The 144,179-nt window shown below is 41.7% G+C and overlaps 1 protein-coding gene and 1 long non-coding RNA gene across 5 annotated transcripts in view; both read left to right on the forward strand.

Annotated features, from left to right (window-relative positions):
• The first annotated feature begins 24,992 nt into the window (after positions 1-24,992).
• On the forward strand, positions 24,993-108,063 carry mpped2a (metallophosphoesterase domain containing 2a). 4 transcript variants are annotated; one of them, XM_015953745.3, is made up of 7 exons: positions 24,993-25,132; positions 26,865-27,145; positions 49,294-49,475; positions 58,231-58,456; positions 102,252-102,367; positions 103,434-103,547; positions 106,471-108,063. In XM_015953745.3, exons 2-7 carry the CDS (start codon positions 27,033-27,035, stop codon positions 106,587-106,589), a joined length of 870 nt encoding a protein of 289 aa, XP_015809231.1. In that variant the 5' UTR covers positions 24,993-25,132; positions 26,865-27,032; the 3' UTR covers positions 106,590-108,063. The 4 variants fall into 4 exon arrangements, with proteins under 4 accessions (XP_015809231.1, XP_015809232.1, XP_015809233.1 ...); XM_015953746.3 differs by lacking the exon at positions 24,993-25,132 and adding an exon at positions 25,303-26,259; XM_015953747.3 differs by lacking the exon at positions 24,993-25,132 and adding an exon at positions 26,321-26,512.
• A 34,477-nt stretch (positions 108,064-142,540) lies between these two features.
• LOC139071621 (uncharacterized) overlaps positions 142,541-144,179 on the forward strand; it is a 14,601-nt gene continuing 12,962 nt past the window's right edge. The window contains exons 1-2 of the long non-coding RNA XR_011521471.1: positions 142,541-142,646; positions 142,714-143,265. This is a non-coding gene — a long non-coding RNA (uncharacterized lncRNA). The remainder of the gene's footprint in view (positions 142,647-142,713; positions 143,266-144,179) is intronic.

Consider the following 144,179-nt stretch of genomic DNA (forward strand, 5'->3'; position numbering starts at 1 on the left):
AAGACATCTCATGAATGATCATCAGGGCTGATGTGAAATCTAATCCAGGTCAGAATTATCATCTCATCTGTCTCATGATCAGCAGCAGCTGGATGTTTATGGCCACAAAATTTCAAGGGAAGCACACTTCTTTTATGTCTTGTGTTTGCTCACGATCCATATTTCCGTATAGAAACCGTCTCTCCTCCATGGATGCACCTGCCTGTCAGAGCGTTTAACCACTGGTTGGTCAGCTGATGCTGCTGTCAGTCACTGCGGGAATGTGTACGGTGTGGGGAAACAGTTTTACTTTCTCTCCTCTGCCTGAGCTGAAGGTGACGCGCGGCGCGCCTCGTGACAGTGATGCACCTTTTGCGCAAAATGCGGCCCTTGATGGACCTCGTGCCAGACTGTGGATGACTGATGTTTGAGGACACACAGACATCTTTTCAAAAATCTCTGAGATTTCGACTGATGAATACCTGGAAAATTTACCGGTATGCGCTGTACCCTAGAAAATGTACTGACATGCTAAAAGGTTATATTTAGAAGTGGCGGCGATGCTGGTACCAGTCCAATGCACTGCTCTCTGTCCCTAAAGGATGAGTCTGATGATCTGATCATTAGAACCTGATCAACATGATCCATTACTGACAGCCACTGTTTCTCCTTCCCCAACCCACCCCACGTGCCCAGCATTGCGCACTGCGCGATATTTAAACTGGTTCAGAAACTCCACCTTAAAATCGATTCTCAGGACAGCAGATGCCCTGATGAGCTGCATGACGGATTGCTCGTTTAGATTTTATGCACGTCATGACCGGCAATCACTGAGCGGGCCAGTTTGACGGCCAGGCCACCGGGAAATCACCCATTTCTCCCGATTACCAGTCCGCCACTGAAGAGATGTGTGTTAACTTAGAAAATGTGGGCGCAATTTTATTTACTTGCCCCCACCCCCACCCCACCCCTTTCCCTTGCGTGTTCCAGCATCTGTTTTGCCTTTAGTGAACTTTGGTTTGACTTCAGTATTTGCGTTCCGGGAACGTTTGATTTACAAATTAAGCACTGGTTTGATGTAATGATGAACCACTCCTGTAGAAACTAATGAAGGCTGGTGAGACATTCCAGTTAGATTAAGGTGTTAAAAACTTGAACACACAGAGAGGAGGAGAGTTTCAGTTCGGCTATACGACAGTGAATCAAAAACGGACTCTATAGGTTGCTAAAAGCAACAGACTCGGAACTCAGAATATCTTAAATTTGTCCTGGCAGCAAGCAGGTTTAATTCACAGTCTGTTACCATGGTGATGGTAAAATTAGCACGAGTGGCTTTGTGATGGCCATTAATAAATCTAGCTACCTTGAACTTTTTTCTGTGCTTGGATGTTTACCTTTGAAGTTGTTTCACTGAAAAGAAAAAAATTCCAATGGAAATCAAAATAAAAGTAAGTTTGCAGGTAAACATCTGGCAACAAGAAGGTGGTTTACTGTTACACCCTTTATTGTTGCAGTTATTTATTTTATTTTAAGAATTATTTTCAAATGATTTTTTTTATCCTTGGTGATTCATTTAATCAATAGAATTCTGGTAAAAATGTTCGATTTTCCATGTATAGGGGAAAGCTTAATGAAGCTGTGGGTTGAGTCATCAAAGAAGAGAACAGAATGATTTAATTTAATTTTTACACTCCAGTGAACATTCTGTAAACAAATTACAAAACCAGCGTAGAAGAGATAAAAGACGATGCCAGCTGTGCAGCTATTTAATCTGAATCTCGAGTTCTGATTTTTCTCTTTGTGACCAGTGAGTTATGCCTCAGAGACGTTAAAGGTTTGATTTCATCTAAACCAAATCTGTAAATGGGCATATTTTAAGTTCTATGTGGATTTTCTTTAAACAGGAGCAGCTTTGTGTCCCGACAGTTTTTTTTTTTTTTTTGCTGCTGACCTTGGACATCCCTTGTGACCTGAAGCCGTGACGAAGCAGCACAGTTTGGGAAACGAAGACGACCATGTGTGAGTGTGTTTCTGGGTGGGTGAGGCGGGGTGAGGGCACACTGAGTTACAATGTCAGGGTCACCTCTGCAGCCCCTGTGAACACCCTTCACAATACACCACCTTGAGGTAACAATGACGCCATTGTTGGCGCAGACAATGCTGTCTGAAGGCCAGGGTTAAAGGGGTGGAGGGAAGAGGAGGGCTGACAGGCTTGAGCGACAGGGGTGGGGCGGGGGGCTCAGCACCTGGCCACACTATGCATTTGAGGTAGAAGTGAAGTGGGGAGGTAGGGTGGTCACAGTCCATCGGTCACCAATTGAAGTTTTCAGGACTCGAGGTGGCCACTGACCTGGAGCGGGCTTCCCAGGCTTTGGTCCAGCAGGGCAGCGGAGGCTGACCCCTCTCCTGGTAGAGGGGAACTGAACGGGACAGGATTAATAAAAATCTGGGGGACAACACAGTCTGGGTCTGGATATTCCCTCCAGTATGTGATAAAAATCCCTGATCCATCCAACCTGCCATGACATTGCCCTCCTTATTGACCTCCTTCCTGCACCCTAAAAGGATTAAAAGTCACCTGCTGCTTGTGGGACTTCTCATCTCAGTGGGTGTGGTGGATGTTGGCCAAAACAGTTGTGTGCATCAGTGCAGTTCTGTTACACTTTTTAAGTACATTTTAAAACATTTGAATTAAACATTTGTTACATGGATGCATGCAATGAAGTCTGCTGCTGCAGCAGTGTGTGGTAATCATCTTTGCAGGTATTTAATTATAGAATATACTTTATGCATGTTTGCAGTCAGGGAACATGCAATTGTAAATGTTTTCTGGCAGAATAGGGTAAACTGTTACTTATGTCAAATATACACTGCCTGGCCATAAATAAAAGTCTAGCCTGACCAGCCATGCCACTGCTTCCTTATGAGAAGCAGAGGGCCTGATAATGCTCCCACACAAATAACCCCACCCCATGAGAATTCTAACCGAGCCAATCAGCGCTCAGCAGCGTACGTCACACCGCAATACTCCGTTTTTCATAAACAACAAAGATGGCATCTGAAGCAGAGTTCGCTGCGACTCATTCCTCTGTTGTAAATGACTTTGACATGTCTTTAAAACCACAACCACTAAAAGCCTTTATTCTAGAAAGATGTTTGCGCCATTGCATGATGCCATCAACTATAAAACAACAGCGTTGCGCGATACAGTCATCATTTTTACCTTTTTTCTGACTGGTTATATTTGAGCTGGCTAGTCCCGCCCCTCATGGTGCTTTCTGCCTCAGAGTGTCCGGACTCGTCGGGGGATGGGGGGGGGGTGGGGGGGGGTGGGGGGGGGGGGGTTTGAATGGACAGAGGGCGAGCCTGGCAGGCCAGGCTAACAAAAGTCACCACCTGGATTTAACTAAGCAATTAAGTATCCTGTTGGATAATTAATGCATGGGCAACAAGTTATTTAACCCAAACTGTGCAATGAGTTGCTTCTCATTTCTTAAACAAACACATGGAAAGACACATCTGGTGGTCGTGAAAGAGATGTTACTCTCTTTGAAAAGGGTCAGATCACTGGCATGCATCAGGCAGAGAAACCATCTGAGATTGTAGAAACGACTAAAACTGGGTTAACAACTGTCCAACGCATTATTAAAAACTGGTCTGATGAGTCCAGATGGACCCTGTTCCAGAGCGATGGTGCATCAGGGTAAGAAGGGAGGCAGATGAAGTGATGCACCCATCCTGCCTAGTGCCTACTGTACAAGCCTGTGGGGGCAGTGTTATGATCTGGGGTTGCTGCAGTTGGTCAGGTCTAGGTTCAGCAACAGGATGTGCTCCAAGAATGAGGTCAGCAGACTACCTGAATATCCCGAATGATCAGGTTATTGCATCTTCCCTGACGGCACGGGCATATTCCAAGATGACAATGCCAGGATTCATCAGTCTCAGATAGTGACAGAGTGGTTCAGGGAGCATGAGACATCATTTTCACACATGGATCGGCCACCACAGAGTCTAGACTTTAACCCCATTGAGAGTCTTTGGGATGCGCTGGAGAAGGCTTTGTGCAGTGGTGAGGCTCTACCATCATCAGTGCAAGATCTTGGTGAAGCATTAATGCAACACTGGATGGAAATAAATCTGGTGACATTTGCAGAAGCTTACCGCGAATGTATGTTGTAAACAAAGCTAAAGGCGGTCAAACGTAATATTAGGGTCTGTGGCTTTTTTATTGGTGGGGATTTGTTTTGGACAGGCACTGTATCTTTAAGGTCATGACAATAAAAGCAACATTAAAGGGTTGCATTCCAATTCAAAATTCATTTTCTGATATATTTTTACGTTTGTCAATAGAACCAGTGATGACCATTCGGAACCACCCAACAATAATTTTATTGTTTTTCACGTTATTCAATGTTTACATGATTTTAAAACTGAATTTTATAGTCGTCATAGCAGCAAACATTTTTTAATTCCCTTTTTGATGTTTTTTTGCTTTCATGGATGAAAACCGGACTGGAGAGAAGAAACTACTCAGTATTTTATTGGTTACCGTGGTTACAAATGCATATTTCACATAGTAACAGAGTATATTCAGATTATTTAAAAAACAAAATGCTGGTTAAATATTTTTTTCTAAGTCATACCAAATGCTGTCCAAAAAATATTATTTGAAATGTTTTTTGTGGATATTTCATTTTTAAAATACATAACAGCAGTTTTCTAGTAAAAAATGGCCTTTCTCTTGTTTCTAAATCTGAACCTCTGAGACAACCAAAGGGAGTTAGAAGCTAGGTGTTGCCTCAGCTCATTGTGGAGAGTGGGTACTTTTGGGGTAGAGAGGTCATGTTATCCATTCAGTGTGTGTTTACTAGTATTGGGTTGTGTTATTTTGATAAACTATTGTCTGTGAAGGCTGTACCAACTCCAGCCTGTCTGGACATCGAGTCCACGGGTTTCCAGATAAGAGAAAAAATGCCTCTATCTCTGTGCCTGAGGGAGTTTTGTGCAGCTGAAAAGTTCTTCTGTAACCCACATCGGCCGGTACCGGGACAGGGAGGTCCACACTGGGCTCCGGAGGCCCGTGGTCTTCAGCTGACTGTATGACACACAGTGAAGATCGAAACACACCTTCTGCTTCATGTTGCTCTCATGCACTCCCACGCATTCAAACTCATTATGACTACACCACAAAACAAATATGCCCCATTATTGCCTGGGAATAATGATCCCACTCCTCCCAGACACAGTAGTCTTTATGAATAGTGCATAAACGTGGCCACTCTCTGGGTCCTCGGGCTAAAGGGGCGACGGAGCCATGGGAGGTGGAAAGAGCTCAAACACATTTATGCCTTTTATCCCTCTGTGATAAAACACTGGCACTTATGCAGACATAAACACATAAACAGACATGACACACACACACACACACACACACACACACACACATACACACACACACACACTTATTTCTCCTGTTTTTTTCACTGAACACAAGCCTTCAGAGTGCTTAAAAGCTCCCTCTAAACATAGACCCAAGGCTGTGGTCCTGAATGGAGCTCCGCTCTGCTGCCTGCGTGCAAGTCAAAGTCAGTGTTGTGTGTGCAGAACAAAACGCAGGCACACACTCCCCTTTAAATAAAAATCAAGAGTAATTATATATTTATTTAAATTCTAAAAATCAGCTGCTTGCCTCTAGTTGCACCACTGCGGGGTATGTTGCATGTGAAGATCGCTGCAGATCTGAGTTTCTCGTGCTTTTTTTTCTCATCTTGTCTGCTTGTAAAAAAAAAGGCCTTTGTTGCACTCTGCACTATAAATCATTTACAAGCTTTGCATAAATTTGTGTAATCTCCTTCACGGGGGTTGGGCTGCATATCTGATTCACTGGGAACCACGGAGGAAGAGCTCATGTTGGCTCCGTCAAACCAGCAGAGATCTTGTCTGGGAGCAGAAATCTGACTACACTCAGTTACAGTGTTGGATGTTTTACATGCAGCATGTGTGGAGAGACACTGTCACAGACCATTTTAATGCATCTAAGCGTAAAATCCAAAATGGCACATGTGCAATGTTTCGTACTACGTTTATATCCTGCATCCCTGCAGGATCGGTTGTAAAATATTACTAAATCTAACACTGTTTCCCAAGCTTGTTCTATTTGGGTGTATTTTGTTTCTAATATGGATGGATAAAACATACAGGCAGTAAAATATATAATTTGTAGGTTGCTACGTTAGAGTTAGTGCCTGTTCATGTAATGAAAACTTCTTTGTTGATGTTTAGATCACTGGTCTGGCCATTTCTGAGTTAAAGTCTGAATTTATCTTCCACAACAGTGAGTTAGGCAACTGATGAGTAAAAAAAGCAGAAAGCACAGATTTTAAAGTCTAAATGTCAAGAAACATGTTTCTACAAAAAAGATAAATGCCCACAGCAGAAATCAAATAACTAAACTGTGAAACATTCACGCCTATGACAATCTCTTAATGCTTTCTGGTAAAACTTTTCAATAGCTGAGATGTCTTGAGGTATGTTTGAATAAAGCTGTTTAAGGGGTCCTTGTTCCTGGTCAGGGTCAATAAACTAAACAAAAATGCACACTAACAAAAAAAAATTAAGTTATAAATTACAAAACATATTTTAAACAAACGTCTGGGGTTGTTTAAAGACACAATGTGCAGTTTTTAACCATTAATCTCTGGAAAAGTCCATCAAAATGCTGTTTAAAAAGATTTATACGATGCTCAGTTTTTTAAAAATATTGGTGACTTTGAAACATGTAACCATAAAAATCTGGCCTAAAATACATGAGTAACTCTCTGGGTGACTCCTTATTAGACAGCATGTTTCCTTCTACAGGAGCCCGTGAGGACGAAATTGATTTACTGATTTGAAACAAAAGGTTACAAAACTTTTACTATTCGTAAACGTTGTTTTACACATTTACCTCTTCGCTCATTGCTACTGATGAAAGGGAGTCTCTTGCTGGAGTTTAAGCGCACAGGGATTTTTTTTAGCCATAATGGTCATCTGTTGGGTCTTACTCAAACACAGACATCCTAGCCTAATCAGCCAGCCCCATGCTTCCTTATGGGAAGCACCGGGTCTGGGAACTCTCCTATTCAAATAACCCCACCACCTGAGAAATCTAGCCGAGGCAATCGGCGTTGAGCAGCGTGCGTCACGCACTGCAACGCTCACTTTCTCATAAACACCAAAGATGGCAACTGAAGCAGAGTTTACTGCGGCTCTTTCCTCTGTTCTGAATGACTTGGACATGTTTTTAAAACTACAACAAAAAGAAGCACTAAAAGTCTTTCTTCTAAATAAAGATGCTTGCGACGTTGCCAGACACCGTTTTTGACTCCGCTAAAAAACTACAGCGGTACAGTCGGCTTTTCCGCCTACTTTCTGATTGGTTATTTTTGAGCTGGCTAGTCCATCCCCTCATGTATCTCTCTGCCTGTGAGTAACCAGACTGGTTCTCTGTGTAGAATTAAACAGAGGACGAGTCTGGATGGCCAGGCTGCAAAAATAATGCTTGCTTGCAATGATTTAGGGATGCACTACCTCCTATCGCCAGGAAATATACACCTCATCACGTTAACTTAAAAGTTAAAAATCACGAGTATTACTGCTACAAACTTATTTAAAAAATGCAAAGAAATAATAATCATAATTATTTTTGGTGTTGACATTACAATGACGGAACGAAAAACAAGCGCATTTAATGCCTTAGTTGGGTTATTACTACTTTAGTGTTATTCATTCAATTTTGTTTGATCCATTTATGTTTTTTCTGCTGTTTGGTAGCTTTTGGGGGCATCAGTAGTACAGGAGGTAGAGAAGGTTGTCCAGTAATAGGAAGGTTGCTGGTTCCGACCAGAGAAAGCTGCTGTTGTGTCCTTGGGCAAGACACTTAAACCACCTTGCCTGCTGGTGGTGGTCAGAGTGACCGGGGGCAGCAGTGTTCGGAATGACTCGCCTCTGTCAGTGTCAGCTGTGGCTACATCATAGCTCAACCCACCAGTGTGTGAGTGGGTGAATGACTGATTGTGTTGTGAAGTGCCTTGGGGGGTTGTAGAACCCTAAGAAAGCGCTATATCAAACACAATCCATTCACCATTTTTAATTTGTCTTGTCTTGTTGTGTACAGGTGAAATTGGAAAGGTTATATGTGGGACATGGTGGAGAAATGCATTTATTTTAGTAATTAACCCTCTCGAGGCAGGCGTTGCAGATTTGCAACAGTTAAAAACTACCTACCTGGTTACGCCACAAACATATTTCATGATCTTTTTCTTACTCAGAAGTACCTCCCAGGGATTTAGTTGCTCGTCCTGTTATCAAAACTTAATTTGAGCCTGAGAGGGATAAACTTAGACTGAGAAACCATCTAAAGGCTTTGGAACCCTTTGCAGGTGTTCTGGATATATTAGCTGATTAGAGTGGGACACTTTGAGTCTAGAATATTGAACCGTTTCACAATGTTCTAATTGTGTGAGATTTTGAATGTGGGGTTTCACAAGCTGTAAGCCATAATCATCACATTTATAGCAAATAAAGACTGAAATATCTTGCGTTGCGTGGAATGAGTCTGTCTCATGTTTTATTTTAACCTTTAAAATTAAATATCTGACATAAATGAACTTTGGCACCATATTCTAATTGAGTTTCGCCTGTGTTTGGAACCGGAATCCAGAAATGTTCTATTGGTCTCAAATCAAAGACAGTCAATGTTGTCCCATTAGTTTGGACATGGAGGTACACCTAAGCAGCTTTTGGCTTCCCCCTCTGGCTGAAAACATGAACTTTGTTTCTCTCTGAACCAAATCCTGCCCAAAGGGTCTCATTTCTTTTCTGGTCCAGTAAGTTTTATTTGACTGTTAGTCCCAATAAAATTGTGACTGCTGTCACAGCGACCTTGTAGTTGTTCAGCATCTTTGTGTCTGGGTGACATCATTTCTACCATTTGTCCCTCTGTCCTTCAGCCTAATGAAAGATTGGTCAAACCCATTAATTGTACAGTAACAGAGCTGAGCTAATATAGAAATGGAAAAAGAAGTTTTGTTACAAAAAATTATACATATTTCTGTTTTTTATTAGCATGAAATTGGATTAATGTCTGTCAGTGTGTGGTTCTACATCACTTTGCCAAATGGCATTTCTGGATAGTCTGCACAGAAAATTTTCCATTAAATTTGAATATTTAGGACACAGTATTTTTTTCTCTGAGCACCTTTATCCTCTCTCATCTCACACATCAGCTTCAGTTGGAGCAGCCACACACACTCCCTCGCTGCAGCGACTCAGCTTCTGTGTGACAGTAAATCAGTGGAAGGCGGAGCTCAGCGCTGAGAGCTCGGTGACAGAAGATAAAACATGCATCCATAGACTCTCCACACAATAGAAACTGAACACCTTCTGCAGCACAGTTCACTGCTTTAAGGAAACTGTGAGGACACAATGTGAAATCATCTCTCGGTGCCCCCATCCACTCCACGGAGACATACAGAAGGAGTTATGTCTGATCTCCTTGAGTAAACATCACAAAAAAGATGGAATGTGGACATCAAAACACAGGTTTGTACTCAAACTGACGTATGGGACTGATTGATTTCCTTAGTTTTTCGACAGGATGATTTTGTTTTTCTGAACTGATTTTTAAAGGAGGCGCTGGATCTCCTACCCTCAACAGAACCTGGAACCAGAACATCTACCCGGGCAGCAGATGAGGGATGATTATCTGATGTGCCTGTGAACCAGGAACCTGTCACCACCAATCACTGTTTCATGATTTACACACACACACACACACACACACACACACACACACACACACACACACACGCACACACGCGCGCACACACACACACACACACACACACACACACACACACACACAGAAATTATCTGGTCATAAAAATGAAAGGAAACAAATGTGTATATTGTTTTTTATAATTTGTTGTTGAACATTTTTGACAGCCTGGATGTTGGTTTTATTGTAAGGATGCTGTTTTTGTTCTGGCACATTTCTTGTTTGGTTTGTATTAAATGTAAATTAACCATATGACCCAGACTTGATTACATCCAGACCTGTAAAATTAAAAAGTCACTTCACTAGAACCGGTTTGACAACAAGAAATAGGCTAAACAATCTAAAAAAGCCACACATCATGTTCTGTTCCAGAGCTTAAGAACGCAATGTACACATCTCTCTCGTCGTAAAGAGAATTGTGACAAAAACGTAAATGTGAGGGTGATTTACAGGTGGCTGGCCCAGCGACAGCTTATTGAGCACTCTCTCGACCAAAGACAGTCTTCAAGCAGAGTCAGAATACCTACCACTCCCGTCTGCAATTGACCAATGAAAATACAGTCAGAGTCACATGACAAACCAGTGATGAGAGTTCAGTGCGACAGTAGCATTAGCAACACTAGCAACAGTGGAGGCTACACACCATGTGAACCACTCCTATTTGGAGTTTGATTCAGAGACTAATAAATAGGGATGAGCGAGTACACCACTAACTGTGTCTGTATCTGTATCTGTTCAACCATCTAAATTATCTGTATCTGTACTCGGAGTGGGCGTGGCCTAACCCGGAACTGGGTGTGGTTTAACCGGAACTGGGTGTGGTTTACATCAATACGTTATTTTAAGTCTGATCAGAAGTTGCAATGTCTATTGTTTATTTGAAAACTATTTACAGAGCAGCCTCAGAGTTTAGGTTAAATGTTTTTGATCACAATAATAAAGGAACTATTACAGAACAAGTTTATCAATAAAATCAGAACATTAATATTTAAGTGCATGCATTAAGATAGACAGAGAAGAAAAGATCTTTTCTATAGCGCCTCTCAAGATAAAAATCAGGGGCGCTTCACAAAAGCAAAACATGTAAAATAGAAAAAAGAATTTAGAAAATGATTAAAATATATTTAAAATGAGCAAAAAATAGACAATTGTGATTAAAAAAATGTAAAGAAAGAGAGAGAGTGAATAGGAAAGAGGGAGTGGATCCTGAGGAAGAGGAGAAAGAGAGAGGAAAAAAAAACCCGACCGGAGCGGAGGCAGTGAGTGACTGACGCAGCAGAAGCCGTTTTCAGCTCTGTCTTGTCAAATGCACCACGTACGTTACAAGAAAAGTAACTTTAAATAACTTAAAAGTAACTTTAAGAGGAAGCAAACAGAAGAAAACATAGGGAGTACTGAAGAAATGTGAACAGTGAAGCAAGCACAGAGAGATCGTTACTGTCTGTGTGTGTGCGTGAATGGACCGGACGCGGACTAAGCTGTGAGCTGCCTCCCGGCTGCAGAGTTTCGTGTGTAGGGAGGGGTGGGCGCTCTATTTGACTGGCCAATCACAGAGCGTGAAGACAGTTACCCAATGAGGATTTTCCTTCAGCACGATTACAGATATTTACGAGTTTTACTCGTTTCATGCTCGTATTTGTTAAAAATGCTTTATCCGTGCCGGATACTCTTCTGAAACGAGTATCCGGGCTATCCCTACTAATAAATGAACATTAAATGCTAGCGCTTTTTTATCTCATCATAGTTGTTGTCTTGCGTATCTGTCAGCTTTTAGTGATGTGCCCTTTTTGGCGAGTATGCTTGTGACGTAAGCGTGTCCTGCAAGAGGAAGATGTTGTGCAGTTAGGTCAGACAATAAGAATAGAGAGATGAAGAGTCAAAAAAAAGGTCTCCATGCTGACAAAAAAAAAACACTGAGACTTCCTCACATTTTGATGGTCTCCAAGACTTTATGGAGAATACGGACAGATAAGACTAAAGGGAAACCTTCTAGAGGTGTGTGTCCTAACACTGCATTTTAGAAAATCAGACAAGCATGGTGGTGGTAGTGTTATGGTCTGGGGCTTTACTGCTTCTGGACTGTGACCACTTACTGTAACTTATAGAAAGTTGAATTCTGCTTCCTAGCAGAAAATCCTTAAGGAGAATGGCTGACCTTTGGTCTTAAACAGGCCGTCTATGCTGGAAAAACCTCCAACGTGGCTGATTTAAAACAATTCTGTAAAGAAGTGTGGGACAGTAACCTCCACAGCGATGTGAGAAACTCATTACTGTTTTTCAACAAAGTTGGATCACATTTGTTTTACTACTGGTCATTAGGATAAATCAGTGTAGGGCTAACCTTTACCAGAGCATAGTAGATGCCTCATGGATTATCTTGGTCCTTGCCATATCCTCATCCTTTAAACACCATGTCTTCAGAAGTTGGTGCTTCTCTTGTTCTGCTTTTGTCTTACTTTGGTTGAGATAATGCATCACGTCATTTGCATTCAATATTTTCTTGTCATTGCCCTGCATTGGGTTTTTTCACATTAAGGATCATGACAAAAGGAAATTAGAGTGCAATGTGAACGGATGAAAACAAAATCAAACTTAAATGTTGGTGATGCAGTGCCATGCCTCGGATGAACTCACATGCTTGTCACTAATTGGAGGCTGGTCCTGCTGCTGCCAGCTCGCTATGTGGGTCATTTTGTTTTGCTGGTAATTATCCCTATTGGTCTGTCTCAGTCCCGTTCTGTCCTCAGATCTCTTACTACCCGTGCTTTGTTTTTCTCGTATCATTAATGGATGTCCACCCGTTTGGGCAACTTTTTCCGTGTTTCAGGTTCGATCCAGAATTCCTAAATACGGCCCTGTTCCCAGAATCAAATGAGATCACTACGGTTAAAGGAGAGAGCTTAGAGAGCTGAGCCGCCACCGTCGTTTAGGTCTGGATGGTTTCTGCCTCTTCATGTAATATCAGACCGACTCTAAGATGGTGAGATCAGGGCTCAGTGGGGGCCATACCATCTGTTGCAGGACTTCTCACTCTTTCTGCTGCTGAGAAGACTTCTTCATGTCTGGGCTCATTGTCAGAATAGTTTTAGGATCCTTCAAACTCCACTGAAAATCTCACATCTACACCAAGAAAATCTCCAGTTGGGATTCTTCGTCTTGTTTTTTTTATCTTAAAAACTATAACTGAGATTAATATTTTTTCCAACAACAGGAGAGAAGACGAATGTTTGACCAGCAGAGTGTAGAAAAATTGACAGTCACTGAAATGAGTCACACAGCAGCAATCAAATGGGTTTTGAAGCGGTTGTGAGGTAAAATAAGAGCCTCAGCATGAGTCTTCATTGCCTGGGCTTTCAATTCAAATTTCAGTCGCTTCCCGTCTCTGCTGCTTGAGCACAACACACACATGCAATACACACAGAATGTGGCGGGGTTACACAGCAAAGTCTAACTCACTCTTTCTCACACACAAATAGCTTGCCAGGATCATTTCACACGTTCTCGGTGGGAAACCCCATCAACTTTCACAGCAGGGAACACGACAATGAAACACATCCCACACACACACACACACACACACACACACGTGCACGCGCACACACACACTCACGCGCGCACGCGCGCGCACACACACACACACACACACACACACACACACACACACACACACACACACACTGAACAGAGGAGTTGCAGTTTCACTCATGTGCATGGATGTTACATGGAGAGTGAGGCAAAGCACCGAGCTGTTATGCGATCTGACACAAGACAACACACGTTAAAACGTATCCGCAATGTGCTGCTATACATGAAATATGAAACTCATGTGAGGCTCACTTACCTAAAACTGATTTCTAAGAAAGTAAATAAAATTCAATTTTTTACACATTTTTGTCTTATTTTTAGTCTAAAAATAAAATGACAAAGTGACAGTGTGTTTCCCTGGTGATAGGGGGCAGTACATGCCTAAATGATTGTAAGCAAGCACCACTTTTGTGTTGGAGTAAGAACTTACCAACGGATGGCCATTAGGGTCAAAAATCCCTGAGAGCACAACCTCCAGCAAAATAAGAACATCAGATTCCTTTTCATCACTGGCAACGAGTGAAGAGGTAAATGTGTAAAACAACAACAGTTATTAATTGTGAACATTTTGTAACCATTTGTTACAAATCAGTAAATGTGTTTTGTCCTCACAGGCTTCCGTAGAAGGAAACATGGCATCCAATATAGTGTCGCCCAGAGACAGACCCATTTCCATGTGTTTTAGAACAGATTTTTATGGTTATATGTTATGCAACTGCCAATATTTTCAACAACTGGGCATCTTTTAATTCATTTACAACATTTTGACGGATATTTCCAGAGATTAATGATACAAACTACACATTGTCACTTTAAATATGATCCAAATTTCTGTGTTTTGAGCAAAAAAGTAGCTAATGAGGTGAGCAAAATTTGCTTGGCTAGAAATATTAAAACTAGCAAATAAACTTAAAATTTGATTATTTTGCTAGTTTTTAGATTTCTTGCCAAGCAAATTTTGTTCACCTCATTGGCAGATTTATTTGCTCAAAACAAGGAAATTTGGGTTATATATAAGACTGTTTACCTTATTTTAAGTTGTTTTATTTTTCCAGAATTAAATTTATTTTCTTTTAGAATAAAAATAGAATAAAAAGGCTATTTTTTGTACTTTATTAGAAATCATTTTTTGCAGTCATCAATCTAAATGCTGCAAATTAAAGTTAAATATTTTTGTTTAGCCTGTTTTTCGATTTTCTCACACAGATAAATTGCAGCAAAATTTTTTAAAATGTACAGATTTAAATGAAACAAGATGTAATGGCATACTGAAGCAATGCTTTTCTAAAAGGTGCATCTACTCTAAGTAGAATATTTGAAGGAACAATGACTAAAGTGGCTCAAAGTTAAATCAACATGACTCATTGAATTTTTTAATGAGGTGAAGTCATTTTTAAACTTAAGTCATTGGAAAAAAAACTGTTTGCCTTTGGAAGAATGAACAAAGTAAGAAAGCATTCTATATGATAAAGAGAAAACTTTTTTTACTGCATGCTTCAACACAAATGTGATACAAGTGGACCTTTTTAGAGATTTAACTTCACCTGTTAAAATGATCAAATCTTCCTTCCTAGTTCACGATTTGTTTTAAATACAAGAACATGATGCAGATGTGACACTAATTATTTTATCTGGAAACACGTTTACAGGCTCGTGTTTTTGGACTATAGGAGACTGACTTTCCTTTACTTTGACAAAAAAGTGCAACTTTTTGGAATTTAAACTTTTGTTTAGATTTCTGTTTACTGTCTGAATCAAGTTTGTTTCTCTGCTGTTATTCAGTTTCAGCTGCAGAAAAATCACATCAACACGGCACCAAATGGTCTGCATGTAATTCATCAACATGGGCAGATTTATCCCAAAAAGAACAAAGTGAACTTTGAGACGCTCGATGCATGCATGCATGCCCACCATCAAAATATTTTGGTGTGTATTGTTCCTTTAATCTCATCTGTTCCATCTGTTTTCCACATTTATTTCCTCGCTGTTTTGTGCGCTGAGTGCCTCCTCCTCCTCGCTCTGGCTCGCCTCCATCCCTTCCCCTTGTTGAGCTGGTTGCCTTTGATCCGATGCCTCTGCCCTCTATCTGTCGCTCGGTTTTCTGGGTGAGTCTCAGTGTTAGCCAGATCGGCCCTCGCTGTCTGACCAGCTGACCCCATGACATCCTTTCAGCCAATTGTTATTCTTTCCTTATCCTCTCTCTTGCTGGCTGAGCCTCGGAAACAAGTGTAGTGGTAAATCGAGGGCGCAGAAACAGTCAGAGGAGCGACACTTTGACCTCATTTAAATATTTTAAACAGAGAGTGTTAGAAATACACCATTAGCATAGCAGGTCAGGACCTGCTGATAGCCTGATAGAGTTATCGATTCAGCTGGACATGTTTGCTTTTCTGTGGTGGTGATTGGTGCTTTATTAATGAACTGAAAAAATAATAATTTAGTTTAAGCTGAACCGAATTTAAATTCAAGTTAAAGTTAAATTACTGTGGAATTTAACCATTTAGAACTGCTGATAGAAAATAATTTGTTCAATATTTTAAAAAGTTCAAGTCACTTTTCCATAGTTATGTCAAAGTTTGTCATGTTATTGTAATGAGGTAATGTTTTTTATTTTTTTATAGTACTTGTTTTCAAGGACGTTTGGTTTAACTGAATGTAAAATGTCTAAAATCTGTCTGGGACAAATTGCATTTTCAAAAATTAACAGTTTTTCTTCCACCTTCAGGGGTTTTTATGATTGATGTAAAATCTGATCTTTGATCCTCTGTTAAGCGACTCTGAGATGTTTAACAATACACCTAAACCCTCACACGAATGCTTATTGTTCACTGATTTTGTCCAATAAACTAATAAACTAAACAAAATTATGAAGTTTTCTTCTCATTTTTTTGTATTTAAATATTTTTTTTTTATTTAAAGTGTGAATCCCCTCTCTGTGTGTACCCTAACACCCACCCCAGCCCTAATGTGCTCCAGTCTGCTGTGGTTCAGAAGGAGCTGAACTTAAAGGTGAGTTGTCAGTTTGCTGGTCTGTCTACAGCCCAACACTCACATCGTGACATTTGGACCAGGACCAAACAAGTGGCTGAAGTGAACGTCCTCCCTAGGATGGCCAGGCTCAGCCTTGGGGATCCGGAGCTCCATTGTCTGGTTGGAAGTCAAAGGAGGGCCGCTGCTCCTCCTCATCATAGTCAGCAGAGGTGGTTCAGGCATCATATAAAACATCCTGGTTGACTTCTTCTTGAGATAAGACTCAGGATCAGACCCAGAATTCACTGGAGGAGGGTTTAAATATCCAATTTGGCCAGGGAACACCTCAGGACCCCTCAGCAGGAGCGAGGCATCACAGGCGAGAGGAATGTCTGGGTTTGCATCCTGCTTCTTTTACCTCTCTGATAGGGAGGGCAGTGGATACAGTCGTATAAAATCAGACCAAGATTATTAGTGAAATAAAATGTTTGCATGCATTAAGATAACTTTTTAATAGTTGGCCCTGCACTTTAATAGGATGTGCTGCATGTCTCACCTGTAGCAAATGATGCCTGTTAGTTTACCAAAAGAACTGTGGACTGAGCTGCAGAATGAACCCAACACGGTGCACATGGAGGTGTCGAGAAGCAGGAAATGAGAACATCACAGCAGTGATAAACATGAAGGTGGATTAAAAGAGAGTGTAGGTGCTCAGGTCATCACCTAAGAAGATGGGGACCACTTTAACAGGACAGCTAAGGACTGAGTTGAGTCTACAGTTGTCCTCTAGTGAACCCAATCTAATCAATTAATGTGATTTAATACACACGGTTGCTCCACACGAAGGGCGGTGCAACTGTGCGCTCCTATAATTTATACTGTATCGACTGCTGAACACACACGCCGAGGGAGAGGAGGCTGGAGCGCACAGATTGTGCTGAAGGGCTGCGAGTAAAGCAGCCTCTCAGGGGAAGGCAGAGGGGATTGTTTTATTTTTACAGTTTAACATTGAAAGCGAGTCAGACGGTGCTCTCCTGTGAGCCGTTGTCTAGCCTTTGGCATAGAAAGTGAGCCTGCATGTTACTGAGTCCATCACAACGCAGCAGGAGAACGGAAGGAGAATTAATACACTTGGCTTTCATGCCAGTGCCCTCCATCTCTGCCTTTCTCCTCAGACTCCACCAGACTCCACCAGACAAAAGCAACAAAAATTAACTGCTATATATATATATATATAAGCTGATGATAAAACACAAAACAAGCCTTTGTGAATCAACTTTCTGTGCTGCAGCAGCTTCAGCAGAGGCTCAGGGGCAAACACTTTCGTTTGTGTGTATTTCAATGGCATAAACAATATCTAGCTCACCCTACCCCTCCACAACTGTCTCTCTGCCTCCCATAAATCCGAATGACATTAACATTTAAAAACTGAACCTCGGCCTATGTTTAGGTGGGTCTCTCAGATCTACAGACCGAGCTCAGTTTCATTTACCCACACAGCAGCCAGCGGAGACAGGCCCCACCATCAGGGGCATAAATCTGTGCAGGTTAGAGTCGGTGAAGCGCTGCAGCCTCCAGGTTAAGTGAATATCACCTTCTACCTCCACAAAATATCTTCCACTCCCCACTCCTATTAAATATCTGCTACTTTTTTACTTTATTTGGATGGAAAGTAATTTTACCCTTCTTTAAGGTCATAAAATAGTGTTTTTGAGCGCTCTGCATAATTTACATTTTCTATTGTATAAATGAGATCCGTGCGACATGGGGCTGAATGAAACATTCATGGCAAAAGCCATTTCTTCTGTGACATTTGGTCCCGTATCTTTCATCAGTTTTCTATATGCAGCCAGGAGAACAAACGCTGGTCAAATGTTTAAATGTGGCCCCGCCACATAAAATTTAAACCCTTCTTTCACATTAACACCCGCCGGCTAGTAGATGGAAATGCTTTCCTGTCTTTTTTTTTCTGTTCAGATAAGAGAAAAGTCAAATGGAAATGACTTGCTGGGTTGTTGTGGCAGTGGGGTGGTGGTGGGAGGGGGGTGCAGATGGGTCTGGGAAATTGAAGCATGTCAGTAAAATTAGAAAAAGGGAGCTCTGCTTCAACTGGCAGACATGTAAATGTGGTGGAAGCCCTGAGACGAGTGCGTTATGGATCGTCCCACGCAGCCAGTTCTCATCAAAAATCCCATCAGTATATTAAAAGGTATGGCTTTGGCACTGACAAATTATTTTTTTTCCATCTGAATTATTAGAATTGCTGTTGAACTCGGTGATGGGAAACACTTCAGTAATATCATTTACCTTCAGCTGAAAATGTTTCTTCACTCTGTAGATTTTGATTTTATGGCACTTTTAACTGCAAAACTCACCGTGGGCACTGTGGGAAACAAACTACTGCAGCAAAAACCAGACAGACGGCAGTAATATTTAAATGCAGCGCCCAGCAGCAGGAATGGTGGTCTGAGATGATTCAAACCATTTACTGGCCTCAATGAGCACTTTGAAAATGCAACGCATGCTTTTATATTGATATTGTTGGAAAGTTCAGGTGAACCACGAGTGGATTCAGACCCTCAGAGAAGATTGCTACAGGGAGGACAAGGCTGTCTGCACAAGTCAGACACCGAGAAGACTGAAAATGGGTCTTTTTAACCTCGGAGTGTGCAAAGTCAAGTCACTACTGGGCCTCAATGGTTTGTAACGCATTTGTTGTGTTTGTCTGCACAGAAACAAAATTTGGCTATTGGCATTGCGTCTCTGATCTACACACAGCGTCATGCATCAGCCACGTGTTCCTGGCATGCTCACAGTGGTCTAAAACACAGCTGTTCAATGCTTCTAAACATGATCCTCCTCTGGTTTCCTGTTGGTTTTAAGAAGATTTTTAACATTTAACTTTTTTGGAAACAATGACTCATTTTGGTGGGAATAACGGTGCGTCTCTTATTCTTTACCATGCTCATAATACATCAATGTTAAAGACTATTAAAGAACAAAAAACAAAACTTGAACTCAATAAACTAAAGACAGAAACTGAAGAGCTGAACAAAACCTGTCACGGACAGAACAATGTAGATGCAAACTTCCTGTAATGGTAACAAAAAGATCAGCACATTAAATGCTATTTTTATACTAAGTCAGAAAGTTGCAGGCTGTACACATTTTGGGAACTGTGTTTGTCCATTTCAGGTTGTCTGGTGGAATCCCACAGGCACTGATTAATACTGTTTTGTTGTGAACCCAAAGGAGATAAACTGTCTTTTAATCTGGGATTTTATACTTTCCACATTCTTACAACAGATTCCCACACATCTGTTATTATAGAAAACAGATTTTAGGACTGCGTTTGCAAAGACAAAGGGCTCATGCACTGAGAACTCGTGCAATACATGTTTGAAACACAACTGGTCATTCTGAGTTGCACGTGCATACTGAACATGAAAGTTTTCTTCCACCTCTATCGCCTGCATTAGCCGCTGAAAGGAAATAGACAGCAAAAGTAGTGGGTCAGAAAAAGCCCGTCTTATCTAGAGCCTCTTTTAGAAAACAACGCTGCCAATTTGCCGCAATGCTGAGCGGGCATCAGGAAGCCTTAGGTTGTTTTTAAGTGGTCAGACTGTGGCGGTAATGTGGTGGAATCGTGTCTTTTTACAAAAGATTATACGATGGCGTTATAAAGGGTGTAAAGGGGTGGTCTCTATTCTGCCTTGTACCTCTGTTTACTTTGGACATAACTTGCTTTTCATTGCGATCGAAACCACGCTCGTTAAGTTTTTTTTTTTTACAAGCTGCTTCTAAAGCAGTCCACGTGAACGGTCAGGTGATCTGAGCTCCAGCTCTGATGGAGAGAAGCTCCCGGAACTCTGCATCGCTACAATTTCTCATCTCAGCTGATTCTGTTTTAAAAGACGAACTTATTGCCGTGTTTACTTTCATTTTCAATATAGTTGCCTCCCAGAGCTCGGCAGTAACTCCCCACGTGATCAAGACACCACTCTCTCAAGTCTTAATAAGCATTCACAAGTTTGACGTTTCAGTATTTTTACTACCGAGCCTGCTAGCACGAATGCCACAAAATTCATGCATTGCCATGCCGCCACGGCGGTTTCATGAGAAACACCATAGCTGCAGTATTATGGGCTCGACACAAGGGAAGTGACATCGCCTCTCCTCCATTCATTTTCAATGAGACATGCGCGACAAAGCGATAATCGCGGGTCTTCCTCCTACTAAGCGAAACGCGAAAAACGTGCGTGTGAAATTTTACGCTCGTGCACGTGTCGTGCACAGGCGACCCAGCGACGCAATCCTAGAAAGTTGAAATATTTTCTACTTTTCATCGCTGTCGCTCGGACGAGGACCAAACAACGGAGGTTTCATTCACTGACCAATGAGCAGATAAGATGCTCCGTACACCTCCGAGCAAACATGGAGGAGAAGTTGCTTATTATTATCTTTTGTATAGTAATATCAGAGGTAAGATTTCACATAACTCTAGCAGCACCTTGTGAAACATCATATCTACCACTTTATTAACTCTGAACCACTTAAATAACCTTAATTCCCTCCAACCTGACACAGCCAAACAAAACAACGGAAGTTTCGATTTCACCATGGAACAGAACGCGTAGACGGCTTTGCCGCTGGCCGCTGCCGCGGATCGCCTCCCGTGTGTCAGGTAATAAAAGCGACAGCGTCAAATTTCGCTTATCGTGGTCGTTTGTCGCCTCCCGTGTGTCGAGCCCATTACGCTGATTTGCCGGCATGGATTGTCTTATGCAGGAAAACATTAGTATTCATGGCTCGCCCACCTTGACTTGCAACCACAGGAATCTGTACTGATTTTGAAACCAGGAGAGAGCAGGGCGTATCTTAGCTAATAGAAGCTAATCATTAGCAATTCCACAACATGTGGGGATGCATTTGGGCTTGTATTAACTTGAGGCAATAACGCATGAACATTGGATTTTTTTATACAAGAAAGAAGCGGGAAGAGAGGCAGTGGAAGAGTTGTGTTGCTGTTAGCCAATCAGAGACGAGATGTTCAAATTATCATTATTTAAAGTGTTCTTTATAAAAATAAAAAATACTTCATTTGACTTGGCTTAGTTTTGCAGTGCAACCTCACTGGGTAGATTATAGTACTTTTTGCAATGTCACTATTCTTTCAATTTTATTGATTTTTATTTACTATTCAAACTATTATTTCTGTAACTAATTATGAAACTATACAGTACGTAGAGAACTAAAACAGCGTGGCCCTCAACCGTTTATACATCAATGCCCACTTTTACACACGACACCTGACATATCATAGGGAGACGGTGGGAGGGGGTAACCACTCATCACAAAACACAATCAAAGGTGTACAGGACTTTCATATTTCCCAGGAATGAAGGCGATGGCAGGTGTTGTCATCACTATTTCAGTAGAACTTTGACAAGTGGTGAGAAGGTGGCCAGGAGCTGGATGTTGTATTCAGTTAGCAAACGTTGTTATATATAATACACTCCACACAGTTTGAAACAAAGTTGTAGGTGTAATTTTTTTTGTGTGTGTGTGTGTGGGGGGGGGGGGGGGGGGGGGTCACAGGGGGATCTCGCACAGGGCGCCATTTAGGCCAGCTCCGCCTCTGGCTGCGCGGACTGCCGGCTGGTTCTCCCCGCAGCTCGGCACATCTCTGTCTGATCGCGGCTTCTGTCTGCTGCATGGGCTGCCGGCTGGTTCTTCCCGCAGCTCGGTGCATCTCTGTCTGATCGCGGCTTCTGTCTGCTGCGCGGGCTGCCGGCTGGTTCTCCCCGCAGCTCGGCGCATCTCTGTCTGATCGCGGCTTCTGTCTGCTGCGCGGGCTGCCGGCTGGTTCTCCCCGCAGCTCGGCGCATCTCTGTCTGATCGCGGCTTCTGTCTGCTGCGCGGGCTGCCGGCTGGTTCTCCCCGCAGCTCTGCGCATCTCTGTCTGATCGCGGCTTCTGTCTGCTGCGCGGGCTGCCGGCTGGTGCTCCCCGCAGCTCGGTGCATCTCTGTCTGATCGCGGCTTCTGTCTGCTGCGCTGGCTGCCGGCTGGTGCTCCCCGCAGCTCGGTGCATCTCTGTCTGATCGCGGCTTCTGTCTGCTGCGCGGGCTGCCGGCTGGTGCTCCCCGCAGCTCGGTGCATCTCTGTCTGATTGCGGCTTCTGTCTGCTGCGCGGGCTGCCGGCCAGCTTGTGGTTCTCCCCTCCCCGCAGCTTGGCACATCTCTGTCTGATCGCGGCTTCTGTCTGCTGCGCGGGCTGCCGGCTTTCAGCAGCTTTCGGGAGACATCTGTGTTCCACCCCATTTTACCCAGCGGTCAGCCCAGCGTATCTCTGACTCAGAAGCTCTGGTGTTGTGCACAGTTAACTCCGGTTGTAGCTAGGTTGCTACCTCCGTTAGCTTAGCTCCCACCTCCGCGTTAGCTTTGGGTTAGCTTCAGGTTAGCTTGTAGCTTGTTCGACCGGGTGTCGTCAGTTGATCCCAGCCTTACAGCCCCACCCTCAGCTCCACCTCTCTTCCCTTTTGTGGAATTGTCTGGGCTTGACGGAACCTGTGACATGGTCAAAATGGCGGTGGTGGCCACCTCCCATTTAGCCTCAAAAACGTGTTATTAGAACTTATGGAAATGAATTGTCCAGTATATATGTCGATGCAAAACACCCGTCATTACTTTTCATTTCAATTGCAGTACAACATATGTGTGATCCAGAACGTAAGGCAAAGCAGATTCGAAAATAGCTCTTTTAGCCCCGTTGACTTGCATTCATTTTTTCCGTTTTTCCGGGGACCCATGAGCCGACTGGAAGCGGAGGAGACAGGCTCCCAATAGACCCTCTACCTACGTCATCAAAAGTTGCGCGCGCAGCCTGGCAACAAGAGTGAAGGCTTCCTCATTCACACTCGATACTAAAACAGCGTTTTAAACCGTTTGTTTTGAAGTTCTGAGCACATAAAAATGTCGGGTTGTTGCGTGTATGGATGACAGAATCGCTTCTCTTCAAGCAGTGGAGTGAAACTTTACAGAATTCCGAAAGGAGCACATCCATTTCAACAAAATCGGAGGCGTCTGTGGCTGCAGGCCATCAAAAGGGCTGATGAAAACTGGATGGAAAACACGATCCGAAATGCTGGATTTTGTAGCGCCCATTTTATATCAGGTAAGGTAATTATGTACTAAGGTTACATATAAATTTATACGCTTTATTTCATGCTTCAAATTAACATTTCATTCTAATTCATCTGTATTTTCCCACTGCATATTAGTATAAACTGTATTTCTCTAAAATTAACACGATTGTACTCTGAGCACGCTAAAAAAAGAAACCTATGCTATACTCACCCTGCCATGCAGGTACAGTTGACTGTGAAGACGTAGTTCTCTGGTTTGTTTACTATGACCCAAGCCTCGTACATAGCAGTCTTGTGTCCTTGTCTTTGGCTTGGAAGGACTTCTGCCTTCAAGACGCAAAACTCAGAGTCTATGTCGTGATGTTTAACTTTCTGTACGTGGCCACAGACAACATAGTTGTATGCATCTAACGATTTGTATGCCCGTAGCTTCTCACGTGTGTACTTACTGGGCATCTCCACTAAAAACGTATATATATCGGGCCACTGGGTGATATCTGGCCACGCACCTACATCTTCCACCCATTCCGTAATGCCACAGGGATCCAGGAGTCTGTTGCCATTCATTAAAGTGAGTTTAATTAATATAACATTCAAAATTTGCCGGTGATAACCCCGCAGCGTAGCTTGATAAAGCCTGACACAACACCATTCTCTGTTGCCAAGCTGCGCGCGCATTCTCGCTGACGTCATATTGTTTACAAACAGTAAAAAGGCCCTAGTGCGCTCCAGGGCAGCTAGTTTATCCCCACTAACTGAACGTGTGTGTGTGTGTGTGTGTGTGTGTGTGTGTGTGTGTGTGTGTTGTAACGTGTCTTGGCAGTTTGTAGGACCTTGGAAGGCACTATATACGTTTGACATTTACCATTTTACCAAAAATGTTTCTATTACACATATAGTACAAATGCAGTTATGTCACACATTGTTATGGATGTTATTCACTTTTTAAAACAAAGCCAGTTAGCACGTTTTTAAAGATTTTTTTAATATTTGCATGCTCCAGGTGGAAGAAGAAGAAAATACATTTTTATATAGTCCTTGGCCATGTAATTAAAATAGGATGCATTTTGCCAATCATCATGCTTTGCTACTGTGTAAATCCAATCAGGAAGGACAGCTTTCGAAGTACAGCTTTCGTAACTTCTCAATGCGGCGAGAAGCAAGACGCGCGAGCGCCCTCATCCTCCCCCCTCCTTCTCCTCCCTCCCGCCCGCGCGTGTGCTCGCCCTTGCTCCTCTCTGCTCTCTGACCCCAGTGGCAGCTCCGATTCACTGCACTCCGGCTCCCCCTCCGACAGACCGAGGCTGCTCCCTCTCTCCCCCTTTTCTCTGTCAGTGTCTCTCGCCTTCCTCTCTGGCTCGCTACCACTCGCTCTCCTCCTCCTTCCCTGGTTTCTTTCCACAGGAGCCAGCCGAGGTCCCGCCGGGTCGAAGGTTCTGCCCTGCTCGTCCAGACTGCCGCAACACCCGGGCGGTCTCTTTTAGGAATCACCCCGCTCTGCTGCTTCTGCCGCTGCCGCATGGACCCCAGTCCCTCCGCCACTGCTGCCTCCGCCGCGTAAAGAGGGCGACCCCGACCCGACTCTAGTTCTCCGGCCAGATACAGCACGCAGGAGGAAAACCCTACATAACGAAGGTAGAGCAACCTTTCCGCTTTGCTTTGAAAGCCGAAACGGGAGGGAGGGGAGACGAGGAGGGGAAGAGAGGAATTCCTGACACAAAGCCGTCGGTTAAAAGGTGGCTTGCCATTTACGAGGAAGAGCAAGAGGTTACCGAGGCGGTCCTTTGACACTGACCACCTCCGGGGGCTTTATGTTAAATAGACGGAGCAGAGTTCAGGGTTGAGCGGACCTTTTCTTTTTGTGTACAGCTGCAAGCGGCTCGTAGCACGCTTCGTGTAGAAATGCACGAGAACGGGTCGGTTTATCCGCCTTCACCCCCCCTTTGCTCACCGGATTGATTTCGCCTGGTGAAGTTAGCTACCGGGATCCGTGTCTGTCCCTCTGCCGGTGCGGGTGCGCCTTAGCGCGGCTGTACGAGTGAGCTCACTGGGGAGCTACAGCGTGCACGATGAAAACCTATCGGCAGCGCAGGTTTAGCAGGCTAAGCTAGAGAGCTAGTAGCTACTGTAGCCATAAGGCGCGCACACACACACACACACACACACACACACACACACACACACACACACACACCGATTCTACCCATATTTAACAACAGAAGGCTGATCTGTGCAGGCTTAGTGAGTGTTTGGGTAAAGTGACAGGGCAGCTTTTACTTTACAGGACCAGGAAGACCATGATTCTTGATCACCGCGCACCCAGCAAAAGCAGTTTCACTCCAACTTTTTTCCCGTCCTTATTCTCTGCATCTGTTTTAATCAAAACCTGAATGAAACAAGTTTACACACGTTTTCTGCAAGCATAAATACATCTCGCTGACTGAAATTAACTGCATGCATCAGGAAAATAGCATCCAGCTGACCCAGAAAACACTTCAACGCTTTTGGAGAGAATGTGGCAGTTTTGTGTTGAAGTCAGGCTCGTTTGCGTTAACATATTTACACGCATCTCACCATAAACGGCGCTGCTGGTTCTTTTATCCCACATAAAAAAGATGACAGATTTGTAAAATCGAGGGCATTTTTGCCCCTCCGGTGTGAATCAGAACCTCTGTTATAAAACGTCTGTCAAGCCCACAGAAGCTACTTTACTTAGGGAGGTCAAAAGGGAGGAGGAGCAAGCAGACGCACAGGAGAGATTGGTGAGGCGCGCTAAACCATTCTTGTCCTGCAGATTTTTTTTATAAACTGCCTGATCTCTTTAGATGGAAGCTCAAATGTGCCTGGTGATTTCGGAATTACAGCACCAGTCCTGTAATAAAGTCATCGTCTAATTTATTTATTTTCTCGCTGGGATGCAGACCTGTTTCATGTTCGCTGTCTGATGAATTATCTCCTGCAACCTCTTGGATAACTTGGATAATTTAAATTTGTCAGGCAAAGAGCATACCTGTGGTGATTTTTGTTTTTGCTTTTATCCATCTTGAATATTTTCATTTGCACCAAAATCAACTGGTTTGCATGCAGAAGGCAGTGCTCCTTACGTCTGGTGGTGGTTTAGTCTTTAAAAGTTCAGTGCAAAGTTTTAAATGATGCATTCTCATTCTCACTGTTTATTTGTTCTGCTCAGGATTTAATTGTTGTTAAATAATTTATTTCAGCATTTATAACTTATATGATTGCACATAACTTTCATAATTGTGTTCAATAAGTCTGTATAGGAGGTATTTTTGATTGTTTCTGCCCTCAGAAGTAGTTGCATGGCTGGTCTGCAGCAGCTGATGTCTTTGTGTTCATGTCGGTGCAGACTGCAGCGTGTTGTGGTTGAATCGGTCAGCCGAGAAGCTGCTGCCTTGCTGCTGCTGCTGCTGGGAGAATCCTTGGGCTTCTTGAGCGGCTCTGAAGGATGACCGCCGCACGGCTCGCTGCTGAATCCCGGTGAATGAACAGCATCTAATGTCCAAACGGCGGAAGGATGGCTCATGGCAAAGTGACCATCACGGTGGACGAGTACAGCTCCAACCCCACGCAGGCCTTCACTCATTACAACATCAACCAGAGCCGCTTCCAACCTCCACACGTCCACATGTAAGTGCTCACTCTGAGAATGACCATTACCTGTTGAATGGGCTTTCAATTTGTCTCATTTGGACTTTGGACTTTAAAGTTGCCTGAGATGTTTTTGCCCACGGATATCCAGTAAATTTTATAAAATATTTATTTTTAACACAACTTATTTCAGTCTTTCAGATTTTCTTCATTTCTTTTTGTCATGTACAAGTATCAGACATAAGCAGTTCAAGCAGAAGTCTTCATTTGTTGATTTAAGTGATTTGGAGATTGTACGGTGGCCCAAAAGGGACAAACTTTGTAAAGAACGAGACCCTAACACTATGTCTAAGAGACTTTGTGAAATAGGGCTGAACAATTTAAAGAAATGATCGAATTATGACTATCAGTTCAAATCACGATTTTTGTCAAATTAAGGTTCAACACATTATTCGCTTTAAAAGCTATTAATTATTTCTCCTGTTAATCTTTTTTTTTAAACGTACTTGTGAAAAATCTTCTTATTGTTCTATTCTAATAAAGCAAGGAGGCAAACTGAAGTTAAAAATAGCTTTCAGATATATTTAATGGAGAAAAAAATGCAGTTTTTTCTGCATTATTGACCGAGGCTGGCTGTCTGATAGATTTTTTCTCACTAAAACACCGCTCTAACCGAACTGTGACACTTTTACATGCAACTTTGAATTACAGTGTGCCATCAGAAAAATTCAAACAATTTTTATAAGACGAGAAGTCAGGCTTTTGAGTCCACTTATTGTCTATTATGGTGAACCCCGTTCAGCTGCTGGAGAAGCCTCTCTGTCCCTCACTCACCCACGGTGCTGAGAGACAACCATAGCCATTATTATCGGCTTTTGTAGAGTCATGTAAGGACCAGCAAAACGTGAAAATAACCTAACTGTGCAGCTCTGTCGGCTGAACAGTTGAGCTGTGCTCCGGTACCGGTCCCTCCTTCCGCCCGTGCTCGCTGCTGCCTTCGTAACACAGGAGAAAACTGCGGCTGGTTAAAATAGTTAGCACAACAGATCCTGGATCAGTCAGGAGCGCCACAGTAAACCGCTTTGACGATCCTGTGATCGTGCTGTTTGGAATTGCAACTTTTGTCCAGAAATGATAGACCGTTCAGCCTTGATGTGAAACTCATTAGAATAGCAGAAGTAGCGGCTTTTAGGGTTTAGCACACACAGCCACTCAAACCCAGCAGATATAAAACTGATTTCTGCCGTGTGTGGCGCTCGGATCTCATTCATGCCAGGCTGTTGCTGTGATGCAGGAGCACTTAGCCTGCATTACGCTGCTGTATTTCATTTAGCAGAGCCGTTAGAGTGTTGCTGTTGTCGGATGTGGTTACGCTTGGCCTCTCGTTAGCGGGTCAGGGTGCCGTGACCCGTCAGCCCTCCATCAGCTCACTGCTGCGCGTCTTTATCTGTAGACTGATATTAGCACTGAGCTTCTGCTCACTTTGTGTTACAACATTCTGGAGCTTTGTGATGGGTTTGCCTGGCTGGAGAGCGTAATTCAGACGTTTATAATTCACTGTACCGAGTTGACCTGGGGCAGCTTTTACTGGAGTCCTTTTGTATGACTGGGGTGGATTTAAGCAGCAAATAAGATGCAGAATTCATTTGTTCTGCCTCGATCCGACTTGGCCAATATTCAGCATTAATTTGTAACTTAGAAGTGTGATTATTTATTGTGAAGTCACTGTCTCTAAATGCAAAACCAGCCTTAACAGATCGCCCAAGTAAAGTTTTTGGCAGAATAATTGATTAGAAAAAACAATCAGGCTAATTATAACTAAGAAACATCGCTTTCAGCTGGAGGATAGAATCAGACAAAAATGACCCAAAATCACATTAAAATGTTAAAAATGGACTTTATTATTGATCATTAATAACAGTCATGCAGCGTAAAGTGCAGACATGCAGCGCTCGGATTGTTTAAGGGGAGCATAATAACGCCTGAGTCATGAGGCCCCAAAACCAGAATCGGTGCATCTTTATAAACAACACAAGTAGATTTTTTACATGAAAAGACAGAAAATAATTTAAAACGTCTGAATAAAAGTACTGTAGATCTCCTGTTTTCAAGTCACCGCCGAAATCTGTAAACATAAATTTCAGCGTCTCTGATCGTAAATAAATCAATTTGAAGCAGAATCACTGAACTGTATTGAGAAGGCGTGGTGTTTTAGTTTGTGTTTGTGTTCAGGCAGCAGAATAAGAGGAATCTGCTCTGATAATAAAGATATGTAATTAATATTCATGGACAACCTTGGAACAGAGACGGTGGGAGCTGTTTTAGAGCCTTTAGACTGAAAACTCAGCAAGATGGTAGAAGCAACTTTACTTTTTGAGCTTCAAATATAGAAGTTAACAAAATCATGTCCGTTTGAGTAAACAAGGTTATTTTGGAGAGATGGTAATTAAGTAAACTGCTGAGCTGGACTTGTGTCTTCCTCCTGGTGTTGGGAGCATTCACAGGTGTGTGAGTGTGTGTGTGGCTTTTTGGGATAGCTTAGCGGCTAACACTGGTGCCTTGAATTTGTAAAAGGAAGCAACATTTTTTCAGTTTCTTGCGATGTTTTATAGTTTGTTGTTATTGGGGGAGGAACACTCAGGATTCACCCCAGCACCCCCTGATTTTTATTTTTATTGTGATAAAACAAATAAATCTTTCATTCTGTGATACGATGGCACACAGTGTCAGAGCGGCTCACCCCAACTCTCTGTGGTAATGCACCAGTTTGTCAGGCAGAGGAAAAGCGCTGAAACAAGCAGAGCAGAAGGGGAGCGGACCAGTAAGGTGTCTGAGAAGAATATCCTAAAAACATCCGATTCTGAAAGTGCAGCATCATCTGGAGACGGTTATTTTTATTGCCCACAGCGACAAATAAACCCAGACCTGCCTTAAGGTTGAAGCTGTAAACTGAGTGGTTATGAGGTGTTTTAATAAAGAGGATGTATTTAAACATCGGATCAGCAGGAGTCAGCGTAATGAAAGAGTGATAAATGTGCAGAAATACCCCTAACTGATTTTTTTCTTGTTTTTGTTGAGACGAGGGTCCAGTGGAATGGGAATGCTTTGAATCTGAGGGGCCTCTCTGCAGAAATGTGTTTGGATAAATATATTAGGCTGTTTCCTGGGTTCCACTGAGCCTGCAGTGTTTTACTCTGTCATTCTCACACACACACACACACACACACACACACACACACACACACACACACACACACACACACACACACACACACACACACACACACACACACACACACACACACACACACACACACACACACACACACACACACACACCCTGTGAGCCCATCCCCCTCTCCGTTAAGTGCTCATAGAATAAGAGCTCTGTTGTAGAAGTAAAGGCTTGTTTAGGTTTCCTGGATAACGATCCTGCTTGCTTTCATTCATATTCGTCACGTTTTGGGATAGAAATAAAAAAATGTAGCGTCTCTGACATCAAATAAAAAACCAGAGGGAAGCTCGGCTGCTTTTGGAAATCTAATCCCTGCTCTGATGCCCCCCCCACCCCCCAACCCAGCGGAATATTGAGATTTCTCCGAAGGGGCACAGCAGCGCTTTTTGTGTGGTGCAGAAGGTATGGCTGTGTGAACCGAAAATGAAAACATGCATGTAGAGCACACACACACACACACACACACACACACACACACACACACACACACACACACACACACACACACACACACACACACACACACACACACAGTTAGAAGCTAATTCTCTGGAACGTGACCCTCAGATCTGAGCGGGCTTTCTTCAGAGCATGGGACGTCTCGGTCCGTGTCTCTAAGTGAGAGACAGATTCAGTCCAGCTCTGGTTTATTTTTCTGCTGTCTATATTTTTGCCCCCTCCCTCTCTCAGGCTTTTCCGCCCCCTTGTCGTCGTCTTGTGAAATGAAACGCTCAGCAACTCGACACATATGCTTCCAGTTGGGACCCTAATGGCTTTGAATCCAGTCTGTCTGGATGTGGCTCAGCTCAGACGGACGACTCGAACTGGAAGGACTCTTTAAAGTCTTGTTTGTGAACCATATAAAATCATATTTACAATGTTTTGTTATACGTAGTTAAATTAAACATGTTGTTTTCTCCTCTCTTTGTTCCCAAAATGCTGGAAAATATTTTATAATTGAAATGTAAATCTTAGTACTGATTGTTTTCATGGTCAAACGCTATATACATCGGTCTTTATGTTCTCCATCCTCAGTTTTTTCTGTTATTATTATTCCTTTTTTTTGCTCAGGAAGCATCATAAAAAACAAGAGAAAACATCAGTTTGGCATTATTTTAACCTGGTAAATGATGAGTTATGTGAAACGTCCGCGGGTTACAGACTGTTTTCTTAGAACAGGAGTGTGTAGAAGCATTTCTGCTGCTCTTCTGTATTTGGGTTCCCAGTGTGGTGATCGGAACATTAAATAACATGGAATTAATCAAGTGAAACGGATTAGATTATGCGCGGATGTTGTGTGGTGGATCTCACTCAGTGATTTAACCAAATTACATTTTTAGCACCTTTCCAGGGTAAATTTCTGTGATTCCTCAGATATGGGTTAGACCCAGCAGAACCATTGGAGAGGAGGAAGAAGACTGATGACGCTGTCATAAAATATCTCATTCTTCTTGACTTTATTTATTTATTTATTTTTTTATTTTTTGGGATTTTGTTAGCCAAACCGTGGTTTTAAATGGTTAACGTAGGCTAGGCTAACACACTACTCTGACCTTTGCTCTTGTTATGTTGTTCTGCTCATTAGAGTACAAAAATGGGTTGTCACATCAATATTCTGACATAACTTCATCAGTAGTTATGTCGCTGTTATGGTTGGTTGCGCATCACAGCTCTAGGCTCTAACCCCCTGACCCTTGTCGCATCAGTAGTGGTGTTAACGGGGGTAGCCCGATACATTGGTCAGCCGATAATTCTGGTTTTTTATATATACAATACAGGCCAAAAGTTCGAACACACCTTCTAATTCAATGTGTTTTCTTTATTTACATGACCATGACCATAGGGAGCCTAGGTCACTTCCACATCATGGGTCCCCAGAAGAACGAAAAAATGATTACAAGTCAACGGGGCTAAAAACGCAGTTTTCTAATCGCTTTGCCTTACGCCCTGGATCGCACATGTTGTACTGCAATTTAAATGAAAAATAATGATGAGTGTTTTGACCATGCCAGTCATGTACTTTGAGATTTATTAGCTTGTAAAAGTTTGTAATTAGCATGACTACACACCAGAAATCAGCACGTCACCACATAATCTCCTCTCCCCTAGCGTAGCTGCTACCTACCGAATGACCAGATTTATGGTGGTTCTTTCCTCCTGTGGGATGTTCGCAGAACTTACAGCCATTTTCCCTCAGTTTTCTCTGTGTTTGATTCGGTGACGTCACTTTCATGAAGCGCATTTATAGTCCTGGACTTATTTTCACGCAAAACCTAAAATAACGTTTCCCCTGTTCGAAATTAAGCGTGTTCTTGGTATCAAAAAAGCTTCTTTCAAATTCACGGACATCATATGTGAAATCCATGGCACATAACAAGTGGATTAGAAAATAGCGTTTTTAGCCCCATTGATTATTTTTGTTCTTCCGGGGACCCATGATGCGGAAGTGACTTAAGCTCCCTATTTACAAAGGGGCTAACAAGTGCTAAACACCTCTGGGAACTCCAAGACTGTTGAAAAACCATTTTAGGTGACTACCTCATGAAGCTCATTGAGGGAATGCCAAGAGTGTGCAAAGAGTGTGCAGTAATCAGAAAATAGAACATAAACATGTTTTCTGTTTTTTCACCTTTTTTGGTTAAGCACATAACTCCACATGTGTTCGTTCATCGTTTTGAGGCCTTCAGTGAGAATCTCCCAATGTAAATGGTAGGGCTGGGTGATATGGCCTAAAATTTATGTCACGATATATTGAGGATTTCACCTCGATAACGATAAATGGACGATAACTACAGGTATGCGCTGAAACGAAAGTTGTCAACTAGATGGGGCTCAGAGGTGGAAAGAGTACTAAAATGTTGGACTTAAGTACAAGTATAATTACTTTCATGAAATTTTACTCAATTACAAGTAAAATTACCTGCCTCAAAATGTACTCAAGTAAAAGTAAAAAGTAGCTTATTTCAAATGTAGTCAGAGTAAAAGTTACTTAGTTACCTTTTTGACTGTGCAAGGACGGCCTCTTCTGAATAGTTAAAAAAAAGACAATGGGGTATAAATGTCAAAGTGGCCGTTTTGTTATTAAATGAACAAATATGCATATTGAAGTGCAAAGGCAGTTACACTGCAAACTAGTAACATAAATTAGGTTATAGTCACAAGCCCATGACTTTTCCCAGAACGACCCCCCCCCCCCCCCCCCCCGGCAGATCCTGATAGGCCTACCCAGTCTCTCAGCCTCTCCAATAGCAGGTGATGGTCAACAGTGTCAAAGGCTGAAGTCAGGTCCAGCAGGACCAGAACAGAACAGTCCCCTGCATCACTGTGAGTCAGAAAGTCATTAGAGACCCTAAGAAGAGCTGTTTCAGTAGAATGAGCTCAACGAAAACCTGACTGGAAGCTATCATCAAGAGCAGCAGTGAGTTGTTTAGCCACAGCCTTTTCCAAGATCTTGGAGATGAACGGAAGTTTAGAGATGGGTCTGAAGCTGCTATGGAGAGAGGGGTCGAGACTCAGTTTTTTAAGAAGCGGGTGGATTACAGCGTTCTTAAAGTAAGCAGGGACCTGACCAGAAACCAGAGAAGCATTAATTATAGAGAGCACGCTGGGACCGATGGACTGAAAAGCACTTTTAAACAAAGATGAGGGTAAGATGTGATGACTGTTGCTTGACTTGCTCCGCCCCAGCCTCTGCCATCTGGTCAAGATGTCTTCTCGTATTGATCAAACCTGTCGAATGACAAATACATAACACATATTTAATATATCTGGCAATTAAGTTTTGATAGAAGATGCAACAAGAATTGTTTTTAGTAATACATACCTTACAAATACTATAATTTGTGTCGACAGACTATAATTGAACTTTAAGTATGTTGACAGGATTGAAATGAATAAGAAACAGATTAAGGTATGATATTAAATTATTAAAAATTACCTGCTTCAATGATATCGTGCCTCTCAGTCCGGGTGGTCTTGAACTTTGGAAGAAGGATTGCAGCAGCAGTCAGCTCAGGGTCTTCCATCATCTCACCAAAGTGCTTTTGGACGCCATCCTGAATGGCTCTGAAGAGTGGCAGACACATCTTGGAGAGTCTCCAGTCTGCTGAGTTTTTCTTTTAGCTGGAAGATCACTTGAGGGGCGGGACTAGGAAGCTCAAAAATGACCAATCAGAAAAAAAGGAAATTCCGACTGTACCACACGATGCGGTAGATTTCTAGTTGTAGTAAAAAAAAAAAAAAGCATCTGGCAATGGCGCAAACCTCTTTTATTTTTTAGAAGAAATGCTTTTAGTGCTTCTACTTGTGGTTTTAAAGACATCTGTGTCATTTAGAGCAGAAGAAAGAGCCGCAGCGAACTCCGCCGCTGTCTTCGTTGTTTATGAGAAATTGAGCATCGCCGTGTATGACGTGAATTAAACAGGAGGAGTCTGGCAGGCCAGGCTATCTTTCTCGTACCATTAGCGCCTATTTTCTTCTCCTACCCACCATTCATTGCACTGTAGGTCACTGAACACATGCTTCACACTAAGAAGTTCAACTCACCTGTTGACCGCTCAGACATCCCTTCATTCCTTCTCACAAGCTTTGATCTTCTTAAGTGATCCTCCAGTCATCCGAGTAGTCAGTTAGTGTTTCTTATACTTTCCTTCGTACCCCGTAACACTCTCGTAACTTAAGCACTCAGTTCTTCTGGTGCGCGCCTTCAGCGTCGGCAGCACTTCAGTGTTTGGGTCTGACAGTATAGACATATATACATAGACACTTCATTAAGCGCTGGATCACTCTCGAGCGCGTTAAGACGCTTCTACATATGTATATGTTTATACTCTCGTCTCTCTTCTCTGTGGTGTCTGAATCCAGTGCAAACCGTGCCGACACAGTATTTTGCAATGTTGTTTTTTTTACTCGGTAACGGATAAGATAAAAAAATGTAGCGAAGTACAATACTTACAAAAAACAATACTTAAGTAAAAGTAAAATTACAGATTTTAAAAACTACTTAAAAAGTATAAATGCGCAAAAAATCTACTCAATTACAGTAACTCAAGTAAATGTAATTCATTACTTCCCACCTCTGATGGGGCTGTCACATGTATTACGTTGAGTCACATTTTTACGTGACTCAAGGTGGTACAGCTTTTTAAAGGGACATGAACGTTGCCAACCTACACACATCTTCATTTTTTTAATATCAAATTTACTGACATGGGAAAAATTCTCGTTAAGAGTCAGAAATTTCGATAACTATAAATATTTGATGTATTGTCCAGCCCTAGTAAATGGTTATGAAAATAAAGACAACACATTAAATGAGAAAGTGTGTCCAGACTTTTAGCCTGCACTGTACGTATTTGTCCTTAATGAAGCCGATTTAAGTTAGACACATCCTCGGCCACTCGGTGCAGTTGCAGAATTTAATTTAAATGTATTTTTACATTCACCAATAACATCTGCATAATAAATACACAAAATAAACTTTATTTAGGTCTCTTAACTTAACACTAAGCAGTGCACAAAGTTAAGATTCAACAGTTAGTTAAATTCAGATTTCAAAACTGATTCAGCTGCAGAAACTTTGTGCATCATTCAATTTTATTTGTAGGGATGTGTAGTGGTGACATTCTGGCGATATATTATGTATCACGATACATGAAGGAAGATACAATGTATGACGATATATTGCGATACATTCAGCCAGATGATATTAGCGATGATTTTTAGACTGAATTTATTGTTGGAATATTCAATAAATAGTCCAAACTGATACGTAACATGTTTAACATGAGGTGTCAGAACCATAATAGAGGCATTTACATTTGAATGGTAGAAACAAAACCCATTGCACACTGCTGCCAACTAGTGGCCGGCATTTTAATTGCACCAACAGAAACTACACAAATGTTTGCATGTAAATTCTTCCAAAAACTCGATACACAGCTTTTGAATATTGATATAATATCACAGAAAAAAATACCAAGAATTATTGCCATATCAATACTTTCTTACATCCCTAGTTATTACTGACATTTTAGCATGGACATAAGGTGGAAAATGTCTAGATATTGGCCGTGGAAATCAGCCCATAAAAATTGGCAGTATATTTTGGCAAACTGCTGACCATGTCGCCTACATGTCAGTTTTGGCAACAGAAAAACCAATATAGGTCAATTTCTATTGTGAACCTGCTATTTTGGCTCATGTGCTGCACAACCAGAAATACACATGACCAAAACTATTTTTAACAATTACTGCCATAATTTTTTTAAATAGATAAATAAATGAATATGTGTTATATATATATATATATATCAGTGTTTAATATGAAAAAATGTAAGAATAACATAGAATGCAATAAATTATGCAGATTAACAGTGTCTACAACAGCTTAACCTGATTTAATAAGAATAAAGGAGGTCTTCATTTAATATAGGATTAAACTCCAAATCTTATAAACGCATGAGCATCAGAACTCTATCCTGTTGTGTTAATCTCATCTTATTTTCGCAGTCTGAGTAAATTCACAATTTAAACAAGGTTTTCATAATAAGAACCTTTCTGACATAAATAACATCTGTTTATTTTCATACATAGATTGTGTCCAGGTCTGTGTCAACAAACTGTCCACTTGTGAATTTGGTGTGCACTTTTTATCTGACCATTATGGTAATGAATTAATTAAATGTCTCCTGTTTCCCTGAAGCAATATGGGCCAGTGTTAGAGGCAGTCTCCTATAGAAAGTAGCAGATGTTTGGCCTTTTTATTTATTTATTTATTTTTCTTGGAGGAAGAAACGGCTGAAAAGAGCCTGGGCAATCTGAATTAGAAACCAAAAGCACATCTGGAAAATGGGACTTCCTGGAGCATTTGCTGATGATTTAGACCTGTATGGAGGAGACAAGCTCAGTGGTTGCTGCTGTAGATGAAGACAGTCTAATGAAATGTAATATTTATCTTTACAAAAATGAAGGAATTAAGTTGTTGCTCGTTTGAGTTTGTTAAATATAAGAAAATAAGGATTCCCAAAGCTTAGCGAGACAGTTTAAAATGATGTATGTTTTCTTTAGAGGCTACAAAGGTGATGCTGTTAGAAATAAACACCTGAGCTCATTACAGTAATTTTAGTAGGTATACTCACAACGTCACCTCCCTGTATGCAAAACAAATCCATATTTAACAAATTTCCTCTCCTTCTGATGCCTTGTTGTTAATTATCACTGCCATCTGCGTAAATGTGAAGCTTGTAAATATGAATCACTTTAGGATGACACCGCCTGCATCCAATCGCTCTCAACCCCGTCCCGGTTTTATTAATGAACTCCTGAAGGATATTTTTTATGTGTCATGGCTTTTTTTTTCTTAGAGCATTAGCACCAGGGTTTAAGATATACTTTTAGAGCTTTTCTGTCACAGTGAGAGGAACTCAACTCTTTTTGTATAAGGAAGGATGCTCAGCACGTTGAGAAACGCAGCAGGAAACCTTTAGAGGACGATAACGGAGAAGGTTTTGGTTCAGATACGGTAATTTGCATATCCTTCCATGTTTTCATTTTTTTGATCCTGTGTGCTCTCCTCTAGTAGGCTGTCAGCTAAGAAACATCAATAATTTAATACTTTTGTAGCTTTTTCCACACATGACTCAGTGTTTACACAAGATGCAGCAATCCCCCCTCCAGGAAATCAAGCTGCTGCACTTGTAGCACATCCTCGGTCAGCAGTGGCTGTTTCAAACATCAAAACAAGCAAATAATTAACAGTTTTACTCCTAAAGATGTGTGACCTTTCAGAACTAATCACCCTGTGTCCATTTTACTCCTATCCAGCCTGTCCGTCAGACGGTCATCGCTGCAACCGACTCCAGCACTGATGCCAGCTAAAGTTTAATGCTAACACAATAAGAGGATTACATTCTAACATTTATCGTTGCTTCCTCGTTACTATAATCCATCATCTGTCTTTAACACCAGTCATGCTTTCGTTCACTGACCTTTTGGGTGCTTCTGATCTCGCTGCTGGAGGTCTGAAGCTACAGACCTCCAGGTTGTCGTTATCAGTTTTCCCGTTGTTGGGGAACTTTAAACAAATGTGTGCTCACATGAGAGGTGATGACCCAGGTGTGGGAGGAAAAAAATCATGTTTCAGATTATTTTCTCTAACCTTTGAGGGATTTGTTTTCTACAATACGGTTTCCAGCTGTGTCTTCACCTTTATGTTTTTAGGAACGCGTGGTTATGATTGGTCTCTAGTCTGAACTTTGACAACTTGGAGTAGAACCTCACTGAGACTCAGAAATGTGTAATAAAGAAAGTTTAGTCTGACTTATAATTAAATACATACCTAATGGACTACTTTCTTCATTCTTACAGCTACGTCTCCTTTTTTACTTACAACTTCTGTGATTTTTTAAAGGTCTCTTTCGCTCGTTTATTCTTTCTTTTTTTCAAAATCTGCTATGAATGAATTATGAATGAATGCCTAGTGAATCGTTTTCTGTGGTGAAAAGCTCTGGCGCTTCTGTTTCAGGGGTGGAAGTTTTTGAAGGTTGAAGTCTGGAAAACAACTAGATTACGAGCGGTACACTTTTAAATTCATGCTGTACAAACATCTAGCCTCTGATTGACTAACAGCAGCACGACTCTTCTGCTGCCTTCATTCGCTGTTGTAAAAACAATGTTGACCTTTTATCTCCAGAAAAACACAAGCCCAAACATGTTCCGCCATGTTGTGGGGTTGCTAATGCTAGTGGTTAGCTTTTGATAGCCCGAGGTGGGCTCTGTTCTCTCCTTCCTTTTGTCACAAGCCGGGTTGGGTGAGGTCATGAATGCTATTTTTCACTGTGGTGTAGAAGAGACGGGCTTTTTCGCAGCCTGGGTTAGGGACGGTTTTCATGTTTGGCATGCACATGCAACTGGGTGACCGATCAGTACGAAGTTTTAAACGGTTTCTCAGTCACTGAGACCTTTAAACCAAACTCCAGCAGCACTCACAGCTCAACATTAGATCTTCTTTTTGGACATTTTTCAGTATGTTCACAAATGCTTCACTGATCACTTATAGGAGCGGTTACAAACATTCTTGTAAGCTAAAGATTTGTGATTTAAAAGGTCAGTCAGCTTAAAATCTTCTCTTTTTTTTAACGTGTTATACTTTTTTCCTTCAGACCCTGTTTAGTCTCCTGTCAGCCTGCTGCTGCTTGTCAGTGTGAGCAGAGGTGGTTTATGTTACAGGAGAGCAGTTCCTCCCCTGACCCGCTGCTGGTGCCGGGCAGGATCTCGGTTTTGCTTGTGGAGGTGGGGGGGTAGCTGATGTTTGAAATTGCACGGGTCCAATTCGTTTAGAGATTTAAATCTTTTGATGTCTTTGTGGTTTTAACTCTCGGAGCATCTCGATCCTGGCATGGCAGCGTACAAATCCAGCGTACAAATGATGGTGTCACTTCCTGTTGAATTACAGAGCTGAGAGCCTGCAGCGTGTCATCGTGACGAGTCTTACGCAGCGTAGTGTTTGGCTTGGCGTTCCTCGTGACTTTTTTCTGATTTTGTTTTTCAAGCTTTAACTAAAGATTTTCTCTCTTTTCTACAGTTTGGTGAAAGCTCTTTTCTGTGAGGTCATGTTTCACCTTTGTGAGTGAATTGAATGATTCCATGAGTGTGATTAGAGGGAAGCTGTGTTAGTGATCCTTCTGTAGGTCAGGTCATTTGTTCATGATATCATGTAGACACTCGTATATTTTCTTACAGTTTCGGTTAATGTTTCATGTTTTTATTCTTTCTCTTTAACAACAAAAATGCATGTGTGTGTTTTAGCTGATGAGTCGATGTAACAGAAGGCTAGTTTTGATTGGGTTTGAGGGTCGTGGGCTTCATTCTTAACATCTACGATGTTGCACGAGAACATCTGTAAGAAAGTCAGCCGACAGTTATTGACTCCATCTTATCAGCCACATGTAGCTCAGATTGAGGGCGGTAACACTGATTGATGCGTTGCCGTGGTGAAGACTCCTGGGTCACACACTCCAGCCCACTCCTGTGAGCCGCTTGCCAGTGAACACCACTCCACGAGTTTGTTCCGCCTGCAGTCTGCAGGTTGGTGTTTGGCCTCATCCTTTTACCCATCAGCCCTGCAGCCAGGCAGACTGTCAGCAGCACAATTAAGGGCTGCGCCATAATGAAAGGAGCATTAACAGAAGCAATTTATTTCCCAGCGCAGTGCCCGGCGGTTTCTCCAGTGCTGATATTCCGACGCTGCTTTTGTGTGTGAGTGTGTGTGTGTGTGTGTGTGTGTGTGTGCTGCACTCTGCCATTATAGGGAGGAGGACACACACTCACTAAAGGAGTGATGTAAAAGGGGGAGGGGGTGTCTCAGCACAAGGCCATCCTTCACTACTCCTGAAAATCAATTCTAGGGTGAATATATTTCAAATTGACTCAGATTTTTGTTTTCATTTCCAAACTCCTCATGGATTCATGTTGAGTTTTCAGTTTCTCTTTTGAAGTCGCCCACCTTTGACTCTCTCTTTCTCTCCTCTGTTGTGTACCGTCTACCCGCCCCATCACTATCACCCCCCCCCCCCCCCAGTTATTGCTGTGTTCATTTTGTTCCTCTGAAGTTTATTGAATTAGCGCAGACAGCTGAAATGCTGAAGATAAGAGAGGCGCTCTGTGCTTCTCTCAGAGAAATGGTATTGCACCGTGAAAGAGTGTGTGTGTGTGTGCTACTGGATGAGAGGGGGGAGGGCGGTTATAGAGGTTATAGGCTGAGGAAATGGGCAGCATTGTGTTTTGATGTTTCTTCCGAACAAGCGATAAAATCAGAACGAGCTTTGTGAAAAACATGAACTGTTTTGACTTCAGTTCGTTTAGGATTGAAAATTTCCATTTGTGTCGCACACGGGCCGCGTAAATGTCAAACTGCATTAGGCGGACCCAGAGACGACAAAGCACAGATGTGCATTTACACCCGCTTTCATCTGATTTCGGTTCTGATCGTGAAATCTGTTTAGTGTTGTTGTCGGAGTGTTCTCCTCTGCTCCGTAAAACCAAAGTGAGTCTGTCTCCATTCTGTCTGCATTTTTATTAGAGCTAAAAAAACGGTGACACCTGCAGCCAATTGTTAAGCTTCAAACCTGAAATAGCACCAGATCTATTATATCTATCTATGTAACACAAATATTTGAGGCATCAATTTTCTTGTAACAACATTTTAAACCGTTGAGGTAAAACACAAAATAAATGAGTTTCCAAAACTTGAGCCAGAGAAAATGGAGGCTCTTCACACAATGAAAAGAAAACTATTTAGAATCGTACATTGACTGTTCTAAAGAGAGACTAGGCGGTTTTGGCTTGCTGTTAGCACACCCTACTGTCTGTTTAGTACAACCAAAAGCAAAACCTCCTCGCTGTGCGTTTGTCTTTTTAACGCCTTCATCTAACAGCTGAAATGTCTCCTCAGCCTTCATAAGCTTCTACAGGAGAGATTCATCACTAAATTAAGCAGGTCAGCTGTGTTCATGATCTAAAACATGCAGGAAACATGCTGGAAGCAGACTGCAGTGCCAGGTATGTCAGCTCCCATTTTTTCTAAGTCCAAGAGACCGGACCAGCACTCTGAAGTGCCGCTTTTCTAACTCCAGTAAAAGCTTTTTCTGTCCTCTCCTCTCCAGATCTGTTAGCCCAGAAGCCTTCAGTCTTGAGCTGTTACGTTTTCAGTCACTGCTAAAACTTGACATAGTTCACTGGGCAAAACAAACCCAGAGATGCTGCACTGAATGATTATTATTGGCTCCAGTATAAAGAGGAATAAGCCACCAGATCCAGTTTCTCAGACCAAAAGTCGACCTCTTCTGATCCAGTTTCAGACAGGAAACTGAAGAAAAATGCCCTAAAAATCTGATTAAACATTAAAAGATCACATTCAGACATTTGCAGTTTGGTGTGTTTTTAGAATCTGGTATAAATGTCGTCATAATAATAAAAACCTTTTATTTTGAATAAACAGTGGAGCATGTTGTTTGGAAATGCCTGATTTGCATGTTAGCATCTTTGCAGCATTGAAATTATTTTTTTGTTCAGCCTCCTGATTTAGTACAGTTTGGAATTACTCAGGAATGCTGTTTTGCATGGAAAAACATGAAATCTGACTGAAAAGGAAAGGGAACAAATGAACAGGACATACAGACATTGTTGGTTAGATAAAATATTTGAATATAAATAAACGGCACCCCCCTGCATTTCCGGGAGCATCTGCAGCATCAGTGCTAGCGTCTACAGTAAAGGTCTCGTTCAATGAGTAATGCTCGTTCTCCTGGAACACAATTCTTCTCTCCAACTCCTCAGACCAGCTCCAGAGTTGAGGCGTGCATTCATACTAGAGACCAGAGCAGATTTATTGAAGAAATGAGTGAACGAGAGCAAAGATGGTTGAGTGATACAGGTGTTGTGAGAAAAAGTGTTAATTCTCCCCCCCCCCCTGTGTGAGTCTCTCTGCAGCTTTAGTTGGGTGAACCAGTCAGATTAACACGCATCACATGAAGCTTCATCTTAAACAGATTTATTCTGAACAGGATAGAAACAACCCAAACAAGCTGCTATCTGTAGAAACTACATTTAATTAGATCTGGAACCAAACTGTACCTTTAATGTGTTTACTCTAGAGGCTGACCGATATGGGGTTTTGCTGATACCGATTTCTAAAGAGTTTTTGTTGCAGATGGCTGATATCTAAAGCTGATTACTAAGGCAGATATATAGATAAAGGTTTTAGCAGCACATTGATTGTGAAATACAACTGAACACTCACTGTGTGCAATATAAATTAAATAAGTCAATAAATCTCTAAATATTTATTGAACTTCAAATATAAAACAAACTCAAAAAGTTTAAAAACATTGTGTTGGGGTTCTTCTGGGCTTTTCTTCAGTCTAGTAGTGGTGACAGATGGCCACATGGGTGCCTGATTTGTATTTATTTATTTCTTTTGTCTTTTAAAAATAATTGTAGCTGATGGCCGATATAGAAAAAATTGAATATATCGGCCTCTAGTTCAATTGATATAAAACATGGAACAATCATTAAATTAGTGGAAACAAGTGATTTAGGTTTTTGCTTCAAGATAAAAAGTGAATTTCTGCTTTTAAATGACTTCACTTCTCTGGTTCAGAAGTATTTACATCAGTTTTTTTCCCCATGGTATTTTCACACACAGGCCCTGTCCACACGTAGCCGGGGATCTGCCAAAACGTAGATATTTTTCTACGTTTTGGCCTGTCATCCACACGAAAACGGATCTTTTTAAAAACTCCGGCCAAAGTGAAGATCTGCGTTTTCTCCGTTTTGGGTGTCTGCGTGTGGACGGACAAAACCGGAGTTTTAAGGTCCGCAACGTCACTTTCCGCGACAAAAAAATGCAGACATCACGTGTGCGACCTGTGTTTACACTAGCCGGCATCATGGAAGCCCTCCGAGCTGCGCTCTGTCACTACCCGATCCATCAATTGTCCAAGCGCTTTCTGCTTGTTTGTTTTTGCAAGCGGAATTACTGCTCCTTGCGGAAGACCACAGACGAAGGACGAGGTTAAGAACGGGGGAAGTACTGCCGCCTACTGGTCTGGCATGTCCTTAACAACGTATTTATCCAGGTACGTGTGGACAGAGTTTGTTTTTAAACCGAGGTGGTGTGGATGCAAGTTTTTGGAGGAACGGATATTCGTTTTCAAAAAAACCCGGCTACGTGTGGACTAGACCTCAGATGTCATTATTGTTAAAGGTGACTTCTTTTAATTTGTGAATAAAAGCCGTCTCGATTAGATACAGTACCGCCACCACAAACGTGATGTGTAATTTAAAGCACTTGTCTACTTTAACGTGTTTGTCCATTAAAGTAAACGAGTCATTCCAGCAGCACAAAGACATAATTTAATGTTCAGGGTTTTTAGACACTTCAGATTTTTTTTTCTTGTTCTTTTTGTGAAAAACCTGCTTAATATTATTCTACTTAGAATAAAGATGCCCTCCATTGTTCCTGAAATCACTTGAACTTAACCCTAAATATAAAAGGATTCTTCTTTTTAAAAGGCTAAAATAATACAGATGTTACAGCGCAGATGTGAGCACATATCGGCTTTGGAAACGCTGCTGTGAGTTTTTGTGACTGATGGGAAAAACAGCTGGATTGTGTTTCTCTCACCTTATTTCCTTTTCATTACAGATAAAAATTACTGTTTTCGATACTTTACACACACACACTGAAAGTTGTCTTTCAAATTGATAGATTATTGGATTTAAATAAAGCAAATTATAAAAAAATATAAAGCTCAAAATGTAGCTGTAAAAATGATGAGGAAGGAAAGTCAGAGGGTGACAAATGAAACTGTCTTATCTGCTGTGAGTTAAACGTTGCCTCTGAAGAGCACACACACTCAGGCTGAACTTTGACCCGGCCTTTTGTGTGTTTTTCCAAAAGGCCATGAAGTCAAGTGTGTTCAGTCAAATGAAATGTCCCGTAGCCACCAGAGCGCCCTTCTTCTCCGCTACCCTACGGCTACTTCGCTATTCAGAATGATTGGGAAATAGTATTTCTTCATCATCTCTAGTGAAAACATTCTTTATTCATAATATTTTAGTAAAAACTCATCATTTGATTAAATTGTGATTTCTGAGTCCACGGTGAATATTTCTTGTCTTTATATTAAAGTGCACCCAGTCGTCACATTGTTTTTGACAGGTGGAGCGAGCAATTTGTCAAAACGAATCAGTTCAATTAGTGTATTGTTATTAAAAAGATTGTTTTTAGTTTAAAGTGTGCCCCATCTTCTGTCACTTTTGAATTTTGTAATTAAGTACACAACAGGAGCACAGTGGTATTAATTAAAACTGGGCTGTCTGGTGGGTACTGGATCAGGAAATCTAATTTATGTTTAAAAAAATGATTAATCCTCCAATTTTGAAGCCAGAGAAATAAAGTGATTACCGTTTATGTTAACATTTAGCTGTGATGTTGCAGGGGAAAGGTGAGAGGGGGGTTTGTTTTGGTGCAGCCACACTCCAGTGCTGTCTCTCCCTTCCATGTCACACAGAGTCTCAGCCATGTTAACGCAGACCTTCATGCTAACACAGTTCAGTCTGTCACAGGAGGATATTCCTTTACCTGCTGCTGGAGCAGAGGAAGATTTGTTCATTTTCACCGTCTCCATTTACAAAAGATCAGAGGCCTCTGCTGAACTCCTGAACTGCTGTATACATTACCACCGAAGCTCTGGCTTGTTATACAGTCGTATGTTAACAGGAAAGGCCTGGAGCTCTCTGTCTCTTAGTGTTGTGTGTGAGAGAGACCAATGCATTACTATCATGAAGGTTTCTTGGCCTGAGCCCGCTTTAATTGATAGGGGCTGCTGGTATTTACTTACATTCTCCCGCTGGATTGAATCTCAAAGGAAAGAGGAGGAGATGGAGGTTTTCTTTCTTCTCGCTTTGTTTTAATATGCATGCGTGTGCGTGTGTGTGCACGTGTGTGTATAAGATATGTGTGCATGTTAGTGTGTCTGTGCTGTTTAGTCGTCCCTAGTGGCTCCGCATTCATCCTTTCTCCATGACGAGAACTGTTGAATCTTTTAAAGCTGCGTGGCGTCCAGGCACCACAGAGCACCAAATCTAATCAGCAGCTTCTCTGCGATGTTTGTTCCACTCTGCTTGCATAAAGTAACGTGCACATTTGTGTGGGTGCGTGCACATAGGAGCACAGTCCCATTTGCTGCTCACAGTCGGTAGTAAATGTCATTATCTCTTTGGCTAGTTTTTCATTTTTGCATTTATGTGTTGCACGGCCGCTCTGCACCAGTGTGAGAGAACAAAGCCACGATCTCCCAGTGACTACAGCAGGGGTGGGCAACTCTGGTCCTTCAAGGACCGCTATCCAGCATATTTTAGTTTCAACCCTGCTCCAACTCACCGGATTTAAATCAGCCGGATGATTAACTGGCTTCTGCAGAGCCTGATGAGCTGCTGAATTGGTGAATCAACCACTGAATCAGAAGTGTTGGAGCAAAGACATGCAGGACACCGGCCCTCGAGGACCAGGGTTCCCCACACCTGGACTACAGAATAAAGACCAACTGCAGGCTGCACCCTGGAGCATGCACCACACGGACTTAGACTCTCTTCTTTTGTAGTTTGACTTATTTTAATTACATCCGTAGTGCAACAAGCTGCTGTTTACACTCTAGTATTCCACACAGAGATTACAAACCCTGCACACGCACCAAGCGCCGACTCAGATTGGAAGCTGATGAATGATGGCTGGTATTTATTAAAAAAAGAAGGAAACCGCGATTGGTGCTTTCATACAATCATTTCTCTCTCTACTGCTGCAGGAGGAGGTTATGAACCTGCTTTAGACCTTTGTTTGGAGAAACAGAGATTAACTATGATTAGGACTAGGGGTAGACTGATATACCAAGCCGATATTTACCGTTTTTATACATCAGTGTCGGCCGATATTTGTTCTTAGTAAAGCTGATTTAAAATTAGGTGCATCCTTGGGCAACCCGGTGCTGTTGCAGAATTTAATTTAAATGTACTTTTACGTTCACTAATAACTTCTGCATAATAAATACTCACCTAACTTTATTTAGGTGTCTGACTTTAACGCTGAGCAGTGAAAGTTAAGATTTAACAGTTAGTTACATTCAGAGTTCAAAATTAATTCAGCTTCAGAAATTTTGCACATAAACTGATGCTATTAGTTAGCCTTTGTTTAATTCTGCACAGAGAACTAGTCTGGTAACTCGCAGGCAGAGAGACGCATGAGGGGCGGGACTAGTCAGCTCAAAAATAACCAATCAGAAAAAAGGTGGACATGCCGACTGTACACGCAAACTGTAGTTTTTTTTTTTTTAGCTGTTGTCAAAAATGGTGTCTGGCGACGGGACAAACATCTTTCTTTAGAAGAAAGCCTTTCAGCGCTTCTTGTTGTGGTTTTAAAGACGTGTTCAAGTCATTTAGAACAGAGGAAAGAGCCGCAGCGAACTCTGCTTCAGACGCTGTTTTCTTGTTTATGAGAAACTGAGCGTTGCGTTGTTTTGTTGTACGCTGGTCAGCGCTGTTGGGCTCAGGTAGAATTCTCAGGGGTTGGGAATAGGAGCGTTCCCAGACTAGCTGGTCAGGCTAGTTATTAGTGACATTTTAGCCTGAACAAAAGGTGGAAAACGTCGGCCATGAAAATTGGCCGTACTTATTGGCTTACCATTTCTCCTACATATCTGTATCAGTCGACCTCTAATTAGGACTGGACAATATAAAAATGAGGATAAAAAATATAGATACATTTTCTAATATGAGCCCGGCCGATGTATTCAATTTTTCTATTTTTAAAAGCTGATTTAAAAAATGAAATCAGGCACCTGTTTGGCCAGCTGCCGCCTCTACTAGACTGAAGAAAAGACCGGAAGAACCCCAACACATCGTGTTTTTACATGTTTTGAGTTTGCTTCATGTTTGAAGTTCAATAAATATTAAGAGATTTACTGACTTATTTAATTTATATTGCACAGAGTGAGTGTTCAGTTGTCTTTCACAATCAATGTGCTGCTAAAATATGTGTGTGTATATATATATATATATATATATATATATATATATATATATAATTGGAGACTTCTGCTACTATCTGCATTTACTTTTGAAACAGAAAATTTGGTTTTGATTTCATAAATTATCCACTACCCCAAACGTTTCCTAAATGTTGCTCTGACAGCTCGTGGTGACCACGATGAGGGCATTTGCCTTATACAGAGCTCGTGTGACTCCCAACTCTGTCCAGGAAGTGGGCTCAGATTACTGGACTCCAGACGGATAACAGACAGCGATACGTTTCAGATGTTTGCTGTAAACAGCAAGCCGAGTTCAGCCGTCGTCCTGTTAACACCATCAAAACATTCCATCCTGCCGCAATTTTATAAAACAGCTTTCTGTTGTGAATTTGTCTTCACCCTTTCATGTACAATGCTCCACTCAACGTGATGCAAAGATTTGAAAATTGTCTCCACAATAAGAACCTCCCAACGCAGTTTTGCTGCTGCAAATGAGGCGCCTTTGTACCGGAGAGTGTTGATATTTTCTCTTTTTAACGACGATCTGCTGCAGTTTGAAATCTTCAGATTTCGTTGGCTCTTTGCTTGTTTTCGTGTCATATTTAAGTGTGTGTGTGTGTGTGTGTGTGTGTGTGTGTGTGTGTGTGTGTGTGTGTGTGTCATGTTGAAGATTGCAGGGTTGATTATGTGTCGGATTTTTGTCAGCAGAGTGACATCCCTTCTAATGAAATAATGGTCTAGCGGCGGAGTGCTGGAGGATTGCACATTGTAGACTTCAATTACAGACGAGCTGATTTTTTTCCACTTTCAGTCAGAAAAAGAACACGAGTTCCTTCTTTTTTTCTGTTCTACAAACAAAAGATCCTCCATAAAGAGCCTTTTCTGATGGACTAGTGTAAGTTTTTTCCTTTTGGTAATGGATTGAAAAGTCGCAGCATGCTTTTATTCCAGTGGCTGTTCTTATGCCATACAGTATTAAAAGTATTTCCCTCCTCGTGAGCACTAATCAGCCAGATTACTGGTTGTAATGGCTTTTATTTATATTTTTTATTTTGCCCAGCACCGCTGTTACAGTTAGTTTGCACAAGCTGCACACTTCTCCTGCCCTTTCCTCACTGTGGTGTCAAACACAGACGTGTCTTTAAAAATTACACCTTTATGACGAGAACTGGTTGCAACAACACGAAGAGGCTTTAAAAAGACTAGCTCTGTAATATCCAAACACGCAAATGACGACATAAAACCAGAGCAGAAAGAAATGCATGAAAAGTTAAACTTGAAAGTAAAAAAGATGTGTGTTGTTTATTTTTGTTATCAGACGATCTTTCTCGTCATCCTCTCAACGTTCCTCCTTTCTGTCTTTTCAGGGTGGACCCCATTCCTTATGACACTCCCAAGCCAGCAGGGCACACCAGGTTTGTGTGCGTTTCTGACACACACTCCCGTACAGATGGCATCCAGATGCCCTACGGAGACGTGCTGCTCCACATGGGCGACTTCACCGAGCTCGGCCTACCGTCTGAGGTGAAAAAGTTCAACGACTGGCTTGGTAAGAGGCTGTGTAGCACACACGCACTCATGCACGTGCACACACACACACACACCATCAGCAGAAGGAAGAGCCACAGGCTTGACATGTATCCTTAGTTTAACTGGTAACCAGACCACACAAATAACCCCATCCCCTATTGACCCCCCAGCTGCTCTGCTCAAGTGTCCAGTTTAACCCTGCTGACCCCACACCCTACTTTGGTTAACCTTTGACCTCTCCCCCTGGCTGCATGCTGTGGGTGGGATCTGTGTGAGGCTTCTATGGTGTTCCATCTCTGGATCTTTTCCAGGAATTTATATAGTATTTAAAGATCTTCACATCTTAACCTTTGACCCTTGACCAGAAACATGGATGTTTATGTCAAATTTGCAGAGCTGTCCAGGGCTCCCCGAGTGAACCTACAACACGCCTGGGTTTGCTGCAGAGCTGCAGACCTTTAAAGGGATACATCTTTAAAAATTGATGTTTCCAGTATCAAGCACTCGCCCCCCTGTTGAGTTTAAAGGTCGCTGTCAAATTTGCCTCTTGAAAGACTACAGAGTTTACTGTCAGTCATGATACGCAGAGGTCCCCACGGCGACGCTGACCCAGTTTTCACGGCAAAAATAGAAATCAAATCTAGTTAAAATACAGAAACTTCTCACATCGCTCCTGCTGCGAAATCCTCGTTTTGAACTACGGATCCTATTATTCCGTCCACGTTTATTAACTTAAAACCCCTTTCCTGCTTGTGAGTCAGTAAAACCGGGACTGAGATGATGCTAAACCTGATTTTCAGTGAGTACCCTGCAGCCTTTTCACGTTTCCTCATTTTTTTCAAAACCTCAACAACAAGCCACATAAAAATATTAAAGGTGTGACGTGAATGAAAAAGGCTTTGATTGTCTGCAGGTTTGGAATCCAGCTGTAATCACTTTCACCAATCTAAGACACAGATTAGGTCAAACCTTCCTCATTAGATTAAACACATTTAAAATTACAACCTTTATTTCAGACAAGAATTCAGCAAATAAAATGTTTTTACGCAGTTTAACATGTATACTTTTACACAGAACTAATGTCCTGTTGACCTGATTCTGTGATTGGTCAAATTTAGTCGAGTTCAACAAACAGTCTGGAACAAGACTTTGCTTTACTTTGGTCTCCCTCCCTGGACCATCAATCACCGGGAGCTTGTCTGTAACAGTCGGCCACAGTTTGTGTCTGTAGTGGTTTTATTCAGCTAGTGGAAAGCACAGATATCAGCCATAATGGGAAATCGATGCAGAGCAAAGTGGAAAATAGCTGTGTGTAGTCGGCTCGGTAATGTCCTCGTGAAGACTGGATGTCCAGAGTCGCTACACCTGCTGTTGAACTCTAAGGACCGGTAACTTTGTTAAAGGCTGATATTTAAAACCACCGGTACTTACAGGAAATTATACCCGTCTTTTAAAAGAAAAGATTTTCAGAAATTATGAAATTTACAAAATCTGTGCTTGTGATCTAGTAGGTAGTAATTTAAAAGTAGAAACAGTAGAAGCTAATGTTCATTTTTATAGCTTTAATAAAATATTCAAGCAGGTACCTACTGATCTCTGTAAACACCATAGGATAGATGCTGCTTTCAGGGTCTCTGCAAGCTGCAGAGAGCGACAGGCAGCTGGTGTGATCAGCTCTGCAAGGCGTTGATCAAAATTAGCAGATCGACCGCAGATTTGACTTCCAGTCGGCATACTGGGAATTGAAACTAAGGGTCAAATAAAAAACTTTGACCAATTCCAAGAAAAACTGAAAGTCCTGGCAACAACATTGCAATATGATCCTATCCACAGAAGCAACCATTTAAATTAAAACCCAGACTCTCCTCTTTACAGCAGTATAAGTACCATCACTCTACCTGCCAAACCCATGGAACTCAGCAGCAAAACTAAGCTAATTTCATGAAGTCAGAAGCATAAATTCAGTCGTACCTTTGCTGGTATTTGGTCATAAAAATCCATGTTATAAAGACAATCCACCCGGTTTGTGTAATTTAATGTCCCAATGTCACGCTGAGGTGATTCCTGGCTGTTTGGGGCTGTTTTTACCTGCTGAAGAGTGTTTACAAGTCTATGAAGCCACATTCCATCATTTTTCGACTATCCAAATAAACTCCACGAGTTGTACTCAGCTGCTCTAAAACAAACAAATTGTGAGCTTATTTTTTTAATAAATAAAAAAACTGAATGGTGAACTGTGGAGAGTGTCCAGTTCCAGGCGAACTTCCTGAGCTGAGCTGAGACTCCGCCCACTTTTGGTTGCAAACCTCTGCCACCAAAGGCTCTCTCCTGTTCTTTGTATTGGAGGGGGATCCAGCACATATGCGCTAGTTATAGAGTAGGTCTATGGTAAACGTTGCTGTGCCCGGAAAAGAGCAGGAAATGCGTCACAAGACCACTCGGTCATGGTAAAAGTGTGAAATAACATTTTTAAACTACACATAAATGCAGATTATACACAGCACGTATAGTCTGTATGATGTAGAGATCGTTTAGATTAACTTCCATGTTTTTTTAAATATTTTATTTAGTTCCCTATCTTCTTCTTACTGTGAGCCTGGTGTGGCAGCGCCCTAACGCCCTCTATGGACGAGCCGCCGCTGATATACATACATCAGCTTTTTGGCATTTTCATACATGTACTAGTATTTTTAATTAAGCAAAATCAGTTATTTTGACATGTTTGTAAAATTAAGAAAGTAAGACACTTTTATTTGCTCTGGATACTTGGGCTTTGATCTGCTAGATGGACAAAAGTGATCCTGTTGATGTTTTTGCCTTTTACCTTATTTCTTTAAGCTTTACAAACACAATGAATTCCTATTAAAGTCTGTGTGAAAGGGTTTGATATTCCCTCAAAGACTGCTTTTCATGTTGTTGATGAAGGCAGAGCGTCTGAGTGAAGTCAGCGGAGACTCCACTTTGTTTTGAATTATATACCAGATATTTTGTTGGTTTTTCTCCATGAATAATAGGTGCTGCTGTATGCCGACTGATTGCTGAGATGCACTTAAAAGCTAATGCAGTTGCAGAGTCTGAAAAGATTTAGTGAACATGCGTGTGTTTGGAAAGCTACACATTTTCTGTCATCACCGGCCATCGTTTTTACTCTGGCAGTCTGAGAGATGCTTTAGGAAATAATATTCCATTGGACTTTCTGGATTCTCACACAGAAGTACAAGATTTTACAGTCAGGTGGAGATTATGAGTCAGGAGTGAAACTACTGGAAAAACACTAGTTTGGCTGAATGCTGAAACATTTAAGGTGGACTTAAGCAGTCAGGACTTCAGCCACTTCAGGTCACATCTACTTCTGATTTTGTGTGAAACAGAATTTTTGGAGGAATGTGGAACTGACACATGGAAATTTTAGCTGATTTCAGGAACTAAAGCCACAGAGGAGCATAAAAGCCTTTCTGGTTCTGTTTAGGGATGTCCTGATACGACATTTTCACTTCCTCTATGATACCGATATTGCAGCCTTTAGTACTAACCAATATCGATATTGATTCGATACAATATCAGCACAAATCACACATAATTTGACCTATTTCGTGGTGTGGAATGTATCAAAGGCTTGATCAAGTGATATTACTCAGAGCAAAAGCCAGCAACAGTAAGAATGACAAAACATGTTTCTGTTACACCACGGGAAACCTGAAAAGACGAGTGTTGCATTGAGCCAGACTGAAAAATACTGCCACACGGCCAACATTGCTCGTGTTCCTACTTCGCTAGCATGCGCTGTTCTGATCATGTGGGCTTTGCATTCTGCGTCTGGGGTGCTGCTGGATAGAATTCCTGGAATGGAGTTTAAAGCAGAACGGACTGTGTATATTGAAGACTTTTGATGTAGTCCAATATAATCCGATACAGTTTTTTTTGGAGCCGATAACGGACCTATTTCCGATATCAATGTCTAAACGGGATATCCCTAGTTGAGTTATTCTTGAGAGTTTAGATTTCCTCTAGGGGTGTGTATCGGTAGGACTCTAGCAACATTAAAAACTACAATACATATTAGATGATACAGTATACTGTGATACTAAAAGCCAGATGATATTGGCAACTTTCATGACTGAATGTAATTGGAAAACTCTTCCAGACACTTCTAAGATATGTCAAGTGTAATCTCTAGATCTTGTATGAATGACAGAAAGCAGTAAAAACTGCTGCCACGTAGCAGTCGGAGTTAAAGATACCCTGCGTAGCAGTCGGAGTTAAAGATACCCTGCATAGCAGTCGGAGTTAAAGATACCCTGCGTAGCAGTCGGAGTTAAAGATACCCTGCTTTTAAACATGGATTCATAACAAAGTCCTCACGTTTCAGTGTATCCATGTTTACTTACATCCTTATTTTCCACAGCTGTGATGTCCAATCTAAGATAGCCCAAGGTCTAAGGTATTATAACAATCCAAATCGATCACTCTTTAATGTTTAGATAAAACATGCATCACACCTATGATTAAAAGCTTTGTTTCGACGTAAGTGAAAGTTAAAAAAATAATTTAACCTGTAATCTTTGGTGAGGTCTGTATGGTGCGTATCAGTGCTGTTGATATTTTTGTTTCCCACTTTAGAGATTTAATTTGGCAATTAGTTCATTTTTAATCCCTAAACTGAGAAACAAAGCTCAGTGGCCCTAGAACCTTGCCTTCAGTCGGGGTTAGTAAACAGCAGCTGTTTTCCTCGGCCTCCTCCTCTGTTCTTTGTGTCTCCAACTCCAGAGGAGACAGCAGTTTGTCCTGAACATTGACTCCTGCTTGGCCTCCTGGAGGAGATAATTGGAGATCGATGCAGAGGAGTATGCTTCCCGTGACCCAGCTTATCTGATCATAGAGGAGCGACTCTGATCTCCCTCTTTAAGATCCTCCCAGAGGCCCATGTAGCACCTGTGTGTGTGTGTGTGTGTGTGTGTGTGTGTGTGTGTGTGTGTGTGTGTGTGTGTGTGTGTGTGTACATTTATGACATTTACCATTTTACCAAAAATGTTTCTATTCTATTCTATTATCTATTCTATGTGTGCTAAATTAATCATTAGGTGGAAGCATTAGGTGCTGTTAGAGTCCAGTCAGTGAACCATAAAACAGCAAAAGAAGAAAATGCTAATTTAATCACTTGGGAACATCATAGTTTTGTTAATATTTAAATATTTCTGTTTGTCAGATATTTGGACCAAATTGAAGATTTTGTGTAAATAACCATAGGAACATGTTTCTATTATCTTTGCATTTGAGAAACCACTTTTTTCATTTAATAATGTAGAGAGAGTAAAAAAAAACCTGCATATGCTAAATTGCTCTTTTTCCCTCTTCTGCTGTGAATAGATTTTTTATCATTTGATTTTGTTTTATTTCTTTAAGCAACAATTTGAAGGTGTGTGAGCGATGACAAATGAATTATCTCAGATTGTAACCTCTCACACCTGCATCCGTTCAGGTAGTTTTTAAACCCTACACCAGGGGGTCCTCATCTAAATTTTTTCAAGGGCTAAAGTTTTTACCAGCAGACGCTGTGAAGACCAGATGCTCTTCTAAAATAGAGTATCATTGTATCTTCATTCATTCTGCACTCCTCTAAATGCCCCATGGAGCTATCATTTTAAAAAATGTAGCTTTTTATTAAAATGTTCTTTAATTCATTCTTATTTAAAATTGCTTTGTTTTCCATCTAAACTGTTTTGATTGTGTTTGGAGAACATAAACATTATATTTGGGACATGAATTGTTCTGCTAACTTCGAAGTCCATCAACTGGGGGGCTTTAGGACCCAAAAGGTTGGGGGGCCGGGTGGGAAGGTCTAGTGGGCCAGATGAGGTTGCCATTGAGGTTCACTGCCCTACACTTTTAAAAAGGCATTTTTAATTAAAACATTTTAATGTTCAGATGTCTTTCGTGCCTGTTTTAGAGAAATGACAAAACATTTTAAGCCTTTAGTTTAGTTTTTGTACTATTTTTTACTGAAGAATGGGGGAAAATGTATTGCTTCATCAAAACTGGATAAAATGAGTCACAGTGGCAGTAAAGAGCCGTAGAAATCCTCAGAGGAATAATGAAGATGGAGCTGTTTGACGGTAATTTTGTTTTCTCCAGATTCATTCTGCCTGCTGATGGTGGAGTAGCGTGTGTGTGTGTATGTGTGTGTGTGTGTGCATGCACACGTGAGTGAGTGTGTGTGTGTAAAACGGCTGCGTGATCGAGTTAGAGTGCTGTGGGACCAAGAGGCGGCACTTTCATTTAGGTTAGGACTGAAATTTATGATCCCGAGATGCGACAGGAGCTAATTTCAAAGAGCAGAAATGAAACCTACAGACCAAGGAGCTGTGATTCTTTTATTTCCATTGCTCAGAAACACTTTTTCAGACTCCCAGTGAAATTGGATGTGGTTGAATTCATCTTATTTTTCAGCTGGATTTTTATTGAATTTGTATTCTTGTGTCCTCAGCTTCTATTCGTTTTTCTCCAAATTGTCCAGCTGCAAAATGAAATAGTGCTCTCACTTCTTTTTTCTCACACCTCATTGTAAAGCCAAACCATCTTTATCAAACACTCAGGTTTTATTGAAGTATTTATTGAGCGTTTTATTCAATTCACCCTCCTGCCGTGCATCATAACCTGTTATTACTGGTCACAGAAACAGGACATTTGGAGGCGAAGCAAAGTTTAGAGTGGTGAAACAAATATGTTCCTGTCTGTCAATCACCAGCTCGCGGGTGTTTGTACATTTGGGCAATAATCATGTAATAAATGTAAATTATTGTTTGAAAGAGTTTGTTTCTGCCAGTAAATAAGTATTTTCAAATCAGACAGGCATGAAATGCAAACCTAAACCTGTCTGAGTAACTCTGGGTGCTTCTCACCTACACCTCCATCTTTCCTTCTCTGTGTGTTAAAGTGGCGCCAGGTTCCTACAGAGAAGCTCCTGCTCACCCTGATCGCTGCAAACAGAATACATTTTGGTTTTGAAACTCATGTTAGTTCATGAATGGAATAAAAACACTCTTAAGACATTTCTCCAAAAGAGCAGCACACTCTGATCTACTATGTCTCCTACTTCTTTATACGAAAACCATCTGTTAAATTACCAGATTTAGATATTCAGACTGCTTTCCATTTACAGCCCCAGCCTGGGTACAGTCCTCTCTGGTTCCTGCTCCAATAACCCAAACATCAAAAATTAATTAGAAAAATCCGCATGTGATTGATGTTTAACACTAAATGCTTTGGATTTTGGAAAACTGATTAAAACTGTTGCTTTTATTGCAACAGAAAAGTTAACAAGCAACTGGCAAATCCGTGACAAATAACAATAACTTTTGTTTTATGATTCATATTAGCAGGCATCAGGCTTCTGCCTTCAGGACCAGCAGGTATAATCATTCTCACAACTATTCTCTACATAAACTACACTTCTATCTCCAGCCTATGTCAAACAAACGTGGCAAGCAAAGGAAAAAAGACCGATTTAAAACACCACAGAAAGCTTAAAGAGTGGCGTCCAGGGGGAAGAAGAGAGACCCAGAGTGATTGGGAGGTGATGAAGGCCAAAGCCTTTTGTTGAGTGCTCAGTCAGCTGGAATAAAGTAGTAAGTCAGTTTCTTGATAGCAGAAGGGCACCGGGACAAATCACCTTGACAGAAAAGAGAGAAAAGGGCACGGTAGAAGGTGAAAGATGAGCGGATGAGAATTGTAATAGATGTTCTTCTCTATTTAGTTCAGGTTCATGCTTCTTTCAGCTGCCTGACATCTACAGAGATGGACGGTGGTCTGTTGGGGTCAAACCCAGCTGTCAGCTGTGGTTGTAACCTCTGTGACTGTGTGAATTGAAGGTATTTTTCTTTTCCAATTATCCTACTTTCTCCTCCGTGGTGATCTGTGCTCAGGGTTAGGTACACGAGGAGCTGCTGATGGGGAGCGCGTCACGGACCTGATGAAAAGGAACCCAAACTTCTGGGTGGTTTTTCTGTACATAATCATTTCTCATTGGATGCATTTGAACTGCTACTTTATTGCCCCAACGCTCCCAACCCCTTTTATTTTATATGTATTATTATTAATGACTGTTTACGGCAAAGTGTGAAAAAGAGATTTCTTGTAGCTGCATGATGCTATTGTGCTTCTAAATCACAATAAAGACCGAATGCACAGATTAGTTGGCAGTGAAAGCAGCAACACAAAGGAATTTACTCTTAGTTATGTTAAACATTAGTGTGTGTGTGTGTGTGTGTGTGTGTGTGTGTGTGTGTGTGTGTGTGTGTGTGTGTGTGTGTGTGATTAATAAATCCATCAATTTGATCTTTTATGTTTACATTATTATCATGTTTCTGTCTTTGATAAAATGTTAGCTAACCAAAAAAAAGAGTTTTAAAAAATAAGTCGATTCCTCCAACTTACCGAAAAACCTCGTTTTAGCGAGATGTTGAGACGATCAGTTGTGATGTTTTGCTTTTTGATCTTTACTTTGCTCCTTGGTGTTGATTGAAGAAGCTGCTTTAGAACCACAGCTGTAGACTAGTCCGTTGTCAGCATCTGTATCGATGGTGTAGATGTGCTTCGGCTGGCTTCTGGATCAGACTTTCAAACCAGAGGCATTTTCCAGCTTTAGTTGTCAGAATGTTTGGATCTGGTCTGGTTCAGCATCGATTAGGGTTGTTTTAAGCGTGTTGGAACGGATGCTAAACGGAACCAAACTGAACTGAGATTAATTTGACCGACCGCTCTTTTCTCTCTTCCAGGTGGCCTCCCTTACGAGTTTAAGGTGGCAATCGCTGGAAACCATGAGCTCACCTTTGATAAGGACTTTATGGCGGAGCTGGTCAAGCAGGATTACTACAGATTCCCTTCAGTCTCCAAACTCAAACCTGAGGATTTTGACAATGTCCAGTCCCTCCTCACAAACTGTGTGTACCTGCAGGACTCAGACGTCACCATAAAGGGATTCCGGATATACGGAACGCCATGGTAAGGAACTTTTCACTTGTTTCTGTCTTGTCTCCATCTGCTTCCATCTCGTCACGTCTTTCTGAATCGCTGAGTCATGTTTAATCTCGCTGTGCTGTGGATCCCTGAGATAAAGGTGTGTCTTCTCGGCTGTCAGATCCTGGCTGTTTTCCAGCTGCTGTGTGCTCTCAGCGAGAAGCCTCTCATACGTGCAGGGTGTAATTCCCAACCTGCACATTCCTTTATGAGCTCAGGACCTTCACCTGCTCCCAGGGCTCGCATTACACCTGTGTTTTGACATGGGGTTAAGTGATACGCGTGGTACCAGGACTCCTTTTCAGCAGCCTCTCAGGTGTGGAAGGACTGCTGGGAGGAGAAGCGCTGTTGTTGATGGCTGCTGGGAGATGGGATGAGAGAACTGTCCAGAGATGCTATGATGATGATGTTCTGCTGTCTTCATAGATGTACAGGTTATCATAAGTTACCACGGGTAAAATGATAGTCACCATCTTTACTAAATAGATTTTAGTCCTACTACAAAAAACTCTTGTTGTTTCCAGATTGACTAACCATATCTTCCAGTTTTTGCTCATCTTCAGTCGGTTTTATTCCTTTAGAGCAGAACTCAAGACTTACGCAGCTGGAAATGTTCATTAAAGTTACCCAACATTGTATATTGTAGATGTCCTTTCCTTCTACCAGTGAAGCCTAAATCAGGATTTTTAATTAACTGCTTTTGTACCATGAGCATGTTTTTTCATGATTATTTATAATTATTGTCTCTGGAGTTGGTCTGTCATGGATCATACAGATGAGCGTATCTGTGTTGGTCAAATCCATACAGCTTGACGGTCCCTCTGGTTCTGAAGTGAAGTCTGTCGGTTTATCTGAACGGTTCCTGCAGCGCGACCTCGGCTCACCTTCCCTGCTTCTTTGTATTTAGTTGTGTGACAGTTGAAGCTGAAGCTTCCTCTGTCCTGCTGTGACTTCTCTCTTCTCCTCGAGCCTAAAATAACTTTCTAAGTCACACCTTCATCCTTTAGCGGCTATAATTAGCAGGTTCACAGCCTGGCTTCACAGGTGGCAGCGGGGAGGTGACCGGGCAGGTCCCAGCATTCCTCAGACGTCCGAGCAGCAGGAAGAAGAACTCACGGTCCTTTTCCTTTTTGCTATCTTTCTGATTTAAAGAGGAAGGATGCTGCCTCCCTTTTGTCCCTTGTGGGTGTTTAGTGTGAGGGCTGGTAAGTGTCTGTTGTGACAGCTGGGGGTCTCATGAGAAGCAGAGTGGACAGCTTGGCTGCTTCCCCACCCTCCTCAGCTTCCTCGCCTTCTCACCCATATGCCACCGTGGCCTGAGCTCTGGCCTGCTTGTCCAGTGTGAGGTCTCACTTAGCCCCTCAGTGACCCCTCACCTCATCAGCAGCGTGCCGCCTGTGTGGCCAAGCGTCTCCGAGTCGTCCTCGGTCTGCTGACGCAGGCAAGGATGCTGCAGCGCCACTCAGGAAACGTAGCAGAGTGAAACAATCACACGATTAATGTTGCAGTCGTCTGCTGACTTATCGGTTTTAGGCCCACTGCTCATGTTTCGGTGGAGCAAAATAAACGTTTGCTTCTTGACCATAACGTTTGTCCAGTTTTAAGCATGTATAGGACAGTTTTGACTTCATTTTGTTTGTGTTTTGATGATTTAAAAGAAAATATTTGAGCAAAAGCATTTGAGCGTAAATACTGACGATGGTGTCGTTTTGTACGTTCTTCTGTAGCAAGTCCCGCGCCTCTGCCACCTCTGGTTTCATCCCCCCATCCTTCCCCTTTCACATTTAATTATCAAAGGTTAGTTTTAGATGACTTAAAGAGGAAAAACGTTCAGCCTGAGATTAAAGTGAATAGTTTTAGTAGACACTGTTGAACATCAAAGATCATTCCTCTGATGTAGAAGGTCATGTTTTTTAGGCTCGGCTCTGTTGAAATAATTTCTGTTATGAAGCCAACTCTTTCATTTGGACAAGGCCAGTCTCCTTTTCTAAAAGTTTATTGGTACAAAAATCTGCAGATATTAAAATAGTTCCCAAAATGTGTTTCGGTTAATTAATCTCATCAGTGTTGAGGAGAAAAATATCCTCCATCTTTGAAGTGTCCACACACCCGTCTTCAGTTGGGGGTTTATTATGTAGAAAAATAAATTCACGAATTATTTATTATAAAACTATTTGAAGATTGTGGTATGAATGTTTTTTTAATCCTGTTGCTTTTTAAACTAAGTTGTTTGTCAGACTTGCAAATTCCACTCAAGTACCTTTTATACAGAAAAACCTCTAAAAATAAAAAATATATTAAAAAACAAGTAATATGTAAAGAAGCATGCAGGGTATTTTCATGGTGTTGGTGCTGCGTAATGTTGTGTAAAAACAGTTCAAGTTTAAACTAGTAAATTCTATGATTATACAAGCATTTTGTATCAGCGGATAATTTTAAATTCACTTGCTTTCAGCCTTAAATCCAGATTAAAGTGTCCAGACCTTCTAAGACCATTAATATTTGAAGACCTTATTGGCTCAGTTTTTGTCTAAAATGGAGCACTGACCTGGTTCCCTCCTGTTTGCCAGAGAGGGAGCTGATGGAGTGAAAGCAGCACACCGTGAAAGACACACAACTTACCCTGTTTAATGACAGATGCTCACCAGGCCGAATGCCTGACCCTCCTCCCCTCCTGCTCACACACTCCCACACACTCGTGCCGTGGAAGGATGAACAGGCATCTGCACCTTGTCTGTCAAATCTCTTTTGAAGGAACATAAGGCTTCTTGGAACCAAATAGTTTGTTTTTATTTTCTTCTCTTGTTGAGGAAATCTCCTGAGGCTGTCTTTTAACCCATTTGATGCACATATCAATATATTTTTTACTTGACATCTTTAATGTAATGATGACACCGATGTCCTTCTCTCCAGCCGCTTGGGCCTGCTCCTCCGGGAGAATGCTAAAGCCAGGCAGCCACTGTGTGACTTTTTCACTCGTAGCGTTCAGCTTCACCTCAAACTGTACCACTTCCTCCTCGCAGAGCAAACCTCACGAGTCATGTGCTCACACGTCTTCTGGTAGCAACACGTCGAACCTAAAAATATGCTAAAAATAGCAGTTTTTACACAACAGGTTGGACTTTTTATTGTGTTGTTATTGATGTCTGTTGTCCTTTGGGAGAGCTGTTGGAGGACACACAGGGATTTATGGGGGTTGGAGGAGAAAGACTAAAGAAAGTGAATCAATCATTCAATCAATCAACTGATCAGTTTAATTGGACATAAACGTGGAAAACACACTTTCTTGACAATCCTTGTTATTGTATGCGAACAAAGTGTATAAATAAAATTGAACAGTACAAAAAATAAGCATATGTGTTTTCAAAGTTCATATTGATCAATATTAATAATAATAATTGGTAATTTTTTTTAAAGAAACTGTAGAAAATATATTTTAAATGCAACCCTGGCTAGTTATGGTATTCCTAATTAACTACTTCCAATAAAGAGCAAACAAAAACTGACTCAAATTCCATATTCTATTTAAACACGTTTATTTTACTTAGCCTGACTAGCCTGGTAGGCTAGGCTTTATTTTACTAGGACTGAACAATTTCAGGAATAGTTTGAACTGAGTTTGTTTTTCTAGCAGAAATTAAGATTTCAGTTCAGTTCTTAGTTTTCTTCAAATCAATGTTCAACTATATCACATTATTCACAATTTTTAGTGATATTTACAAACATGACAGGAAATGGCTTCGGTTAGTCTAGACTAAGTTCATTTATGCAATGTATGAAGAGCAGCAGCCTTTATTAATACCTGGGAGGCACAGTTGACAATTGTAGTGTCAGTCAACATCATATCATCAAGTTCATCATGCTACATTTTTATGGCAGCTCTAGTTTTCTTAACAAATGTCCAAATTATTTTACAACACAGACTTCACAAATTGTCTCAGATACAAAGAATGGGTTTGCTAAAACATCTAGTTTCCATTCCAAAATTTCACTCATCACATGAATCCACTTCATACATATCATTCCATTCATATCTTTGTCATGTATAATCATTAGTTTAGGAAAAGAAATAAATTCATTTCATAAACTATGTACCTGACTCTGAATTAATACAAAGTGTTTATGGTCCCCAAAGAAGCGAAGAACCCTGGAATCTTCTGATTAAACATTCAAAGGTCAATCAGGTTGGTTAGATGGGCAGTGGCATGTTGGAGTGAAAATAAAACAAAGATGATAATGTTGTGAGCAGCTTGACTGAATTTTTGCTGTTTCTTGTGAAGTTCGTTAGCACTTGGAGTATGTAATGGCATCGACTCTCAGGTACTACCCCACCAAAGTTGAGATTTGAAGTTTGTCATTATTGATTAGCTTTGGTAGCCATATAAATGACTGTAGACTTTGTGGATCTGTCCAGTGACTCATGAGGTTCATGACTTCCTAAACACAAATAAACACACTCAGACATGGGCGAAAACAGTAGCCTGACCAGACAGTCCCATGCTCCCTTTTCTCTGTGTAGAATCAAACAGGACGAGTTTGGCAGGCCAGACTACAAAAACGTTGCCTAGCAGCAATGAAAAATTCTGGTATGTATCCCAACTCCAACTTACATTGCTAAGTGCCAATTCCCACTTGAAATAACAGATTTTTCATATTCAAAATTTTACAGCCACAACGATTCTGTTAATTATAGTTCTTTGACATCATTGTGTCAGCAGGTCACAAAAATCTGTGTGAGCCCCCAAAACCAGAGTGTCTGCATCTCTGGAGATAGTATTTAGGTTAGGTTATAGGTTTATATGACTACTGTTAAATGTCACAACAGTCCAGCGTGCACAGCTGCTTTAATGAGCTCTATAACTCATTTAGTGTTCTATCCTCATGTACATTTTGCAGAAATTCTGTTGAGTGTGTACGTTCATGAATACAGCAGAAACAAAGTTTTATAGGTTTTAATCTCTGAGCTTTACAAAATCTGTTCATATAAATACATTTTGACAGCTTATCCAGGGTGAAATCTTTGCCTCTTTTCATTAAAAGTAGTTTTTTGTATTGCTGAACTGTTTGTTGGACTAAATGAGAACATTTAAACGTATTTAGTGAAGTGGTGGATTTAGATCAGGGAAGTACGAGGAGAGATCCCTTCTTTTCCCCTCCTCTGTAGAGATTAACCTGTTTTGTGATTCTTGTCTTGACCACGATTTAACTCCCTGGTCGAAGGTTAAACTGTTGCTGGTCCCTCTGCTCTTTCTTGACCCTCCCAGCCTCCATTCTCCTTCTCTGCAGTCCACTGGGGAGTCTTTTCTCCTCTCCTCCCTTCCTCCAGCTTGCTGTCCAGTCATAATTTATTTCCCCCCTGTTTGTTCTCATTTTTCCCTTCCAGCTTACTTTAGTGTCTTGTTGATGCATCTTAGTTTATTTTTTGATTTCTTTTTTTTTTACAGAATGTTTCCACCAATTATACGGCTCTCAATGTTTGCTTCATTCAATAGTAATTCAAACCCACCTGCTCCTGTGTGTGTGTGCGTATGTCTGCATACATTTGTGCATGCATGTGCCTCCCAGAGGCTGCAAGATTAAAACCAAGTGCCCTCATTTGACTCTCTGAAGCTCACCTTGAGGGAAACCCGGAGGGCCAAATGCAGATTTGTCATTTGCAGATTTTAGTTTTATTCATGTATTCATTTTTACTGCAAAGGTCAGCTGTGTGTGCGCATTTATAAGCGTGCAGATGAGTGTGTGTGTGTGTGTGTGTGTGTGTGTGTGTGTGTGTGTGTGCGTGTGCGTGTGTGTGTGTGCGTGATGTTGGAGTATAGGTGTATTTACAATTATTTTTAGAGGGAGCACAGTTTGTTTTCTTCTGAACTCCTTTCAGCCTCCTCTTCACCCTTTGTCCACGTTCTAACAACAGATGGGTTTCCACCCACATGTTTCTATACACTTTTTCAGTTTGTGCAAATTAACTCTAGAAGGGGAAAGCAGTACAGATATCACTAATGAAGCTAGTGCATGGCTAAGGTGGAAAAGTCGAGGGATTGGCGAAGCAAACGGATGAAGTCCAGTCGTAACAGATAAGGCGAGGTGAATTCACCGTAGCTAATTTCTGTTAGCAATGTAATGTCCAGAAATGGTCAGTTTTCACCTACATATCGACCGACACAATGTAAAAACTATTATATATATTAGAGCTGAGACAACTAATCGATTTAATCGATTATAATCAATTATTAAAATAGTTAACAACTTTTTTAGTCATCGATTTGTTGTTTAATAATCACATTTTACCGCATAAAGTCTATTTTTACCACAATCTGACATCGGTTACAATCTGTTAAATTTGCCGCCAGTGTGTGGCAGTAATGAGCCACTGATCTACCAGTGGCGTCGTAGAAGAAGAAACGAGCCAATAAGTGCCCTCGGTTTTCACGATGTAACACATTACTGACGCTCATCTTGCTGTGAGAGATGGCGGAACAAGAAGAAATACAGAAGAAAAATAGAAGCGACAAAACTGAAGAGAAACCCCGGACAAAAACCTCACGAGTATGGGAGCACTTCACTCTAGATGTCATGAAAAGACGGGTGACCTGAAAATTATGCAAAAACCATCTAGCATGGCACGGAAGCACGATGTCCCTAAGTGAACATTTGAGACGAAAACATGTGGGGGCTGATGCAGCAGAGGAAGAGCCAGCCCGGTAAGTAACAGAAAATAAGTCATCACTACACGCCGATCAAATTTGGGACTTAGTGTTTTTGCTGAGTTCGTTATAGTGAATGTTAAACATGTTTTTTTTTTTTTTTGCCACGTCAGTCTACGGTGTTCTACTTCTGATTGACTAGATGTAATCGTGAATCTCCTCCGTGTTGTGTATCATGTGCTTGCCAAATTTAGCACGTCTGTTTATAAGAATGTTCTCGTTAAGAGAAAAACGGCACAAACCCTTAACTATGTTCCTCATTCAAAAAAGGACAACTCCGCGGAGAAAAATATACAGACGAGCTGTGTCCAGGTGAATATAACGCGGCATAGTTGTACGCTTTCAATTTTTAAATACAGGAGAAATTCAGAAAAAGTCATTTTTTTACTATTAAAAGGCTGTTTTACTATCTAACACTGTAAAATGCCTCACAACACATTTTTATCAAAATAAATGATCACTGTATATTGTTAATTAATTCAAATAATATAATATTGATTTGGTGTTGTAGTGTGTGTGCTGCTTTATTTTATATGTCTACTTATGTCAGTCAATTTGTGTTTCTTATGCAGAAAAAAACAAGCAACAATGGACAACTACATGGGGAACAAGACACTCACCCCCCAGCAATGCATACCACTTACAAACTCTATTCTAGATTCTACATTATTTTTTTATGGAATTTACCTCTTATATTTTGATGCCAAAAAATTATCCTGGACTGATATTTTGCACTGTTTAGCTCATTTTACACCGCTGACAGTGTTCATGTGCAATAAAATAGATTGCAGTCAACTGCACAATTCTCCTATGTTTTTCTTTTTCTTAACTGAAATGTAATCAGCACTTGTATAGGTTAAATAGCTAAACAATAACAAACCGATTAATCGAAAAAAATAATCGACAGATTAATCGATTATGAAAATAATCATTAGTTGCAGCCCTAATATACATATATATATATATATATATATATATATATATATATATATATATATATATATATATATATTAGGGCCGGGACTTTAACGCGTTAATTACGATTGATTAATTAATTAGAAAAAAAAACGCGTTAAAAAAAATTAACGCATTTAATCGCAGCTTGCATTTCAAGCACGGCGGAACCTTAGTCATTGCACGATTTCCTTGTAGATCGAATATCACTGACGCACACAACAATGCACAGTGCTAATGGCTACTAAAACGGAATAAAAACAGAAAGAAGTTGCCTTGCTTGGACTGATGCAGGATTTAGGAAACACGTCCGCCTCTTTTCTTAACTTGGAAAAAAAACTTCCAGACAACAACGGAGTCTGTGTCGCGGACATTTTTCAGAGATCGTCTCTGCTGCGGCTGCCCGGTGGCACTGGAAACTTTACAAAAGTTGCAGTAAGCTATATTTTTAACATTTACGTAACATCTGTGCAGCGCTGAACTCACCAGACAGAATAATTCTTTGCCCTAACAGTAGTTTATGAAAGTAGTCAGACAAACAGGCACCTGGCTGCCGCTGAGAGAATGCTCCGTGTTCTCACTACTCTGTAAACAATCACAGACAACATGTCTTAAAGTTGAAAACAGAAGTTTAAGTTAAAACAGAAACACTCTCAAACTTTTCTGATGATTTTCTAAACAATTCTGTCGGGGAATTATATGTTTCTGAGACGAGTCTCTGTCTAAACATCACATGCATTACTATCATGAAGCAGCAGGTGTGTTGAAGCTGTCATCAGCTGAAGGGCGGATGCTTAAGTGTATCAGGGGCAGCGAGGAACGAGGAAGTTGTGATCAGGCTGGAGATCACACCAGATTCGCTGCTGCAGGTGTGAATATGCGGGTCTGCAGCATCCCCTTATTAACGTGACATCAGGACTTCCCATGTAAGGAAGGTCCGCTCACCTGTTCATCAGATCATTATTTCCTCACCATGATCTTTTATCATCCCATCAACCTCCAGTCATCCAACTGGAACCAGTTAGTGTTCCTGATCATTCTCAGAATATGCTATGCCTGCTCTGGTGTTAAAAGTTAGTACATTTAAGTCCTAGATCATATTTGTGCCTGTTCTACTGTCATTTTGAAGGATTATTATTTATATGTGTGTTTTTACTACATTATGAGTAGAAATGCTAATAAAAACTCCCAATTATACAAACAAGTGAAACTGGAAAAATTAGAATCTGGTGCAAAGTCAAATTTATTTCAGTCATTCAACTAGACAGAGAGACTATTTAAAGGCTCAGGAACGCGTTGCAGGTGTTTTCTATTTGTAATTATAAATTTTAGTTGATTTGGGTTTTGTTTCATATCACACCTTGACATTTGAATAATTAAAATGCATTTTTTTATTAAAAGCTTTGTACAGTAATAACCATGTCTAATGTTTGATTCTCTGTCTCATAATTTTAATTAAAAGTTTTACTTTGAGAGCGCATTTTCCTGAACGATTAAAATGCGATGAATTTAGATTAATTAATTACAAAGCCTGTAATTAATTAGATTAAAATTTTTAATCAAGTCCCAGCCCTAATATATATATATATATATATATATATATATATATATATATATATATATATATATATATATATATATATACAGTAAAATATAAAAGCCAGTGTCAGTGATGTTGGGGGAAAGCTAACAAGAAAAAAAGTGTTTTCAAGCAAGCCCGAAACACCTGGGGAGATGAAGCCTGCGTTACTGTTAGAGGGAGCTCATTCCAAATGGTTGGTGTCATTACCAAGAAGGGCCGGTCCCTCCTTGATCTCAGTTTAGAACACGGGACTTCCAGCAACTCCTGCCCAGCAGAGCGAAGGCCCCGAGAGGGGACACGCCTGTGCAACAATGCAGCTAGATATGGTGGAGCGCTGCCCTGCAGTGCCCTGAGCACATATAGAGGAGAATCTTAAATCTTGCCCGATAGTACACCGAGAGCCAGTGCAGTAAAGCTAGCACTGGTGTAATTTGATCCTTCCCTCTAATCCCAGTCAGAAAACTGACAGCAGAGTTTTGAACAAGTTGGAGGGGAGCAGTTACTTCTCACTCAGTCCAGCATACAATGCATTGCAGTAGCCGAGGCGGGACATGATAAAAGTGTGTACCACTGTTTCCAAATGGACTTTTGACAAGAGAGTCTTTATCTTGGAAAGCCGTCTCAAATTGAAAAAGCATGCCTGAATAACCATGTTTATTAGAGCATCAAATTTAAGGGCTACATCAATTTTCACTCCTAAATTAGTGACCACATTTTTTTCATACCAAGCCAAGGAAACAAGATCAATCTCAACACCAAAAGTTCAGCTCATCGACTCCACTGGGCCATTCCGAGCACCTACCCTTGTTCAGGTAATCCAAAGGTTCCAGAAAATGGCCCGTTCAGCCAGCCCGGTGAGGTGGAGACACGCATGCTGGGAAGTTTTGGTAAATTTACCATGAAGTTCCAGTAGTGGAAACACGCCTTATGTGAAATGTTGCTGCTCCTCTTCATTGATTAGGGTTCACTGATTTGGTTCAGGCATCTGATTGCCTCCCTCTAGAGATTTTCATGGGATGTGTCACTGGGAGGACACCTAGGGGAAGAAGCAGAACTCACCAGAGGATTAAAGTTCTCCTCAGATCTGAGAAGGTGTCATGACTCTCTAGAGGAGCTGAACATTGTTGCAGAGAGGAATGTTTGAGCTTCCCTAAGTCTGTGTAGCCTTACATGAACTGTAACTGACCTCAGATCAGTGGAAGTGATGTAAGATTTAAAGATAGTCAGAGGAACAGAGATGTAAGAACCTCGGAGTGTGTGATCGGGAATTTGGGTCTGCTATTTTTAACTTGATCACCCCTAAGTCACCTCTTTGTTGGCGCCAGCCTCTGTTAGTGTGGGTTGACTCTGTCTCCACACACACACACACAGACACGGACACGCGTGTGTGCCATAGGATCATACACTGCCTTACGGTTTTTCTGTCAGAGGGTGAACACTTGGCCACTTGTATCCGTGATCTCATTCTTTCGGTCACTACCCAAAGCTTGTGACCACAGGTGAGGATAGGGACGTAGATCGACCGGTAAATGGAGAGCCTCGCGTTTCGGCTCAGCTCTCTCTTCACCACAACAGGTCGGTACGCCCGCATCACTGCAGACGCAGCACCAGTCCACCTATTGATCTCACGCTCCATCTTTCCCTCACTTGTGAACTAGACCCTGAGATACTTTCCTTGTGCCTCAGAAATGCTCCTTCTGTTTTCTTCATTCATTAAATAATGCTAAACACATTTTATTTGGCTGGATCAATTAATTGTTTATGAATTCAAATTTAAATTATGTTTTTCAAAACCCACCTCTCCTGACTTTAGAACAGAATATTTTGACTGAAGTTTACATAAACTTTACATTTATAATTTTAACAAATAAAATCAGTTGAAGTAAAATTATTTTTAGTTGGCAGGAACATCATTCTAATTACTGTAATTTTTCAGAGCTAATGATTCATTGCTGTTATAAAGTGAGGCCTTGGGCTAATGGCTCATAAAATAAAAATTGTCAAGCATCTGTTAACGGGCCCTGGTTCTGATGGATGGTCCTGCCGTTGGTGTGTGTTGTTGTTGGCCCGTGCATCTGTGTGCAGCTGCAGGTGTTTGTCAGGTTACAGATGCGAGGAGCTTTCGTTTGTGTGGAGCCTCCTGCAGCTGGGGATGCAGCAGGCTCGGAGAGGAGGCGGCGTGTCGCTGGAGGCTTGTTCTCACAGAACGCTCAGGTTGACAGCTGGAGAGTAGGGGCATGATTTTATTTAATGTCTCCTAGTGTGTGTCAAGGGAGTCAACCAGAGGGTTATGATTTGTTCAGGGTATCCGCGGGTCCTTAAAAAGTCTTAAATTAGCTTTTCCAAATTTAAGGCCTTAAAAATCCTTTAAAATGACAAATAATCCTTAAATACAGTTTCCAAAGGTCTTAAATGTCCAAAGACCCATTAAACAAGATTATTTTATTTCTATCAAATTTTCATAAATTTCTAGTTAGTGTTCAGCATTTTTTGCGTGTGATGTTGGCGTAAGCAGAACCGTACACATTCAGTTGGTTGTGAAAGGGGGCTGTTTTTAGATGAGCACATTAGCTGGTTAAACTAGCGGGAGCTTGCGCCATGGGGAAGTGCAAGTTTAATGGTAACTGGATGGCTAATCCCACGTTGGCGACGTGGTTAGCACCGGTTCCAGGCAATAGCTGGAAATTATAGCTTAAATTTAATTTAAAAAAATTGCTTAAATTTGGTCAAAAAGGCCTTGAAAAGTCTTAAATTTGGCTCCCCTTAACCTGCAGATACCCTGTTTGTTGTTGCACTCTCGCTTTCTGCATTATGACAGCTCACTCTGCACACAAACTCCCAGCCAAATGTGAACATCCACTCAGAGGTGGGCGTAATGCAGCAGAGCAATACATTTAAAACAAAAATCAGCACAAACGTGTGTTCAAACGAGCAGACCAGATGCTACGTGCCTCTCTGACTCCTCTTGGTGCACCTTCCACTCCGTGCCCAAGGTGAGTGCCCAATATGTCAGGGGGAGAGTAATGGGTCTTCGTTTAATAAAGTTCTCCTCCATGGCCTGGTGTATATCAGTCACCGACTGAGCTGGCAGAGGTCTGCAGCGCAGCGGCCAGTAGCTCCATCAAACACTTGGAAAAATGCTGATGCAGCCAAATCCTCACTGAAGATCCAGGCCACGACACAAAGAAGAGCCAAACTAACCCAGTTTAAGTTATTTTACTGTCCTTCTGGGTCTTAATAGTGGAGGAACATGAGCGTTATTATGATGCCCATCTAATGAAGGACTTTATCTACTGTTTAAGAGTTTGTTTCTCTTCTGGTTTTAAAAAGTCTCTGACAATCAGGTGACTGGATAAACTGATGCTCCAGCAGCATTTGTCCTATAACCACAATGTTATGCCCAAGTATTTGCAGTTTTTAATCTGTTTCGTAAGGCAAGGTGGTCATGTGGCAATAATGATAAACAATGTGTGGTTTGCCCTCATGGTGTCTATAATTATAGTACATAACGTTGTTGACCACAACAGCAACAACAATACCAGATATCAGTCTAAGTTTTCCTATCGGTTATTTCTAGACAGGAGAGCTAAACGTCTCATCTGGGAAGGCTTTTGTCTTCTAGGCTTCTAGGTGTTAGGCTTCATATCACAGCGCTGTGGGACTTGAGATGACATTTTGTTGACACTTGTGGTCGAGACAATAAAAGACATTTAGGTTTGTATTGATTTAGAAAGTTCTCTCAACATCAGGTTTGGGCTCTATTGATTGTTTTTGTTTTGTTGTTTTGGGACCGAGGAAACAAACAGGTTCTAAGGCTTTGCTCTTCTGGAGCCGGTTTCCTGGAACCTGCAGCTTGTTGGGGGAGAAACTGAATAAAAAAAGTTTCTGTTTATACTGTTTGGTCAAACAGTTGGACACCAATGTAAGGAAGATGTCCATTAAAAGTGTTTAGAATTTTTTTGAAGGCGTTCAGAAAGAGCAGGAGCTTTGTATGTTCTTGTTACCCTTTGTGTCCGTGCTTCGACATAAATGTGCAGATCCGACAGTCGTGAGTCACCTTGCTGTTTCATACCAAGACGCTTTCTATCTTTTATCTGGAAGCCCTTGATTTTCTTCACAAGTGTGAGAAATGCCATCCATCTGTGGCTGTGAGACACTTAACAGGAGGCTAAAGGAGATGCGTCTCGGTTTGCTTGCTGTGTGAACAGAGACGGTAATGTGGTTTTTTGCTATGAATCACTTTGAGTGTTTCTGACCTGAATTAAGTGGGTTTTTATGTTTTCATCTTTTTACTTTCTGATCTTTTATGGAAAGTTACTGACCGATGTCACCATTCGAGAATGGTTGATCTTAGAAAAAGTATTTTAAAAAGGATCTTTGTATTTTCTCATTCATCTTTGTTTTTGTTTTTGGACGCATTTGGATTGAACTTGTAGCTGACCATGGAAATGTGAATGTAAATGTTTACATTATTATGTTAGTGCAGCATGTTTATACCAGGGCTGCTTTGGTAATTTGCAGAAAAACAGAGGGTTGTGTTTCAGATCTGAGCAGTCTGGGCCTTTCAGTCAGAACGCTGAGGCAGAAAAAAGCTGGACACACTGTGGATGAAGTTGCAGTGATTACTCTGTTGACCTGCCTCCTCTGCAGCCGGCGTTGTCTGACCCCCAGGGTCAACATACTGCTACAGCTCTGACCAGCAAACGAGGCCTCTGAGTCTGTGTGATTTCTGTTTACAGCTCCGGTTCACTTGTACCAAATCCATCATGGCACCGAATGGGGGCATGAGAAATGGGATTTTCAGTGCAGTTCTTCTCGCCGTCTCCAAACCAGAATCCTCAGACTATTTTTGACTCTCCGCATCTGAAAACACACCAAGTTCCTTTTCCACTCCTGTCTTAAAGAACAGGCATGCAAAGGTCAACAGTGTTCCTTTGTTCTGGAGGACAGATCGGATCATTCCTGTGAAAGGTACACAGAGAAGTTCACTTCTCCAGCTACATTTTGTGACATGTTTGGCCCTCCACTGACGGCCTTCAGAGTTCTGTTCCTGCTCTTTTCATTTGGCTGAAAGGACTTTCAAGTGCGAGTTTCCTATACATGTTGCCATTGTTTAAAAGCCTTTCCTTTTCCTCCTCTTCCTCTTTTTATCTTTTCTCCCATGCCACTAAGGGGATGAATGCCTGGAGAAAAGCTTTTTTTCCCTCCATACAAAGACAAAACTTAGGATGGAGTTGGAGGGAATTGGAACGGAGCAATAACACATGAAAGCAGGGAATAGTGGGGGAGGTGAAGCTGCCTTTTGTCTGGTTATCATTGGCTGGGTACCTGCTTGTTCCAGTGGTTGTGCGGTGACCTTTGGCCCTAAAAATGGCGGGCTTCTGTGGCAACGTCAGCTTTAATTAGAAATCCACACAACTCAAGGCTCTTCAGAGCCTCTGATTCTCAGCTGAGAATGCTCCCGAGTTGGGCTGGATCAGGCAGAAGGGACGACACATGCACGCAGTGACTGGCACGCACACACACACACACACACACACACACACACACACACACACACAGAGGCTGAAATTATTCCTAAAGACAAGACCCCTAGGGGTCAGGTTAAAGTGCACTGGCTTCATGAGGAGAACTATATAAAACTCAGTTTGTGGTTACATTAGACTTGAGTTAGACAAAGTTCTTCCTTTAGTTTATTATCTTTATATCCAGTTACTGGAAGTATTTTTTCATCTAAAACAAAAGAAATAAACATACATGTTTATGATTACATTAATATAATTTATAACATGGTGTGTGGCAGGGCTGCAAGGTGTTTGAAAATGAATTATTATTAAAATATTTAGCAATTGAATCACACACTTCAGAGCTGAAATGTGTGTGTGGTATTTAAACTGGAATGTTCTAAAGCTGTAGTGTGTGTGTGAGAACAGATTTATTCCTTCTCAGAACCTTTGTGGACATTTTCCATCCAGCTTTATAATCAGCATATCTGAATGATCTGTAAAGGTTTACCTGAATCATTAAATGTGATTTGCTGCTTCTCCTTCTTCTACTATCTTTGTTATCCTAATATTGTGACTAAATGTTGACGTCAGCACAATAAGAAGCCCTATCTGCCGTTCTCACATTAACATTTATACTCTGTACCAGCGTCTCTCTTCACTTTCCCATTTCATTCCCATCTGCAAGCCTCCAGCAGGAAGTCTTCTATGTAAAATACACATAGAAGCACAATTATGGAAATATTCAGTCCAAATTTTTCTACATTCTCCTGAATATATCGGATGTTTCCACAACACGCCTCAGCCTGACTGTTGGGGAATGAGAGATGAGTAGAGGAGCTCTGTGGTGGAGTCGAGCCCAGGCTCAGAGTCAGACAAATGTCATCAGACTTGGTTAAAAGGTGGAACTTTAGTCCAAAAAACAAACTACATTTAAACTTGACGAAATATTCTAATTTGAGTTTAGTGGGATCTTTGATAATCTTGTCTTGTTCCTGCTTCTGAATGTTCAAGAGGCTTAATTAGATCATTACTATGTTTCCTCTCTTTAAAGCATTGCAGTAATCTTTCTGCAGCTGCAGCATGAAACCACACAGAGCTGATTCACTATGTGTTAATAAATGAATAAAAAAACACCATCCAGTGAGAAATTAGAGGTGAGACAAAGAAATAAAGGATTGTCACAAAAAGGAATAAAGAAAACCTATCAGAGTGATTTTATGTTGCTCCTCTGAAATCTAGAAAACCCTGCAGCACGGTGACTTTGTTCAGAGAAAAGAGAATTACCAGCCCATTAACTTGTGCAGTAATCGACTACTGTTGTTGCTGTACTGCTCTGTCTCCCTCCCTCCCTCCCTCCAGCATAGTTACAGTAAAACTATAAGAATTAAGAGCATACTTAAAATCTATCCCTAAACTAAAATGTTTGCCCAGGTGTTTGGTTTAAATGATGCTTTCTGTCTGTGTGCTGTGACTGAAAGCCATAATTTGACCAGAAATCTGGAAAGTGTGTCACAGTTCTTTTAACTAAACCAGGAAAAGATTGTTGTGGAGTAAATGATCGGAGATGTGAGAGATGAAGAATGGGTGCAGGATGAAGGAAGGCTGGTGTAGGAATACGGCAGGGGATTAAAGACGGTGAGCGAGTGTTACGGACCTCTGGCCAGCTTGCTGCTGTAATGAACATTAGGGCTGCGGCATAAATTTAATGACCTGTGAAACAAACAGCGAGGCTGAGACCAGTCCCTCTGAATGCTAAGTGGCTCTATTATTAATACCAGCTCAGAGATGCACCCGTGTAAACACACTGATGGTGTGTTTCCCCTGCGAGGCCTGTTAACCACACAACGGTCATGTGATGGGAGTGCACGGGTTCATAGCAGCTTTCTAAAACAGGGTCACATATTTTTGTACCTGCAAAATTAATGGCACATTGCCCATTAACCGTCTACCCGCACTAACTAACAGGATATGAATAATACTGCAGCTAATGGCTGGGCTGGTTAGTCCCCTTTGTAATAAATAGCTCAGCTGTGGGGCAGGTGAGGAGGGGGAATAAATGGGTTTTCTGTAGGTTAGCAAAAAGCTAACAAATTACACCAGCATTCATCCTACACTGTTTGGTGCATGTCATCAATTTGTACACTTAAAAATGTGTTTTTAAAAATCAAGCAAATGGCTTTAACTAAGGAGCATAATGAAGAAAGTATACTTTTACTACTGAAAAACAAAAGTAATGATTGATTTATTAAGGTACTTTTTAAGTGGGTGTTTGTTTCTCTAGTCTTCTCTAGTTACCAGCTGTTATTTGTTAAGTATAGTTTGATCAGTGGTTCCTGAAGGAGAGAACAGATCAGAAACTAAACAAGTGAAACAGGAAGCACCTGGTCAAGTTATAAACCTTTCTGATCGAAGGTGCTCCCAAATAATCAGCTGGTCATTGGCCAGCATGACTAACTTAACTTGGGATCTCAGAGTCAAACATCGAGTCATAGTTTTCAGTTGGAGGTATATTAACTCACCATTACCAAGCAGTAATAATTTTAAAAAATAATTATTCTTGTTCTTTGAACTCACCGTTGTAGTAACACATCTTTTATCCATACGTTTTCTTGGGCCCTTTTGGTCTTTTGAGAGTAAATGTTTGTGGAGCCGTACGACACAATTGCGTTTTAGGTTTGGGTGAACTCAAAGTCAGAATTGCAATTATGAATATAGCTGTAAACTAAATGTTCTTCTCTCAAATCGTTTTTCACAACTGGTTTGGTAGGTTGTTCTTCTGTGTGTTTTTCTGCATTATTCATGCGTCCTTTGTCTTTCACGTGGCGGAGTATTCCTCCTATCAGGCAGCAGGTCTGTAGGTATGAAACGGGAAGAGGACGAAGTCTGATTTTAAGTGATGAAGGTTAAATCAAACAATGTACACGTGGACTTTGTGTGTGGTGCATAGAACAAGAAAGCTGCTCCAGGCAGTTGCTATCACAATCCCCTGGAAGGAAGCCCAAGAGGACTAAAGAACCAGGCGGAGAATAAAGGCAATGTCTCAGCAGACAGCCTCCCTGATCTCACCCTCAACTTCAGACTATCGGCTCATCCAACAGAGAGGAAGCTAAGATCTCCAGGCTGCTCCACCAGCTGGAAAGTGTTTGGTGTTGCCAGAGCTCTAGTTGTAGTCTTGAAGGTATACATGTATGCCTGAGACATCTAAATCTTAATCTGGCTGAATGTTGAAGTTTTCTTTGCTGTTTGTGTCCTGGTTTAGTTTTTGTGCAGACTGGACCCAGCAGGACTTGGTCTTGTTTTCTGTCCCAAGCTGTGTCCCACGCTGAGGGGATGAATATTTGAAAAGCAAAGGAAGTCCTGTGTCCCTAGTTGTTGTGACCAGAGGTTGAACAGCTGTGCATTAGATGCACCGTTCACTGGACCTTTTTTCGTACCTAAACATAGATTTAAGGAGAGAGCGTACCTCACTGTCTGGACCCTTATCCTCAGCAGAGATTGGTGTGAAAGGTCACAAGCCTAAGTGCTGGTGCAGCTGAATTCAGCAGACATAAAAAAGCTCACATGAATAAGTTATACCAGGGATTCCCAAAGTGTGGTGCGCGCACCCCCGGGGGTGCGCGAGCTGCCGCTAGGGGGTGCGCGAGGTGAAAAGTGTAATGGCTGCGGAGCTCAGAGAAGTCTGTCACATGTCACCATTATTGTAGAAACTCGTTTGTGGGTGGGTCTAAGAAAACGTAAGTGGGCACAATAAATGTAATTGAAAACAAGTATATTTTTGCGCGCACGTGTGTGTCCTCCACATGTGTTCTAACTTCATAATAACAATGCGCCGAGCTTCAGCACTCTGGCCTGCGCACGCCGATATGTTCCGTATTTGATCATTTTTAACGGTGTTGGAGAAATCTGAAGGTGAGTCATTCTGGCAGATTGTAATTAACACCTGTCTCATGCAGGTGTTCTGACATTGTAAACCTCACACACAGAACATTGTGGATGTAACAAAATAAATCAAGAAATGATTCCCATTCAGGCTATTGACAGCGCGCTGAAGATCTGAAGTTCAGAGTGCGTCTGTCAGAGGTCAGACGCGTTCCAGCGGAACCACGGCTCACGGGTGCACATGTGAGCACATCTGGGCTGGGCAGAAGTCATTTTACAACATTGGTTTAAATAGCGCCAATAACGAGGCGCGGTGACTGGAGCGGCTCATGGAGCTGTGCCGCGCGCGCACGCACACACACACACACACACGCAGATTCAATAAGAGCACACGCTGCGCAAACTCCGGCGCCCCAGAAATGAGTGCTGCCTCCTCTGTGACAAAAACTTTTAAGAGGTTTTATAACATTTTTCATTCCAGGTCAAATTAAGATATTGGCTTCTATTTTGGGATGACGTATTAAAGTCGGGTCCGCTCCAGCCAGTGATTCCGAACCTGACTACAACCCCTGTTGCAGCATTTGTTGTTCCAGTCCGCGTGGCAGCGGATCGCAGATTCAGCCACACCATAAAACAGCAATAAGTCGGTCTGAGGTAAAAGTGAACATCATGGTTATATCTTGTCCCCTATTGACATTTGATTACGCACAAGTAGGTGATCAGCTCAGGTTTACGCAGAGCAGAAGGAAGGAGAGCACTCTGGCCGCACAGGTTAAACGTACCTACTTTAAGAAAAACGTTAAATAGCATTGTTTATGTGCTACCTGGGCACTCTAAATATTTATTTAAAATTAAATCAAAGGAAATCGTAATGGTTTCGAATGTTTATTCATTACTATTTAAAAAATGAAAGTGATGGGGAACATTGGCGGTTCTAGGGGCGGGGCCACAGGGGCACTGGCCCCTGCTGAAATATGATTGGCCCCTGTAGTGCCCCTGTCCTGTCACTCATCTGTCCTTTGTGCGGTGATGAGATTATAGGTGGATGCAATTCCGAGTCCAAACACTAGTGGCCGTGTGGCGCTAAGGAGCAAAATAGTGTGTGAAATCCAACAGAAGAAGATTTGAAAGATTCCAAGAAGGGAGAACTTTTCAACCGACATCGGATCTGATGAGAGTCCACGTTATGAGGAGTTTGTTGGTAAGTCACGAATCACTGTTTACTCACAGTTGCCATGTAAGTCAAGTCTGACAATAAGTCCAATGGAAAGCAATGCCGACATTAGTTAAAGGTAATGTTAAAAAGGGCTTGTGAAAAAACGTTAGCCCTTGCTAATCCATGTACTTCTTTTGTAATCTGCATTTTGTGTGTTAATAGTTGGCACTGTCTGATAGAGAACATGAAAAGAAAGGGTCAGATACAGGCGGGAATTCTGCAGTTTTTTCCCAAGAGAGTGAGTGTGTCAGCTGGTGAAAACGAGCATGGAGAAATCAGAGAGAGAGCAGCAGGAGGCAGTAGACCAGAGGCTGGAACAGGGCAAGGGACCTCCATTCCCCCTTTATCAGGTCAGAAAGAATATAATCTTTATTGTGCAACAGTCATGTCAGATAAACACGAGAGACAGCCTCTTGTAGGACATACCATGCTGGGAAATCAGCGTACGTGTAATATAAACGTGCCGTGGTGGCATGGTGTTGCGGGAATTTTGTGGCATTCGTGCTGCCACGGTTGATACTAATATCACCGCAACGCCGGACTTGTGAATGCATATTACAACTTGGCGCAACAGAAGGGGGTATCATGATCACGTGGGCAGTTACTGCCGAGCTCCGGCCGGCAACTATATTGAAAATGAAAGTAAACATGGGCCGTAAGTTTGGCTTTTCTAAACAGAATCAGCTGAGATGATGGCCGGGGAGCCTCTCCGTGAGAGTTGAAGCTCAGATCACCAGAGACTGCACGGGGACAGACACCTTCTGGAGCGGCTTGTTAAAAAAGCTTAATGAGTGTGGCTTTGATCGCAATAAAAAGCAAGTTATGTCCAAGATAAACTGAAGTCCGTGGCAGCGCAGAGACCGCCCCCAAGCTCCCTTTTCACAGCCATCGCATAATCTTTTGTAAAAAGATCATGATTGCACCACATTATCCAGCAGGACGGACTGACAACTTATAAACGACCTAATGCTGCCCAGTGTGTTCTGCTTATAATTGAGGATAACCTTTTCCCATTTTATCTTGGAGCTGATCCAGTTAATGTGGAGTAATTTTCTTGCACAGAAAATTTGCATTGAGCTTTTTATATTTATCAGTAATAATTGGGTCAGTTATTCCAAGCACCAAAAATAAAGGATTATTGTTTAAATTGATAGAAGTTGTTAATCGTGACAAATCATTAGTGGCAAAGTTGCTTCCCTTTAGTAAATGATTTTATGTTTCTCAAAGCATCTTTCCATTCATCATCAGTAATGTTGCAGTTAAGTTTCCTTTCCCACAATTCCTTCAAGGTTTCCCTAAATTGTGACATTTTGATGTATTGTAAAATGTGTGGGAAAAGTCCTTGTTTGAAACACTGAATTTTCTAATTGGTTGATTAAGTAAGGTCAAGGTTAAGTTTTCCAAAGAGATTTTGTGTTTTGGATATTCCTTTGTTAGTCCAACTTTTCCTGCCATTATTCTAGGTAAAAATAAAAAAAATCACCATTATCTCAAATTTGTTAAATGATGTTATCTTGTACTAATAGCACATATGTTTACTGAATTCTTCCGCTTCATGGTGATGTGGTTTACTATAACATTAACATAATGGATTTAAATTGTATTGGTTTCTTTGTCTACATCTACCACATCTCATCTTTATAGCCCAATCTTTCAAGTCTTCAATTTCAAATAAATAAAAATGTGGTCTCATAGAAAACAAAGTTTTGGCTGGATTTAGCTGGAGTTTGACATATATTTGTATTTTAGCTGCAAACTGGGACAAGACTCTCTCCAATTCAGACAACCAGAGTGAAGTTAATGACTCAACCTTCCATCCTGCTGGGCCACCAGAGTCACCAATCAATGCTAATCCTGCAGGATCAAATGGTAAACATTGATCTTTGAAAGTAATAAATGCTTGTGTATGTATTTGGCTTATGTTAGATAATTTCTCATTTGCTGTTTTCAGACATCTTCCAGTGTGATGCACAGAATCCTGCGCAGACATCAGAACGGTGTTCTGTTCCAGTAGGACCTGGTGGTGTGCTTCTCATTTTGTAAAGGCTCTTTAAATTTAATTGAATTTTGCAGTCAGTCACTTGCAGATTCTGAATGCCATGAATGTTAAAGGTTGAGAGATATAAGCAACTGACTCAGACTTATTTAATTGACTTCCCACCAGACATTTCCCAGTCAAGAGCAGAGGGTCCTGTGATATTCTTCTGGTGTTTTTTCCACACACAAACATATTTTAACCTGATATTTGTGGCTTTGCAAAATAAATTGAATGCTAAAATTTCTCAAATGCTGTGTGTGGCTGTATTTTGTCAATGTACAGTAAAAATTGATGTACAATTGCATTGATGTTTTTCAACATGGTGTTGGGGTAAACTGTATCTACCATACAAAACTGGGAATAGTATGCAAGTATGTTGGACTGTACGTGGCCCCTCTATAAATATTGTGGCCCCTTGATGGCCCCACCCTCAGAAAAATCCTAGATCCGCCACTGATGGGGAAGAAGGTCGATCATATTTTTTTAACCCTGTCTGTTTAGCTTGACGTCTGAGATATATATATATATATATATATATATATATATATATATATATGCCCTGATGTGGGGGCTGGGGGGTGCGTTGACATGGTCGGGACATAGAAGGGGGTGCGCGGCTAAATAAGTTTGGGAACCACTGAGTTATACCATCAATGACAACAAGTCTGGACACAACTCTGCCGAAGGTAAGGGCTGCAGGGGGTTTGATCAAGAAGTGGTGCAAGCTCCACTGAATTTTCTTGCAACTTTTAGAGGGAAAGACAACATTAAAGATTTAGGATGGAGTGTATTGGGAACAGATGAGGCAAAGACTCAGTCAGACCGCTCGAGGTGTTATGTTTTTGTGCCTGCTACCCTCTAAAACCAGCTCCTTTCACGTTTGGTTTTCTGTTCAGATAAACACAACTCTAGTGGAAGACCAATGATGATGGTTAACAAAATATGTTCAGAGGTCTAAACCTGCATTATTGTATTATTTTAAACCTCTGTTGTCTTTTTAATAACTCTTCTGCTTTGATATTTTAAAAATCTACACGACTACAACATCAACCTATTCAGTTGGATTCTGAAAGAAAAGAAGAAAAATCAGTACAGATTTGCTTTGAAGAACAAATTTCACAAAGTGAGTTGTAGGTTTTGTTTGAGACTTGTCTTGCATGATGAAACTGGAGACGCTTATTTTGTTCTTAAAATCATCTACAGGGCTTTTAGTTCAACCAGAGCAGTCATCCTGATGGTCATGAATCTAGTGACTTTAAACAGGTCAGGGTTACAAAAATGTAGTAGTTCTTTTTATGAGCCCCAAGCTCTTTGTTACAATTACTCCTAAATGATTTCGAGCCAGAGCTCTATTTTCTCATTGTTTATTTTCCTCTTTTTTAAACACAACTAAAAAAAATAAAAATAAAAAAATAATAAAGGTTTAGATTTCCAGCTCTGTCTTTTCCATTAAACTTGAGATAAATTAAAAAAATTTGGATGGAGCCACACCAGCTAATTTCAGGTCCTATTGAAGCTTATTCCAAGATTAAAGGGCGGAATGCCTTCCAACTTTGGTGCGTACCGGAGGTGAGGTAAATGTGATGGACTGTGAGCAAAGGCTGTGGCTGCGTTGACTAAGTGATGTATAGGGTTGGCTGAAGGCCACAATTAGATTGGTAAATTAATTTATACCTATGCAAAACAGTGTGAAGAAAGATAGCCTTTAACCTGAGAGTCCACAGTGTAGTGGTGAATGAGGGATTTACTTCCTGTTATGAGCCTTTGTGCTTTGTGATAAACTGCTCAAACATTTTCAAAGAGCTAAGAGGAACAATCAAATAAACAATGTCACCGTAGTTGAGAAAAAGTCAAAAGGTGACGGCAACAAGCCATTTCCTCACATCATGCTTTGCTTCTACAAAGTTTTATTTTTAGATTTTCATCAATTGCAAAACCAACAAAGTATCTATGTAAATAAACCAACAGAATCAGAAAATTATTAAACATCATTGATGAGGTGCATTTGTTTTCTTGTTGAATTTATTGATTAATGGATAAAAGAAAAAAAATAGAGGATCAAATACAGCCTTCACAGAGAAGGATAAACGTTGTGATGATATTTAATAACCAGATGTTGGCTTGTAAATTAATTTCAATGTGTTGAATCGTTCAAATAATAATGAATCGTGAGCAGGGATGAATTATATCAAACACAAATCGGTGGAGGGTTTCACTGTATCGTTAATGTGTCGTATCGCTGGTAGTGTATGGAAATACAAATCAAATCGGTCTCAGCGGTGGAGAGTCACATCCCTTGAGCAGACTTGAAGCAGCAACCTGACTGCAGCAGTTCTGCTGTATAGCGCCGCAGACAGCTAAGAATAAACAGGATGATGGGGACATATTCTCACCCTGGGTTCACACTGAAAGCATCAGCAACGCGGAACAGCAGCAGAGCATCACTACTTCCAATAGAATCCATTATAGTCTGTGGAGTGTTTCAAACCAGCCGGGAAGCAGCAACTATCAGGCCACCCGAAGCGGTGCCCCACGCCGCTAAAGATAGGATCGGGTTCTTTATTTGTTTACGAGCCGCTTCTGGGACATGTCAATTTCCGCAGTTAACATAGGACTAGACAGGAAATTACACACATGTTCAGTGTAAAAACCTCCTTAATTTTCAAAATAAAAGTACTCCAGCGATACAATTTCATATACATGTAGCTTACATGTGACCCAGCGGCGTTTTTACTCCTAGTATTGTTCCATAAGTGCAGCAGTGTTTTTTTCATGACTTTAATCCTGTAAGTGGAAAGGAACAACATCATATATAGCATCAAACGTGATTTCCTTCTTTTTGTTTTAATGGTGGATAGCATGAACAAACCGTGACCTTTGAAGTCTTGAGGGATCTTGTGATCTGGCAAGTCCAGCAAAGAGCACAGCAAGTAAGCGGAGCCATGGCCAAGACTCTCCCTGGTGTGAAATAGACCGGTTTGAAGATTGCAAGTAAACTGTTCCGCTGCCATTTCGTGCCGCTGATGCTTCCAGTGTGAAACCGGGGTTAGTTTCATGCCCATCGTGTTTTTTTCAGAACCCCACTTGATCGTGAGCCTGCTACCGGCTAGCATTAGCTAATGTGCCCGTAATTGCACTTCTGATCCCAAACTTTGGACTGTTTCTGTCTTTACTGGTTTCTCTGTTTTCCTGCACAGCACCTAGATTAGCACATTATGCGCCAGTAAAAGGCATCTTCCTTACACTATAACAAGTAACTTACCTTTGTTCAATAAAGTTCTGAGGAAAAAAGCACTTTAAAACATGTCGCAAGAGTTCTACATCTAAAAATACTTTATCGCACACTGAGTTTTTTTCATTGCACGTGCAACATTTATGTCTTTCTCTTTCTGATCTGCCTCGGTCTGCTCTGCTGCCGCCTACATATGAGCTGCATGCATTGCCTGTTACATAAAGGTTGCATGACATGAAAAAAAGTTGCACAGCACAACGAATCGATGATGAAATGTGTTGCCAATGCAGGGTTGCATGTATCTCTGTTATAAACAATTTGATATGCATCTAGATTCACAGGTTACAATTCCATTTAAAAACTATACCTTTTTAATACAAACCAATTTGATTCGAATACACTGCGAGAACGAAACGACTTGATTGTTCAGTTAAGATTTTTTTGTAGATATTTTATAAAATAAAGATGCCAGTTCTGTTAAAGTGAATATGTCAAAGACCACACATCCCAAAGCAATGTGGCTTTATAGCACTTGCAACAAAAGAAAAAAAAAACTGCTTAACAAAATCACGTCATTTTTAGACACGAACCAACAAAAAGTGGTTGAATGTTTGGATGGAACCTTCATAGGTAAACATAGCAGAAATTAAGTATAAAGTGCAGCAATTCAGCGGTACGTAATAAGTGCAACATTTCAATGTAATCAAGTTACACACCTATAAACAAACCAAGTAACAAAATCCTTATAATGATGGTGATCAATTATTTCTAAATGTAGCCTCAGGCCTGGGGAGCCAGAGTGGTAGGACAAAGCAGCAACCACATCCTTATCTCAATACTTAACACATTGACAAGTGCTTCATGTAAAAAATTATGGAAAATGGCATAAATATGTATAAAATAAATCAAACTGATGCTTATTGACCTGTAAAAGTCACCATACTCTTGACTACGTTTCCTTGCATGCTGGTCCAGATTTGTAGTGCTGTCAGTATAAGTCATCAATGCTTTAAATGTAAAAAATGGTCTGTATTTGTATAGTGCCTACTTAGGGTTCTACAACACCCCAAGGTGCTTTACAACAAAATCAGCCATTCACCCTTTCACTCACACACACATTCACCTGCTGGTGGGGATGAGCTACGATGTAGCTACAGCTGCCCTGGGGCGCACTGACAGAGGCGAGGCTGCCGAGCACAGGCGCCACCGGTCCCTCCGACCACCACCAGCAGGCAAGGCGGGTTAAGTGTCTTGCCCAAGGACACAACAGCAGAATTCTCTGGTCGGAGCCAGGATCGAACCTGCAACCTTCCGATTACTGGACAACCCGCTCTACCTCCTGAGCTACTGCTGTACTCTACACAGTTTACAAATAGCATGGCTTCAGTCATGCTTCCTTTCTCTCTTATAAAACCATAAAACGGTCCACACTTTGAATGTGTGTGTCCCCAGTTGAAAATCTGTCTCGGTGTTTTATCCCCTCCCTCACGCTAAGGCTGACGCTGCCATTCTTCACAGCCTATTTTCTGCATTATTTTCTCATCCTAGGGATGGGTACCTTTCACATTTTAATAGATACGGTACCAATTCCCAGTACCTAGGAATCGATACCGGTACTTAACGGTACCACATTTTGATACTTTTGAGTGTTTATAAGTTAATTAAATATTTTTCATTATATATTTTCTCTCAGTATATAACCATATTTAATAAATATCCCAATAGCATACTAGCTGTTTGTATTTTATCATCATAGTGTTGTACAAAAAGGTAAATTTTCTGTGTAGTGTTTTCCAACCTAGTCCTAATCCTCTAGTTAAAGCTCAAGTGGGAAAGTGTTGATTTTATTCAACAACATGTATCTAAGGAGGAACCACACTATGTCCATACTGGAGCATAATCGTTACATCAACGAATTTGAATAATAGCAAATATATTTTTACTTCTTAAAATAATATTGTTATTATCAGCTGTGGTCTTTTCTGTTGTCAGCTAGTCAGAAAGTATTTCAAGTCCTGTTATCCTAGTTTGTGACCCGAGGTGAAGCAGGATTTGTATTCTTTCATTTGAACAATTGAATCTGACTTGTATCTGGAAAATCAATCAAATAACACTTTAACTTAAAAAATAGAGAATAAATAAACTTCCATCATAGCTAGTTCTTGTGTTTTCCTCTCACTATAGGCTTTTCCCACTCCATCCCCCACCTTGCTGTGTGGCCCATGAGGGAGATGTGGACTGTCTATAGAGAGCCATCAATCACAGCAGTAAAGGCTGCTCCATAAACAGAAGGGCAGCTTTACCAACTGATTTCTGCTCTGCGGCGATAGCATTCACATGGTCCTGCAGCACTTCCTCTCCTTCCTGCTGACCTCTGCACAGCTTCAGTGGCAAGGACAGGGCTGGACTTATCTCCACCTGCTGATTTTAGCCCTCTGATGGTGGTGGATGGGGCTCACAGGTGTAAAACAGCTTGTGTTATAAACATAAAAGAGAGCACGCTGTGATGTGTGTTCTAGAACCAGATCAGAAAGAGTGAGTGACAGTGATCAGCTGATCTTTTTGTCTTATATGCTGGCATATACAGCTGTAATCTAGACTGGAAACACCGCCCTGTGACTTTGTTTTGGTGACAGATATGAAAATATTGTTCACATAATCATTAATAAAGCGATTTCTACATATAGACACATTTGCTCAAAGTTTTCAGCCTTTCTTTCTCCTCTCAAATGGTGCTATGACGTTTTCTGATTATCATAAAAAGGTCCAAACTCCATTTCAGGTTCACGTGCAATTATACAGACCACTCCTGTATAGACCCCTTGATGTGTAACATCACATGCTCAAGATCCCACCCCCAGCTTCTAGCTGGGGAACAAGAAGACGGCGCACTCCCATTGGCCACCGTTGCTATCTGTCAGTTGTCAATAACTTGAGCTAAAATCACACCTATCAGCATGGTTAACACATGCAGCGCTGTAGGCCGCACAAGTCGATGAAAGGTTTCCAGCTGACAAAATACACCGAAGGCGATGTTTAGCAGCCATGAATAGTTTGTCAGAGCGAAAGTCTCATGACAGAATACAAAAGCAAAATATCTGCCCCACATGTTCAGACATGAACACGTTCCAAATAACTGTAGGTATCCCCATACCAGTTATGAGGACTGTCGCCCCCACCGCTCGTTAGCTATTTCAAGCTGATCTGGAAGATTTGTGCAAAACTGTTGGCTTTAGGATGTAACTTTTTGATCATCTGCACAAAGATGTGTTAGAGGATCTGAAATAGTAGTATCTAAATCCCTAGGTTTAATTTTGTTAGCTTAAATTGCGGCGATACAGGTCTGGATGGTGGCTGCAGAGGGTCCTTTTGCTCTCCAGCATTGTGTGGATGTAGAAGTTAAAGTTAAAGTCCCATTAGTTGTCACACACACTGGTGTGTGTGCGAAATTTGTTCTCCGCATTTGACCCATCCCCTGGGGGAGCGGTGAGCTGCAGACACAGCCACGCTCGGGAACCATTTGGTGGTTTAACCCCCCCAATCCAACCCCTTAATGCTGAGTGTCAAGCAGGGAGGCATTGGGTCCCATTTTTTCAAAGTCTTTGGTATGACCCGACCAGGAATCGAACCCCTGATCTCCCAGTCTCAGGGCGGACACTCTAAAGGACTTTTACTGGGAAGGATTAAAGTAAGTTGTGATTAGCCAATTTCTAAACATCAAAACAAGCCTCACCTGTGCACTGCACCAATAGCATCCCTGCCTATCACACCAGCACCAGTAGACACAGCACACAACTGGTACCCAAAACTGCAGTGTATTTGTTGTTGGTACATTTAGAACCCAACATTTACCCCACTAAAGGAAGACGTGGACAGCAGCATCGTAAACACATCTTGTGTGGTAAATGTGCCAAAAACACAAAGTACTGCACTAACAAGTGGTGAGACAAGACAGGTAGGAATAAGCAATGGTAGTGTTTTGCAGATGAAGGTGCCCCTTGTGCACTACGATACCAGAATATAAGATTGGTGATGCTGTTAGTGGGTCAGAGCTGGGTAACTGCTGTTACTGATCTGTAAGGTATAGGTAATTAACAATTTTAGTTAACGTTATGCATCTGAGCCATCTTTGTTCCATGTCAGCTACTGCACTAAGTCTTGTGCATCAGCTTTTGTTATCGTCCTGCCTCATATTCAACCTCAGGAGTTTCACAATGCCCGTTTGTGTGTTTTCCTGTGTGTATCGTTGCCTCTAACTCTCTGTGCCCTCTGTGACATCCACTTGTTGTAAGGTCGGCACAATGGCTGCAGACAGGGTGCCATGTGTCTGCTCTAACTTGATCCTGTGTGCCCCTTCCTGTTGCCTTTGAAACCCCTCCTCGTCCGCCCCCCTCTTTGGCCTTTGACTTTAGCAGCAAAAGCTGAGCTGCCTGTCATGTCAGGACATGGTGGGGGTGCTGGGGACTGTTTTTGACAAGGCTCTTAGAAACTGCTGCTTTTGATCCCCCTGGTCTCATAATAATCTTCTTCAGGAGAGTTGTTGTTGAATACCATACCGCTTTATTTATGAAGCACTTTTCCAAACGGCACGAGAGCTGACCAAAGCGCCTTACATCTAGTAAAGGAAGAAAGGTACTAAAAACATTCACCATGTCATTAAACACAGCTAAAGATGAAAACAAGTAAAACAGCCAAAATGGCTGTTTTTCAATCACTAAATACAGAGAAGAATAACTAAAAAATGATTTAACAATTCATGATTTAAAGCATCTTCCTCTTCAAACTCTTACTAGAGGGGGCAATGGAGTGAACATTAAGTATATTTTAAAAATTAGACCGTCTCATTTACATAATTTAAGTGTTGTTGGGGTGCCGTTGGATCAAATGTAACACTGAACAATTGAATTTTAGACTTTCAGAAGCAGATCTGATAGTAAAAGTGTTGATGTATTTCTACCACTTGACTGCAGTGGCAGCTCCAGAAGTTTTTTTCTGCAGGTGCTATGAAGGAGCTAGTCTTTTTATTGAGGGTGCTATGAAGGAAGTGGTCATGCGTACCTATTGTTCTCTAAAACACCTTCATCACTAGCAGATACACATGTGTGTACAAAACCTCAACAACACCTGAAACAATCATTAATAAACATCATAAACATATGAACAATCGCTGACTTGTCCATGAAATCATAAACACATACAGCCACACAGAAATCCATCTGTAGTGTTGCAAGGTTAGCTAACATTAGTGTCAGCATTTCCAGCGGCAAAACCCTCGACTGCTGCGGCGGTTGAGGGTTGACTCTCCTCATCCAGATCCGTAGGTTTTGTGGGTCTGAGATCACTTCCAAAGATTCATTCGTTTCTGGCTGGACCTGTGGAAATGTGGGCAACAAAAACCGATCCATTTTACCACTAGCTCTACCTTTCACTCGTTCGCAGGTGGAAAATGAGGTCAAAGGTTAACATCAATTTCCTGTTTTGGTTTAAGTTTTTACTATCTATATGATAGTTTACTGATTATTTTTGTTTTGAATGTTAAATATTATCACATCCACACGTTAAATTAAAATTAAATTGTAAAAAAATAAAATAAAATCTATTATTTACTTGGGGGAGCTATGGGGGTGCAATGACTAATCCAGGGGTAGCTATAGCGCCCCCCTGGCGCCGCCACTGCTTGACGGTCCACTGTTAGCTGTTGCATGAAAACATTGAGGCATAAAGCACTGTAATGCTCATTTAAACCTGAGGTCATGTCCAGAATAAGTACGCAGGCTTTGACTGAGATGAGGTGTGATAAAAATCATCTGTATCTACAACGCTGACATATTTTATGACACAGATCTTTTGAGTGGGTTGGAACTCGACTTGTTTTATACATGTTGCGTCTCCTCGACGCAAGAGTCTAACCCCCAGTGCACGTGTGAGTAGGCAGCAAACGGGTTTTGTCGTTGCCTCCCGTGTCTGTCCCGCTGGAAGCATGTCAGAGGCGGAACGACGGCTAACGGTTCACGTAGATAAACTTGTGATGTCACAAAATCACAGGAGATTTGCAAAACCTGAAAGTGACTGCAGCGGTCTGCCTTATTGTCTCGTTGAACCGCCAGATGAAGAGTCGTGAACCTCTGTGGAGTTCCACCTCAGCTCAGGTCTGCCTTCATTGGTCACAGATATCTGAACTCTCAGTGGGACCAAAGGAGGTGAATAAAAGCTTGATGCCTGTCTGCTGAGCCACTGGATCTCTGTCGTCACACAGAAGAGAAAAGATAGAGAGGGAGAGCCAACATGGCAAGCATCTTTAGAAGATCAGGAGTATAAATGCTTAACCTGAAGATATGAATAGATTTTGAGGCTTTGCTACTTTATTCAGAACACACGAATTAGAGGTTTGGATCTTTTTAATGTTGTGTTTCAGGGCTAAATCACGTCAAAGCATCCCAGGTATTTTTTCTCTTTCCCCCAGTCTGTTAAATTCTCTTTCTGTATGAAAAGAGGCCGACCTTCAGGTTTTGGGTCTGAATCGACACAGTCAAACGGTTATTTTTATCATTTCCTTTCATCCCTTCTCCAACCTCTATATTCTGTGTCAAAAATGAAAGTTTGTATGTTCAAAACATTTTTTCCTAATTAACTTGTAGACCTGGAGGTGTAGTCTTTGTGTTGAGAATGAAAAGCGTTGCAAGGGCAGAGCTCTTGAATAGCCTAAAAGAAACACACCTGTGTAGGGACGGATGTTTGTTCCATGTTGGACCACCTTGTCCTGTTTGAGGTTTTTGGGGGGGTTCTCTGGTCCTTGGAGCAGAATCAGGAAATGAAACCTTGCCTGCTGGTTTTTGTCACTGAGGAGAGCTCACTTCTTTCCCAGAGATATTATCCTCCCCCCTGCCTCTCCTCTCTCTCTTTTCCACCTTTCACCCTCCTCCTTCCTTCATTGTTCTTCAGGATCAAGTTCACAGAGGTCGAGGCTGGAGGAGAGTAATGGGACCCTTGTCCCTGTGTCTCAGGGCAGGTTGAATGGGTCATGGCTCCTGCCCCCATACAGCCCCTCTGAATAGAACCCAGATTCCTCTTATCTTTAGTAGTCTGGGCTCCAGTTCCATCACATCTGCATTTCTTTCATTTTTCAAACGTTTGTTCTGCTCATAAATTTGTAATAACACAACTCTGACATTTTCTAACACTTTTAAATTAAGAAAAATGTTTTAGTAGCACACCAGACTTCAGACATATGGTTTGTGCAGTGTTGATGATATTTAGGCAGTTATATCATCTGCTTTCTGACAGACATTTTTAGTTACTTTAGTCCTCGGATCACTTTGATTTCCACTCTAATCCCACTGCAGGGCGGCTTGTGTGTGCGTGTGTGTGTGTGTGTGTGTGTGTGTGTGTGTGTGTGTGTGTGTGTGCGTGCGTGCGTGCGTGTGTGTGTGTGTTGCAGGGTGGAGGTTAAAATAAAAGTCTCAGATGGAACAGGGGAAGACGATACACTCTGAACTCTACTTTCATTAGATTTCCTGCTACAATGTAGGCCACGTGCCCTTTTGTTTGTGTGTTTTGTTTCCTTTTTTTATCTTTTTCTCTCACACACTAAGACCTGAACGCAGTGAAGAGCTGCCCGGTTGCTGAGAGCAGCTGTGTTTGCTGTGAAGTGTCTGCTGTGGTTGTTTTATATTAAAAGGCTGCAGGTCAAACTGCAGCTGGCTGCGTCCCAGTGTGGAGACGAGCCCCAGGGAGCTGCTGTGAGTCTCAGTGTATCTGTGTGGATAAGTGAGTGTGAACCACCCCATCCCCGTGGTTGTAGCCTTTCCTAAGAGGGCTAAGTCTCGTGGCTAACCCTTAGTTCCTCTGCGTTTGGCAGCATGACTGCAGCAGAATTAATCCATTCCACACTCCATCAGTCACTAGGTGCAGGTGATTAATGCTGCGACAGAGCGTGCACACACACTTTCACACTCACATATACTCACACCAGCCAGGCCCCTTCACCCCTGTGACTTCTACCTTGTTCCCCAAAGTTTGCAAAGGTGGCCTTGGTGTTGAGAGGCCATTTGTCAAAATCCACTCAGAGTCTCCACTTGGCTCCTTTTAATAAGGCTACCTGGGCTCTGGGATTACACGCACACACTCATACACACAGGGCTGTGCACTCTGCTTTGCACATACTCATACAGCCCTGAGTGTCAGGTGGTGTGTCCCGCGGGGCTTATAAAAGTCCCATTAACATGGCCCTCCTCATTGGTTCTGACAGGTTGATCAATTAGACCCCTCCCCTCCGTGACCCCAGGGCTGCTGTGACTCAGAGGTCAGACACGATGGATGGCTGGACCTTCTCTCCACACACTCTCCCTCATTCTGCTGTTATCTTCAGGCTGGTCTCAGTGCAGCTTGTTCGTCCCATCCTGTGCTCAGCATCAGGCTGATATCCCAGGATGCAGCTGCTCACCAGCGCAGACACCATCTTTTCCATTGCTCTAAACATTTCCAAAACGTATGTTACTCTTTAATTTCAGCATATAACTTGTCCTGGTTATTTAATTATGTTTTTCTCAACATAAAATTTTTACCTAAAGGTGAAAATGTTCCCACAAGTTTAAAATGGTCTCAGCTGTATTCACCCACCAATCGTGTTTTTTTTATCAGCAACACAATAAAAGAAGATAAAAAAATTAATTATTTTTATAGGTTCCCATTAAAACCTTGTAGTTTTTTAACTTTGTTTCTAAAATCAAACAATATACTAACTTTAATGGTAGCGTCATTGCAGGCTAACAAAACCTCTGTTGTTTTGTGTTTTTATTGTAAAATAAATGAAATCAATAAATGAGCATCGCAGTCAACCTCAGTGTGTGTTAACACAACGTGGGACTGTACAGGTTATGTAAACAGGGTAGGTCTGATCTGGACAGTTGGGCTGTTTGTTGTGAGGTCTGTGCTGCTTCAGACCCGACCGCTGAGTCTGCACCGTGTTTGGTAAACAGTCAGCCCTCCGCAAAGCAGATGAAAGCACCTCTTTGTGTGTGTGTGTGTGTGTGTGTGTGTGTGTGTGTGTGTGTATGTTGCGTGTTCGTGTGTGCGTGTGTGTGTGTGTGTGTGTGTTGCATCTTCGTGTGTGCATGCGTGTGTATGTTGCGTGTTCGTGCGTGCATTTGTGTGTATGTTGCGTGTTTGTGTGTGTGTGTGTGTGTGTGTGTGTGTGTATATGTTGCGTGTTCGTGTGTGCGTGTGTGTGTGTGTGTGTATATGTTGCGTGTTCGTGCGTGCGTGTGTGTATATGTTGCGTGTTTGTGTGTGTGTGTGTGTGTGTGTGTGTGTGTGTATATGTTGCGTGTTCGTGTGTGCGTGTGTGTGTGTGTGTGTGTGTGTTGCATCTTCGTGTGTGCATGCGTGTGTATGTTGCGTGTTCGTGCGTGCATTTGTGTGTATGTTGCGTGTTCGTGCGTGCGTGTGTGTATATGTTGCGTGTTTGTGTGTGTGTGTGTATGTTGCATCTTTGTGTGTGCATGCGTGTGTATGTTGCGTGTCCGTGTGTGCATTTGTGTGTATGTTGCGTGTTCGTGCGTGCGTGTATGTGTGTATATGTTGCGTGTTCGTGTGTGCACGTGTGTGTATGTTGTGTGTGTGTGTATGTTGCGTGTTCGTGCGTGTGTGTGTGTGTATGTTGCATGTTCGTGCGTGCGTGCGTGTGTGTGTGTGTGTGTGTGTGTGTGTTTGTGCTGCACTCATGTAGTCCTGAGGAATCTTTGGCAGGATGACTGAACAGTAGGTTAGCCAGATTAATGAGACTGAAGATGTGAACTTGGCCAGCACAATATTTGCTTGTTTAGGAACAAATTTCCATCACACGTTCGTGAGTAAACTTGCCACTTTATTTGGTGCAGCTTGCAAGTTAGAGATGATTTGAGCTTTGTGACTTGGTGCATCTTCCTGCTGGAAGTAGCATCATAAGATGGGTCCATGTGGTCATAAAGGGATGGACATGGTCAGCAACAATACTCAGTTAGGCTGTGGTGTTTAAACCAGGCTCAGGTGGTACTGAGGGGTTCTCAAAGGGACAAGAACCCACACACACTCACACCACCACCCATTACACCAGCAGCAACCCTAATGTGTTGATACAAGGCAGGGTGGATTCATGCTTTCATGTTGATGGTGACAGTAGGTTCTGACCCGAGCATTTGAATGCTGCAGCTGAACTCCAGACTTGTCAGTCCAGGAGAGGTTTTTCAGTCTCTTCTGGCCCAATTCAGGTGATTCTGTGAACTGTAGCCTCAGTTTCCTGTTCTAAGCTGACAGGAGAGACACCTGGAGTGGTCTTCTGCTGCTGGAGTCCATCTGCTAACAGTCAACGTATTGTGGTTTTGAGATACTATTCTGCAGACCTTGGTGGGAACCAGTGGTTATTAGAGCTGCTGTTGTCTTTCTATCATGTAGAACCAGTCTGACCATTCTCTCCTGATCACTACAATATGTGTCCATTCACACAGCTGCTGCTCACTGGATATTTCCTGTATTACAGACCGTTCTCTGTAAACCATTGGAGTGGTTGTAGGTTCAAATCCCAGCAGAGAGGTTTTAAAAATACACAGACCAGGGGCCTCATTTATCAAGCTTGCTCATGCACAAAACGGGGTCAGAAAACTGCGTAAGCAACTTTCCACACAAATTTTGGGATTTATGAAAGAAAACTTTGTGGAAAAATGTGCACAACTTTAAGCTGACTAAGGACCTGGCTTACGCACATTTTGGACATGGAGAGCACCTCCAGTGCTGCTGCTGAGAAGGATAAAATTATGAAATCCTGAAGCATTATCACTTGTACTGCTTCGTTTTCACACAGAACAAGACCCCCCACGTACACACACGTGCACACACACACACACACACACACACACATGCGTGCACACACACACACATGCGTGCACACTCACACACATGCGCGCACACACACGTGCACGTGCGCACACACACACAGCCTGAAGCCAGAATACGGAATGCAGAAATCAGCAGGGGGACAGATCGAGACAGAATGTCATGCGTCTGTGACCGTGTGTGTGTCCTGTCACTGTGACCCGATTGATCATGCGCCCTGGCTGCTCGAACAAGGGAGATCTCTGTTTGGCTGACTGGTTAGCGCGTGTGACTTTCACCCGGGAGTCTGGTGATCAAATCCTGATCGGATCTTTTTTTTTGTCCGCCACAGATCTCTCTGAAGAACTCAGCATTGACGGCTTCAGCAACGCTGTGCCACTCCGTATTTTTCCTTATTTGTTTTGCAAAAGCACTTCCTTTCATTTCTCCACCTCACCCACAAGTACCTGAATTTCTGCTTGTGAAATAGCGCTTCCTTGATCTACGGTCGTGATCGAAATGCTGCAACAGCCGGCTTATGTATATGCATGAGATCCACAAGGCACTTTGCATTGACTATTTAAGGCAGTAAGTGGGCGTGGTGAGGGCGGGATGTGACTAAAATGCAGCAGAGAAACATTCTCGTTAGTCTCCGATTTATGAAGCGGAGATTGCGTGTAGCTGTGCGTACTCCATGTTGGATAGATCACAAACCTGCTTGGCGTAAGTACTTTTTGCTGAGCTTAAGTACGGTTTTGGTAAAGATTCTACGCAATGTTTGATAATTGAAACTCCTGCCCATCTGGCACCATGCATGCACCAAGTTTCATTCAAAGTCTCTTAAATCTCCCTCTTTCCTCTTTCTGAGGCTCAGTTTGAACTCCACCCAGTCACCACGTCTTAAAAATTCAGTGGATAGATGGTTGGTTGAACAGTTGTAGCTAATAAAAGCTCTGCTGCGTGTACAGGAAGCAGGTTGCCCAATTATAGACAACACAAGCTGCTCTTATTAACCAGAGGATGTTAAGCTACTGACAGATTTGCTTTGTTGAGCAAATGCAAAGTGCTCAGAAATCTGTTGTTCTAAAGTCCTCCTCAGAGGTTTTTCTTTTATAAATCTAATAAAGCATAAAACTGTAATCATCAGCTTTAATCTGGGGCTTCATTGGGCCGCTGTTGGTTGGTAGTCGGAGGAGATTCAGATTAGACTTATGCAAATATGTCCTGGACTGCAATAGAAACCAGAAAACATCCGACATGCCTGTCTGAGTTTAATGTACTTAGATTTTTATATTCAGTCTCATGTGATTGCTTCTGCATAACAGAGGTTTGGGTTTTTTCACTGACTAATTACTAATTAGGGATGGACAATGTATCGGCATCAATATCGGTATCGTCCGATGTTAGTCATGTTTTAACGTATCGTTATCGCTCCGATAAGTAAAACCGGGCCGATATTAACCATCAATATTTTTTTCCATTTTGTCTCCATTTGTTTGCCTGTTACGGGGGGGGGGGGGGGGGGGTAATTGTTTAGTCATGTGACAGTGACTGTAATTATCTCAGAAGTGTAAATGTGTGTGTTGTGTGTACATAATAATGTAAATTCAGCTTGAATAATTTTCATTTTACACAAAAATGCCTTTTTTTAGAAGCGTTAATGTCAGAATGGAATGTGTTTATCCATTAGACTTCCAATACCGATATTGCAGCCTTCAGTATTGACCAATATCGATATCAATCCTTAATGATATCAGCACCAATCATACATACTTTCATCTATATTGTAGTGTGGAATGTATGAAACTAGGGATGCACCGATACCGATACTGGTATCAGTGCCGATATCAATACCAGTATCGGTAAAAGTTAACCGATACCAATGCATTTACTTGAAAATGGCTTCACTGTAACTTGTCATTTCTGTTCACCTAATATTTTAGGTTTGTGATTATTTCCATTCATATATTTTACTTTTTATCTACCTCACAGTCTTCTCCTGGTGAAAGCAGAGAAGAAAATAAAATCTGTATTCCAAATCATTGCTTTTTTTTTGTGTGTGGTGGAAGTATCGGTATCGGTAATCGGCATCGGCGAGTACTCAGATCCAAGTATCGGTATCGTATCGGTTTGGAAAAAAGGTATCTGTGCATCCCTATATGAAACGCTTGATCAAGTGATATTACTCATTTGGAGAACAAGAACCAATAACGGTATGAAAAAAATTTGACAATTTTTTTTTAAACCATTGGCTGCAAAAATATGAACCTTAACGGACTGCTTATATCGGAGATTTTTGAAGCAGTCTGATATAATCCCATACTGTGTTTATGAGCCAATATCAAATTACTTCTGATATCGATATTGAAACGGGACATCCCTAATCACTAGTACTAATGTACTATCACAACCATTTAGAGCAACTTTTCTTTTTTTCCTCTTGATTTTTCTGGCTCTCAACGTTCGATCTCGTATGTAAGCTTCCAGAGTGAATTTTTCTGAAAGGTAAAGTTTTAAATAGATCATTTTGTTATTTAATGACGAGCCTTTAGTGATTAATGTTAAAGATGACTTGGAGCACAGTGGTGCAGACCTGCTGGGTCGGGTTCGGGTTGTGAAACACAAAGTAGGAGGATGATCTTTAGACACATTTATAGTTGTGCTTGTGTCTTCTAGTTTAACTCTTAGCTTGACATTTGAGAATACCTGTTGGCTGTTTTTATAGTTTTATAGATTCTCCTAGGGAGATGCTCCTTGGGTAGTCTCTGATTACAGAAACAAGCCTTTTGGTTCACATGACAGCTAAATTACTGGATTAGTCAAATAAGCTGATTTCCTGAGTGTGTGTCACTTGTACACTGTGTTAAACTAGGAAAGTAGGATTCGACGTGTTTGTTTTATCATCATTAAATCTATTTATTGATCTTATATAATATCTGTGTTGTCAAAAAATGTCTAAATAGAACAAGCTGACATTTGACCAGAATTCAACCTAACATGCTAAATAAACTGAACAGATTTAGAAAATTGTTTCCTCTAGACCAGCACAGTGTTACCAACATTGTAGTGTAGGCCTAGTTTGTACCTTTCCGTTTGCGTCGGTATGGAGCCATGCAACGCCATTGTGCGTTGACACAAGCGCTCTGACGGGCTCACAGAGGAAGATTGTGACATGCCCGACGTTTTAAACATAAGTCAAAAGTGACGCAGAACGCAAGCTTGTGATTGGTCAGGACACCGCTTCCTGTAAATTTGGCAACAGCACCGCCATTGCCCCCATGAAAATAAAAAGGTTACTTATAGGGATGCCCGTTTTCCCAGAGTAGTTTAACCGGTTATTGAAGCCATGAAACAGTTAATACTCGGTTAACCGTGACCCGCCTGCTGAGTTGGGCGTTACTTTGCATTTCTGAGCGGTTTGACCAAAGCGTTTACGGTGTGTACAGTAATGATTGATTACTATTACTATAACGTCATTAGTCACCCGCGGTATGTGAGACCTTGTCAACATGTCGGGAGTGCAGCAAAACCTAAAATGCTATTCTGGTCATCTGTTAAGATTGCCTGTATTTTTAATATTGCAATATACGTCACTGTGGGTTATAAAAACTGCAATGGGATTTTTTCCCCCAATACCCTGCAGCCCCAGTTTCCACTATCAGTCAGCGTGATCTTGAGTGCTTGTGAAAACTTTAAAGGGTTTGTGAGGAAAGATGCCTCCAAGCTTCTGCGTTTAGAAGGCCAAATCCAATGAGGTGTTAAGAAAATGGTTAAAATGATCTGTTAAATGAGGAAGGAGTGTGATTTAAAAGGTGTAATGAGAATGATGCAGTGTGTGTGTGTGTGCTGTTAGAGGGTTGTCCTGTAGCCCATCCAGGGACTCAGAGCATGCCGCTCGAGGGAGCTGAGGGGTTAAAAGTGGTGTCACGCCCGGAGAGACCCTGCGTCACCGTCCTAATGATGTCCAACGGCCTAATTGAATATTGACGTTCTGCACACAAGGGCTAAATGGCTTGTGTCTGCTTTACCTCTGCTGCTGCTGGCCACAACTAGAGAATTTTAACCCGTTTGATTCCTACAGGATAGACGATCGTTAAATGTTCCTGTTACCAAGGTTACCAGGTTTTTGTCCTTTGATGCTCTGATCCTTGTTTTGTTTTTTGTTTTTTTTGGCTGCTGTATTGAGGTGCAGAGGTTTTAATTGAAAGAGGACGTTCCATGACGTGTCTTGTGATTTTCCTTGTTAGTCCATTTGATTCACTCGCCTCCTGTTCTGCATCACACAAACACCTGAAAGTTAGAATCTGCTTTTGACTTTAAAACCCCACTCATCCCTTTCTTTTCCTATGTCAGCACCTCCTTCCACCTTTTCTGCTTCTCCCACTTCTGCTTCTATGTCTGTGACAGCGTTTCGCTTCCCTCTGAGCTAGCCTCCAGACGTCGCTACTCTGTTGCTACGGTGACGCTCTCCAGATGGCAAGTGTCAAGGCAAGACTGGGCTCTGAGTGTTGTCTGATCTCTGCACACGTTAGTCCTCTCTGGCAGCAGAACGCCGTGTTCTACACGCCGGTGCTGCTCACACTCGGCACCTTTGTCACAGCCACACAGGAAAACGCTCGCTCCTTTATGCGACCGGGATGTCATTAATCTAGGCGGAGGTTAACAAATGCGCTCACATGGAGGGTATATTTCATAGGCAGGCAGCCAACAATGGGGCCATTGTGGCATGGAGCTGTTGCTCCCCGCTCTGCATTCAGTCAGGACCTTTGGTCGGCTCCGGATCCACGGCTCATGTCGGGGGTTATGTTTCATCTCCCAGATGAATGTGTTTATGTGGGGGGAAACCTGTGAAACACCAAGCAAAATTAAGGCTCCAGCTGTTTATTTATTTTTTGCTGCAAGAAAGCGTGATTTATTTTTCAGAATTCGAAGGGGGGCACAATTGCATTTGGTCATTTTTCAAAGTTTGGCCTTGTGGCTATTAGTCAAACCCAGAGCTAGATGAATACCCTGCTGCTGCTTTCTGTGTGCATCCAGCTGACTGGGCCAGCTCTGCTCTGATTCACTGTTTGCTGAGTTCCTCCACAGCAGCAGCGCTATTTCCATCTGAAAAGTGGCGAGCCTTCTCAATAATCCATTAGACTTCCATTAGCTGCGATTTGTGTGATTAGTTCTAATTAATCAGTTCAGTCTGTGGCCTTCGCTCCCCTGCGCGCTCCTCACATTTCATTTTTAACCTCATTTCTCAGCTCTCCACTGAGCGAGAGAACAAGGCAACGACTGAGCGAGCAAATCAAAGAGTGAGCTTCAGGTCCGCCGCCGCCTTTCAGTCAGAGTGCACAAACATTTAACACTCGGAGCAGGTGCCTGTGCTGCATTATAATACCCGTTTGTCTCAGCACTCTGAATGATGGGTGTTTTTCATTGTTGTGGTGATATTTTAGGTTGTTGGTTGTGTTTTAGAAATGAACCGGAGGGGGTTGTGGTCTCATGTTTTACACATCTGGGGCCCGCTCTGCCTCTGGTCGGTCCCGCTTGGCTCTCTCCTCTGGAACACTCGGTATTGATTAGTGCTGGAGCGTCCATCCTTCACTGTAACACAGCCTATCGATGTTTGTGGAGCCCTGATTTCCCTTCGGTCAGATACCATCCGTGGTGCCATCGCTAAGTGACCGGGAGCTGCTCTGAACTCTGCACATGATGGAGCTCAAGTCTTTTCATCAGCGGCTCGGCCCCTCTTAGCTGCAAGCCTCAAGTTAACATCTAATTTTAACCTGTGTTTGTTGATGTCGGTTGACTTGTATACTGACTGAGGTATTACGTGATGATAATCCGTCTTTTTTTCCTCACTTGTCAGCCATTACTACTGTTGTGACAAATGAAAGCTCAATTCCTCAGCTAGCCTCCTCTCAATTTCTTTTCCTCCCGTTGGTTTTGACGACTTCTGCTCCTACATCCAACCCCCACACTTTATTTCCTCATCTGTTTAAACCCTCTGACTCTTATCTATCCTTTCCTCATCCCCACTCAGCCAGACCGAGGCTTTCTTTGTGTGTGCCGGAGGAGGCTGAGAAGCTGCTTGTCACCCCAGAGATGCAGACTCCCATCCAGGCTGCTGGAGGTGGCCCGGCTGCTGTCAGTCAATCTTTAGACGGGTAGCAGAGGGAGAAGCGGCTGACACATGATGTGGCTCCCCGCTGTTTAGAAATTCACTTTTCTTCCTTTCTACCAGTTCTGTGCAGTCAGTGGTTCAGTTTTAGCTGCTAAAATGAATGTGTGACTGCTGGAATGTAAAAGCACTAGTTCCGTCGGATTGAACCAGGCCTTCACAGTTCATGGATGACCAATCTGATTCGTTAGCATGTGCTGAAAGATCGCCCAACCATCTTGTGTTTTTATATATTACAACCAGTTCTCCTGTATACACCTGTGTGTTTAATTTATGATGAGAAAACATATCGGTACCATTCCTGGTTTCACGTTAAATAAAAGGTTTCTGACTCATTAAAGTTATTTGCAGTCTGAGTTTGTAGTGTTTAACGGGCTGTAGACAGACTGGAGAATCAGGTAAGAACTCTCTTAGAACTGCTCAAAGCAGAACTCATTTAAAGAAACATTAATTACGTTTCCCAGTATCTCCCTCCCAGTGGTTGAAAGTGGAATTAAAACTATTGTAAGCAACTCCGCTGCAGCCTGTAGTGCTAACAACAAGCTAACTCTAAAACAAGCCAAGCGATACTGAATAAATCGAAGTTAAAAGATTCACACTGTTGGACAGAAAAAGAAACAAGTCCAGTAGCAACAAAGCTAGGTCACCATCAGTTTGTGGTTTCCTTCAGCTCCCTCAGATGGGTGTAGGTCGCACCAATGTTTACTCTGGTTTTAGTGATTTGCTTCGCCTCCAAAGACATTACTCTCAAAAACATTACATTCTTTCACTTCCAGGCTCCACCATGACGTCTAGTTAAATTATTTACGTCTGCTTCTTTAGTTTTTTGATGGTTGGCTAACTGTTAGCCTTTATATTAGCTACCATCTCAGTAAATGGCTATTTCCTTAAAGTAGGTAAAGGCCTCAGCCTAGTGCATCTACCTGAGCCACAAAACTAAGTGCAGTTTCTGGTCCGCAGAGGGCTACATAGGGCTTACCAGTGTACACTTGGTCTAGTTTCTGCTTCAAGAGTCGCTGAAACCACTTTAAAAGAAAAACCTTTAAGTGTTAAAACTCTTTGAGCAAACTTTCTGCAATCTAAAGCAACTGAAACTTTAAAAACTGCAGAGAGAAGTGAGTTTCTCTCTGATTGTCTAAACTAAGATCACCCTGACTGCTGTCTGCCGTAGGTAAGATGCTGACCGCTCAGAAGGACTCCACAGAGACCACATTAAAGCACTCCCAATGTTACCAGCAACAGCTGAAACATGTTCTTTATAGAAATGTTGATATTTTGCTCCCATTTCCACACTGGTAAAGAACCATTTAGCATCTGTGTGTTTGTTTTGGATCCATGTCCCACAGCATCATTGTATATGTGCTTGTTTTTCCCTTTAATGGTAAAGATAGAACTCATTTAAATAGAAACGTGTGCAGATGCAGACCCTAGCGACATAAAGTGTTCATCTTCACATGATTCATGAAGGTAATTTGATGAAAAGGGACACAGGGTGCAAATTATGTGAATATGAAATGTTATTTATGGTGAAATGTTGAAAAGAAGGATAAAAAATGGGTGATGTTTATTGCTTTTGGACATGATTGTTGATGAATGTTGTAATAATGGCGGAGTGAGTGATGCTAATGTGACCCCCTCTCCTCCGTCTCTGCAGGACTCCGTGGTTTAACGGCTGGGGGTTCAACCTGCCTCGGGGTCAGTCTCTGCTGGATAAATGGAACCTTGTCCCCGAGGGCATCGACATCCTGATGACCCACGGACCTCCGCTCGGTGAGTCCAATTAACCAATCACAGCCCCCTTGTTGCCAAATATAATGAAGCTGTGCCTCATTATTCAAAGTCTGGATGAGGCGTCTGGAGGCAGAGCTGTGAATGTGTGTGTCTTCAGCCTCTGTGTCGACTCTGTTTTGCATCTAAAGTCGGTTGTGTGTGCAGCCAGAACTCAAACATACTTCATAATTCAATATTTTTGTTTGCTTTAAGGGTGGGGGGTGCATATGTTTTTTCACTGCAAAATGATTAGATTTTCCTTCTAGCTGTTTGGATCCCAGTTGTTGTTTTTTTCCCTTCTCCTTCGTGTTCTCCATCTGGCTTTATTGAGAGATTTCCTTCCCTTTCGCCTACGGAGAGGCGCTGCTGCTACTGCAGCAGCCGCTGTGGCTGTTTGATTGCATGGAAACTCGATTTCACCACGGTGTGACAGACGCTGCAAACGACTAGAGAGGGACCGTACAAGAGAACGGCTGCGCTGGAGGGAGGAGCCAGCTCCAAATATAGGGAGACAGACAATTGGGGTGGGGGGGGGGGGGGGGGGTGTTAATGTTTCACCAAGATCTTGCACTGATGATGGTGGACTGGGGGCTGCACAAGTGAGGTAGACATATGAAGACACGGATTCATCTGGCAGAATGTTGAGTTTAAATTAAAAGGCTGGCATGTCAGCATGTTTTCTCTGTCAAGGTTGAGTTTTATGAGTTTGAACTGAAGTTAAAAAAAGGCATTAAATCCATCCAAACGGGAACAGGAGACCTGCTAGGCTCTGATAATAATTCCTCTGTAAATATTTGGCTGAACAGTCACCCGTGGTGCATCAGGAAGCAAGATTGTGATTATTTATAACTTCTACAGAAACACTTTGAGTTAACAGAATTATCTCTAAAATAAGATGGTAAACCTGAAACCGACACAAGTCAGAGCCTGTGGCCACATTCAGATTTAGCTCTGGTTGTTTGTTAGATGTGTCCATCACGGGTTCAGGACCGGTCCAAAGTGATGGAGATGCCTTAGAAAATGGAGAGAGCTGTCTGTAAAATGTTTCCTGTGGATGTGTGTACAGGCTTCAGAGACTGGGTACCTAAAGAGCTGCAGCGGGTCGGCTGTGTGGAGCTGCTCAACACGGTTCAGAAGAGGGTGCGACCCAAACTTCATGCCTTTGGAGGCATACATGAAGGTACTGGCGATGTTAAGATCCCTGCACATGTGTGTGTGTGTGTGTGTAATCATACAGAGGTGCCAACTGCTCCATGCTCAAAGAAGGATACTTAAAAGGAGAATAAATTTAAATCGGATACAATGCTTGGCCCAAAAAAAGTTGTCGCGAGCGTGTCCTATTTGTCGGTTCCTTTAAAACCTGGTTCCGTTAGAACCTATACAGGGTGTCCGCGGGGTTTTAAAAAGTATTAAAAAGTGATAAATAAAAATAGTCAAATTTAAGGCCATTAAAAGTGTTAAATTTGGTCTCAGAGGTATTATTTTTTCCAAATTAGGTATTATTTTTTCAGAATATCAGATGTCGTATTCTGAACATCGACATAGAAATATATTCCGAATGAAATGTTTTGAACGATTATAAAAATAAAACAAGCCGATTATTTGCTCCTCCCACTTGCACTGCCCTGAGTTGCAAATGAAGCGCTCCTCCACAGTGTTGCCAACTTGGCGACTTTGACGCTATTTCTAGCAGCTTCTCAGACCCCCTTCTTGATTTTTTAAATCTTAAAAGTACCTAGCGAACACCTCAAACATCTCTGGTAACCCTTAGCTACTTTCTGGATAACTGTCATCGACATTTCCTGCAGGTTAGCTAAACACTCCGCCTGCACTCCGGACCGTTCTTCAGGACATTAGGAAAGGGAATGATGTAGTGATGTGTCGGTCGCTAAAGAAACGGCTCTCAGAGCCGGCTCCATGTTGGATTAACCAGAGTGAGTGACACACACACCGCACCTGCGGACTCCTGAGCCGATAAAAACGGCTAAATGTGCGCGTGCAGCATGCTAAACACACGTGCAGCTTGCCCCTGATTGCTGTGAGACCGGGTGGGGGGGTGGGGGGTGCAGCTGTGTTTGGGACAATTATTACATTAACTGATGGATTTGTAAATAAATAGTTTATAAATAAGGTAGAAATAAGTTCCTCACGCTGATAAATAATAACTAATCTCTCTGAGGACACGGTGCTAGTGCACTCTCCTACAGCACCTTGACACGACTAAATAAATGTTATGCAAAATTTAGTGAACATCAATTTGCATGTATTTGTTATAAATGCCACTGTATAATTCTTGCTGTCAGTATTTGCAAGATATTGGTATTTGGGTCTGTACTGGTTAGACTTAAATGAGTTAAACCAAGGTCTATAGCCCTTGGGTCATTTGCTATAAGTATATTGGTCTTTTTATCCTGGGAATCAGGAGTTAATTTAGTGATCATCTTGTTTCTTGTTTATTTTTGCCCTGATTGTGCCCTGAGCAGTTTTATGACTGAATAAAAACAACAAAAAATCTACATAAATTGAAAAATCATCTTAAATAATCGAGATCTCAATTTCAGTCACAATAATCGTGATTATTGTTTTTGCCATAATCTAGCAGCCCTACTTTAGCATATCCGGTCACATAATGATGACGTCATATTCAGTGGTCGTTGTGCATCATTTAAGGCCTCGTGGTCAACTGAACCGCTGAACAGAAGTGCCTGGCTTATTTTCTAAGTAAAATAAATATGTGCAATACGTTGTCAACATCAGTGAGTCTCTAAGTCTATTCTTTTTGTATGTTATATATGTTAAAATATGTGTAAATAGGTCGCTGATTAACCCTTTTTAATTTAGTGTTGTGATGGTTTTAAAAAAATTCTGAAGGTAGTAAAAAAAGTATTAAAAAGTAGTAAATTTTACTTAAGGATTGCTGTATATACCCTGCTATAAGACTGCACTGCTTTCTCAGGGTTCGTGGGGCGTCGTTGAGTTTTATTGTATTAGACCCTGGTTTGGACTTCCTAATTAGAATCAGTTTCCTATTTTAAGGTGAGAATGATATGCCGTACTTTTTTCTTTTTTGATAGCTTACTTTCTTTTTAGTTTCTCCCGTTATTTAGTGGTTCTAAATACTAGGGCAAAGTTCAGAAGCAGGCCATTCTTCTGACAATTATTTGGATTATATTAGGATTAATTTGCGCCTCTGTCAGCTTTTGTGAGCGGTGGCTACTATAAAATGATTCTTGTTAGTTGATCAGGCTAACATAGATTTATCAATTAATCTAATTAATCCAACCTTCCCGCGCTGGCAAAGACTTTTTCACACTTGCAAACAGAGCCTATTTTAACCTACTAATGTTTTGGCTTATCAATCCTTAAGATATCTCGTTACTCACGGGAGAGGAGAAGACTAGCTTCTTCACTTAAGGTTTCTTTTCTTAATCTGTCACAAACTGTAAAGCAAGTCCTGAAAATTCAGGAACCTGTAATTACAATATGCTTACCTCTCCTATTGTTTCGGGTCGGACTCTTCTTGACCTTCTGCCCAATTTTACTCCCAGAAGCAAGTTCTGATCCCTTATCTCTGTGACCCTTCTGTGAACCTCGCTTCTCACCACAGTTTCTGACCCGCAGGAACGTGCAACAAAGTCACCACCCAAATCATCTTAGCTCATCCCCACCAGCGTGTGAATGGATGAATGGTGCGCTGTAGTGTAAAGGCCCTATACAAGTGCGGGTCATTTATCATTTGTAAATATGAGGAAGTAAAACAGATTCTTGTTTTCTTAGACTCAATCTTTTGTTTTGTTTTGCTTTAACTCTCAGCGTGTAGACTGACTCCTTAAGTCAGCTGTAGCTGTTGGTGCATTTCTCATGAGTTCAAACAATGGCAGCGTACGGTGATACGTATCACATCTGCCACAGAGGTGAGCTCTGATCACCCACTACGTCGCCGCATAGGCCAAACCTCCCACACATCAGTGACTTCCTAAAGGTTTGATACTGTAATCAGCTGTAAATGGAGACTCCTGCTGATGGTTTCTGCGCTGAACCCGGCGCTCACAGACCCGTGATCGTTTATTAAACTTCCAGTCTGACTCTGTCTCCTGTCCCAGGGTACGGGATCATGACGGACGGCTACACAACCTTCATCAACGCGTCAACCTGCACTGTCAGCTTCCAGCCCACCAACCCCCCCATCGTTTTTGACCTGCCCAACCCCCCCAGCTCCTGAGACCAGAGGACTGTCAAGGGCTGGATGGACAACGACTTTTCTATAAATATTTCAACTTACAGAAAAATTCTAAGTGTTTCTTTGCAAAAAAAAATTAAAAAAAAAACAAACTTTTTTGCTCTTCTCCAAGCTGTTGTTGAGATGGAGAGGACATTGTTGGGTGGGGTGGGGTGGGGGTTCACTAGGAGCATTAAAGGAGAATACCGGTGTTTTATTTCTAAACCGTGCCAAGTTCTGATTTCCTGCTCAGATTCACTCTCAGGTGGAAAACAAAATGAGATAATCCACCAACAAACGTGCTTTTATTTGTATTTTACTGAGCAGAGTTTAGTCTTCATCTCACTCTCTGTTTCCTGTCATCCTCAGGAAGGCAGCGAACTAGCTAAAAACACGATGCCTTAGAGCAGAGCGCCAAACGAAAGTGACACATGAACTCGCACAGAAGAACCGATTACCTGATCACAGAGAAACAAACCGCCACTAATCCTTTGTGTCACATGTTCACGTGTACGTGTTCCACGAAGCCGTGAACTCAGGCCGGCTGAGCCTGGCTGACGCCGGTATTCTCCTTTTCTCTGGGATTTTGTGGTTAAACAATCTTGCTCTTGATAAATATTGGTCAGAACTGTAAAATAAATGATGCTTTGTTAATTTGTACAATTCCTTGACATTTTGTTTGCGTTGGCCAGACAATGGACACCATTGTTTAACGTTGTGTCGTTTTTAAAAATGTTCCTTTTGATTTATTGTGACTTCTTTTTTTATTTTGGCTGACAGGGACGCTGCCTTAAACTAGCTTTAATGTTCTCAGCTAGAGCTCCTCTCTGCAAGCTCAGAGAAAAGTCCTTATTTATTACCCACCATCCCCGCAGAACAACACCGCACTGACGCAGGGACGGATCGTTATCAGTCACAGCCACAAGTTTCGCTTTCGGTCATCTCATTATGGATTTCTCTTCTAATTTGGAAATGTATGTATAAAAAATATATATATTATATATTCATCTTATAACACATCTGTAGTAAAAGTTGTTTGACAAGAGAAAAAAGACAGGTGCATTTTCTGTATCTTTATGCTCTCATCAGATGTTTCTTTAATGTTTTCTGTAATGGCTCTCCCTGTAGAAGTTCATTTTGAATGAGAGGAAAATCTGTCGCTCACAATCCCACAGGTGTTGATTGTTCCTACAACACACCTGCCTAAACATGGAGAAGATGTCCTTTAAAGTGATAGTATTTGTTTTTTGTTGCTTTTTTCTAATTTTGCACTGTGTGTAAATGCAATCTTGCTAGCACAAAAAAACGTTGCCAATAGTCGTCTGAACTTGTCTTCGACAGCTGTAAATGCTCTTTTCGTGCCCTGTTCCTCCTCCTCTGATTGTATCCCTTCTTCACGGAAACGTTAGTTCTCTCTTTCAGTTTATTGTGATATATTTAGCTGCCTTTATATGCAAATAAAATTGCAAGATTTTTACATATGAAAATCTGGTTCTTAACGTCTTTCATGTGTCTTGTTGAACACCTGGCTCTAATTTCACTGAGAATCAGAGACGTAACAAGCTGTAAACTGTTTCATTGCTGTTACCTTAGTGTAAAGTTTTTTTGGAAAGCCTTTTTCTTAAGAGAGTGAGAACATGTCGACTCAATGTGAAGAAAAGGAAGAATCGGCCGGCTGCTCGTCTTTTTAAGTAGCTCTTATTCTTTATAGTCTTGAGGAGGATATCAGATTAATCCGTTTTGAAAGGCTTCAATTCCCCCCTTGGCCCTTCCACTTGGCCCGAGCCCTCTGTTTTGTGCTGCCATGCAGCGAGCGGCTCCTGTTTCTTTTGATGGAGTAGCTGAGCTCCAGCCCTTCAAATGCAGCATGTTCAGGTTCGGCAAACAGAAAGGTCCAATTTCTGGAAAACGATTTTGACTCGTAGCAATCAGCGTAGCGTCGCCTGGAAAAGTTAGGCCTCAACATAAACAGTAATGTGTTAGATAGCCATGAGGTACAGGGTCTTGTTCTCAAAATGAGGTCAGTCAGTGCCCGACTTCAGTTAGGAACCATCAGAAAAGACGTGACTTTAGCCACAGGAGGTGCAGATTCATACAGCCGATCATAGATTTTTACCCCAGTAGTCTCTATTATTTAGTCCAAACTCAAATGTAACTTAGTTTTCATGCGTTCTACATTTCTGCTGTAATTAGAAGTAGATTGGCTGATATTTGTTAACTGAGTAACAAAAAGGGTGTACTCTGTACACACAGAGCTGGGTTTCCCACAAAACCAGGATATTTTGTGTGGTTTGGCGCCTCATCCATATGAAAACGACCTGTAACCAAGGTGGAGATATGTGAACGCTCCATTGTTGATGTAAATCATCAGGATTTTAGGTTCTGCTACGTTACCTCCCATGACACGTGCTTTGGCATCACATGTGTGACTTGTATTCTCACTGACTTGTTTTACAATCTCAGTTAAAGCTAAGACCACAGGTGAAAGAAGCAGTCAAAGACAATTGTTGATCATAATGTAGCTCCACGTTTGAGGAGTATGTTTTGGCGAAATGCCAACAATCTGGGGAACTACTGCCACCTACAGGCTTTGTGTGCCTATAAATGTGCTTCATGATGTTCTGCTGACAAAACCAGGTGGTTGGACCCAAGTCTTATTTTCCTAAATGGGTGGCATAGGAAATTTGCTTCTACAAGAACCTGGCTACACGTGTACGACGACATCACAGCTATTTTAACCAGTCAACAGCGGGCCTCTTTTAGGTGGCTCAGCTTTAAAATGTTCTCTCAGGTTTAAAGCATCATTCTATAAAAGCTCATTCAAGTCAAGCCCTTTTTATACTTCCTTCAGATGGAGCAAATAAACCAATATGTGAGGAAACAATGGTAAAAATCAACGTTCTATATGTGATTTTCAAAGATCTGCCTCTAGTTGGTTTTTATTACACTAAATTAGTATCAGGGCTGTATGCATTATCTTAATAAACACATCGATTAATTTCCTGCTGACCTTACAAACATAAATAAGCCTCTGCCGTTCAGGGATACATAACTAATCAGGTGCTTGAAATTCTTAAAATGTTTGAATTTGATTGTGGAGGTTTTAAAAAGACTTTATGTGGATAAAGTTCTAAATATTTAAGCAGACGTCGCTACACACACCTGCCAAAATGTGTGGCAGACACAAATTTGGGCTTCAAAGTACAACAAAGTAAATGAAATAATGAAGTCAACATTTATTATAATAAAAAACTGCATTTGTAAAAGTAAATGAAGGAAAATGAGCCAGCAGCTTGTAACAAATGAGTTCAGTCAGCCGTTCACATCCTAAAAGCACCAGAAGGATGTTTTATCATCACAAAAATAAATAATCTGTATTATTAATCATCTCAGGCACAAAAACTTCTGCTTTATGGGATGGAGTGAAATAATCCTTTTGTGTCTGCTCAGTGCTAAAGCCATTCACCTGCTGTCTTTCATTACAGAGTTTTAAACTAAAAGCATCTTGTTTTGATGAATGATGGAGCTCAAACCTTTTGGTCAAATGTTGTTTATTTTCCTTGAATTTGAACTTAAGGAAGTGAGGTTTACAACCTGCAGAGAACAGGCCTGGCAGAGGTGATCAGTGTGTTTGTGTTGAAGTTGAAACAACACAAGTGAATAAATGATTCCGATGCTTCCACTTGCATGCAGCTTTCTGGACCATAGATGACATAAATTCCATCCACCCTCTCCCGTAGCTCTGCCGACCGGCCTCGTGTCTTCAGTCAGCTCACAGACTGAGATGAAGTTAAATAGTTTTGACTGTGATCAAGTTCCAGGTCAGAGAGGAGAGATGAAAGCACAAAAACAGGGAAAAAAAAGGGGGGAACCAATCAGATTCCGAGCAGCAGGATTCCCACTTCCTCTCACAAGCTCGAGGCCTGGAAGTGTGTTAGTATTACTCTCATCATTTACATACCCAGCTCTGATTTTATCGTCTTACAGCTCCTCAAATGATTTGTTGTTCAGGATCTTAGGTTTTATTGTACCGAGCCTGAGGAGTGCCTGTTGGCCTTCACTATCAGCTTTCTGTGGTTTGTTTAAACCTTTTTCTTTAGCAGACAGCAGAAAAACAGCCAAAACTATCAGTCCAATGCTTCTGCATTTAACCTTTGATCATTTTCATGTTCCTCAACGATTGTTAGAAAATAGTTTTTGAGCTGGGATTGTGAGATGTTGAGGTAAAATGACATTTTGAATATTCCTTGCATCTTCCTTGCATAATAATATTACTACTAATAATAAATAACATCCCAGTGGACAGCAATACACCAAATAGCAAATATTTTAGTTATGGTGTTTGCATGTGTTCACCAGATGTTTTATTCATAAACCTTGTTTGCATCTCGCAACACAAACTATTAATAATTGATAGCCATTTTGATTTTCTCATCCCCCAAAGTTGTTTTATCCATTGAAATCATGAAGCATTCCTTGTATACATAAAAACTTAAAAACAAACTGTTTTCTCTGCACTCCATCCAGGTGGTCCATAGGCCTCACCATTTTCAATTAGTCTAATTGTCCGTGCCTGAGAAGAAGTGGTGAAATGTGTTTCTCACAAGCCTCACAGGGAGTTATAACTGCCCTGCTGTTTAAGTGCTCATTTTTACATCACATGACCCAGAAATTACATTTTAATTTAGTCCAGTAAAATCCTAGTTTTTTTTTCCTAAAACCTGTGATCAGTTTCTATCTTACATTACAAGATGAGTTGTAGCATATTTGGGATCTCGTCCGGGATCATAAATCACACGGTGACAAACGTGATTTAAACAGCGATGCTGCCCTTGTTTGAGTCAGGTAGTTTACTCATCCGCATGCCCACCTGGCCTACTCATGGAGGCTATCATTATTAATAATTATCTAAATGTGTAATTATGAGTGCAGCCTAGCGCCACAGCAGGAGTGTACCTGTGAGCCCAGAGTGAGAAAACCATGGAGCAAAATGCCTTGATGTTCTTACAACTAGTAGTTTTTCTGTTTTCCACCATTCCCATTTTTTTAGGATTGAAAGGTCGTCAAAGTGTTTACACCAAACTACAAAAGTGTACATTCAGTAAAGAGCCTATATCTCCTTGCCTTCCAGTCGGCTCATGGGTCTGCTGAACAGAAGGCAAAAAAAGCAAGTGAACGGGACCTTAGACAGATCACAGACAGACTTATTCCATAGCTGACCTAACTCCTCATTCAGAGGCATAGAAGAAGACTGAGGCTGATTCTCTTCACCCGAATATTCACATTTGAGCTCCAGATCTGCACAGTTTCTTCTCAGTTTCATCAGGTTTCATTCCGTTTTACCTCTTGCCAGCACAGATCCTCAAAGGCCAAAAATTAAACAGGCTGGAGGTATAGGGGCACCTTTGCCAGGCTTTTCCCACCAGCCCCCCGTCTCACATCACCACAACATCAAAGCAGCCCAACCAATTAGGTATTCCCTGAAACGAGAGCAGCAAGGCATCGCCCCACATCCACCAGATCCCTTTGCACATTACCATAATCCAGTCTAATCATATTAACACAGGCCACCGATGAGCAGAGGAGACATGACTCCACTGGGTTTGTTCTGCTTCAAGTGTGGCATTGGGTTCTCACTGTCTGAAGCCACATGTTGAATATTTGGGCTTTTTTTTTTACTCTGGCCCACATATGCTCACTTATACTTCAGAGTTAGTCCAGTACTTCCTTTTAAAGTGCCTGTTTCATGCTAAACATGCTTCCATGCTGAGAAGCTGAGCATTAAATGCTTTTATCAGAAAGTGAAAGCTCAGATGCTCTGCTGACAAATATGCTTTTCACACCACTGCAAACTTCTTTCATGTAGTTATTTTTTCCCTTTTTTGTTGTTGTTATAGAAAATGCAGGTTTACTTTACTTCCATGCTGGTTTCTTCTTTCAGATCTGGAGACTGAAAAACATGTATTAAAAATTAAAATAGTCAATTAAAACATAGATGCGGGCATTGTACCGGTCTGTCGTGGTGAAGAGAGAGCTGCACCAGAAGGCAAAGCTCTCGATTTACCGGTCGATCTTCGTTCCTAACCTCACCTATGGTCATGAGCTTTGGGTAGTGACCAAAAGAACAAGATCAAGGATACAAGCGGCTGAAATGAGTTTTCTCATCAAGGTGGCTGGGCTCTCCGTTAGAGATAGGGTGGGAAGCTCGGTCATCCGGGAGGGGCTCGGAGTAGACCCGCTGCTCCTCCACGTCGAAAGGAGCCAGTTGAGGTGGCTCGGACATCTGATTAGGTAGCCTCCTGGACACCTCACTGGTGAGGTTTTCTGGGCATGTCCAACTGAGAGAAAACCTAAAGGAAGACCCAGGACACGCTGGAGGGACTATCTATCAGCTGGCCAGGGAACGCTTTGGGATTCCCCCTAAAGGAGATGGCCCAAGAGGCTGGGGAGAGGGAAGTCTGGGCCTCTTCGCTTAGGCTGCTGCCCCCATGACCCAACCCCAGATAAGCGGACAATGGATGGATAAAAATGTCTTTTATCAATGAGCAGTTTGAACAACTCCTTTTGATCCGATCCCTCAGTTGAACTCTAGCATGACACAAAGGTGAATGTGTCATCAACAAAAATGTGTTTAGAGGTCAAAATGTGTTTTCCCAGTAGGAACACTCTTACTAAGGTTTGGTCTGGTTGATGAAAAGGCTGCTTATAGATGTTTAACTTCCTCTCCATAAAAAACTCTTTATGTCATTTATACTAAAAACTCAGATTCAGCATCAAGATGGATCAAAATGTCCGTTTCTGTGTAAAACTCACTCCTTTCTGCCTTTCTTTCAACCTTCAGACTCCTGAACTCCAATCAGACTGTTTAGTCAATCCGAGACCTAAAGCCCTCAAACTTTCACAAATTAATCAGCCTGAGAAGAATCAAGCACAACGTTTGGATTGTTTTGCAGTAAACTGCTCTGACAATCCTCAGTTAATGAGCTCCATGAGCAAAGACCTCGGCTTCAACTTTCAACAGGCCTTGTGTGTTTTCCCCTCTCGGCTCAGTTATTTGTTGAGTAAGTGATTTCAGGTCCAGAATGTCACGAAACGATTAAGAGAATAGTTCCAGCATTTTTAACCCTCTCAGGCTCAAAATAAGTTTTGATAAGAGGACAAACAAGTAACTCCTTCAGGGGTACTTCTGAGTTAAAAATGCCCATGAAATACGTACGTGGAGTAACCAGGTAGGAAGGTTTTAACGTTGTAAATCTGCAACGCCTGCCTCCAGAGGGTTAAACGTGTGGTACCTGGAGGACTAGCGAGACAGACTCTAGATTGAAAAAGTCATGGAGGATAATTCAAGGAAAACCTTCCTGGACAGCAGAACGTTGCTTCAGGGTTATGTTAAATATAACAACGCTCATTAGCCTTAGCCAGTGTTGCCATGGAGAAGAATCCAGTCAAAGGTGTGAATGAACAGACATTAATTACCGGGCTGCATCTTGGGGATCTGTGTTCGGCTTTTTGCACCAAAGAATGTGATTATTTCTAACACTGTTTAAATTTTGTGCTGCTTTTGAAGTGTTCCCTTATTAACACTGGCTATTCCTGTTATATCAGGGCTCCATTTGTGTGTTTCTTTGGTGGAGACGGCCTCTCTGCCAGTCAGCGCCTCATGTCCCGGTGTCAAAGCGTTTGTAGCTCTGCCAAATTGCTGGCTGTATTAATTATCCTTGTCCAGGCAGCTGCTGGCGATGTTTGTCAGGTTGGTCTTGGTCACCCGCTGATGGATACGAGGCAGGACTCGGTGAAGTCTGACAGACTCTGTGCAGCCACGTGGACCTTAGAGAGCGTGTGTGGAGCTTACGCCGGTGCCAGCGCACTGCACGCTGCGTTTATATGGATTTAATTGCTCACCGGTGGTATTATTGTAATCTGGAGCTCATCTGGCACGAGCAGCAATGCTCCGGAATCATTCTCCAATTCAAAGTCATGATTTCCATGCCCTCATCTTCTCCTTGTAGCCTTACTCGTCACTGTTTTAGACAAAAGCATTTTAGTTAAATATTTAATTTTGTAGAAGTTCAAGAAAAACCATGTAAATAAAAGCTTTATAATATTTGTCAGAAATGTGAAATAATGTTCACAGGATCTGATGCAAATCCAGCATCAGTTCTATTCTCAGTCACCTCCAAATGTAAAACTTGATTAAACAGAATCTAAAGTTCAGCAGCTAATTATTTCTCGAGTTAATTATTTCCCCTGCAGTCTGGATTGATGAGGCCATTTCTCTTGGCATACAGAGCTTTAAAAGAATCTCTCAGAGCTGATTGAACTGGGGGAGAGTTGACCTCCGACCCCCCGTAACAATACGTGATTATCACAAGTGGATCTGCTGAATGACTGCGGATGATTAGTACCTCTACTGCTCCTTTACATCAGAGCAGAGACAAAAGCTACATTTGTTTAATGGTACATAATTTACCTCCTTCCTGGTTTTCCCTCCCTTCTGTCTCCATCTCCTTTGGCTTTCCCCGCTGTTGTTTTCGGGAGCACCTTATTGATTAATTGTGTGGAGTTTGGAAAATCACCGTAATTACAGTTATTAGGCACCGCTGTCACGTTATTTGCTAATCAAGGACACTGTAAACAGACAAATCAATATCAGCCAGTGCAGTTTACATCATCATGGTTAAACGTTTGGTCTGGAACGGGGGAGGGGGAACTCTGGGTTTAACGATGAGCTGAAAACCGCTGGATCTCGTGTAAATATGGGACAATAACCTCAGATGTTTCTAAAGTGTGAACTCTGAACTTGATCCATACCGGCTCAGTCAAGTAGCTTACACAAAATTATATTCACACGCATCATTTAATCTCCACAGGAAGCTGCAGCACAGTAATTAAAGAGTTGGAGTGTTTGGAAATTCAACGACTGATTGTAATAATTCTGCTACATCAGTGACAGCAAGTCAAATTACTTTAATATTATTTATACTGCAATAACCTCAAGACTTTAAAAATTAGTTAAATAAACCACAGATGCTGTAAATTAAAAATAGAAAGACACATGTAAACCAAATAAATTCTGACCAAAGGCCGCTGTTTGGGTGATTTAAGGCAGCTGTAATAAGAACAGGGCCAGATGAGCATACTCTGAGTCATCAGAAGCTTTAAAACATAATGCTGAACCAGCTGTCAATGAGACAATAAAGACCAATGGATGCCAGACTGCAGGAAGTGGGAATAATCCAGCCAGGAGGTGATTAATGACTGTTTTCATGACGTTATTTGAGAGAAAAAGATATTAAGTTATCCCCATTTATGAAAGTGGGCAGCAGAAGATCAGGAGGTCAGGAGGTACATCGGGTGTCCAGTAATCAGAGAGTTGTACGATCGATCCCGGCTGGTGGGTCACCTCTGTCAGTGCGCCCCAGGGCAGCTGTGACTACATTGTAGCTCATCACCATCCATGTGTGCATGGGTGAATGACTGTGTTGTAAAGCACCTTGGGGGGCTCTAGGACTCTAGAAGGTTAAATACAGGCAGTTTATCATTTAAACATTTATTCTGTCTGTCAAAGTTTAAATGACCATCAAAGATGAAACCTAGATTCCCAGCATGAGCTTGGTGGTGGATTGGTACTGGCCCCATGTGGAGTGGTGAGTTTACAGAACTGGGTCGAGCACCAAAAATAACTGAATTCAAGTGAAGTGGATTCAACAGGTGTCGAGTCCTCAGAAGTCAAAGACATGGAAACTTTTTAATTGTTTGTGAAACAGAGGGAGGGAAACGTATTTTGAGAGGAAATGTCCCAGGGGAGAGGTGGGGTGAGTGTACATGGTAAATAAAGCTGGCCCCAGAGAGGATCCCTGAAAAATCCTACAACTCATGGGTCCTGGTGAAGAAACCAACAGGGGATTGCACTGCAGTTCCCCAGACTGCCACTAGAGGCTGTTTCAAAAACATCATTTATCAAAACCCGCATATCCTCACATCGGGGATAAAAATAACAAACCGCTTCTAAGGTCTGACTAGACCTTTTCTGTCAGGATGCAGAATGATACAAATAGATATTTTTGTTTAAATAATGACAGTTTCAGATGTACAATCTAATTCTAACCAATAGAAAAGTAAAACAATGGAAATCAGTGGTTAGTCCAAAGTGGAATAACACTGGACCCATTCAGACCTGTAAGTGAACCACATGCTCCACCACCACTCCGCCAACCTCCTGGTATTTTTTACCCCTTTCATGCAGTTGCTTTTATTTTAAATATTGAAACAGGAAGATGTGTTAATTTGTGTTTGTCATCAATACATTTTTGCACAAATCAGCAACAAGCCTTTGATTGTCTTTGTTGGTTTTTATTTTGAAGGCACAGCTTTAAATTGGGGGCTTGTCCGGGACTGCAAACAGGGATTTCTTGCCATTATTCTTTTATGATGTATGACTTAGCTGTATATGTATGTTAAATAATATGTTTACCTCATTATTTGTGTGAACAACATAACATGTTGCAATCTGGAATAAAAACAGTTTGTAATAGTTAATTAGTTAATTAATAATTAATAAGTTCATTAGTTCTGCAGAAATGGTGAGGAGGGATTCAACTTCACTGTTTACATAGGCTTTTGTTTGTAAACACTACTCTTAAAATCACTTTAAACTTTCAAAGTTCAGCTAGATTAAGACACCCAAAAATTCTGAACAAAAGATGAGAAGGTGGTTGTTCAGAAAAAAAATTGTTGTTTTTTTCTTTCATTGTGGATGTTGTTTGTGGTAAACCTTACTTTCACTCACAGTTTCAGGTTGGCACGACTCAGGCACAAAGCAAACGTGATCAAGGTTGGCAAAAGATTCAGAGAAGCTTGATATTATATGTCAACAGAGTCAGAACTTCTGATTTATTTTGAATGAATGAATCTTTGAGTGTTCCACAGAAATGCTGTTGCCACTGTTTTATATTTTAGTGAGTAGAAGCTTTTCTTCCTTTTGAAGGTCTGGCATGAGTTTAAAGTGGAGTCCACTGAGGAAACAAGAATTAAAGAGACATTTCTCCTTTTATTTTTTGGAACAAGTCATGACTGATATTTGTTCATTTTGTTAAACCCTCTCTCTGAGATGCAAGGTTAAATGTTTAATTTAGGTACATTTGTCTTCTTAATTCAAAATTTTATCAAATAGAAAATATTTGCATATATTTAAAATCCAAACAAATCAAATTAGCCTTTTAAAAGCTTCTATACTTCTTACTCATTTGAAATTGAGACACATTATTCTCTCCATCTTCCTCTTCATCATCATCATCATCATCATCTGATGTGTGAGGATTGTCCCTCCTCCGCATCCTGGAATAAAACAGAAAGCAGAGCTGCTTGTGTTTTTCAGAAATTAGATGTACAAATGCAGCTCTTCTATAGAATTTAAATGTTATATTTAAAAAGAGAATTAATACATTAAACAGAAACTAGCAAGAACCAGCTCCTCAATCAAGTCCAAGACTGATTCCCCTCCTCAACATCTGAGTCGTATTTAATTTGATTAAACAAATATATGTTTTTATTTTGTTGCTGTTGATGGCAGAACATCATGTTTTTACTTTTTGCCTGAGTTTACAGAGAAACAGCAGATCCTCCGTTATCAGCAAAACACCTTCCAAGAAACGGAGCAGCGGGTCGATGAGACTGGAGGTGTAAACAGGCAGACAGACACGAGGAACAGCCGTGCAGTGCAGAGGTTAATACTTCATTAATGTCTGATTAATGTCTCCAAGCTGATTAATTCAATTGAGCCCTTTATTACTCTGTGAGTATTAATAGAAATGAAGAATTCCCTCAGCAGGAGATGTTGTCTGCCATATGGGGAGCATTACGGTTGTATTGGCTGGGAGGTTGCAGCGAGCGCCCGGGATCCCAACCGCAGCGCTGAGAGGGTCAGGAGGGCACGCTTGGAGAGGCAGCAGCTTTGGCCAAAACCTGATCTAAAGCGAGAGAAAAGAAAAAAAAACGTTTTACTGCCTGAAAATGAACCGACCACACAGCCGAGACACTGCTGGATACCGAAAGCTCACGATGAATAAACCACGGGCTCACATCCAGCATGTTTCTACGTGGTCTGATACAATTAAACCATTTCTGTCAATTCTTCAGTTATGTAAAGGAAGAACTCAGGACAGTATGAAGAATATTCCATCACAGATCTGCTGGTGTGTTTGGGCTTATTGTTCGACTGATGGACTTGCATCAAACTCCAGAATACTCTGGTCCACAGAGGAGATCATTGTGGACTCATACCATCACCCCTCCACCACCGTGCCTACAGCTGGAATGAGGTGTTGACTCTTGTATGGTAAATTTGGTTTCCCTCCCAGACCTAACCTATTATAGACAACATGTGTTTCCATCTATGTTTGTTGTGAACAAAGCCAGATAGTTTGTGTTGCCATGTTGTACCTTTTGTTCCAGAGGCCTGAGCCCTGGAGACGCCCCGCCTGTTCCTCCATTAATAATCATTAAGTATCAAATAACTATTTAGAAATGAAATCTTGCTGTTGATTAAAACTTGCAATAAAAATTTGCAAGCTTTGTAAAATCCTGAGGTAAAAACAGGAGATTAATCATGAAGTCAATTTCTAAAATCTTCCTTTCCCACGAAATAAGATCAGGATGTGAGGGAAGCAGAGGAGCTTCATGTGTCTGACGGCAGCTTTAGTGGAATTTCTTCAGCGAAACAATCAACAGGCTCCAGTATTTCTCCTCTCCAGCGATGCAAACTTCTGGTACACACACACACACACACACACACACACACACACACACACACACGCGCACGCACGCACACACACACACTCAGACACACCACAGCTGTTGTCGCTGGCACATGGTCTGGACTACATTTGCCCTGAACGTCAGCAGCAGACACTCGACATCTCCTCGCCCTCGGCCCCTCTGCCTTCACACAACAAAAAGGTCTTTCTGTCTCCGCTACGACGGTTTAATTGAGTTTGATAACCTCTGTGTCATAGTTTTGTATCCAGACGCTCTTCTTTCACTGCAGCCATGAAGTGAATTTCAAAACACTGGAACACAGAATTTCAAAGCCTTCTTTCATCAGACGAATCACTCTAACGTCACTAAATGGCAGAAAGCTTGGTGCTGAAAAGTATTTATAATTTCATTATTGGGATGTTGGGATTTCATTAACATATCTAAATCAAAAGGTAAAACTTATTATTACTTATTGATTTTTGGGAAAGTGATGATTTCTGTTATATAGAGATATATTATAGTTTATCTGTGAAGAGGAGGCTGGTAATTTCTTACAAGTCTTGAAATCGTTTTCTAAGGTCCAATCTAGGTCTGAAACGATTCCTCGAGTACCTCGAATAATTCGAGTACAAAAAAGCCTCGAGTCAAATTCTCTGCCTCGAGGCTTCGTTTAATTCATGTTTAATTCATTCATGGCTTTGCAATCAGCCAGGGTCATGTTTCACCCGGACCGAAATAAGTGATGCACATACACACTGCACTGAATGCACACGCGAGTAGCGAATGTAACTTAACTTTCTCTTGAGCCATGGCGGGCAACGTGGACCCCGATGGAGTGCGAAAAAGACAGAAAATGTCAAAGGTGTGGGACCATTTTTCACGTGGTAAGGCGGAAAACGTAGTCCAGTGTAAATACTGTAAAATGGATTTAGCCTACCACAACACCACATCCTCCGTGCTGCAGCACCTGACCAGGAAGCATCCACATGTAAATGTCACTTCTGCAAGCGGACTCGGAGGTCCGCTATACATTCTGCGGACACTGTTTGACTTTTTCATTTGTAGCACTCAGTTTCAGCTCACACTGTGCCTCTGGTTGTCATGGTTCTGCCTTCTCTCTGCTTCTGCTGCTATTTTCCCTTCATTGTTTGCAGGTGAGCGTGTTGGGGAGCAGCAGCAGCTGCTGCAGCTAATTACCATCAGTCTGGCCAGAGGATTTAAGGAGCGGTGCTGCCACACCTCAACGCCGGTTGATACTCCACTGTTGGGTACATCTAGCCACGTCCTTATCTGTGCCTTGACTCTAAGACTCGTTTACCTGAACTAACCCAGCTCTACATTCTTGTCTGTACCAGCCCTGGATTCCCTCCACCTGCCTGAGGTGGGATTTATCACAGCGTCGTTCAGCTTCCCTGGCCTCCTGCTCTCCACCGCTCACCTGCCTTCCTGGATCCAGCATCTCCTCCAGCGACCATCTCCTCCCTGCATCAACCTGACTTGCCTCTCCCTCCTGCCCCTCGTCCTGCTCAACTCAGTAAGCCCGTTCCTCTCATGATTATTCATCTCCTGGTTCTCAGATTCTAATCACTCTCACCGTTGTTCTTCTTAGAGTCGGAGTTGCCTCGTTCCCTGTCCCGTTTGGATCAGCGCCCTCAGTTTTCGCTTTGTTTTCTTTATAAAATAAAGATTTTATTATCATCTCTTGCCTTATCCCTGAGTGATTCTTCATGTGGGTTAAGAAATTACCACCCATCATGACACTGGTAGCAACACGTTGGACCTAAAAATGTGCTAAAAATAGCAGTTTTTACACAACACGTTGGACTTTTTATTGTATTGTTATTGATGTCTGTTGTCCCTCGGGATTGCTGCAGGAGGACACAGGTATTTATGAGAGTGGCGGAGGAAAACTAAAAGTAAATGGTATAATTTGACATAACCACGGCAAACATGCTTTCTCGACAATCCTTGTTGTGTGAGAAATTAAAGTGTAGAAATTAAAACGGTCATGTGTTAATGGGGAAACAGCTGGGGAGCCATGTTTGTGCATGCGCCGTGAGCGGTTCTGGTGCTGTTTGATTCTCGCATGAGGGGAAAATCGGCTCAGGTTGTATACCTATTTTTTGCACAGGCATTTGTTTACTGTGAAGTAAAGTTGAAGTTTTGAAAACTAATTTTGAATAAAACGAAGAATAACTGGCAATTGCTTGCTCATTTTAAGAGGTCTTTCATATTTTATAACATGCTATTTGACACAGTGGTTTACAAACAGGGCTGCGCAGTGGTTAGAGCTGTTGCCTTGCAGCTAGAAGGTCCTGGGTTCCCTTCCCAGCCTGGGATCTTTCTGCATGGAGTTTGCATGTTCTCCCTGTTCATGCGTGGGTTCTCTCCAGGTGCTCCGGCTTCTTCCCACAGTCCAAAAACATGACTGTTAGGTTGATTGTGCTGTCTAAACTGTCCTTAGGTGTGTGTGTGTGTGTGTGTGTGTGTGTGTGTGTGTGTGTGTATGTTTGTCCTGTGTGTCTCTGTGTTGCCCTGCGATGGACTGGCACTCTGTCCAGGGTGTACCCCGCCTGACTGCCCATTGACCACTGGAGATAGGCACCAGCCCCCCGCGACCCAACATGGACACGCGGGTTCAGACAATGGATGGATGGATGGATGTTTTTCTGGCTGTATGTGGCAACTGTTGAAGGGTGTTTGTGTCACTATCATTTAGGTGCAGAGAAAACTTGGTTATAGTTCTTTTGGTTCCGTACTCAACAACACTGGTGAAGTCCATTTTTTATGAGTTGGAAGCCGGAATGCAAAACGAGCCCGTTACGTCATTTCCTGCCTGGAAATTCAGAGTTCCGAGGACAGCTGGAACGCAGCATTAGTGTCTGTCAGCAGCACTGTTGCATCATGGGACTTGTAGTTTAGTCAAGGTGTATGACATAATCTCAACAGAAAAGGTCAGATACTTGTAGATTCTAGTTTATGTTACTATGTTATGTTAATTGTAAATGGTTTAGTGAAGCACACATCACAGATTTCTGCGTTAAAAGTTAAGTTTTTTCTCTGTGGCGAATCACAGTTGTGTGTTGAGCGTTATCGCTCATTGCTGCGTCTGCATCTCAACGCTGTAACCTTGAGTTGAGGGCTGAATCGTTTAATAAGCCATTATTCTTTTTCTTCATGATAAACCATGTAGCTGCGTAGTCTCCTTAAATTGCATGGCATTTTGTGTAATTACTGCTTTTGAAGCAGTGAGGAGATAACAAGGTTGGCCCTCTTATCTCCTCTGGAACTCGGCAAAGGTGAAGGGAATAGTTCAGAGAAACTAAACTTGTAAGGCCAAGTTTAGATTATTGTATCTGATGAGTCTGAAATCAGAAATCTGGTCATATTCTGGTGAAATGTGTGACGTGTCGCTGCATTTCTGTGTGAAATACTTGGAGGAAAGCATACTTTTCTGGACCTGCAGAGAAGGTCAACTTGCCTTTGTTCTCTGACTAATTAAATCCCCGGTAATTACTGCGACACAGTGGATGTCAGGAAAAGTAGATGAAGAGAGATTCAGGAGCAATATAGATCCAAATGAAGGCAGGCAGCATTCATCACTTATTTCATCAGAGCCGCCGGGAAGACGCCGTTACCACCGTAATGATGGCTGATTTGATCAGAGGGTCTTTCTCTTTTCTTCAGCAGCGAGGTTCAGCGGCAACAGAGAGAGCAGGAGCTCAAAGAGCTGAAGGAGCATTCATCATTGTTCTTGTTGCTATGCAACTCACTAATTAGCCCTAGCTAGCTAACCTGAAGAAACAAAGAGGAGCAGGAAGTTAAAAATAAAAATGGATAAAAGGAGGAAAAGTTATTTCTCCAGTTGTTCCTAATGCAGAGGTTGAAGCGCTCCCCTTTGGACTGAAGTTATGATTTGTTTGTTTTTTTGTCACTGAAGTGTAGCGCCAATGCCCTATACACTGGCACTACTGGTTACTGATGCGGGTGGTGGTCTTTACGTGTGTTTAAAAGAATTGCAGCTTGTGTTTATTTCCGATGATGTTTATTATTTCGTCTTCTTCCAAAATGTCCATGATCCATTTACTTGCAAATGAAGTGGTTTGCAATGAATGCATTGCTTGCCCCAATGGCTGTCCGCAGAGTCCTTTACACCCAGCCACAGTCCTCGCTACACATTCCACACTTCCTCCACCGAGGCTCACCCCAGCACCAATGACGCTCATGCTACAGCTGGTGTGGGACAGGGATTTCATCATGCCGGAGAGTCACAGGTCTTCTCCTTCTATCAGTTTTCTGTGAGTAGTAATCTCTTTTTCTAGAGCCATCTTGATATTCAGAAGGTCCTGGTACTCACACAGGTGCAGCGCAATTTTCTCCTGGGTAGATTTCAGCTCCAGCTGCAGGGTCTGTATTTTTCTTCCCTCTCATGAATATGAGCTTCGAGGGCTTCATTTCTGGCCCTCATGGCTTCTAAGTCACGCTCTTTACTTTGGATATCCTTTTTGGCTCCTGCCATCTCTTCTCTGATGCTTCGAACTTTGTCGACATGCCTTTGTAATGTTCTGTGTCCCTTTGTTCCCCAGCCCCTCCAGTTCCCACTCCAGGTTCTCCTTTTGTGTTTTATAGCACCCTCATGTGTCCTTTCTCTGCGTCTCAATTATGTGTCTCTTTGTGTTCTTCATGTGTCTTCTGTTGTAGTCCTTTAGATCATTCCTCCCAGGTCCTGTGTTCAGTCATCCCCAGCCCCTCCAGGTGTTCCTTCACGTTCTGTGTCCGTGTAGCTCCAGCCTTTTTGTCCCCAGCTCCCTCCTGGTTTTCTTCATGTCTCTTAGTCTCCCCGGCTTGGTGTGTGTGTGTGTCCTTCCCCAGCTTGGTGTGTGTATGTGTGTGCGTGTCCTTCCCCAGCTCAGTGCGTGTGTGTGTGTGTGTGTGTGTGTGTGTGTGTGTGTGTGTTAGGGGTTGCATGACTTAATTTTTTTTTAAAGTCGACAGTCAAGTAATGAAAATCGAGTCGAGTTCGACAAGTCGTTGATGACGTCATACACCTGAAGCGGGGGGGTGGGGGGGGAGTGGGGGTTTGACAATTAAAATTGCGCCCAAATCGGAAGAAAGAAAGAATTTTTTAAGTTAACAAATCTCTTTTAACAACGGTAGTTTCTGCATCCTACTTCAGTCCTCTCCCCCTCCCTGTGCGCAGCAGCCGCAAACTGATGTGCCTGCAGCCTCTCGGAGTTCCTGCTGCTCTAAACATTAAAATAATTATTTCATTTTCTGTTCCTCACTTCTGATTACCTTCAATGGTGTCTGTTTGTTGCCACCAGCAGGTAAAAAAACCAACTTGTTTTTATTTGACAATTTTTCTGTCCTGTCTGTTTATTATCTTCCTGCATCTCATCTCAATCCTAAAGAAAGACTGCTACCTGGGTTCATGTATATTCACCTTATGAGTTACCTTTGAACTGCAGTTCTAAAAGATCTACTGACCGCAAAAACAGCGGAGTGAGCGCTGCTCGCCAGCCGACTACAACGGGACCGTTTTTGCTGCGGAGTTCGTGCCGGAGCGGAGCGGAGATAGTGGAATCTTGGGGGTGCGTCACCGGAGAACAAAACAGGTGAAGAGCCTCGCTCCGCAGCAGCGAAACGCATCAGGCACAAATAACAGACAGAAAACATGAAAGGAAATGAGCCGACATGATGGATCGCGTGTTTAATTTGTTTTTGAGGTGGTGACACCTGATTTGGCGGTGCTCAGGACGCAGATGTCTGGAGCGCGTCAACGATCAGAGCTTTGCATGCGCAAGCTGGTTAAGATTAGGATGGGGGTGAGGGGAAGGTAAAATTGCAAGAGGGAAAAGGTCACAGTTTGGTTAAATGTCCGTTTTACCGCTCGTGTCAGTACCGACGCTCTGGCACAGCGCGTCGCCTCCGCCTCCCGACGCAGGGGCTCATCACCTGCTGGAGGACTGCATCTTGTCCGTCATTATCACGTGACAGCGACTAGTCGATGACAGGCATAAAAAGTCACTACAGAGCCGTGAAGTTGACTAGTCGGCTAGTTCATACAACCCCTAGTGTGTGTGTGTGTGTGTGTGTGTGTGTGTGTGTGTGTGTGTGTGTGTGTGTGTGTGTGTGTGTGTGTGTGTGTGTGTGTGTGTGTGTGTGTGTGTGTGTCCTTCCCTCAGTCTTTAGGTTCAGTTTTGTGTTCTATAGTTTTAGGTTTATCTGCCCTCCTCTGGTTCTGTTTCCCCATTTAGATAATTGTATTCATCTGCTTTCCCTCCAGCCCTCACTCCACACACCTGCTGCCTGTTTCCCTAATTGCTCCTCCCCTGTGTATATAAGCCCTGTCTTGTCTCTGTGTATTGTCGGTCCATTGTGATTTATTCTGTCAGTCTGCTCATTTCCCTAGTGTTTTTGGATCTCCTGATCATGTCCTGGATTTTTGGATTTTGGCTTCCCGCCCTTTTGGATTTTTGTTCGCTTGGGTTCATCCTATAGATAAAAGGATTTTTTCTTTATATAACTACTCCTGCCTCGTGTCATCCAGGGTATCTGCATTTTTGGGTCCTAACCATCCTAAAATCGTGACAGGCTTGACCTTAAAAAAGTGTGAACCTTGGTATCTTTTTTTTTAGCAGTTTTTAAGACCATTTCTTTTTGTAAACTTTCAGACGTTTTTATTTGATGTGGTAGGCCTTGAAGCAGTTTCTCTCCAGCTGCAGGCAGAGTCTCACACTGCACACCTCACACTGCCATGGGGTGCTTCTCTTGCACACCGTGCACTGCTATACCAAAAACTTTTGTTTTAGCAAAAATAATTATTTATTGTAAAAAGATAAATAATGCTGGAATGAAGCTGAATCTTACAATTAGCAAATAGTTGAGGATTGTTAAAATAAAGACATAAAAAATAAAGACCGAACAAACATTCATACCCTGGTTCACTGGAGATCTGTCCTTCTTTGTGGTCACTGTCTTCAGATATAAGCCTTCTGGGACACCTAATAGATCGTGTTGATTTTCTTTGAGGCATTTCCATAATTTCATGCTGGCTTTTTATGCTAATTAGCTTCCCCATTCCGTTATCCGCTTTCATCCCAGCGCTGCGCTCCACTGTGCTCCGTTTTAATCAGGCTGTACAGCAGGATTTTCATAACTCTGATTGCTTCATGCTATAGATCATTGTAAAGCTGCTTTTATGTACTTTTAGGAACAGTTGGAACTGTTTGAATCTGATCAGCCATTCAAAAGTTATAAAACGGAGCATTTTGGAAGACTAACTCAGCATGTCTCTGAAGCTGTGCTGTGATTCATTGCGCTGAAGACAGGGAATCCTGGTGGCTACCATAATGTACTGTATATGCACAAAAAGCCCTATTTTTAAACGTTTCAGCACTTTTGGAATTTTACAGACTTCTTGAACGGTTCAGAAATTATGGCAATGAGAAGTGCGCATGTCCAATCCCGTCGGCGGCGACAGGTTGGTAATATGAATATTGTGGCATTAACAGAGGGGTGTGTAACGTAATGTAGTTCATTATTTTCAGCTCCACACAGCTGCCCCTGTACACAGTAACACCCGTGTAGAAAACGCCAAGGTCGGGTGATCCTCAGACTGTTTACATTCCAGGAGAAGAGCCAGAAGGAGAAGAAGAACGCTTTTCAATAATCAAAGTACTTAATTTGTGATTAAAGCTAGTCGAACCAGATGTTGATCAATAATAATCAAGTGAATGATCTGTGGAATAAAGATGTCATGATTTATGTGTTTAATGAAAACAGGACTACTGCACAGACAGACTGATCCTCATCTCCATAGAAACGCATGACACATTGTTCCAACCAATCAGAGCTTTCGGCTGCCGCAAGAGAATCTGGCTTGTTGACTTAAAGTGTCCAATCCGCTTTACTAAAACTTATCAACAATTCAGAGATATAAAACAAGGCAACGCCATTTTAAGTCAGTTCCATTTTGACTTCAGTTCTAGTCACCGTCATCCCAAAGAGAAGCACAGCTGGCCAGATGTGTTTTCTTCTTTAAACTAAGAACTGTGAAGTTGGAGATTTTCGTCGTTTAACAACCAGATGACATCCTTTCAAAATAAGAGCACCTGCTGACGCTGCCGATGGTTACCTGGGTCGACCCTTCAGACGGGCTTTGAAACGCTGCGATCGCTGTTTCGACCAGCTCCAGCGCACATCCGAGGTCTCCAGACCTGGCATTTCCTGATCTACCTGGGAGGCCCCCACTGGGTACGTACACGGCAAAATAGCAGCTCATGTCATCACTTTATAAGCCTCGTGATATCTAGTCATAACAAAGACTACCAGATTCAATGACGTCAGCCTAAGGAGTCTGAACCAACCACACACACACACGCGCACCAACACAACATCCAAATCCATTTTCATCCATCACAGAGTTAGTCCTGGTAGATTGTTAAGAATTTATAATTAAGAAATTAAAGATTCTTAAACGATCCCAACTCTCTCTCTTTTCTTGTCTCAAAGTCAATACAGAGTGTTTAATTAAACTCCCTGATGATAAAAACAGCCCATCTTCTGATTATAACAAGTGATCTACTTACAGTGTATTAAAATACAACTCTAGATAGTTACTTCACTCTATTTTCGTTACAGGTGCCAGCGGTCAGGGCTAGGGGACCCCCCAACACAAGGGGGCCCCAGGCGGCTGCCGACCTATGCCTAATGGTAAAACCGCCACTGCTCAAAGAGCTGACTGCTAACAAAGGAACAAGCGAAGCCAATTTCATGATGATAAAAGCAGAAAATCAGTATTACCTTTGCTGTTTTGGGGGTCATAATCCATGTTAGAGTAAATAAATCCACTCGTTTCATGGAACTCTAAGTCTCGATCATCATACTGAGCTGATTCTGGATGGTTTTTGGCTATTTTTAGCTGCTGGAGAGCGTTTCCAAATCTCCAACGCCAGGTTCCATCATTTCCTGGTTTACAATGAATCATCTCCTGTGAGAAAACCAGCTGAAAAAAAAAACTCTACAAAACTCTACTTCTATTGGCTCAGAGACTCCATCCAGGGGTGGAACCACCAAAATATTGCATCGGGATCCTGAGAATATCTCGTGCGTATCTGGTGTGTCACGGAGCTTCAGCCAATAGCTGTTACACAGCAATTCCAAAACGTTCAGAAAGCATTTATATATATATATATATATATATATATATATATATATATATATATATATATATATATATGGATATGTATTGTTTTTTGTCACTGAACGACCTTATAATGTTAACAAAGAAGGCTAATAGATTAATTAACCAAAACTAGCTGGTGGAAGAAACAGTATTGTATTCTAAATACACTTGGCGCAGATGTGCCATTTGAGAGCCTGCTGAAATGTCTGCATATAAACCTCTGTAAAATTGTTGGTTTTCATTTGATCAAACTCAAACTTTGTACTGCTAATGTTAAGATGTAGGGCTATGAATTCATTGACGTGTGAAGCTACTGCTGTGTTTTTTCAAAGAGATATTCATCCTGAAATCCTGCTTTCAGACGGCAAAGACAAAAATCAACTTTTCTCACAATGTTCCATGTCCATTCACACTTAATCAGTGACACATATACTAAGAATTATACATTTCAACAAATGCCACATGATTTTACTTCAAAATGAGACCAAAATCAATCAAATAGAACTTTCAGTTAAAGAAATATACCCATTAAAGTGTGGGCATGTCATTTTTGAGCAGATTTCTCAAAAAACAAAAGCCTAGGGTTCAAGAGATGTTGATCTATAATTATTGTTGATTGTAGCCAAGAATCATTCCCATCACACACTGACTCCCGAAAGATCTAATGATAATACAGAATAAATTATGATGAATGATGGCAGACCATGAATGAAATGATGGACTTTAAGCTATAGATGTTTTGTAGCAAAACCTTATTAAGTATCTGAGAGACCTTGTGATGTCTGGGTTGTAAATTGTAAAATCAATTTGACTGTATGGTTTAACAAGACATCAATTATTCATAAAACCATCCCACACCAATGTGCAGATCTACGATACCCATGTTGGAAGGCAACTCTCGGTGGTCCGGAGAAAAGGCTGCCAGGTTGGTGATGTCACCGGAAGGAAGTGGCTCCTGGAATCGCAAAGAGTCATAGCTCCCTTTGAATTCAGTTATCACTGGCCATAAGTTGCTACCAGGGTCTGCTAGTAAGACGTTCCACGCCAGAGGAGCTGTAGTGTTCATCACATAACCCATAATCTCGGGGGATTGTGCTGAATTTTAAACATTTGTTGCAGTCGACACCTTATCATTTCTAAAACTCTGGCAGTTTGGGTTGTGGATAATGTGCATCCCTTCAACAAATGTTACCATTTTCATTTCTATAAAATGAAGAAAAAAGTCTAAGTGAAAATGCACCTACTGTAGCTTTGTAGTTAATCTTAGTTTTTGCTCTCAATCACAAAACAACAAATTCAACAATCTGTTTAAACGTTTCAGCACATTCTGTTTTATAAAGATGCAGCTATGATTTCTTTCCAAATGATGATACTGTTCTGCACAATCTGAAAGTTTAATATATTTTGAACTATTGTTGGATCTGGCCATGAAACATCCAGATGGAGTATCGGGATTAGTACCTTCATCAGAAACCTGCTGTTTCAGTACTGTACATGTCCACTGCCCTTCTAGTGGATGAGCCATGGATTAGAAGCATTCAATCAATCAATCAAATTTTATTTGTATAGCGCCTTCCACTGCCTTTACAGAAGCCCAAGGTGCTGAAAATAAGATAAAAACTACAAAAGAGAAAAGAGACCACAAGACAGATTAAAACTGCATAAAAGGGTGACAAAAATGACAAAACAGATACGATAAAAGACTACAATTCTAAAAATTCATATTACATAAAAGCCAATCGATAAAAGTAATTCTTCAAATGACTCTTAAAGACCTGCAGTGATTGGGACTGTTTGACAACAAGTGGGAGCTCGTTCCATAGTGTTGGAGCTAGGACAGAAAAGGCCCTCTCACCTCTTGTTTTCAGCCTTGTTCTTGAGCAAATCCTGGTTAGCTGAGCTAAGAGAGTGCGTAGGGGCATGCATCTGAAGCAGTCCAGCCAGATATGGTGGGGCACCACCGTTGAGGGACCGGAAGACGAACAACAAGACCTTAAACTTTGCCCGACAATCTACAGGGAGCCAGTGTTGGGAAGTCAGGACAGGGGTAATGTGTGTTGTTTTGTTTGAGCCTGTCAGGAATTTAGCTGCTGAGTTCTGAACCAACTGCAACCACTTCAGTGCTGCCTGACTCCAGCCCAACATACACTGCATTGCAGTAATCAAGCCGCGATAAAACAAATGCATGCAGGACAGACTCGAGATGCATCCTAGAAAACATTGGCTTGATTTTTGTCGGACGGCGCGAGTGAAAAAAGCAGGTTCTCACAACCTGGTTTATGTGGCTTTCAAATTTAAGATTGCATTCATTACTGTTGTATCGTTAAATAATAAAAAGACACATTTCAAATAGTTTTTTTAAAATAAAATTACACAATAAAAATGTAATTTTAAAGCTAATATTATTTCATATTACATGTTTTAAAGGCCTAAAACTGTCATCTTCCTCAGAACCTCCACCAGCTCCACAGGTGCTCTCCCCTGCTGTCCTCTGGCCAACGTGAAAGTTCAATCCCTCTAACATGCCCCGGGTCGCCTCGGGGGGACATGCATGAAACACCTCCCTGGGAAGCATCCAGAAGACCCAATCCCCAAACCGCCCCACCAAACTCCTCTCTGCATGGAGCAACAGAGCCTCTGCTCTGAGTCTGTCCTGGAGACTGAGCATTTTAGGCTTTACGCAATGAATTCACTTCAGATAATTTATGTTTATGTATTTAGCAGACGCTTTTGTCCAAAACGCCAAATCATGACAAGAGTCGTCTCAAGGCACTGCACAAAGTAAACACTCCAATACAGTTCAGTTCATTAAGCCAATCAGTAAAACGTTTCCTATATAAGGAACCCCGCAGACTGCCTCGAGTCACAGACAAGTGTCAGTGATTTTACAGAAATCCTCATCAGAAATCATCACCTTTTAAACGTTTCTGCATGTAGTAAAAAGCCTATTTGTGACTCCGATTATAGAAAATGTACATCCATATGAGAATGTGAATAAGTTTCTCATAGCGTTAATTCATGCTCTTATTTTGGCGAGACATACCAAACGTTCCCAGTGTCTGCTGATATGGATAAATCCCATTTTTCTTACCTTGTTCAGTAATTGTGTCAAATAATCATGATTTAAAAATTGATCAAATATTCATTATTTATTTCCTACAATGCCAATCTCTGCCTACTGAGATCTGTTCTATCACTGAGAAGTTTTGACAACTGAAGGAACAAATTTATGTCTTCGATCAACTAAAACGAGTTTTGCTGACCTTTAGGAGTTTGTTCAAATGGTTTAGCCAGCTGGTCTAAAGAGCAGATCCAGAATTCACTGAGTGGATTACATTTCCCAGTAAAAGATGCATTAAGAGCAGAAGTCCTTGGTGACCCCACCATGTTGGATTTGACAAACAGAAGAACGTTTGGTCACATGGCTCTGATGTGAGACCACTGGTTCTAATCAATAGTTTGTAAACTGCTGTCTCATTCTAAACAACTGTGTTGATATTTTTCTGAGTAAAAAAGATGATTTCTTCTCATTTGGAAACTTTTCTGGCCTAAATGAACAAACAATGTAATGAGTTATTAGTGTAATGAAGACATCAGCTTCTTTTATCCTCACCACGCTCAAACATCTTAAAACTGTCCCAGAGACATGCTGCATGTGTTTTTACACGGGGCCAGTGGAAGTGTCCGCCCCCTGTGGCAACAAGAAAGAGACGGCTTCACAAAAAATCTCTGAGACTCTAGAAGCAATGCTGAACTCCGCCTCCCCCGCCTTCGCTGCACACCGCAGCCCTGCTGCCTACTCCCATCTATAAAACATCTCTGCTCTCCCTTTCATCCTCAGAAGTGTGCTCTCGGTTCCACCGCATCAGGGTAATCGCAAAGACACCCAGCCACATTCGCTGCACATGAGACTCATCTAAATATGCATGAATAAACTTCCTGTCCCCTGTCAGAAATACTCCTCAGCCATATGTCAAAAACCCAGAGGGCAGCTCTGGAGCTCATAATAATCCGTTTGGAAAATGTATCGTGAAAAACTGAAATCAAACACAATTTTTGAACTTCAAAGAACGTTTCCTTCCAGAAAAAATGCAGACAGAAGCAGCTTGATTACAGCACGTTGACTCGTGATCAAACTGAAAACAGCAACTGAACCCAGCTGATCAGCTGTGAATGTTACGGCTGATGATGATGATGATGATGATGATGATGATGATGATGATGATGATGATGCTGATGATGGAAGATTACTATCACCTATTTAAAACTGGGACAATACACATTTCTTTAACCCCTTTGTTTTGGTTTCAACTAATTTGCATTATTCTAATTTTCTACTGAAGATTGTAGAAATGTGTGAATGTGACATTTTAAGTACTGAACATTAAATGATGGAAAAATTTTGTGAACTGCCAACACCGAGCTGCAGCTGCTTGAATTTGTTACTTGCAATCATTTTTCTCATAAAATTGAGTTGTTGTTGTTTTTTTTGAAGATGAGGGAAAAGGTTTTGACTAAATGATGAGAAGAATACTTGGATAATGGAAGGACATTGTTAATAACACTGACAAGGTTAAAATCATGTTATAAAAACAAGATGTAAGAAAATGATATTGGATTGATATTTTACTGTATGTGTAAACTTATTCTGTCTCAGGGTCAGGGTTGTGTTTAATCTAGAGGCTACTGAATGAGAAAGGGAGGGGAACTCTATAAGTGAGAGCTTCATCCCACACCCCTTGAGCATGTTTGAAATCACTTTTGCTAATCTTGTTTTTTTATAAATATTTTCTTTTACTTTTACCATTTCTTTAATTTTCGTTGTTTCTTCTGATAGCTTGCTTCACTTGATCAGAAATGTTACTACGTTTCACTCATTTTACATTTAAAAACCATTCATTCATTCACAGTGGTGGGATACTTGATCCAAAGCTCTGAATTAAAAAGAAAAAGTAATCAACAAAAATCAATGAAAAATAAATTAAGTTTAAGAAACTAAGACAAAGACACACACACACACACACACACACACACACACACACACACCTAAGGACAATTTAGACAGACCAATTCACCTGTGGACTGTGGGAGGAAGCCAGAGTAGCCAGGGAGAACCCACACATGCACAGGGACAACATGCAAACTCCATGCAGAAAGACCCCAGGCCGGGGAGCGAACCCAGGACCTTCTCGCTGCAAGACAACATCTCTAACCGCTGTTCCACCGCGCAGCCATTATTTATTTATTTATTTTTATTATAAGAAATAGAAATGCAGCCACTTTTGTTCTAGTATCTGAGCTCAGCTGGTCCAGTTGGACTAACTGAATGAGTAAACAGAAGAACGGGAGTCAAATGAAAATATCCAGAAGCTAAATCGAGGTTGCTCTGAATACAAGGACGTCATTACCAAAACCAACAAACATAATATCATGACACATTTTAACTAAAGATTTGCATCTTTTTCTTTGCAGTTTTGTGTCTCCAACTAGTCTGACCCCATTAATTGGTTTTAGTAGAACCCACAGCTAGAACACATCACTCATTTTTTTAGAAGGTAAAAATGAAGCTGTGAGCAGCGGGAAAATAAGAATGCATCCATTTAATAAACGTTAAGCATCTTCAGTGTTCTATTTGAGCATGCTTGCGTGTGACTGCATACGAGGAGCTCTGGCCGACTACCCTGAAATCCATTCAGGCTCTACTTTAACCATCATTAAGAATGTGGCTCACATACCCAAGGCCACTCAGATAAATGTGTGATTGGTTGGCGGTCTTTGTACCCACAGCAGTCCTTTTCCAGAAGCACAAAGGTCAGACTTAAAAGCTCTCATTGGTAGAAGAAAAAAATCTAAAATGATGAAAAGTAGGGCAACAGGGAGAAGCTGCAGAATGATGGTCTCCAGTAGGCAGAGGGAGAGGAGGACTCAGTCCTGGGGGAGACGGAGACAAACGTTGAAAGAGTTGTTTGTTGCGCTGATTGAAAGGATTGTGGAGTTGACAGAACATTTTGGTGCATGAGGCCTGCTTGCTGCTTCTGCCGCCTGCAGCAGGTTAACCGCTTTAATGCCTCCTTCCTGTGTATTGAATCAAATTATGTGCAAACATAAAAATATGCATGCACACCAGCCAACACAGGCACACAGATACACACAGCAGTTCTTCTCCCTGAATTTGACATGTGTTTTTATTAAAGCAAGCAGCTGCTCGATAGTGCTAAGGAGTAATGGAAATTGACTCTGGCATAATTAAACAAACTCCTGCATGAATTTGGTCCTAATGGAAGCTGAACACTTAACCCAGATTAAATGCAGAGGGGTAGATCAATGCTAGGAGTCTTGTTTTCTTCTCCCCAGCAGCCATCTCTTTCCAAAACAGAACATTTACATATGCAATGCATCTCCTTTAAGATAATCACAGCGAGGCACGAGCCTTGGGACCCGTCAGGTGGGGATACCTTACAGGGTTCTGGAAATGAAGATGCATGTCTGATGAAACCTCCAGCATGATAAATACACTCAGGCTTCTGTGAACACAGAAAAACAAGAAAACGAATGCCCTTGCATGCATAATCGCTCTAGGTTTATTTAGCTGCGAAGCAACTGTGAAAACTTGGAGAAAAGGCAAAAACGTTTCTCGTGTTTCTGATGCAAAGACTCACTTAAACACCACTATTAATAAGTGTGAGTTTTATCCAATTTATTTATAACTCAATCAGTGTGATCAGCATGTTTCATGTTGTCAAGATGTTATCATGTGGTTCATACACAGCAGATAACAAAAGTCATGCTGGGATTTTACTGCAGGATTTTAACCCTCTCAGGCTCAAAATAAGTTTTGGTCAAAGGACGAACAACTAACTCCTTCAGGGGTACTTCTGAGTTTAAAAATGCACATGAAATACGTATTTGGAGTAACCAGGTAGGTAGGGTTTTTTTGGGGCTGCATGGTGGCGCAGTTGTTAGCACTGTTGACTCGCAGCACGAAGGTTGCAGGTTTGAAACTCGGCTGTGGCCTTTCTGCGTGGAGTTGCGTGTTCTCCCCATGCATGCGTGGGTTTCCTCCGGGTACTCCGATTTCCCCCACAGATCACAACATGCCCTATAGGTTATACATTGTAAGTCGCTTTGGATAAGCATCTGCCAAATAAATAAACATAACATAAACATAGGTTTTAACGTTGCAAATCTGCAACGCCTGCCTCCAGAGGGTTAACTATGTTAGAGAACAAAGTAAAACGGGTAAGATGCATCATGCATCTGAGCAAATGCTGCAGTGTTGGTATTCATGTTATGTGCAATTACTGTAGGTATAAGAAAATAGGACATCCAATGTGTGCATTTGAGTGTGTTTGTTTGTTAGCAAAACTTCACTGAATTGATTGAATGACATCTGAAAACTAGCCAAGATGGCCGTCACAACTGGCTGGCCATAGAAAATAAAAGCATTACTATAGTTGTTGGTTTTAGAGGTGCTGAGCTCAAGGTGATGTGGTTGTGGTTCATAGACATGTATAACATACTCAGTGCAAACAGACCAGACAACACATTTACATTTTGTAGGGGATTGTGCAAAAATATAGTCATGATTTGATGTATGACTATGACTCTGCAACAAAAAGTAGAAAGTTACATGTTTCTTGATGCTGCTCCTAATCTTGAAGATGTACCATCAACTTTAAATGTGCTTGAATTTAATGTTGAAAAAGTATAAAAACCATAATGTAAAATGAGTTTCTTGTGAGATGATTTGGCTCAAAATACCAACGCTGGAAAGAGGTGTTTGTTCTTTATCATCAGTTTCCAATCCAATCCAATCCAATTTTATTTATAAAGCGCATTCACAAGGCATTACAACCAAACAAGGCGCTGTACACTAAAAATGTTGGTTAATTAAACCGGCGTTATACAAACATGTCGAACACAGATAAAAGATAAAAAGGAAATACAACAAAATTCCCAAAAATAACAGCTAAAAATCAACAAGACACAGGGTGAATAAAAATTAGAAAAACATTTAAAAAAAGAACCTCAATAGTACAGAAGTCAATAATTGTGGAGTCCATTTTTAAACAGTGCAGATGTAAGTGAGGTTTATAATTATATGGTATAAGCTAGGTTGAAGTAGTGAGTTTTCAGGCGTGATTTAAAAATGCTAGCTGTTGGTGCTTGCCTCACTAGCAGTGGTAATGCGTTCCACAGCTTCGGTGCACAGACAGAGAAAGCCCTTTCTCCACGGCTTTTTAAACGTGCATTGGGAACAGCTAGGAGGAGCTTATCTTCGGACCTGAGAGCACGCGGCGGGTTGTAGTAATGGACAAGTTCACACAGATATGGAGGAGCTTGATGGTTCAAGGATTTTGTAAGTGAGAAGCATAATTTTGAAGTTTATCCTGAACTGCACGGGCAACCAGTGGAGAGATTTCAGAATTGGAGAAATGTGTTGTCTTCTGTCAGCTCCAGTCAGCAACCTAGCTGCTGAATTCTGGACCAGCTGAAGTCTAGAAAGAGCTGCTTTACTGATGCCATATAGGCAGGAGTTAGAGTAATCCAGCCTTGAGGTGATAAAAGTGTGGACCACCGATTTCAGAAGACTGACACTCAGGATGTGCTTTAGTTTCGAGATGCGTCTTAGTTGGTAAAAACATGATTTAACTGTGTTATTGACCTGGGCATCCATCTTCAGAGCCTGGTCCATTTTTACTCCAAGGTCGGAGATTACAGTTTGTTATGAATGTGTTTCTGTTTTTCTCATTTTTAAATAAAGTGAACAAAAGAAAATGAACATGATTCTTCCTGGAGAAAAGTGACTCTGATGGGGACTCTACCAGTGGTAAAACATCGGCTAGCTTCGGTCTAATTTTTGATTTTGGAATTGACCTTGATCTTTATCCATTAAGACCTGCAGCTCACTCTGAGAGACTGGTTTTCTTAGTCTCTGTCACTTTTCCCCTGCTGTTTAATTGTATTAAATTTATTTATTTTATTTTTCATCTCAAGTTTAAAAAAAGGTCAAATAGCTGAACATTTGATAAAGAAAGTAAAGAAATGACAATCTTTCAAAGTTTGAAAAGGCTCAGGATGAAGGTGAACACTTTTCTAGCCCAAATCACATTAGACCATTGAGTTAGATTAAATTAGATGTAGAACACTTACAGCAATTTATAAGGCACGAGGCACATTATTCAGTACATAAAACAATAGTATGTAAAAAACCATAATGAACAAAATACATATCCCATAATAGGTGTAATTGTTTGTTATGTTTTACCTTCATCATCTTTTACCTTTTCTTTGAATTTCCAACAATAGTTTGTGCAGCACGATCAGAAACTAACAGCCAGGTAAGACTAAAGGTGCAGAGTGCACGAATGCTGCACAGCAATAGTGAATTTCCTTCCTCGTGTGTCAGAAGCTGTTTGCTAATACCAGCTCAGCGCTGTTTCAGTTTTCTTTCCATTTTCACACATCAGGTAGTTTGGTGACAATATTTATATTTTTGTGCAACTACTTTTTGTTCAACGTTTGACAAAAAAAATAAACAACAAAGAAATGCATCATCCAAGGAAAAGAGCTTCTTTGTAAAACACCAACAACCCCAACGAGAGAAACCTCTCCGTCACCGCGAAAGCCGCAAATGTAGTGTCAGAGCCACTGATTTCAGGACACACACTCCGGCTCTTTTTTGTCTGGCCCATTGACATGTAAATGTCCTCCTGCTATAAGGCATCAGCAGAGAGGAGAGAGATGGGTGAAAAAGCCCACTGAATTGAAATGTCAATAGTAATTTTTGGCATGCAAAGGACATCTGAGAGTCAAGGGCTGCCTCCCCGGAGAAATGTAAAAAAGGAGGAGAGCGAGGAGGAATGTGCAGGGAGGATGGTGTGTGTGTGTGTGTGTGTGTGTGTGTGTGTGTGTGTGTGTGTGTGTGTGTGTGTGTGTGTGTGTGTTTGTGTGCAGACGATGGAGAATTGGAAAAGGATGGAAGATGTAATAGAGGGGCAGATAAAGTGGAAGTCAGTGTGATGGAGGAGAGGAAGAAGGGGGGAGTAATAGCAGTCAGAAGGTGAGCTGTCAGAGGAGAAGCATCCAAGGGGGAAGAATATGAAGTGAGGGGAGGGTGGGTAAGACAGGAAAAAGAAGGGGGAGAGGAAAAAAGATGGAGAAAGGACAGACGAGTCTCGGTCCTCCTTTGGGATCCTCCCCCCTTCCTCCCTCACTGATGGACGGGCTGAAATACCACAGGAGCCACCTCCCGTAATGGCTTGATGAATGAGCTTCTCCAACCGAATCCCCCACCCTCACACCTCTCCTCCCCCTTCCTCACACCGCGGCCTCTCTGCATGCCCTAAAACAACATCACACTCCAGGAAACCGGCCCACTCTTCAGTCAAACCTCAAACATATTTACACACAACACCGCAGAGAAACAGTCATTCTGAGCACTGACGCCACAGCTAAACAACTCAACTGATATTTGACTGTTTTTTATGTATTTTATTGATATTAAAGTCAGCCAAGCCAAGCTTTTGAGTTTGCTCTTGTCTGATTTGATTCTGCTGGTAATTCTGCAGCAATAACACTGTGTAGCGTGCAGAGCAAAGTCATTAATACTGGATTTTCTAATCAATGGCTCTGGCTCTGTCTTGTTTTCCAAATCAATGCTGCAGCTTTTATTTTATCTGACATGTAGTTTGTGTCCCTTTGTGTCCCCGTGGTACTTTTCTCCTCACACTAAGCAGAGAGAAAATTGAACTTTTTCTAAACAGGCCCAGATTAAAAATGTGCTGTTTTAGAGAAAATGTCACCATCAGCACACTGAAAAGCTTAAATGGTTCTGCCCTAAAGAACACACAAAGAAATCACTTCAGTTTGGGCAGACACCGCTCGAATGGCTTTAATTTGATGCTGTCAGAACACAAATGTATGTTTTAATGTGAGAAATGACAGGAATGTTGCTGAAAACGCAACAACTATATTCTAAATGATTATAGAATCAACAGGTAAATCACTGGATTTGGGATTTCAGGACAACTGCTGAGTTTCTGTATCAAACTAAAAGTTTAGAGTCTATCCTCCATGAGTCCATCACAGCACGCATCTATGAGCTTTTTAGTTAGTGTCAGAAACCTGCTGCACTGGTGTTAGCGTTTAAGACTGAAATGAAATCACTGACGAGTAATTTTCTTCTCCTCTGATCTTTTCCAGGGAGGATGAGAACGTTTCCCAGGTGAAATAGTGTTTATTAAGCTGTTTAACAAACCAAAGCTGTAACAGCTTATTAAAGGTAGGAGCTTCTTGAATTTTCTTTTAATCTAAAATGAGACCAGGAGTGGAAATAAAATAACTGAAATGGGGATCACTGATACAGCTGTTTAACTTTAGTACCAATGATAAATACTTTCATATGTGTTATTTGGATACTTCAGTTAGGAATACGAATATCTAATCAGCCAATGAGAACTCACTACATCCACAGACATCTAGATGTGAAGGAGATATGCAGAAATTCAAACTGAGCTTCACAATAACAGAAAAGGGAGATTCAGCACCTTTGAACTGAATATGGTTTTTTTCCAGACAGGATGGTCTGACTTTTTTAATGTAATGACACATTTTCACCCACAACCAGCTCTAGGATTAGAGAATGCTCCCAAAAAGATGCATGTCACACAGCTCAGATCATCTCTAACAGACTTCTAGAACAGGACCATGACTGGACTCCAACGACCTCCACAGTCACCTGACCTCAGACCAGTCCAGAACCTTTGGGATGTGGTGGAACGGGAGATTCTCGTCACGCAAAAGATGATCCAGTTTGATCTTAGAACAGTGGCCTAATGGCTGGTTACACACCTTCTGACTGCAGATCCAAGCTGCCAGCCTCTCACCTGTGAATGTTGAAGACCAAACCCAAAGCAGTTGTCACAAAGACATTTTGGAAACACTTGTGTCGGTTCTGCGCTTCCATGCCTGACTTGCAGTATGGCTGGAGCTTTTGCACAACTTTGGCAGTTGGCTAGTGTCATATTTGTGTCCTACGATCCACTTGACCTGGATTTACATCTTCAGTGTAATTCCAGCTAAGACATTTGACATTAGATGAATGTTTGGAAATGTTCTACCTGAAAAAAATCCTACTGTAAAATATGTTTTATATTGAATTGAACTTAGGGGACAGACTAAGAATTTATATTTTAAGTAACACAAAAAAAACAACTGAATGCTGAATCCTCTTAAAACACAGACATGAGAATTAAAAGAACTCTATAGACGATTTAAATGCACGCACCATGGCTGAGTCATATTCACCATTTATTAATAATCATTTTTATTTCTGGAGGATGAGCAGCAGGCAAGATGTGATGCACACACACACACACACACACACACACACACACACACACACACACACGCGCACACACACACACACACACACACACACACACACAACCAATGTAATCCTGGAGGCTGCTCTCTGTCAGAGGGCAGTGTAATCTCTGGGACAGGCCACTTCAGGACAAACAACACTCATAATCACGGAGCTGACCGTCTGGATGAACCAGCTGGTGTTTGGGTAGCATGGGAAAAAACTCCCAAGTGACGGTTAAACACAAAATTTAAAAAAAAAAAGAGAAAGAGAACACGAGAGCCAGCTTGAAAATGTACAGCCAGCACCGAGAGAGTGCATTAGCATGAGAGGGATAACAGAAATAGATATGAATGAAAAGCTGCAAAAGGAAGAAAAGGTGAGAGCGAGTGAGAGGAGCTGTGTGAGTGTATGCATATCGCCTGGTGAAGCTGATGTGCTTTATCTGCCAGGAAACAGGAGGCTGCTTCAACAAAAGCCTCCTTTCACAGGTGAAGCCCCTCCATCTTCACTTACAAGACTCTTACTGCCAGTTTGGCCTTTTTCAGATTAAACCTGAAATGGAGATTTCACACGCATGCACACACACACACACACACACACACACACACACACACACACACACACACACGCACGCACACGAGTCAGCTGCGAGGCACGCTGGTGAAAACGAGACTCTTTCTAACAAACGCCATGTCCTCTCTGGTCATCTTTGCTCAGCATCCCCTCAGGCTGTAGTCGGTTTCAGCTGAAGGTAGAAAGATGCTCTCAGTGATGCAAAGCTGGACATTTGTCATTTTAAAGTGTGGGTCAAACAGCCTCTCAGGCTATTGATTAACTTGTCCTCCCTTATTACTCCTGTGTCACGTATTGCACCCTTTGTCAGAGCTGCGACAGCCACAAACACATTAAAGTTGAGCAGCTTCGATCCACCATCAGGCTCCATGGCGTGCTGACCGGGGTACCGCTCCAAGTGGAGCAGAGCTACGGGTCAGGGACATGGCTGTAATGGCCTCCCAGCTCTGACGTAGCAGCGTTGTGATCAGAGACCAGGTGTTCCGCATTCACGATTCCATAGCCTCACCTGCTCACACAGGTCACTCATACCTTTTCTAATGGCCTGCTTACATGAGAGATACCATGTTTCTGAATGCTGTGCAGAGCAAATGCTATGAGGATGAAGAACAAGGGTCATTTTGATCAGTCAGCATCTTACCTGCAGTCTGAATGATGTAACTCTGGAGAATCAAGCCAGGAACCAGAGCAGCCTCGTTCAAAGGGAATTTTCACTATAATGGGTTCAGCTTACACTTCATAACTTCTGCATTCTTTCTGTTTTCTTTTTGGTAAAAACAACGTTTGTGCTGCTATACCAACTGTCTGCACTATCGCTGGCATCAGATGAGTGTTCCAGGAGTTGTTTTGTGTCTCTAATCCACAGTTTTTCCTCGGTGCGGTCTGGTTCGAATGGATAGCTTCTTATCTCCCCGGAAAATGCACGATTACTTTGTAATCACCCAGTTTTACTTCCTGCAGTGATTGTTTGGATGGAAATGCGAGTCAGGCAGATTCACGACAGGATGCATTCAGCAGCCTCGGTGCACACGGTGGATGCAGAAATACAAACATTTGGAGAGCTAAATAGTGACAACAGAAGTGTTTTATTGAGTTGCAGAGCTGTTAGCTCGGCTCCTTCATTACAATCACTTCCTGATTCGTCAGAACCTGCTCTGACTGCTGTCTAGTGCAGGTAAGTCATATAAAACAAACTATCTATTCAAAATGGTCAATTTTGTTCACTTCTAACATGTATTCAGAGTTTCATCATGCTGCTGGGTTAGAGTTCCTGTACTCACCTAAGCTCATTAAGCCGTTGTTTGGAGGGCAAACACACCCAGGAACTCACACTTGCAGGGTGGAATAAATCTCCCAGCTGGTCAGGAAGCAGCTGAACACCCCCATAGGAGGTCCTGGAGGAAGTTCCTGCAGACGGGAAGGTCAAAATGTTTTTGTTCCCACTTTTGTTTCAGTGACTTTGACAAGGACCTTGCATTGTTTAAAAATTGAAAGGACTTGTTGAACATTTTTAACACATAAAATATGGTTTTCTTTTTGAATTTGAGAGGTAAATCATTTATAAGCTTATAAACTATAGACAATGTTAAAACTATCAGATGTGTTTACAATGTTTTTAAAACTGTTTCCCTTTGAATGGACAATTTACAGGTCAACAAAAAGGTGTTTTTATTGAAGCAGTGGTGCCGGCGGTGGGACAACAATTTGATGCGGTGAATCGGTTTTGATGAAGGTTACCTGTGAAGTTCATCTCCGACTGCTTCATGTGCTAATGGGAATCACTTCCACGCTGAGTGAGTGTGTGTTCTCTGGGCTTTAAATACAAGCTGTTTATCAACACCTAAATGTGACAAGTGGTGGGTTTTTGAGAAGGGTGAAAGCTACCACCAGATTCTGTCTGACTCGATGACATCAGGGTGTGACGTGTCCAGCAACACTCTGTCCTGTGATGGATTGTATTTTCTGAAGCAGAAACCATCCATCTGTTTTCTGGACCGCTTCATCCTCCGTAGAATCACAGGGAGCCGGTGCTTCTCTCTAGTGGTCATTGGGAAAGAGGCGGGGGACACCCTGGACAGGACTCCAGTCCATAGACACAAAGGGACAAATAACCAGTCACACATAGAGACTATTCAGTCTCCAAACAGACCCAACTTGTACGTTTTTAGTCTGTGAGGAAATCCATACATGAACATGCAGACTCAGCAGTATCAATACTGCCTCTGTGCAGCCAGAAGTAGAAACTATTTGAACCAACTCGACTGCATCAATAAAAAAGACCCAACTTGTTGGTTTTATAAAGTTTGATGTTGAGAACTTTTCCAAGCAGATCAGTGTCAGAAGAATTAAAGCTGCAAGGGCAAATTTGGAAAACAAATTAGATCAAAGCCCCAGTATTTTTACCTGTTTACTATCAAAATCTGTCTATTCAGTTCACAAACTTAAACAATATTTTTCATCAACATCAATTCTAAATATTCCTCTCAGCTTGAAATTTTACATTTTTAAATACATAAGCTATGGTCGATGATCCATGGTCATGCACCATCTGGAAATACGGCAGCTGTTTAGGGACATACTAGCTTACGCTTTTGCACTTTGACTGTAACCTGAAATAAATAGTGGAGGGCAGCAGCTGCCGATTCAACTAAGCAGAAGAAGAGAATAGGTTCTGTTGCTGTACTTGGCAGGGACGTCACTAGGATTG

The sequence above is a fragment of the Nothobranchius furzeri genome, chromosome 9 (assembly GCF_043380555.1).
Source record: "Nothobranchius furzeri strain GRZ-AD chromosome 9, NfurGRZ-RIMD1, whole genome shotgun sequence".
Classification (NCBI taxonomy): domain Eukaryota; kingdom Metazoa; phylum Chordata; class Actinopteri; order Cyprinodontiformes; family Nothobranchiidae; genus Nothobranchius; species Nothobranchius furzeri.

Bases quoted from the DNA above. Each gene is read 5' to 3' on its own strand.
- mpped2a (XM_015953745.3), top strand. From the start codon at position 27,033: ATGGCTCATGGCAAAGTGACCATCACGGTGGACGAGTACAGCTCCAAC. The intron at 27,146-49,293 runs GTAAGTGCTCAC...CTGTCTTTTCAG, and splicing joins CAACCTCCACACGTCCACAT to GGTGGACCCCATTCCTTATG. The intron at 49,476-58,230 runs GTAAGAGGCTGT...TCTCTCTTCCAG, and splicing joins AAAGTTCAACGACTGGCTTG to GTGGCCTCCCTTACGAGTTT.